The 142809-nt window shown below is 40.2% G+C and overlaps 9 protein-coding genes across 14 annotated transcripts in view; 5 read left to right on the top strand and 4 right to left on the bottom strand.

Moving 5' to 3' along the window:
• ngfrb (nerve growth factor receptor b) overlaps positions 1 to 20241 on the bottom strand; it is a 29511-nt gene extending 9270 nt beyond the window's left edge. The window contains exons 1-3 of the mRNA XM_040134358.1: positions 19930 to 20241; positions 16266 to 16407; positions 9059 to 9415 (exon numbers count right to left, since the gene is read on the bottom strand). Of these exons, the coding sequence (XP_039990292.1) occupies positions 9059 to 9415; positions 16266 to 16407; positions 19930 to 19983 (553 nt within the window). The 5' untranslated portion in view covers positions 19984 to 20241. The remainder of the gene's footprint in view (positions 1 to 9058; positions 9416 to 16265; positions 16408 to 19929) is intronic.
• Positions 20242 to 31218: 10977 nt separating this feature from the next.
• Positions 31219 to 44230, top strand: slc4a1b (solute carrier family 4 member 1b (Diego blood group)). Its single transcript, XM_040135655.1, has 19 exons — positions 31219 to 31256; positions 31374 to 31492; positions 34179 to 34225; positions 35677 to 35857; positions 36715 to 36850; positions 37554 to 37626; positions 38233 to 38275; positions 38406 to 38590; positions 39351 to 39561; positions 39725 to 39913; positions 40004 to 40152; positions 40372 to 40566; positions 40694 to 40942; positions 41038 to 41127; positions 41205 to 41371; positions 41472 to 41713; positions 41859 to 42028; positions 43146 to 43319; positions 43508 to 44230. Exons 2-19 carry the CDS (start codon positions 31417 to 31419, stop codon positions 43586 to 43588), a joined length of 2658 nt encoding a protein of 885 aa, XP_039991589.1. The 5' UTR covers positions 31219 to 31256; positions 31374 to 31416; the 3' UTR covers positions 43589 to 44230.
• Positions 44231 to 45648: 1418 nt separating this feature from the next.
• On the top strand, positions 45649 to 53081 carry LOC120794525 (nucleolar transcription factor 1-A-like). Its single transcript, XM_040135656.1, has 16 exons — positions 45649 to 46035; positions 46212 to 46387; positions 48272 to 48349; positions 48445 to 48600; positions 48710 to 48774; positions 48876 to 48951; positions 49180 to 49232; positions 50135 to 50276; positions 50438 to 50479; positions 50562 to 50630; positions 51032 to 51093; positions 51212 to 51401; positions 51494 to 51541; positions 51626 to 51697; positions 52076 to 52144; positions 52231 to 53081. Exons 1-16 carry the CDS (start codon positions 45996 to 45998, stop codon positions 52276 to 52278), a joined length of 1386 nt encoding a protein of 461 aa, XP_039991590.1. The 5' UTR covers positions 45649 to 45995; the 3' UTR covers positions 52279 to 53081.
• Positions 53082 to 53258: 177 nt separating this feature from the next.
• On the top strand, positions 53259 to 56952 carry atxn7l3b (ataxin 7 like 3b). Its single transcript, XM_040135611.1, has 9 exons — positions 53259 to 53392; positions 53958 to 54003; positions 54161 to 54284; positions 54462 to 54594; positions 54827 to 54998; positions 55324 to 55424; positions 55559 to 55581; positions 55754 to 55799; positions 56734 to 56952. Exons 3-9 carry the CDS (start codon positions 54234 to 54236, stop codon positions 56811 to 56813), a joined length of 606 nt encoding a protein of 201 aa, XP_039991545.1. The 5' UTR covers positions 53259 to 53392; positions 53958 to 54003; positions 54161 to 54233; the 3' UTR covers positions 56814 to 56952.
• A 2914-nt stretch (positions 56953 to 59866) lies between these two features.
• Positions 59867 to 70575, top strand: smarcd2 (SWI/SNF related, matrix associated, actin dependent regulator of chromatin, subfamily d, member 2). 3 transcript variants are annotated; one of them, XM_040134494.1, is made up of 14 exons: positions 59867 to 59887; positions 60594 to 60749; positions 62039 to 62238; positions 64061 to 64103; positions 64205 to 64327; positions 65171 to 65290; positions 65988 to 66083; positions 66577 to 66678; positions 66792 to 66953; positions 67547 to 67644; positions 67933 to 68068; positions 68187 to 68309; positions 69093 to 69194; positions 69321 to 70575. In XM_040134494.1, the coding sequence occupies exons 1-14, from the start codon at positions 59873 to 59875 to the stop codon at positions 69372 to 69374; spliced, it is 1530 nt and encodes a 509-aa protein (XP_039990428.1). In that variant the 5' UTR covers positions 59867 to 59872; the 3' UTR covers positions 69375 to 70575. The 3 variants fall into 3 exon arrangements, with proteins under 3 accessions (XP_039990428.1, XP_039990431.1, XP_039990430.1); XM_040134497.1 differs by lacking the exon at positions 59867 to 59887 and adding an exon at positions 60061 to 60385 and having other exon boundaries at positions 60597 to 60749; XM_040134496.1 differs by lacking the exon at positions 59867 to 59887 and adding an exon at positions 60061 to 60385.
• A 679-nt stretch (positions 70576 to 71254) lies between these two features.
• On the top strand, positions 71255 to 75999 carry psmc5 (proteasome 26S subunit, ATPase 5). Of its 3 annotated transcripts, none has more exons than XM_040134498.1 (12): positions 71255 to 71374; positions 72489 to 72560; positions 72660 to 72729; positions 72859 to 72956; positions 73053 to 73109; positions 73392 to 73622; positions 74448 to 74574; positions 74670 to 74860; positions 75212 to 75310; positions 75396 to 75506; positions 75592 to 75678; positions 75824 to 75999. In XM_040134498.1, the coding sequence occupies exons 1-12, from the start codon at positions 71279 to 71281 to the stop codon at positions 75875 to 75877; spliced, it is 1293 nt and encodes a 430-aa protein (XP_039990432.1). In that variant the 5' UTR covers positions 71255 to 71278; the 3' UTR covers positions 75878 to 75999. The 3 variants fall into 3 exon arrangements, with proteins under 3 accessions (XP_039990432.1, XP_039990433.1, XP_039990434.1); XM_040134499.1 differs by lacking the exon at positions 71255 to 71374 and adding an exon at positions 71469 to 71518; XM_040134500.1 differs by lacking the exon at positions 71255 to 71374 and adding an exon at positions 71640 to 71663.
• Positions 75989 to 96687, bottom strand: mpp3b (membrane palmitoylated protein 3b). Of its 2 annotated transcripts, none has more exons than XM_040134493.1 (18): positions 96461 to 96687; positions 87262 to 87326; positions 86366 to 86484; positions 85628 to 85705; positions 85344 to 85424; positions 84630 to 84767; positions 83976 to 84057; positions 83412 to 83497; positions 83226 to 83300; positions 82484 to 82680; positions 82338 to 82402; positions 81317 to 81355; positions 79491 to 79649; positions 79279 to 79359; positions 78318 to 78411; positions 77992 to 78100; positions 76994 to 77113; positions 75989 to 76795 (listed from the first exon to the last, which is right to left on the bottom strand). In XM_040134493.1, the coding sequence occupies exons 2-18, from the start codon at positions 87284 to 87286 to the stop codon at positions 76616 to 76618; spliced, it is 1728 nt and encodes a 575-aa protein (XP_039990427.1). In that variant the 5' UTR covers positions 87287 to 87326; positions 96461 to 96687; the 3' UTR covers positions 75989 to 76615. The 2 variants fall into 2 exon arrangements, with proteins under 2 accessions (XP_039990427.1, XP_039990426.1); XM_040134492.1 differs by lacking the exon at positions 96461 to 96687 and adding an exon at positions 90228 to 90316.
• Positions 96688 to 97389: 702 nt separating this feature from the next.
• Positions 97390 to 139760, bottom strand: lrp2b (low density lipoprotein receptor-related protein 2b). Its single transcript, XM_040135937.1, has 81 exons — positions 139694 to 139760; positions 138738 to 138848; positions 138362 to 138484; positions 138065 to 138181; positions 137785 to 137895; positions 136646 to 136762; positions 136222 to 136338; positions 135848 to 135991; positions 135182 to 135298; positions 134881 to 135009; positions 134351 to 134520; positions 133804 to 134027; positions 133364 to 133570; positions 133037 to 133239; positions 132771 to 132911; positions 132148 to 132357; positions 131745 to 131937; positions 131461 to 131586; positions 131197 to 131327; positions 130442 to 130579; positions 129876 to 130154; positions 129531 to 129770; positions 129285 to 129407; positions 128961 to 129077; positions 128255 to 128632; positions 126844 to 127089; positions 126364 to 126572; positions 126084 to 126268; positions 125715 to 125943; positions 124856 to 125033; positions 124254 to 124382; positions 123851 to 124017; positions 123340 to 123483; positions 123013 to 123122; positions 122218 to 122395; positions 121870 to 122083; positions 120787 to 121023; positions 120440 to 120631; positions 119793 to 120265; positions 118957 to 119404; positions 118586 to 118751; positions 118298 to 118456; positions 117909 to 118198; positions 117531 to 117734; positions 117168 to 117410; positions 116765 to 116890; positions 116475 to 116594; positions 116009 to 116140; positions 115571 to 115772; positions 115164 to 115459; positions 114193 to 114709; positions 113760 to 113915; positions 113261 to 113431; positions 112897 to 113120; positions 112625 to 112802; positions 111788 to 111984; positions 111276 to 111521; positions 110538 to 110666; positions 109030 to 109149; positions 108591 to 108707; positions 108360 to 108476; positions 107529 to 107666; positions 106990 to 107112; positions 105703 to 105831; positions 104618 to 104749; positions 104265 to 104390; positions 103532 to 103675; positions 103235 to 103400; positions 102818 to 102946; positions 102207 to 102427; positions 101813 to 101995; positions 101317 to 101436; positions 100783 to 100870; positions 100515 to 100579; positions 100236 to 100398; positions 99863 to 99926; positions 99618 to 99749; positions 99285 to 99374; positions 98910 to 98993; positions 98571 to 98627; positions 97390 to 97398 (listed from the first exon to the last, which is right to left on the bottom strand). The coding sequence occupies exons 1-81, from the start codon at positions 139758 to 139760 to the stop codon at positions 97390 to 97392; spliced, it is 13845 nt and encodes a 4614-aa protein (XP_039991871.1).
• A 2138-nt stretch (positions 139761 to 141898) lies between these two features.
• Positions 141899 to 142809, bottom strand: part of muc13b (mucin 13b, cell surface associated) — a 7807-nt gene continuing 6896 nt past the window's right edge. The window contains exon 12 of the mRNA XM_040135534.1: positions 141899 to 142809. This exon is cut by the window's right edge and continues 115 nt beyond it. Coding sequence (XP_039991468.1) covers positions 142739 to 142809 — 71 coding nt within the window. The 3' untranslated portion in view covers positions 141899 to 142738.

The following is a 142809-nucleotide window of genomic DNA, read 5'->3' as shown; positions in this document are numbered from 1 at the left end:
TTCACTATCTCCCTATAGACAGACACACATACATACATGCACACCACCATCATTGTCATCACCATCACCACCATGCTTTGTCTGCCTCTCCTTGGCTGTCTTAACCCACCATCAACACAAACACACTCGAAATCAGACACCATTCATTCACAGAGATCTTCTTTGTCCAGCACAAATGCCCCCTCCCCATCTTTTTATCCTTCAGTCCACTCTCCATCCATTTTGCCTCTGGTCATGCTTTGGCTTGCTCCTATCAGACATTTCATTTTCTATCAAACAGTACTACGGTCAGGTGGACGGCACTTTTTCTCCCTCACTCAACAAAATTTATCTTTCCAAGCCCCATCATTGAAAGAGGACACTATAATTTTTGCCTAACCCTCCAGGTTACGTCTTTTATTCTTTTTGTTTATTAAACATCCATCCATTCACTCCCAACATCTCTGCATCATTACTGTGCTCTCCCTCCTCCCTCCTTCTATTATTAACAGCTAAATCAGGGCCCTATGTGCCTTTACTGAACCACTTTCTCAACCTCTCACACTGAATGGTTTGGCTTTGGACGGGATTGACCACCCCCTTTCTGAGCTCAGCATGTTTTCCAGCGCACACAGAGCTCAGTGGTGACTAGACCAATGCTCTAAGAGAGTTATCATGTCAAAGCATTTTAGTGATCAGCTTGGCAATGATTCCTTCATAATGTAGCCTCGGGCAGAATTCTTAAAAGCAACACAATAAATTACCATATCCATGTATCAAACATGTCTAATTTATTAATGATAAACACCAGAAAACAAAAGGTATGCTTAAAATTTCAGAAAATGGTAAACACAAAAATATATCAGCTAAAACAAAGAGTGCGGAAATGTCATCAAATTAATCTGCAAATATCTTGATGATCGATAAGTATTTTTTTAAGTAAAAATAGAAAACATACGTATGAGAATTTGCCTGTTGTCGTTGTCTCATGTTATAGTAAACTGAATATCTTTGGCTTTTAGACTGTCAGTCAGACAAAAACAGACATTTCAAGGTATCACTTTAATGTCTAAGAAACTATGACATGCCATTTTTCACTCAAGATTAATCAATAATGAAAATAATCATTGGTTGCATCTGTACTGTAGCATGTACATGATATGTATTCTAAACCTTTAAGTTAAGTGTCTCTAAGTTGCTAAGTGTCTCTAAGTTTCTAAGTTGCACTTTAAGTGCAACTTAGAAACATGCTGGTGTACCTCTGTTCAAAGTGTGGCAATAGCTTGTTATTAAAATCATAAAAACTGAAAGACACGGGGCTCTCAAAATTATAGGTTCAGTGAACTGTAACTCCTCTCAACAAACCATTTATTATATGTAATGTTAAGCATTATTTGGTTGTTAATGCAATTACTGGAATTTTCCTCTGGGGCGTGTCTGTTAACGATAAACCTGACTGGAATTCCAGACACGTGTATTTTTCCAGCATTGAAAGAGTGATTACATAGAAAAAACTCGTTGCTCTGTTTCTTCACATGAGTGTATATGTATATAGAGTGTATGTGGGAGTGTGTGTGCAATTTGTGTTCAAAGTGTGTATGTGTGGGGTATTCTGCAGCAGCCACACCTGAGTTGAACTCCTTAATACAACCTCTTGCAGACTCTTGCAAACAGTTGTGACACTGCTGTTTCAACACCATATTCTTTGAAAGCTGGTGTTGGATTTAAACCAAAAGGAAAGGATGGGCTTCCGACACAAACAAGTTGTTTCATTTTATTATATGTCATTAAAACTGAGCACAGATGAGACTGCTGCCAAGACCTGCCTAACAAAACTTGAAATGTCTTTACCAGTAAAGGATATTTTTTTTTAGAATTCATGTTGTTATAACAAGCACAAGTGAGTGGATACATGAGGATTATTGCAGAATGCAGTTGCTCCTTTTTTGCTGATCTGCTTTTGACATTCGCGATTTCTTTTGTTTCATCATCTCTTTTCTTCTTGAGGCCCCTGGCTCAGTTCCTACATTACATGAACCATCTAATTTTTCTGAACACATTCTAGAGACTGAACACACCCCTTGATACGTATGCATGTATGTGAATTTGTATTGGGTGCATTTGTGTGCACTCCTGGGATATGCCAGTTATGCGGCAGAATGTGATCAGCACTCATAGAGGTCAACCAGAGAAACCCCAGAGTGCAGAGGAGTAACTCCATCGCTTTTATCGACCAGGCCATGTTCTCAGCATCTGTTACTTCTCTTGCTTTCTTCATCTCTTTCTTTTCTGCAGCTTTGTGTTCTCCCCTTCCTGTGTACCACTCTCATTGTCATTTAGTTTCTGTTATACAATTCAGCTTTGGATTTGCTTCTCATTGCGGTCATTTTTTGTTTAATTTTGGGCACCCCCTTCTTTTAAGGCTCCCTTTACAAAGAGTTTATAAGTTGTAGTTAATGGCTTTATTAATGATTATTAAAAAATGTACCAATGTTTATAGATCTTTAGTAAACAAGTGTTTATAACAAACTGTATGCCAGCCACTTTACACAGTTTTGGGAAACCAATAAAATCCTAATTTCTGGAATCTTATTATCTGTAAGGAATTGAAACAAATAAAATGTAGAAAACTACAAAACCAGCTTTCACTGTGACAGAATTAATGCGACAAATGAGCCAGCAAAACAAAATTCCATGAAATTCCTTTTTTTATGCCACAGTGTAGTAATTCAGCTCTAGGCAGCTATGACAGATAAAAAAAATATCGCTGAGAAAAAGGCTTGGGTTGGCAAAGACACAATTCCCCAACACATGCTGTAAATCCTCATGAGGACAAAACCTTGACTCTCTAGGCAGAACATCTGGCAATGAATGAACGGCACGAGCGAAAGTGCAAGTGTTGTGGTCACCCTTGGACCGTAACGGCTCACTCATGCCAAATCACCTCCAAAATGTCCCCTGAAACTGCCAGGGGCAAATGCCTGAGGGATGGCAGGAGACTTCAGGAGACTGAGTCATGGCCACAAGAGGTCGATTCTTTTTTGGCAGCAGAGAAAGAACCACAATCAACTTTAAAACTTCCGTCATCGTGACAATGCTCATACTGTGTGGAGCAGGGAGCAAAAGGGTTAAAGAGAGAAGGTCAACTGTGGGCCTACAGCCCAACTCAGAGGAGATATAAGTCAGTAGATGTGTGGAGACCAAGCTATAGCCACACAATGAGTGACTGTGCAATACAAAGACAGTGAATTGTTTAGTCAATCTGGGTTTGGGGATTCTTCACAACTATTGATGTGGTAATGCTTTGGATGCAGGAAATCAGAAATGTCGATGGCGTTTTGCCCTTTATCATTTTACCCATTTGTCTCCCACTCTTTATCTGTCTGTCAGATGCTTGCCGGAAGTGACCGTTTTTTAAGCCCCTCCCACACATGGTGATTGTCCAAAGACAGCAGAGAAACCATAAGTAGGCACTGGCAGTGTGTCAAATGTCTAATCTAGAGTAAGATGTAAACGTTAGTATTTCTACCAAACTAGCTTACTGGCTACAGTTGTAACCTACCCCATATTACTACGAAAGCCAAGGTGTATTTCATAGTTTGCCGAGTTACAAGTTACAATAAACAAGCCAATTCATGTTCCACCATTTCATCATATTATGTTATATTTCATCACTGTGTAGAAGCTTCTACAGTATATCGAAGTTTAAGCCAACGTTAGCAGCCCTGGCCTGCTCTATATTGGATTGGGGGAAGCATCCCCCGCTAAACTTGTTATTTGGTAGTCCTCATCCTAAAAGCCTTTTCATTTGTAATGTGAAAGGTAAAACATACTTTTTGAAACTACAAATACTACTACAAATATTAATAAATAATACTACGACTAAATAGCTCTACATTGCAATTCAAAAACAAAGCTGTGTTTTTTTTTTTAATTTACATGTTTTCTACATGGATCATCAGCTGGTGAGGATGCCAACTTTTTGCCTGGGACACGTAGCTTTAGCCTCTGCCTGGTCGTCCCACAAAAAACGACCCCATAGGTTGCTTGTGCAAACAATTTATAATGACCCATAGTTACACTTTATTGTTAGGTGTCATCTAGCGGGCGTATGAGACAGCATCAGTCATCAGCAAATGCCCAAAACAACATGTTTACGTTCAAGTGACAGAGTCCTCCAGTGGTCGTAGTAATTATGACGGGAGCAAAGGAGGAAGTCAGGTGATGTCATTATATAGCAACAAAGTCTGTGTATGGAGGAGGTCAGGATGGATGGATGGGTCAATAAAACATTGGTCTTTATTACTGGAGACTGCTGTTTCTTTCCCGTTTCAAACCGACAGTCACAACCACGATTGTTCTATAACCTGCGTGTGGTTATTATTGGAACAATGACAACAAACATAGTCTTACCTTAACAAAGTATTTATTTTCATCCAAATCATGATCTTTCCTAAACGTAAACAAGTTGTTTTTGTGCCTAAACCTAACCAAACTATAAACATACCATTGTCACAATTCTATCCCTCCACGTTTTCCCCTTCCTCTGTCGCTCTGTTTGGATTTACTCGAATAGGTCTGGCCCTGAGTGCTATGCATGGGGCTAGTTAGCAGATTACTCTTTTTGATTTCGGGAGGGCAGCCTGTCAATCGTTAAGGTCAACCAAGCTCAGGAAGGAAACAGCTCCCTCCTCCTACTCACGTATCAATTCAATAACCAAATGCACTTGGCCCAATCACCCCATCCTCCTCCTCTCCCCGTGTTTCCTCTCTACCATACCCATTTGACCTTCATCCTTCCATATGCTGTCTCAGATCTGTAATGTTCAACAAATCATCTGGTTGATTTCAATCTGTGCATAGAAATCTGTGCACTAGCCTTGAGGGCTAATAGCCAAAACTGCAAGCTGATAAGAACAGGCAGCGACTTCTCAGTCAAACTCAAGAATTGCTCATTCAACTCTAACCATGGTACTGACGATGCATTTTCAAATAATCTCTCACTCGGCTCAAAAGGAATTACTCTGCAAAGGAAACCCCTCCATCTCTGATAGGTGTTTATTATTGCTGCCACTACAGTATCATTGGTTTGTCTTAACTTATATATGATTACACAGCAGATGTCACTATGATTGGCGGTTAATAGTAGCACTAGTTTTGATCAACTTCACTTGTCCCACTGTCCCCCTGAGTGGATTATGGGGATTATGCCATGTTTTTCAATGCACCTCCCCTGAGGAAACTCATACTGCCTGAACTTTCCACAAAGACCCCCTCCACAAACAAGCATCCCATGAACTTCAACCTCAGACCTTGCTTGGCGGCCAACAGAGGAGTGGAAGTCATATCACACTTCTTAAGATAAGCATCTTGCCCTCAGACGCTCAACTCTGTGGGTCTAGCCTAACAAAGTCTGGTCAGTATTAACATGTTTTAAAATCAGAGAGGGATGAAGAAAGTGAGTGGTTTTCCTGGTAAAACCCAAAACAAACCACTAATCCCTTTGAAAATGTGGTAGGAAATTGGATTTTCACCCCACGTATCAACTGAGCCTGTATCCACATTGAAAAATCATCACAGGGATAATTCACCACAACACTAAATTCAAACATAATCCAAACAGTAACAACAGAAAATCCATCTTTCTCTCTAAAGATAGCCTATAGTATAGTCAACTTACTATAGTCAAGGTGATGTTCTCGGTCCTTCCATCTTCAGTTAAACTATGTCTCCAATGTCTCAAGTTACGTCTTTTTACAAGCAGGGGCCTTCTGTGTGTTCCTCTTTCTCCCTCCACTGTCCTGTATTTAGCCTTCAGGCCTATGTCGCCTGACTCCACAACACTAATGGATATGGATGTCTGGCAGCACTACAGATTTGTGCTGATAAGGCTTGTGCTTCAGTAAAAAGATTACATTAGAAATAAATAGGACATAATTGGGTTAGAGTGAGGAACAACATATGATGATGAAGCCCATGCACAATGAACTGTGAGCCATCATGCCTGGAAACACAGCCAATTCACATTAATTATGAAATATACTACGTACATTATCAAAAAGATGTTTGAGTATTGGAGTTCTGGTTCCTTATATCTTGATTTTGGATGAATCATCTCTCCATCCACCACACTCCTCTCTCAGACCACAGGTTGAATCATACTTCATTAAAGCGTTATCCTCAATGGATGTTTTTTACAGCAGAGGGACACTCTCTCCAACATTAATACATGTTGTGTCCACTTATGGTTATAAAATAGCCTTTAATGTCTGTGGTATTTTCCCTGGTTCTTTCAAAGCTGGGCAGTCACTGCGCAATTTATCAATATTGTATGTTGCATTAAATAACACTACATGTTTTAATCACTCTACAGTATGTGCACGGCCAATATTTTCACATTGTACAGTTTGATTGACTGGTCACAGTGTTGGGCAGGTTACTTGAAAAATGAAATCAGTTACTTTTTGCATATTATTCATTACTCAACAGCAAAAGTAATTACTTTACATTACTTTTGCCACTGAGCATAGTTCCATCAAATCTACAGGAGACAGTGAGATCAAAAATACATTTTCCAAGTTATATTCCTGTTTTCCTCTTTTGTAGTCCTTTGTAGCTCCTTATCATATTGTACAGTATCGCTTCACAGTATTTGCTAAGCCATGGCCACTTTTAACAATCCAATCTCATCTGAAGGATTTGATTCAAACTAAAGCTAACATGTTCTGCAGCATTCTGTCCACTGAATGTGGAGAGAACAAATTGATATCAAGCCTTTATCTAACTCCCAGTAAGACAACGAACCAGGTAATCCCCAAATTGTTTTAGTAATGTAATTAATTAATGACTTTCAGATTATAAAACCTTATGCAACTCGTTACAGAAAAAACAAATCACATTACTGTAATGCATTGCAAAGGAATGCATACACTGAATGTTAAAATTGAATCCTTGGTTGGATTTGTCCATATATTCTCCAAAAATGTTGACAGAAAAGAGAAAGACCGAATAACTCAAGCAAGAAGAAAAAAAAAAAAACAGAAAAATGTCCTGCAGAAGCCCTAAAAGATGCAGGCAATATGGTCTGTCTGTTTTGCAGCAAAGCTCAGTTTTATTTATATCACAGCACAGTCTCAGTAAAGACTACAAAAGACTACAAGTAAAATGAAACAGCACTAATATTAAAACAAGTTCACTATAGTTTATAGCGGATCCCTTGACTGCAGCCATGTGGGAAATCAGATCATGGAAATACCTTAACAGCTAACCAAAATATCTAGCATGCCAGAGATGTGATCATCAAACAGCCCGATTGCTGATTAAAACCCGACTAAAGCAGAACATCAAACCACAACTGATCTGGCAGAAGTTTGGACTAATTCTAAAATTAGTTGAGAGAACAATTCAGGGTTTAAATCAGACTTAAGCTGTGCAGTTTCTGCTCAGCCAACTTTCAATGATTTCTACAAGATCTTTATATTATATCAAAAATATATGAAGGACAAATATACATAAGTTTCACTCTCTGTTTTACTCATTACTTGCTCCTTCAAGTAGCCCCATGGGCTAAACTGAAATCCCTCCCAGGGCAAACGGGATCATGGGAGAAGCACAAAAGACTCCCTTTAGCCTGGGAGTCGCCCAGTCTTCACCACTGTGATAACAACATCCTTCAAGCCGCTGCCCCAATAGACTGCATGGCTGATCAACAGACTCCTTTTATTGTCATCTCACAAAAGCGTTGATTTAATCTACGAGGCATCAGGTCATTGGAATGGGGAGTGACTGCAGTCATAAGGAATTTGGGATTTGGAGTGTGATACCCACAGGGTGCAATGATATAAAAGAAATTCAGAGCCCTGTTCAGAGATATGACCTCCTTCTAAACTCTCAACATAGGAAGAGTATGGTCTTTGTATCTTTGGATGGGATGAGTCGGTGAAGACAATGAGACAACCTTTGGCGTGGCATTTAGGTCGATGGGCTAACAATGTCTATAGTGTCGCACTGAGATGATCCAATTATGTGCCTGACATTGTGAAAGTCCAGTTAGTTGTACTGTCCGTACAGTGCTGGACAGTGTGTATGTGCTCACATTGACTCTATTCAGTCCATGATGACCCAGGGTGATGTACCCCATCATTCAACTTTAATGGCTTTGCATAGAAGTTCATGATAAACTTGCCCACTGTTTAGATAGGGTCATCCCACAGCCATTTGCTAAATAGCTGAAAAATAAATCTCTGAACCAGCAGATTAATTGTCTTGTTAAAAGAATAGATCAGTTTTTGGGGACATACATTTTTTTCTTACTAACCAAGAGTAAAGCAATCTCATGAATGATTTATTTATTGCTCATTCTCAGCGTTAAACAATCTGAACTTAATAAGCTATCGTTTAAGGGACAGTTCACCAAAATTACAAAACACATGTAGAAAATATTTACGATTTTATCTGTTGAGCATTAGAGATATCCATCTCTGAGAAGTCTGTTGTCACGTCAATATAATGAAAGGGAATACTATTTCATTTAGGGTGCCCAAACCATTAAAAAACAACATTTGAAAAAACTTATCAGCATGTGATTCTTTAGAAATAATGTCCTTCTTGCTCTAGATAATCCACAGACCTCCCTGTGAGTGGTGTTTGTCCATTATATTGCACCCTTATTTTTGTTTCATGTTGGGGTACAAATGGCAGCCAATGCCTGGGAGTGCGTGATGTGTTCAAACTCAAAAGCTTAAAAAGATTGATTGAAATTTTGAGAAATATACTTTTTTGCTTTCTTGCCCAGTGTTAGATAAAAAGATCAATACCGCTCTCATAAATATGAATCTACAGCCAGGAGCTAGCCTGGCTCTGTCCATTTCTAACACATCCATGTTGCTGCAAAGGTCCACATGACATAAATTTCGTCATCTGCCTTTGTCCATGCCAAGGTTTGCTTACAGCCTAAAATTGTGGTGTACAAGCCAACTACATATGTGTGAATATGTGCGCAGAGAAGTCACCCAATGGCTCTTTTCAGGGTTCTAATTTGGCAGGTACATACAAGTACACTGTGACTTAATCATCTTACCTTGACAAACTGTATCACTGACAGATGTGCAGGCCTGTAACACCTCCCAGTCATCACAGGTGGTGCAGGGGATGCAGGGCTCTCGAGAACTTTCCTGGTCTGAGTAGGTGTCCGCGGTGCACTCCTCACACACAGTGTCATGGTCGAGCCCACAGCTGAGCAGCATGCCCTGGCCTTCAGGACATTTGGTGCAGGGTTCACACCGTTGAGAGAGTTTATTCAGGTAGTAGCCATAGTTGCACACACAGATGGCATCGTTGGAGTCTGTGCAGGGGGTTTCCATGCGGAGTAGACCTGTGCATTGTGTGCAGGGCTGACATTTCTCTTGGTGACTGAGGTTTTCTGAGAACGTTTCACCTGAAAGGAGAGGGATAAAAAATGCTCATTGAACTTTTATTATATCTGCAAGAGGGCTGATTTCTGTTTTTCATCCCTACAAGAGTACATGCACAATACTTTGACATAATTGGTTCCACTCCCATATCAGAGTTTCATTTTCAGCTTAAAATATGACCAAAAAAAGTTTCCATCTTATCACATTTTGCAAAACCAAATTATTTTTATGTTATTTCACACATAAATTATTCTCATGTCAGAGGCTTTTGCTTGTAAAAAAGAAAAAAAAATCTATGTGAAAGTGTTGATTTAAGACCATTCATCTCAGTGTCCCCAGGTCGGATCCATGTGAAGTGGATGATGATAGCTGTGTGGACTGGGGCAACCAAAGTTGTATCTTTTGGTCAGCCTGTATCTGTAACTTAGCCGGTCAGGGGTGGACAGCGTGATTGCTAGTTTGTATTGAGACGATGTATGAGATGACTCGGAGCCCAGCAGAATTTAATGCACCAGCATCCTGTATTTACCACTTGTGGCCACAGAGGACACTGTTGCCGCTACTCAGCAAAAGTTACATTGTCTCACTTTAACAAGTTTTATTCTGTATTAACATATAAAATATGTAACATATAATTGGATTATCTCTTGTTTACATATTCATATTTTTACTTGAATGTATTTTATTACATCTTTAAAATTGATTTAAGGCATCTTACAAAGGCATTTGTTAATTCAAATAGTAGAATCATTTGCATTGTTATTTCTCAACTTGGGAACTTGGGTTTCAGCTTTCCAAAGTCACACTAATATGGGAAATCTTTAAGAATTTCAGGGTCATTTCCTCTACGTAGAGGTCAATTTGGACAGAAAAGCAAACAAAAACATACTTGAACAGCAACTACATCTTTTACACTAAACGTTTTATCACAATGACTTAAAAACAGTTTTCACGCTGTTTTTAGAGATTTTTTTAGATGATGAACGTATATACATCACATATGTTTCATAAAGCATTTGTATACCTGCAAGATTTCCTAGGACAGATCTACAGAGGACGCAATCAATATTGCATGTTTTATGGAATTGTATATCGGCTGGATAGAGAACTGGGAAACACAATAAATTATGCAACAGACCCATTTGTAAGAGCAGCTTGTGTGTGTGTGTGTGTGTGTGTGTGTGTGTGTGTGTGTGTGTGTGTGTGTGTGTGTGTGTGTGTGTGTGTGTGTGTGTGTGTGTGTGTGTCTGTGTGTGTTTGTGTGTGTGTGTGTCAGAGTGAGAGAGAAAGAGAGAGAAAGAGAGAGAGAGAGAGAGAGAGGGAGGTGAGGGATAGACTTTGAAAGTGGGACCTCAAAATCTCTATCATATGTCTAAATTGTTGACAAGCAATTTTTTTCCAACACTCCTTTTATTTATCTTAAGTTGAAAAACAATCTTCAACAATTTCGATAATTGCTTAATTCTTTTAGTCGTTTTTTTAAGCAAAAATGTGAAATATCCTCTATTTCAAGCTTATAACTTGTGAGGATTTGCCATTTTTCTTTGTTACATGTGATAATAAACTTAATATCTTTTGTTGTGAAGTGTTAAAACGTATAACACAAGCAATTCAACCCACAATCTTGGGTGTTAAGAAACTGTGATGGGCATTTTTTGCTATTTTCAACCATTTTATAGTCCACACCAATTCATTGATTAATTGAGACAATAATCGTCAGATAAATCAGCAATTAAAGTAAGAGTAAGCTGCAACCCTAATGTAAACTACTCTGATGAAGACATTGAAATATTACTTGCTGTTAATAGGTCTTACTACAACTTTGTGCTCCAGATCTCTTCTCTTCCAAATCCTAAGTGGTTCTGTCAATTGAGGCACTGGTTTCAGCTTAAAGTTGGCTGATGTGTGTAGGTGAAGGAGATATCCGCCAGTAAACTTACGCTGCAACTGTTTTTTTTCCAATATTAATTAATCCGTTGATAACGTTTTTGTCAATAAAATGTGATCAAATAGAGAAAAATGCCCATCACAATATCTTCAGATGTCTCGTGTTGTCCAACAAACAGTCCAAACTTAAAGATATTCAATTATTATCACAGAAGACAAAGATAATCCGCAATTAATTCACAATTGAAAAGTTGGAACCAGAGGATGTTTTGGATTTGGGCTAAAAAATTGCTTAAATGATGAATCAATTATCCAAATTGTCGTGAATTACTTTTAATTTCAGCTCTAAAGTAAACTAAATTAAATGAAAATAAACTAAACTGTGTGCGGTAGGAGACTTGAGGCTTTTGGCATGCAGTGTCCAAGTAGACCTTTTCCTGCTCAGTGTCTCATGGTACAAGTTTTCGGTCTGCGTGACTGGCCCACTAACCACGGCGCACGCTCTGATGATGCAGAGATTCAAACAGAGATGAAGAGAGACAGACACTGAGACAGAAACACGGAGACAGATGGACAATTGAAAAGAAATCAGAGACTGTGTCATTTGAGGAGATGAATCCATCTGTGCAATTCTGTCTTAAACTGGTGGTGTTAAACATGGGACCTTTACATTTTTGTTTAATTATGTCTTCAGAAGTAGACATTATCATCCCTCACGCATACGTGGGCCTGTTAGTGTATACTGTTACCCCGTCTCACCCCATTATCTCCTGCCTACAATCAAACAGACACACACTCAGACTACCCCCACCCCCACTCCCCATGAGTGCTCTCAGAGCCATTATCATAATGCCATACATCAATAATGCAAGTCAATACATTAATAACGCTAGCCTGAAGCATGGAAGGGGAGTTGAAGAAGGGGGGAGGTGATGGAGGCGGAGGGAGGGAGGGAGTACAGATGGTCTTTTCATAGCTCAGCATATCATATCATAACAGTACTTTCACCTCTGATCTAACATTCAATCCTTTGCTTTGTTTGCAACACCCATAAAAGGACTCCTGAGTTCATCTGCTCTGGCTGCTCTGCAGAATGAGGTGTGTGTGTTGGGTGCATGCGTGGGATTCTTCTGTGTCTGCTCCTGTGTGTGTTTCTGTGTTTAAATGTGTGTTTTCCCGGACATGTTTGTACGTGTGTGTATGTGTGTAAGAATGAACCATTAGCTGCTGGCTGAGAACTTCGCCTTGTCTCCATTCCAGCTGTACAGCTGTACTTGCTCTGTTTAATCTCCGCTCATTTATTCATTCATCCAAACTCTGTGTGTTTCAGCTAGCTGTCCATTTTAGCACATCAGCCAGGCCCCTGTTAAGCATCTGCACAAAGACAGTCTGTTTCTCATAAATGGATGCTTGGGCACATTAGATTCAATCAACTGTGGACATGAAACAATATATCCAAAGACAGATGGTGGGTGGGAGTTGATTTTGAAAGATAATTAGGAAGAGGGATAGTCAGGAATGAAATGTATTGAGTAGATTCTGTAGCATAAGTTTTTTTTAACACATAGAAAATGCATTGGCCAAAGATGCAAGGAAATATTTGGTGTTAATAGTTTGTGAAATAGATGCTAAAACAACGTTCTTAAGAGCCCCAGTACAGTTGTCAAGCTTTCTGTTCTCACGGCAAATATGCAGTTTCTTTTATTTTCCAGTTTCTTTTCTAATTTAATTCAATTTCTCAACAAAAGCAGGCTTCAAACTTTTAGCTAATAAACCGTGGACCGTCTCTAACTGATCTTATCAGCCATAACAAATTAGTATAAGCTAATGCTAACACTAAAACTCAGTTGGTTCATAACTCTGTCTCTATCTGACTTTTTAATGTTTCCAGATTATTCTATGAAAACGAGAATCCTATAAATGGGTATTAAATACGCACATGTTGGCTACATACATGATATAATGCTGAAGATTGAGGATAAAGCTATGTCCCAGGCAAAAAGTTTGCATCCTCACCCCAGTTGATTATCAATGTTATTTCACTTTAGCACAGCCAGTTATAACTGCTTAGCTTACACGCTTGGACAAGCTTGACAGAGGTTAAGCATGTGAGCTTTATTGTTCGTATTTTCAAACAGTATATATTCACTTTTACAGTTGTTTTTTGGGATGAGAACTAACCACTGTTTGCAAAACATAATGCTATCACAGGTAACAAGTTTGACTGGGGTTGCCGGAGTGTAAACTTCCCATATTTAATGGAGCACGACGGAGCTGCTAATGTTAGCCTACACTCCAGACTCTATTTACGGACTTTCTCCCTTGCTACAGCCCCATGTACGCCGCTTCAAGGTGAAATCCAAAGTTTGACAGACTTGCAATGCCTAGTTACTGCTGCTAAGCTATGACTGGACATGCACAATATCAGGGCGGGGTTTAAGGGACTACTTTGTTAACTGACAGGCAGGAGACTAAAACCGCAACCCATGGATGGCTGAGACTTCAAAACATGCTGTTGCTGTTAAAACAATTCTGCACAGCTCTATCAGCTCTACCAGCCTGCATCACAGACCTAATCAATATATTCGATGTGTTGTTTGTGATATTATCTGATCAAGAGCTGTCCGCTTTGCATTACTGTTTTTTCCATGAGTCACTGTGGAGCCTGTCCTCTTGACAGTTTTGAGAGCCTGTCACTGTCTGTGTTTGTTCTTATCTTAGCAGAACAACCATTCTGAGAGTGAAAATGATCACCCTGAAAACCTCCCCGTTGTGCAACAGAGACAGAACTGAAATTAGTCATTTTGAGCTTAAAATATTAGGTTTTAATACAAATACAACAATTTATGTTCGTACCCCAGGGCTTAATGTTTTTATACAAGGCAAGAACATATCATAAGGATGTAGCTCTTGATCTGAGACACACTTATAAAAGCATACATCATTCCAAACACCACATTCTCTGTGACTTCTCTCATGACCTGTGAAGCCTGAATCATGAGCCCTCCCTGGATCATGGTTTGCCATCCTTCACCGACGCAGGGAGTTTTACAACTACTTCCTGGCCTTGGTGCAGGATAGTCAGGCAGTTCATACAGGCAGCAAGGAAAACTCTGGGAACAGCAATGGAATTGGCTAATAACCAAGACTGGCCTCCGCAGGCTCGAGCTGACCTTTGACCTTCACATGATAGAGTTACAAAAAAATCTTGCATGTTAATTTGCTTTTCCCTACACTCAAGCTGAAATGTACCTCATGCAGAAGAGATTAAATATCTTTTTGAGCTCGTCAGTCACCAGTCATGTTTACCAAATCTAAGTCTACGCTGCTTACCATCTTAATCACTCTGACATAACAACTCGTCTGATGCTCTAAATATCTACCAAAACAGTTTTTTTCCCCCTGCAACAACATTTGGAACTGGTCCGAGTCTTGTATCCTCTCAATATCACTGTCTTCATAAAGTCTTTCAGTGCAACACAGCTTCTCTCCCTACATGGTAAGCACCATGAGGAGGGCAGTAATGCTGGAGCACAGTTACGTCTGGCATCTAGTTTACTTCCTAACATGCAGCTGAATCAGCCTTAGGCTTTACATTTATACTGCAATCTGCATTTTTTGTTTTTTAATTCTATTTTATTTGACATGGGCATAACAATAGAATTGGAACTGCAAAATACAATTATGCATGAGCACCAGATGCACTGAATTTGGTATTTGTAACGAAACTCTATTTTACAACATCTGTCAATAAGAGGCTTTCAGGAAGTTTATCAGCCACTGACATGTCACACGGGTGTTTGATAATAATGATAATGTTGGGCTTAAATTGCTTCAAATGCACTCCTGTGTACCCACAATCATTCTTCAAAAGTAAGCTTTCCCCTGATTCAAACTGATGTTGAGGACTCTTATGTTGGGTAATCTAAAAAAACTGTGGAGTGCTCTAGGGATGGCAATGTCCGGCATCTGATGAATCAGTCAAAATTTAAATTAGTCCAAGACTTTGGTTCATGACCAGATTCTTGCAAAACTAGACATTTACAGATGTACTCTGCGTTTTGTGCTCATTAGCGGATGATAGCGTGCTAACACGATTTAAGTAAGGATCAGGGTAAGGTCTGTTAACATTGTCATTGTGAGCACGTTAGCAAGCTGACATTAGGCTTTAGAAGAGCTTAAAACACCACTGTGTGTAAGTACAGCCTCACAGAGCCGCTAGCAGTAGTCTTGTTCACGTTTCTGGCACAGTTGGTTTTACTTTATTTAATATTCATTTCTATTGTAGAGAACAAAGTTAAAGTGGGATTAATAAAGTGCTATTTACAGCCAATACTACTACTACTAGACAAAAGGAAAAGCTATAGCATCTCAGCAAAACGGTTAATGTCATACTAAAACAAGACTGTTTCAAAAACCACAAAAGCCATAATTGTCATATCCAGATTTATTTACTGTTTTATAGGCCAGCAAGATGATTTTGGGTCTTAATTCAAACAATACAGAAAAAATTGCTGTAATTCTCGCCCCTGCATAGCTACTGTGACTCACATAGTCTAAAAAAAGTCCATTTGAACCATGTGTCTTCTCTAGGGACAGAAAGAATGGTCGAGGATTTTTATGAGGAAGTCATAATTTAGGGAGAAGAATAACAGTGGCAGCAATGTAACATATTTGTGTCAGATAAAACCCATCAAATCAGAATCACAGGTCATTGAAGGCAGAGCAGTGAATACAAGACATGGTGTGTTGTGTGTGTGTGTGTGTGTGTGTGTGTGTGTGTGTGTGTGTGTGTGTGTGTGTGTGTGTGTGTGTGTGTGTGTGTGTGTGTGTGTGTGTGTATTTGTATGTGACCAACGCAGTTCTTTCACTGATGTTCGAGTGCACACATGCATTTGTGTACTTCTGCATGAATGTCTTTGCACTTGTGTACTTTATAGATTGCGTGTGTGTACATGATATACAGCTGCTGTTTGTGTTACTCACTGTCAAGACATGGGATGCAGACAGTCTGTGTGACTCCACATTGTTTGAGGACACCCTCTCCAGGCTGACACTGCTTGCAGCATTCTCCACTGGTTGTATACTGCCCCGACAAACAGTTGTCTTTATTGGCCAGAGCCCCAACCTGCCAATCACCAAAGAGACCAGTCAAAGTGGGAAAGGCAAAAAAAAACATTCACATTCAGCACCATCCATAAGATTATTAGTGCATTAACACAAAAAAATGACTTAAATTATTTCTACAAAGAACTAAACTCTAATTATTGGCTTTTTCTTCATTTAAATCATTTGAAAAGGCCCAAAAGAGGTAAAAACATCCAGTTTTTCACAAGAAAAAAGCATTAGAGAGAAAGACAAAATAAACAATACTCCTTGAAGCTGATTTTTTTCTTTCTCATTCCTTTAATCATCTTGCATCCACTTTCATTTATTTTGGAACCACTAAACCACTGTTCCCAGCCTCGGGTCAGGACCCCGCAAAGAGCTACAAAATAAATCTGAAGGGCTTTGAGATGATTAATGGGATAAGAAAGAACAATGCCGATTACAGCAAGACAAAATTATAATTTTTCCCAGGTTCCTTCTCTATTTTCTTTGTGCTTGTGAATATCAGATAGTGTTTCCTTATCAGGCTTCTAAAAGTATTCCAACTAAACCATCTGAGGAGGAGAGAAAAATCTTTAGCTAAACTGCTCAAAACTCACAGACACACAGGACCTGTAATGCAAGGTGTCAAAGAGACATTGATTTGTTCTTAAGGATCAGAAGCCACAAAGTTTTGTCACCACTGGTCTTATCCACAACTTTAACCTGACCCCACATGCATGTAAGACTCACCTGAGCCTTAATCTAACCTTATTTCTACAACTGCATCAAATATGTTCATTTTTCAAAGTACAAACTACATCTAAAGTCAAAGATGCATTAGTAAAAGTAAACAAAATCACACACCCAGACCAGGTAAAGCTGGATCACATTGTCTCTGCATTCTTCAAACAGTAACCTGTTGAGCGCTTTATCTAAGTCAGTGACAGGCGAGAATGTTTGTGCGTGCCTCCACATATGCAAGTGTAAATGTGGGAAAGTTCATACACACACTCAGCCCGGGCCTGAGACCCTTTTATTTAACGTGGCCTTTTACACGGTATCATTATAAATCTTTCTCACGTCTTTCTCACACTGGGTCTTTTTATCTCCCACACACCTTGATCTCCAGAGCAAACCTTGCCCTCTGACACCGAGCCAGAGAAGATGTCTGTCTTTCATTCTCTCCAGATACACGAGGAGTGATTGTTTTTGGGCCATCATTTACACGGTTAGGATGTTCTTCTGTCGATGTATCTCTCACTGGTTGACGGACAGGCCGCAGATGAGAGGGCAAAAGAAAACTACAGAATATCTTAGACTTGTTTTGATCTTTGTAAAAACTATAAAGGATGGAATTTTTAAAGTTTCCTCAAACACTCTCATGAGCAACATGTGAGTCAGTTTGCTCTTTACTGAACTGAATATTAGTTAGAGGGTGGGTGTGTGTGCGCGCACACACGTGTGTACATTGAGGGTTGCGTTGGTGTTAAGGAGGTACACTAAACATAAATTGTCAAGGCTCAGGTGTGTGTGGAATGCTTCTGACAAGAGAGAGGAGGTCTACATGAATTGTCCCCTCAGGTATCTCTGAGTCAGCGGGAAGAAAATGTGAGTGCGTGCATGTGTGCACATGTGAGTGGATACACAAAGACACACACACGACTCCCTCTTGCCTTTGATGGTGTCACGGCCCATTCACCTTCAAGTTTCTGGTATTCCAATAATCTCTGCTGTCAAATATACAAGAATGTATATTTGGCTTTGTGGGGAAACCTGTGACTTGAATTGTTTCATGCCATATGCCTGATAATTTATGAACATTTACTGAAATCATGAAGACTATAATTACCTACTTATATACTTTACACACCCATCAGCACACATACATTTGCACAAAGCATAAACAACCTCACATGTGAAAAAACCTGTTCCAAAATGTCTGACTGGCACTTTTGAAATGACTCTAACTTCCAGCATTTGACTCCTGCTTCTTCTCTCTTTGACCCTACGGGTGTGGGTGCAACACCGAAACGTCTAAAAGCCCGAAAACTGAGATTTAAGTGCATCACTAATGACTGCTAAATTGTGCATACAGATGAATTACAGGGTAATGTGATTTGAGCAAATAGCTTGTGGAACAAAAGTAAAGGATGCGCAGCACTTAGCAAGTTGTAGCTTGACTTGCACGTTTCCTGTAATTGGTTTTTCGATGGGAGTTTGAGGGTTGCACTCTACAACTTTTGTCAGCCAATCTCCTTGAAACCAAAGCGAGAAGCAAGTTGATCATGCACTCAAAGCAACAAGCACACACAAATGCATGTGCAGAAGCATCTGGACCACATAACTTCGGAGCTCATACCAATCTTACTAATGCTCCAGTCAATTTTCAGTAGGAGGCACTTAACCTCTGGACCTCAGCTGTCAGCACTTGTTACGCCATTAGAGTCCCTCGGTACCAGCCTTCCAATAAGCTGTGCCTAATTTAAATCCAGGTATGGATCTTGAACTGCTGTGGGAACACTGGTTGCAATGACATTACAGCTAATGCCTTCCCAAACACCGCATCACCGAATCCTGAATCACCTCTTATGAAGTGAGAGGAAGAGACTGACGCAGACAGAAGAAGAGGGTTATGTGAGCGTGAGGTGAACGGAGAGGAAGAGTGAGGGGGGATGGTTCAGGCCGTATCAATATTGCATGCGCTGAGCCAGCAGAGGATGCAAACCCATCAGTGGCAGCAGCTGTCCATGTATCAGTGATGCAGCCTGTTCCGAAACCAGGACCTTGACAAGCCTGCAGCCCTGACTGACCATGTCTTGTCAGAAAAAAAAAAGACACTTAAAAAAATACATTTCCTTCGTGGGCCTGCATGGCTAGAACTAGAGATAAATCACAGAGATTAGGACCTTTGACTCCCCAGAGGTTTCATGTATCCACTCAAGATTTTCTGCGGTTGATTTCTGTTCCCTCTTTCTTCCCTCCGCTCAAGTCTCACAAACTCTCAGGAAAAAAAAAAAAATCAGTGAATCAACCAAACTCCTCATCAGCTAGCACGTTGTTTATTGGGGAGCTCCTCCACAGAGGCCACTGTGACATTGTTATTGTCCTGCCGTCTGTGGAGCTACATGTAACTGAGAAGGGTGGAACTACAGATCCGGCAACTGGAGCTACAGAGTAGCAACCTGAATGGCTGCTGCATACGTCAGGACAGGTGCAAGGACAGGGACTCTTACTTTTAAGTCCTAAAAGATATCGGAGGTCACTTACAAGTAACCCAGCAAAAGGACGTCAAAGACGTGAAATGTGGGTTCTCATAAAGTAAGATAAGGTCAATAAATGTCACTTAGATGCACGGAAAAGCTTATAACTTTACAGAGATTTTAAGTTTCCTGTCAAAAAGCGATGGGTGCCAAAAGCTCAATGACCCCTCTCCCTCAGGTTGTGTGGATGCGCAATTGCGCAGGTGTAGCAGTTGGATAGCGAGACAGGAAGGATTTATCCAAGTAAAGTTTATGGCAAGCATTTAACAGACATTTTGATTATGTAAGAGGCTACTCACCACTCCAAGTAACACCGTTATGAACGCGGAATTCATCCTGTAACTCCTTTGCATCTTCCCGGAGGGATGAACGATTGGATGCAACGCAGGAGGATGCGGTTCTCTCAGTGATTTCGAGGTGAAATCACCTCGGCTGTCATCGCTGCGTCTTTTTGCGCTTCTTTTTTGGTTTTGTTGTGATAAGAGGAACTCTCCCAGTGACTCTTGGCTGCCAAGTGTGTATCGCAGCGAGGAAACCACTCAGTCCATGAGCTCTGGCTGCGGACAGAATCCAGTCAGTGAGTAAAGTCGCTGCGATTGTGCCATTGGATGTTCGGCTCCGTGCGCTTTTCTCGTACTGGGCTCATATGACAGAAGCGCTCAGCTCAACGGCCTCAGGGTAGGAGCCATCGCCCTCTCCACGCCCACTGCACACACACAAACACACACACACACACACACACACACACACACACACACACACACACACACACACATTAACCTGTTCTCTCTTTAACAACTCTTTAACTGAGTCGGACAAACCAACCTTCATCGGACAATTTAAGTAAATCGTCCATTTGGCATGTGGTTCACACACTGTCCCAAAACTATCACTGCCACTAAGACAGCGGATAAAATGCAATTTTTCTTCAACTTTTTCTCTCTTGAACAACTTCCTTAATTGAGACAGAGCCACCAGATCGCTGCCTGTTTTTTGCCTGATCACTTTGAACATACGCACACACTGAAGTGACCTTGTTTTACTGCCTAGCAGTGCCTCAAGACAGCAGAGCTCAGCAGGACTTCGCTCTGAGGACAAACTGTGTGAATGCACCTTTAAGCCAGAAACCTGAGATCCCCACATATTTGCAGTAATATACATGCAACACCTGCCATCTGAATAAAACTTAAACTTGAATCCGACCATGATGATATTTCTATTCCTGAATCCTTCATCACCCCACTTTTTCTTAGTCCAAGGTCTAGTTTTAATACATAAAAACTGTGCTGTTGTGTCTTAAATATAATTTATCTGTTGGAGTTAAGTGAAATCACAGTGTTGCTCTCCTCAGAAACACTGCTGCCTTTATGAATAAGAAGAGGACATCTACTGTTGGGAAAGGTCGACACCTGAGGCGAAATGCTGGCCTGAGAGCACGTCATGTTCTACTTGGGTTCAGATCATGACTCTACATGTCACGCCCCTTCAATACGTGAACAGGTTGATTTAAAAGATGGACAGAGTGGTTTTGCGAGGTTTTCATGTTCATGCACAATCTTTTTTAACTCAATGTCCCTGCGGCAAAATAAACAATCTTTTATATCTCTGTCTCTGTTGCTTTTAATACAGTTCACTGCAATCGTTGTGATGCAGCCCAAACACTTGATATGCTAAAGGCCACTGAACTAGTTGGTGCTCATACAAAATGACTCCTTGCATGATAATTAACGCCATTATGGAGTGTTACTGAGGTCATTATCCATTGCAACGGTTTTTAAAGTAGTGAAATCCTAGTTGTCTGTCATGTTTCTTTTGTTTTAAAGCATGTTCCGCTTGTCATCCCGATAACTTTTCAGAAGGTGGAGCAAAGTAGGATTTAGTTGGGTGTATTTTTTTTTTTTTTTTGTAGGAAAGTCTTTGTGAGCTACACACGGAGTTGCCAGCTTCCCACAGCTGAAGTTCTCATGTTTTGCACAGTTAAACTAGTTAATCATACTATCTCTTTACACACTGATCTCTTCTGGTAAAGACTTAAAACCTCTTTGATCTTTTTGCATCTAAGTAGGATGTTTCTCCCTACTGTGTATCATCTTGGTGAGTAAGTGATTTATATAAAAGTACTGAGGGCGTTGGGGGGGGCAGCAAATGACGAGAGAGAGGGAGCCAGGTTGCTATGGGTAGATAAATAATGCATGAATGCAAAGAGAGGGAGCGAGAGAGGGAAGCAGATAGACAGAAAGGGGGAAAAAATCCATTTCAGAGTCACTTATGTGGGACAAAATAAATGAATGTAATTTTCGTTGTGGCCTGTGTAATACATTAAAGAGAATCACTCCCAATTCTATCTGAAATTCTCTTTAAAAATGTTGCTTTTTGATGCTAAGATGACATGAAGCCCACTAGTACAGTCAAAATAAGAATGCCAGAAAAAAACCTCTTTAACAGGAATACAGATTGGCCTCTTCTATCGGCTATAAAATATTATGTGTCCTGTGGTATTGCATTAAATAGGAGACTATATACAGATAGCAGTAACATAAATAGTTAGATTACTTCTTTTGTCTTAATAATTTCATTTCTGTGTTTTTAAATCCAGTTTGAGTATCTCATTTTAAACATTTTTCAAGAACTACTCATACCTGAAAATTCAAAGGTGAGTTGCAAAAGTTTAGTTAGTTTAGAGACTGGTTTAACAAAGCAAAAAAGAAATAGCAGTGGAAATGTATACTGGTCACAGTTAAAACTAACCAACTAACGATTTTTAATACTCTCTTCCCTTTAAATGTCTATAATATTACATTGTGTAGAATTTGTATGAGAAATGGTTATAAGGAACTGAAACAGCAGACCAAGCAAAAATTTGGTGGTTCACTTTATTTTTAGGACAACATTTCTGTGCATTCACTACTTCCTCTTCAGTGGAAGAGTAAAAAAGAAAACATGCATACAGTTTTATAACATGCTTTTTTAAAAACAAAACTGTATCCATTTTATCACATTCACAAAGATGTAAGCACATGGACACACACACAAACACACACACACACACACACACACACACACACACACACACACTGACCATCTGTCACTAGTGGGCGGACAGTGGATGGGTGGTCCAGGAGACGTTCACTGTCCCATCTCAGGTTCCGAGAAAAGGATTCTGTTCCAGGTGGTCAGTCCTGCGGAAAAAAGTGTGTGTGTTGATGTGTGTGTGTGTGTGTGTGTGTGTGTGTGTGTGTGTGTGTGTGTGTGTGTGTGTGTGTGTATGTGTGTGCGTGCGTGTGCATATGTTAGTCTATGCCTACAGCAGCCTGAATCTTGATATACTTTACATGGTTGTGCGTGCCCCCTGTTTATATTTTATTATTATATATCCCTCGCACACGTGTATATGTACATATTCTCTTACATGTGATCGCTGTTCTTATCAACACTGACCTGGGAAGAGGAGACCACCTTTCACTCACACACAGCAGCAGCAACAGAGGAGCAGAAACAGCACTGGCAATGTGATCCACAGTCTTCTTGTCAGCTTTCCTTCTAATGTACTGTAATAGATGGGCAAGGAATCACATGACAAGCAAAGGACGCCCTTAAATTTCTCTAAGAGCACTCACACCAATAACTGGCATGAGAGTGATATCATGATGTGTTTTGAGAAAACCTTTAGAGCACTAGAGCGTGGGTGGTGCATTCCTGTTACATAGTATATTTGGAAAACAACTTAGAATATGAAAAAGAAAGAAGTTCAACAAACCACCATCATTAGGTGCAATAAAGGTTTGAGCTGGTGAGTCGGTGCAGATGTCTGTAATTTCAGTGTGTGCCTGGAGTTTTTTTTTTTTTTTTTTTTTTAACCAGATGGCAACACACCCGCCTTCTTCCTGTGGGACTCTCTCAACTGTGCTTTATTGATCTGATCTATCTGAACTCCTTTTCTTTCCCTTTACTGTATATCCTCATCTCCACCCTCTGTTTACTAGCTGCCTCATCTCACAGAGAAAAATAACAGAAATATTTTACCACTAAGCACTCTAAGTTGCCTGATTTACCATCAGAATCTAATGATGAACCTTATTTAAAACTGACAACAGTGAGTATGCAGAAAATCTATTCGTCTGTTAATTTTCTTTACCCATTTATCGTGTTCAGGATTGCTGGCTTGCTGGATTGCTGTTTTATCTACTCAGATATGACCTTTAACCGTTTCCTGGACATTGAAGTACAAAGTCAAATGCACTGAAAATGATTTGGACCCACATATACACCAAAGAAAAATGTAATAACTGAAAGAAATATGTGTTTGTTTTCTTTCTTTTCAGCCCCCTCAGTCTACTACAGGTTAAGATGCTCCAAGGTTTCCTTCACCGCAAGTTTGCCCTCGAAAAGCTGCTGTTGCTAAATGTCTCTATTAAAATTAGCTTTACTCACTTTCCTCCAAAACTCAGAATGAAAGAGTGAGTGAATGAGTGAGTGTGTTGCCTCTGTTAGAGAATGTGTGACATGACCCTTCAACTGTGACCTGACCTGAACCCAGAGACGACGCCGACTGGAGTTGCACAGTGTCGAAGTCATGGTAAAGGCCTGCGTGTGTGTGTGTGTGTGTGTGTGTGTGTGTGTGTGTGTGTGTGTCTGTGCGCTTAATTTGATATTCTTTGTGTGTACTCAGTCATGTCTGCACTTCCACGTAGCATAATGTCCATGCATTTGAATTTGCATAAAATATGTTTGCTCGTCCACCCCGGATCAATAACAAAAGTATTGATTTTAAAAGTTATTTGTTTCTCTCTCGATGTCCTGAAGAGAGCAGACACTGAAGGGAATTTTTTGGGGGGATGAACAGCCCTTTGTATTGATCAGATTTGGTCAGACACAGTTCACAGTTTTAACACACTGGGGGAAAAATTAGCCTCCGGCTGTTGACTGTCAATGCAGTCCATTATGCATTCAGAGGCCTGCTGGATTCAGACACACAAGTCACAGAGGTACAGGATGGTTTATGTTGTACTGTAGCACTGTAAAAGCTGACCCAGTGAACGGATCTGTTAAGTAAATTCACGCTGAACACAATGTTTTCACCTTTTATAGAGTTTGCATGTCACAAAAAAATGACGCTGACTCTGAAAATGTTATGGACAAGAAACTGAGCCCATGACCTCGACTTTGCTGTTGAAGTTATAGTTACAACAGTCACAATTTTAAATATACTCAACTCGGTAAACTTACCGCTTTTTGCAGTAAAGTGTATTATATTTCTTTCATGTTTTACTATCATACGCTGTACTACCATAGAATATATCTGGGGTAATGAGGTCTGAAGTATTGTGCAGTAAATATATCAAATGCGGGTGTGTTTCACTTCTGTTTCTAGGATATACTCTCCTAAAAAAATGCAGCTTTTCTTGTTTCATGATGATGCCAGATTTTAAGTCCAGGTGACCAAGCTGTCTCCAGGCACCAAAATGACTTGAACGCTTCGAAGTAGATGCTGATTTGGTTGGAAAGTTGGTATTCAAGGAAATAAAAAGGGAAAATGAAACAAACACAAAAGGACTAGTATATCCTTATTTCTTCTAAAGGTAGGTCATCATGATGCCTCCCACAGGTAACAGTTAAACACCTCAACTGGATCCCCGACAAATAAATACATCAAGAACGTGCCTGCCTATAGGGAGATGATATGAATTCACTCATTCTATTAGACTTGGTCATTTATGAAGTTCTTGAAAGTTTTGAAAATATCTGCATGATAATGTTGGCCATACTTTTATCCTGCTACAATATAAGTTGAGTTTATGGACAAGAAACATGCGGCCGCAGAAATCACTGTTGGGTGTAGAGGAAACTGAAGACACAACATCTTGCTCAGAGATTTCACCAAATGCACTGATGTGCAGCTGCCAGGACTAATACAATGCTGCCCCCTGCTGAGCTGAGGACAATCATCCTGACGGGGAACGCTACCGTTCAAATACAGCAATCTATTCGACAGGACATGTGCGTACATTTTGTCAATACCTAACATGTTTCTCCAAACAATAAAACTCATTCTCTGTGAGTGGGCAGTTATATTACTTGGTCATAAGACGTGCTGTATAGGGGCTTATAAGCTGTAGTTAGTGGTTGATAAATAAACTGTTCATGTTTTATGTATCAGTTACAAGAGTTTGTAAATTGGCTTTCGAGTTGCCAGGGTATAAAACCGTCCTGCTGGTTGGTACAATTCACCATCTCCTCACCTTTTTTTGTTATCACTTACTTTCTAATAAGCCATCATGTGTGTGGTCAAGAATGTTTGCAAGCCATTAATAAAAACGCTTGAGTTTCTCTCCTTATGGCAATCAAGTGTGCACTTTTAAGTGGTATTTTAATAAGCAAGATAATAATGCATTTACATACATCTAGTATAAGCTCGGTTGTCTATTGGAGAGGTTCTTCCTGATGTATGAAGGAGCTTGAGCATAAAGTAGGTTATACTTCATCATAAATTAAGCAATGATATGTTAACTAGTAATTAAAGCAACTTACATCCTAGAAACCCTTTATAAAGTATGCCAAGGCCTTTTATTCTCAAATAGATGTAACATTTCATTGATGAGACTGGATGACTCAGTATAAAAATGGCTGAAGTTCGCAAGCAACTGACAATCAGAGGAGAACAAAACACTTGTTGACTCCCAGTTTATGTGTTTGTTATAACAGAAATGCAGTGTACTGTCATGCCTCACCTGCCCACTAGGCACCCTCAGTACGCCTTTCTCCTCCGTTGATCACCTGACGTCCCTTGTCATCAGCCTCCTGCCTGCACAGCTGCTGCTCCTCGGCTCCTCAGCTCCGCAGCATAGAGAGCAGTTTTCCAGATGCTCTTTTCCACTTTGTCGCCCGGCTGCCAGCCACTCCTGCCTGTTTCCTCCTCTGACTACCTGTTGCTGATGTCCTGCCTGCCTGCTGAGGTTTGGAGTTCTGCACCCGATCCTGCCCGCCTGCCTATCTGTGACCAACTGTAAGCCTGATCCTAACATAGTAAACTTTCTTTTAACCCTTTATGTTGTCTCATGTGTCTGCACTTGGGTCCAGTTATGTGATACCTGCTGCCCAGAACCGTGACCTGACATGTGAAAGTGTAGAAACTCCTGTTCGTGTGCTGCCAGACCTGTGAATATATTAACACAAAAAAACATGCTAAGGGTTTGGCCAGCTGTCTATCTTCTATTTTTCTGTTATGACCAAGATAATGATCTGTGCAGGCAGCAGTGTGTGTGGACACCACTGATACTCCATGACCATTTCCTATTGGCTGCGATGCTGCAGTAGCATTTTTAAAAGCATTTTAAAGCATTTAAAACAATTTGTACTGCATATATAAATTTCAACATTAATAGACTTTCTATGTTACATAAACTACATTCAGTGGCAATTTTGTGTATGAAAATATCATGTTTTTTTTATCACTCATCAACACCAACTATATGACCCTGGCTTCTATAATGTTTCAGATACATTAAATATGTGTCATATCAGATATTGGTGCATCATATTTTATGAGTTCATTATATTTTGTATAACTTTTGTATTAACAGCTTAAGTAACTAGTAGGTAGTAGCTGTGAAATGAAAGTAGTGGAATTAAATGATAGGTTTTCCCCCAAAAATGTACAAAATAGAGGTATAAAGTCACATAAAGTAGGAATTCTCTGTAAATGCTTGAGTAAATTGAATGTTTATCACTGTAGAAATAGAATTTTTCAAGTTTGGCATAGTATGCTGCACTCTGATGATAGCTGCTACATCGGTATCCACTCAGTGGGTTGAGTCTCTCCCACTGTAGTGGTGTCAGTATATTCTCAAAATAACCCCATGAGATGACATATCAGCACCATGCACGCAGAGCAACCACAACAGTGCCAGTTTTAGCTCCTCTGGCTCAAATCTCAGTGTCAAATCTCTTCTCCTGGACTTGTTGAATTATTTTATATTTGATTTTGTTGTCAGCGTTATCACCATTTGCCTTTATTCCCCTCTGTAATAGCTTGTACATTAAACTTTTCAAACGCCTGACAATTTCTGATTGGTATGTTGGAGATGACTGAATCTTACTGTCTCTCAAATATCTAAAAAAAAAAAGGTTTTATGTTTGACAGTACTCGTCCATCAACTACTGTTGTCTCATTGAAAAAGTCATTGAGTAAACCGAATAAAGGCTGGAAGCAAAACACATTGTCAGCTGTATTGTATTTACTGTATCTTTGCTTTTAAGTCACATTAAAATAATGTAAATAAAGTTTCATGCTTAGTGATACCTAGACAAATACCGTGAACTTAAGTATATTGTATTCAACATCTGGTAACATGTCCCCATCACTGGGCTCTTGAGAGATTAACTGAAATGTTACATCTGAAGACCAGATCTCCCGTTTAACTCCACATTTGCAGCCTCACTGTCTCTACTTTTGGGAGCCCCGTGGCTTTTTTTGAACCTAACTTTCACATCTCCGTTTTTGGGAGCGGGAGCATCTACCTGTGGCCTCTGGCTGGGTGTGGTGGGGGTGGCCAGGGAGGGCTCATCTTCAGTAGAATAGCCGCTTGCTTGAACCAGATGTGGAAGGATGATAGCATCCCTGTGCCCCTGAACAGCTTTTATCTTCCTCTTGTCTGAATCAGGGAGGGGTGGGTGTTGAAGCCTCAAGAGTGTTGGCCCCTTTAAACACTGTTCTGAGGTCAGTTTATACTAAGCGGCTTGTGAAATGACTCCTGGACATGCTGACTGCTAATCAGATGGCCATACTGAGTTCTGACAAGGGGTACCTTAGGGTGGGGGATTTCTACTGTTGTGCGTCATAGTGACTTAACTCTGAGCACCCGTTAACTGTGTCAGTATCATTTGGAAAAACTCTCCACAGGTAAGACTTGATTTATTGTTTTTACTACCGTTGTTAATATTATGAGCGACAGGTTATTGTAACTGATCACTGCATAAGTCAGGCTTTTTTGCGTCATATCACACACTCATCTGAAAATTTTGTCAGTATCACAGCACATGAGCAGTTCATCAAAGGTGATCGATTTGATCACCTTTGATCGATTCGATATTATCGATTCGATATTAAATTAATTATTGCCTTCCTGTTTCCTTGATCAAAGCCTACAAAGTGAAGACTGAGCAAAACAAATCATAACTTTATAAAATTCTGCTTATAGTATTAATGATGCATCACAACTGATCTACTATTGCTGGTGTCCCCCATTTACAGTTAATACGTGTCAGTACATGTATACTAAACTTTTCAATTGAAAAGGAATTAGACTGCTGCATTTGTTGAATTACATACTGTACATGGGCAAGTAAATATGACTCATTTTGCCCTTGTATTTATACTGTACTGGAGTCAATGAAATTTCATGATGCCAAGTATGATGAACGACGGCGACACAACCAATCTAGTTATCGATAATTTTTTTCCCCCATAGATTAAGTAAGAACAATTTCGAGGAACTTTTATTTCACTTGAGTATCTCGCTTTTATACCACTTTATACTTACTTTATACTTACCTACTCTATTCTACTCCACAAGAGTTCAGAAGGAAATATTGTACTTTCTGCTCCGAAACATTTATATGTGAGCTTCAGCTACTTTACAAATTAAGATTTTACAAACGAAACATAAAATAAAGGTTATAAATATATGAGGCATTGTTACAGATTAAAATACCCAACAGCGCATTAGTATTGAGCTCCACCTCGACCAACTACAATAGTAAAACGCTACTTAGATATTAATGCAAAAGTCATAATAATCCATTAACATCACTTTTAAGTATAACACTAATGTTTTTCTGCATTTAGTACTTTTACTTTTGATACATTAAGTATACTTTTGCCGATAATACTTATGCTAATTGCTAATTACTATTGCTAATTTTATTCAAGTAAATGACCTAAATACCTCTTCCACCACTGATCACAGGAAATCTTCACAAATTCAATATTGATTCAAATATCTGAAACATTTGGAGGATGTAAATAACCGAAACTGAATTTATTGCATGATATCACAACGACACAAGATCAATCTAAGGTTTTTGTCTAATTTGGGGTAGCGCACAAAAACTGCTGAAAGATCGATAAAATCTTCACGCTGTGAAATCTAAGTTGTCACATACACTGTGGTTCATACAAACAGGTATGTGTGTACGAACTACTAATTTTCTATCAGATACCTGTAAGAATGCACGTGGTCTCATGCACATATGTATGTATGTGTTCAGCCATGCATGTTTAAATGTATACATATAGTGTGTGTGTCTGTGTGTGTGTGTGTGTGTGTGTGTGTGTGTGTGTGTGTGTGTGTGTTTGTGTGATATCTCGGGTAAAATCTCTAACAGAGGCAACATGCAGTGTGAAGGTTACTGTAATAACACGTGTTGAAGTCGTCCCAGACACAGAACTGAGAAAAGACACTATGAAACATTGTCCTGTCTGACTGCATCTTTTGTTGACTGTTTTCAAGGATGGATGACTTGCTCCTATGCGTTACAGGTAACTGTGATTACTGCTGACTTATCAGAGATACAGTGAGGGGTCTGGGATACAATGGCGTCTGACCCGGTGCCCAGGGCTGTAAGTGTAGACGCATATCCACACACATACACACATACTGGATTAAGGACATCCGAGTTTTTTTTTTAATTTAAAGGGGAATTCCACAGATTTTAAACATAAAAGTGTATTTTAGAGCCCGTGAAAACAGTTGTATAATGTCTTCGGTGTATCTTGAGGAATTTTTAAAAGTCTGAAAGTATGAAACAAGTGGCAGATCTCAGCTTGTGTCTGACTACAAATTTATACAAAAAGCCTACATTACAAATTGGGAGTTTGGAGTTTAAAAGATGTGGGCAATTACCAAGTAAAGGCCTAACAAAAAGACAGTATCAAGTTGCATTCTGGGTTGTTAAATACGACATACAGTATGCACATAATGTATTTTAACCTTTGTTATTGTTTTCATTTATGTATTGTCTCAAACAATTTACTTCTTATGCTCTGGCTATATCCCTGATCTGATCAGTTTTGTTTGCGCATATGCACATATTGTCCTGTTGTCAAAAAAAAAGACAGAAGAAGAGCTTACAAGGCGTTTGAGGCAGTGTGGCTGTAGAAGGTCAATGACTAAAAGCCGGTGAATGTTTTAAATATATGGTGCAGACTCTGGTGCACACAAGCTCTTCTTCTCTTCTTCTGTAGTACTCCGGCACCGAGCAGAGCCTTTAAGCCCTGTTGAGCAGTGGACACTTCAATCTATTATAAAAAGAAAGAAAGTTGCATTATGGGTGAGGTAGGAACCAGCATCTTTGGAGTTTCATCCACACCAGGGAATTAAAAGTCAAGATATCTCTGCCCCAGCTGCTTCTATCTTCGCCATTATTTCTTAAATCTGTCTTCTGTGAGTCCCCCCATGTTTTTGAGAGTCCAACAGTAAATCTCTAGAATAACCCTTTAATGACTGGAACATCCAAATGTCATCAGAGGATGAAAAATGTATTTAAATGCGGTTCCATCTGTGTTTTATTTTTCATTCTTATAGAGCAAAGCTGAAGAGGAGTGCTCTGTTTACATCCCTTTCAGAGGGTAAGTCGCCTTAACTCGGCTCTCTTGCCATCAGTGCCATGCTCTGCCCTACATGTGACTAATAGGACATCAAAAAAAAAATCAAAAGTTGTCTCCCTCTTTCTTGTGCCGCCACAGGCCTCAGTTACAGGCGACGGACCAATACGAGGGGTTGACTATCATGAAGGAAGAGGAAAAAGAGAAGATGAAAGCCGACTTCAACCAAAGTTTCACTCTCTACCCCGATGGCGTTGAAGGTGAGCTGGCAGGCCCGGCATTGTAATCCAAGCTTTTGTTGTCCTCCAAACACAGACATTAAATGTGATAAGATGCTGGTTGGATAATGACACAGTGCGGCTGGTTTCTTGCACATACCAAGTCACTGTATTTACTATCAATATTATGGGTGAGGCCAGAACACATTGCCCTGTTGGATGTGTGTTTCAGAGAGAATTAGAGTGTACATGTCCGTGTGTGTGTGTGTGTGTGTGTGTGTGTTTACATGTATTAGTCCCACCCATTATCAGGGAGCATGCACCCACACATACACACAGATGCAGCTTTAAAGAGGTGGTGTTTATAAAGTCACGCTCTTTTGCCATTCGGGGGTCAGTCAGTTGTCACTGCTGTCGGCTTTGGCGAGTACCTGCAGGAGGTAAGTGTCACCACTTCTGCTACAGTTATGAATTTTGCAGTAATACAAGTAAAGCTGCAACTTTGTAGCATGAAAAATATGGGAATAGGACCCTTTGAGATTACTTCACACTTACTGTCATTGTCTTATGGTCAGTGCTGCAGTAGGATGATTTTCATAGCTTAATGCAAGATTTTCAGTTTAGTCTTACTCAAATTTTGCCTAAACTGCAAACCTTTGCAAATAGTTTATAACAAAGTAAGACCCACTGGGCACTGAAGATTGCAGATTTCATGCCATCATGATACGGGACAATTTAGGAGGAGATTTAAAACTCATTACAAAGTGTACAGCAGTGTGTCTACAGAGGCTCTCAGTGATTAAATTCATGGTGTGACGCACCAGTGAGTAGAACCGATAAAGCCTGAGAGCCAAAATATTTCAAGTCTGCTCAGCACGTTTGGTTTGATTTACTATAATATGCTATTATGTAAGTGCGTTGCTCAAATTTAATGATGCATCTTCCTGAGAGTTAAAATAAGGTCTGTCTTGTGTTTGACTGATCGATTAAAGGAAAACACACAAATTATGCAAGGTGAAAAGGCAGAGACAATTTTATGTATGCAGTTATGTTTTCTTAAGGACTGAAAATCAGTGGTAGTGAAAGTATTCAGATCCTTTACTCAGGTAAAAGTAACAATACCGCATTGAAAAAATACTCCATTACAAGTAAATGTCCAGCATGGAAAATCCCACTTAAGTAAAACGACATAAGTATTAGCAGAAAAATGTAGTTAAAGTATAAAGTAAAAGCAATGATTTGGTCCCTCTGACAGATATATATTTATATCTGACATCATTAGATGATTAATACTGAAGCATCAGTATCAGTAGCATGTTATTGTTGTGGCTGCTAGAGGTGGAGCTGGTTTCAACCACTTTATATGCATTATCATTATCATTTGAACATTTCTTGAAATGAAACCTTGTGAGAAGTTTAGAGGAAAAAATCACTCTCTGGTGAAGCTGTCTATGTCTATGAGTTGTTAACTCATAGACATCCGAAATGTGACCCTGACTACACACTGTTTTTTGTAAGACATCAGAAGCCCAAAAGGTTGGAAACCACTGGTTTAATCTTTAACAATGTGTTGTATTTTAAAAGCTTGTTATATTATCCATTGCGTAAAATCTTCATCCTCAAAGTAACTAGTAACTGAAGCTTTCAAATAAATGTAGTGGAGTAGAAAGTACAATATTTCCCTCTGGCGAGGGAGTATAAAGTAGCATAAAATGGAAACACTCAAGTAAAGTACAAGTACCTCAAAACTGCACTTAAGTACAGCACTTGAGTGAATGTACTTAGTTACTCTCCACCAATGCTGAAAATGAAAAATGAGCTTCCCACATGCATATTGTTTACACCATTTTTGCAAATTCATAGACATTTGAAAAATCTAAAAAAATGTATTTTTCTTTAGTGTGTGGTAGATGCATAAATATTTTTACGTGCAAAACCAAAATGATACAAGTTACACATATATTGTCTTCTCAGTACAGTTCTGGACACTTGACACTTCACAGAAAGATATATTTGCAGACACATGCAGCTGTCTGTGCACACTGCACATACAACTACTCACATGACATAATGTGTATTTATTCATTGTATATATGAATAAACATGCAAACTTGTACTTGACGAATCACATATGCATACACACACACACACACACAAACACCTACACCCATGCACACACACACACACACACACACACACACACACACACACACACACACACACACACACACACGTATGGACTGTAGACAGCGTCTAGTCAGTCTGATCTGAATCGTCTACCCTTTTGCTCAGCTGTGTTTTGGAAATAAATCATTCTGTTGTGACAGACAACTTCAGTGCTACGGCCCAATCTGAGATAAAATGGACACTCTGGAGATATCTTACATAAGACTGAAGTTATCCCCCAGCTACAAACTGAATCCGTGTTTCCAAGACAATTCATGTCTGTATTACAAATTTAAAATTCATTCACTCGTTCATTCTGTTGGTTCTTCGCAACTTTCAAAACAAAACTTTGAAAAAGCAAAGTTAAAATGAACCTCATTATTTACGGATTCCTGAAACCCAGCCAAACACACAAATTTTATTCAAACTGTGAAATGTGTATGAAAGTGAATTCAGAGATAAAATGGGGTCAGTTAAAATATTTTAATGTCTTTTTGAAAAAAAAAAGTCTCAGTATTGAAGTGAGTGGTTTTTAACTGGGTCCATTGTGTCTGTTCTCCAGCTGCCTGGAACATCAACACCAACGCCAACTCCGGTGCAGAGTGTCAGGTGAGGGGCAAACACACATTCACTGTATCCCCACTCCAGGCACACGACATGTATTGACAGTCCAAACAAGACCAGGATGTGCCATCAGTTATATCCACACCGGAAACTAACATTGGCCCAGAACCAGGATCCCACTGGTTTGTTGAACCAAGACAACCACTATGTTTACGTTATAGACACAGTGTGTCCTGGACATCACCTCTCCTTATTAGCTTGATCCATATCCACATTAATGTCACCATGTAGATGATAGAAATGTCAGTAGCTTCATGTAATACTTAAGGTTACTGTTGTGGAAAACAACACCCAAAATATCATGAGTGTTTTTGGAAACGTACTGAAGCATGAACATGCTTATGTTCATGTTATCTGATCTTCTCTGCGGCGACGACATATCTCTCTTAGGGGCCATAAGTCATGCAAAATGTTATCTCTACTGCTTGCTTCACCAATACAAGTATGACCCTTAGCTGAACGCAACAAGCTCAGGAATGTTCAGTGAGGTTCGATCATAGTCATTCAGGGAAATGTAGGAAATCACTAAATGAGATGCAAATAAAAGAGCAAATTTTCTTATGGCATTTTATAGCATTGTGCTCATTGCAAGTTACTCTTGAAAAGAGATTTAACTAAAGAGTTAAAAAGAAAATGTAAACATTAGTGTCACTACAGAATACAGAATACAGGCATCCCAGATAAACCGTCTTTTAAATTGTTTTCTAAAACTTACTTTTGATGATTGGTTATGATGATGATGATTATTATTAGTATCAGTTCTTGTAGTAGTAATACACTTAACATACTACACCAGTAGACTTATCCCATTCATAATACATCATCTGCATTACATCATCTGAATCTGCAATTCAACACTGTTGGAAAACACCACTCATATGCCCGCATGCACATCGAAACAGTTACAATTCTCTAAAGTTCAGCTCAAGATAATACGAGGTTTCAACAATCGGAATTAGTCAAATCAAGTAGGTATGTACCAAAGTTAAATTCGGTGGAGGAACAATAAGTAAAAAACAGAATTTGGTACTAAAAAGACTTTAACTTATGTAAGACAGGAGGAACAACTGCAGCAGCCAAAAAAAACTTTCAATGTGCATATGGGCACGTGAGTGTTGTTTCAAGACAGACTTGAAATAATCTGACCCTATCTTACATCTACTAAATATAAAAGCTAGAGGGCGACAAAAATATTCAAATATTTGCTCCCATATTTCACTCACTCTGACATACACTGACCAGTAGGAAGTGGACACTGAAAGTGGCCACACAGTTGTTCGCCACAGGCTTCAGCTGTGCTCGTGTAAGGTGCAACTTTAATTCATCCCCCTGTCCTGTCCACATTTTCGCTCTCTGTCTCATGAACACAAGCATGTTTGTTCCTGTGTCCCATGTTCACGGCCATATCAGACCTCTTTGTCTCTCTGCGCCCTCAGAGGTACGTGAGGCTGAGGGAGCTAATGAACGACCAGAAGCAGGATACCTACTGGCAGGAGACGGGCCGATGGGCGGGCTACGAGGAGAGCTTCGACCCTCAGGCCGGGGTGTGGGCGTCCCCGCATATCTCCTACCTCACCTTCAAGAGTCTCATCCAGCTCCGACGCACCATGAACACAGGTCAGTGGGGAAAATCAACGAAAACATGAGAATGAGCTGTTCTTTTTTTTTTATAAATGAATTTGTCTATATTATTATTTTCAGTAGTGGAAAGTAACTAAGTACATTTATTCAAAGTCTGTACTGTAGAATTTTGATGTAATACAATTTTAGGCTACATTATACTTAAACTCCACATTTTAAAAGGAAATATTATATTTTTTACTCCACTATACATTTACCTGACAGCTTTAGTTACAAATTAGTTTGCAGATTACAATTTAATCAACAAACACATTGTCAACGATAAAGCCACATAGTAGTATCTAAAGTAGCCCCATCTTTACCAGCTGCAACACTGATGAGTCAATAATTATAATTGAGTAATATAATATATATTAAAAACTTACCTTTTTGCATAGTGAGTACTTTTACTTTTGGTAATATCAGTATATTTTAATGCTAATAAACACTAAATGTGAGGGTTACACATTGATGACTCAGAGAAAGATTATAATTCAATAAATGGTTTTATTTCTTTCATTCTCAGTGCAATGTAGCTCTATACAAATTATATAACTTTGAAATAACAGCATCAAATTTTCCTTTTCTTCCGGCCGTAGTATCTTTGTTGTCTACGTACAAACTGTTGAAATAAGAAATACAGTGCTCCCTGCCTGCCTGCCTCCCTGTGCTTTCGCCGACAGTGTGACACCGTGGGAGTGCCAAATGAAAACCTTAAAATCCAACAAAGTTCTGGCCCTCTCAGCACTTCTTTCTAGCTCTCATTTTGTCTGAAACTCCCCTCAAACCACAACCACACTGCTCTCCGCTTTATGATCGTCTCTGATCCTTTTCCAACATTTTCCTCTGTCAAGGTGTGATGATTTTCAACTGTGAGGAGCGGACCCTGGCCACCATCGCAGAGAAGATGGTCGGCGAGATGGTCAACAAAAAGGAGATCAGGCCCGGAGACCGGGAAGGAGTGCTGAAGGCTCTGCTTCAAAACCGCCGGTATTCTCCAAGACATCACCCAACTGTGACTCAAACACAAATGACCTACATTTAGGCATTTAGCTGATGCTGTTATCTAAGGCTGCAAGTGAGAGGGGAATGTTTCAGTATCTGCCCAGATAGAGTTCAACAGAGAGCGTAGCTATTGTGGAGATCAAACCTGTAATTATGGTCTGTATCCACCAAACCACCCCGTCTACTGAATCTTTATTAAAGGTGACCAATGTGTACTGTAGTTACTTGCACTTGTTAAGATCACGTCACTCTAAAATGTCCAAAAACATTACATACTCTCACCTTGTATAAAGATTTTGTTCATTAAGCTGACAAATGTGTCTCCATTATTTTTCCCACACCATTCGTAAAATGTTTGCCTTTTGCAAAGGTGACACAGCAAATAATTGCTTTTTGAATACCCTCTTAAACTACAGGCTTTTGTAAAATGAATGAAACACCTTTCACAAATATTGCAAACATGTCGAATGTCATTCAGTTAAAGATGAAAATTCACGAACCCCTGGTCTATTATGTTGCCCATTTTGTTGAACGTTTGCTTAACCAGGTGAGTCTATGCCCACGCTCCTTTCTCCTGTCCAGGGGAATACCAGTTTAGTGAACCAGTTTGCTTGTCTGCCAACACAGCCATTGAGTCTTCAGCCCGACACAAACACAGCCAATGACACATGTGGTTTTCTTCTTCAAGCCAATCAGATGACCCAGAAAGCCAAGCTCTGACTGATGGGATGGACCTGCAGAGGTTTTCAGTCAAGGAAAGGGTAAGTTCTTACACTGATGTGATTATCCATCTGAATGTACTATTGCTGATAACATGATCAGATATCATAACAATGGTGAGATGAGGTGCGTGATCTTTGAGGTCAAAGTGACTCCTGTCATCAGACCATTTAGAAAGGAATTCAGAGGGGTAAAGGATTTAGAGGATTCTGGTTTTGGATTTCTGTCATCCATTACTTTATTGGTTTGGATTAATTAACCTTTTAAATTTTTGGACATAATATTTTATTTATGTGCTTACTGGATCTCATTCCATTTTTAGGGCTTTGACACAAGTCTTAACATGTTTGCAGTTATTGCAAACATGTGCTTAAGTAAGTAACATTATGCTTAAGTAATTATTAGCACACAGCTGTAAATGCTCAGAATGTAAGTACGCAGGGGAAAAGTGCAAAAATACAAATTGACAGATTTGATGATGCATTTAAATATATGATCTAGACCTATCTGCCACAATTTTCAAGAAGAACAGACTATCAAATCAAGCTCCACTTTAAAAATGTCTTTTTTTATAATATAGTGATAACGACGAGGATGGAAAAGTCTGATGTTTGCTCAATAGGTCTGTTCATTCTGTGTATCTTTAGAGGGATGACTCTGACAGTGTTGAGGTCTCCATGGTGCTAGTAGGTGAGCCACTGTTTGCATTTTTTCATTAAGGATCTGGAGTATGTGTATATACGTGTTTGTCTGCACATTTGAATCTATCTATATGTGTGGTGTATCTTCGAAATAGTAATTTCATTTTTTTTTGATCCAGGAGCCTTGGACTTTCTGGAGAGGCCTACACTTGCGTTTGTGCGGCTGAAGGAGGCGGTGGTGCTCGACTCTGCCTTGGAGAGCCCGGTGCCTGTACGCTTCATCTTTGTTCTGGTTGGCCCCAGCAAGACCGACATGGACTATCACGAGACTGGCCGCGCTATGGCAGCACTACTGGCTGATAAAGTGAGTTAGCTGACATTTTTTGTGCAAACTTTAGCTATAATATGTGAGCAGAGACATATTAATAAAACACATAGCTGCTAAAAGATATTATTTTTAATGAGGTTAAGTGTATGAAGCTCTGGTTGCAGAAAAGTATAAGTCTGTCAAAATTTAAAAAGGACAGTCAACTGAAAATATCAATAGTGTGGTATTGTTTGCATTTCTATGTTCAAGTTCTAAAGCCTAGTTATTAATTCTCAAATTTCAAGTCTAAATCGAGTCCTAAGTCCTCAGTAACTCATGGTAAAGTATGAAACACACAAGGACTTCTTGAACAGACTTACATTTGAAGAACAATGCAAGCAAATGTCCCATTCTCTCTTCCTCAATCCTCCCTTTGCATATTTGGATAATAATTACCCCTCTTCTCATCAGAGACATCTTCATCTCACACTTAGCCAGAGACATTTTTGATCCAATAGCATGAAGCGGTCACACCATTATATTAATGTACAGTAAAGTCAGGTCTACATGAAGGTCATTTGTAACCAAACAGATCAGATGCTATCTGAAGAATATCTGGCCAAACAGAATTTCTGGTTGCATATCACTCCAAGTAATCAAAATTGTGACGAATATGGAAATGTGAAGAATGTGGAAATGTATTGCCTCTCTGCACCAAAGTTATTAACAGTACGAAAAAGGTATGCACTCTTTAGAAATGCTCTTTAACCCCATGACCTGCAGTCTTCACATCTCAGCTCCACTCTCTCCATCCCAGGTGTTCAATCAGACAGCGTTGCAGGCAAAGAGCGCCCGAGAGCTGACAGACACCGTGGCCGACTTCATGGACTGCAGCATCGTCATCCCACCCACCGAGATCAAGAACGAAGCGATGCTCAGCTCCATAATCGGCTTTCAGAAGAAACTACTGCAGGACAGGCTCCAGCCCTCTGATCCCACTCTCCGCATGGACTCCAAACCTCGTAGGGGTGGGTCCTATCAGTACACACTAATAACTACAATATCAGACATGGATAACCTTTGATCAATAAACACATAGACAAACTTGTTTGCCCGTACAGTTTTCTGTCATCACTGTGTATTATTTAAATTAGATGTAAACATTTTTTTTCCCAGTTTCCATTGTCCCAGGGCCTCCTCCTGAAGACCCCCTGGCCCGTACAGGTCGACCATTTGGCGGGATGATTCGAGACATAAAGAGGCGCTACCGATACTACAAGAGTGACATCACAGATGCTCTCAATGCCCAGGTCCTTGCTGCCGTCATCTTCATCTACTTTGCCGCCCTATCTCCTGCCATCACCTTTGGAGGGCTACTGGGTGTGTGTTTATATCTGTATGGGACATGATATTGCTGTAATATGCAGTAGACTGCATAAATATTCTCTGCCATTATCTTTGCCAATCCAGCTGATAAGGTGGACAATATGATGGGCGTTCCAGAGCTCCTCATCTCTACCAGCATTCAGGGGATCATCTTCTGCTTTGTTGCTGCTCAGCCCATCCTGGTCATTGGTTTCTCTGGTCCTCTGTTAGTGTTTGAGGAGGCCTTCTTTGCTGTAAGTTATAACACTGAATCATATCCACATCTAGGCGAACTGTCGAGTTTTTATATGAGTCTACTGAAGTTCATTTTTGTGATAGCTTTGTGATGCATACTAAATATTTGAATACGACAGCCCATTATTTCTTTATTTCATTTGCAAACTGTCATCATGCATACTATGGCAAATTTAATAGTGGTCATGGTCAACTCATCCCCATTTTGCTTAATTCAGTTCTGCAAGTCCCAGGGCATTGAGTACATTGTTGGGAGAGTGTGGGTCGGAGTGTGGCTAGTCATCATAGTGGTGATCATTGTGGCCTGTGAGGGCAGCTTCCTGGTGCGCTTCATCTCACGCTTCACCCAAGAAATCTTCTCCATCCTCATCTCCCTCATCTTCATCTATGAAACCTTTGCCAAGCTGGGGAGGGTAAACCATCATTCATTTCACATATTCCATCCGTCCAAATGAAATCTGAGACGTTTAAATTTGTGTGATTTTTCATGGCCAAATTATAATTTTACTTCATTGATAATCTCTCCTGACTTCTTTCTAGACTTTTAAGGCACATCCGCTGATTCTGAATTACGATCATCTGAATGCATCTCTGGAAAATCCCTGGCACCCAAAGGTGGAAGAGACAACCATCTATGACAATGCTACCGGCAATACAACTGTTGTCATCAACACTATTAAGGCACCTTACCCCAACACAGCCCTGCTCTCCATGTGCCTCATGTTAGGCTGTTTTTTTATTGCCTTCTTCCTGCGGCAGTTTAAGAACGGGACATTTCTTCCTGGAAAAGTGAGTTGTCTGTGATTGTATATCCTACAGATTTTTCGCAAGCTATTGCAAAATTGATTTTTTTAAATGTAATTTTCCTGATCTGTGCTCACCAGGTGAGACGTTTGATTGGTGACTTTGGTGTCCCTATCGCCATTTTCCTCATGATTGTTGTGGACTACAACATTGAGGATACCTACACTCAGGTGGGCCCATGCTTTTCATCTCCTAGTTCTTGGGCTGAATACATGCATAATACTAAGTAGTGGCTTTTTCTGCACAGAAACTAGTGGTTCCTAAAGGTCTGATGGTATCCAACCCAGCCCAAAGAGGCTGGCTTATCAACCCCTTTGGAGAGCACAAGCCTTTCCCTGTGTGGTTGATGTTTGCATGCTGTGTCCCAGCCTTGCTCGTCTTCATTCTTATCTTTCTGGAGTCTCAGATCACAACGTGAGTCATAACAGCAAGATCCCTCACTGAATACAACTTCAGAAAACGTGACATCTCCTGCCTTACCAAAGTTTGATTCAAATGTTGTATTTGTCAACAGTCTGATTGTGAGTAAACCTGAGAGGAAGATGGTCAAGGGCTCCGGCTTCCACTTTGACTTGCTGGTTTTAGTTGGCATGGGAGGGTTCAGTGCAATATTTGGTGTGCCATGGCTCAGTGCTGCTACGGTGCGGTCTGTCACCCACGCCAATGCCCTTACCGTCATGAGCAAAGGACCAAAACCTGTGATAGAGAAAGTCATGGAGCAGAGGATCAGTGGCATTCTGGTGGCTTTGCTGGTCGGTAGGTGCCGTCTAATCATCCAGTCTTTGTGTCTATTCTAGAACTGGTTGTCTAGACTTCTGCAGATTTATTATTTGCAATGTAAAGCTGATTACAGTTTCAGAATAGTAGGCTATCCTTTATCTGAATGTCTATTTGTATCAAGGTCTGTCTATTCTGATGGAGCCGATCCTAAAGATGATCCCCATGTCGGCCTTGTTTGGGATCTTCCTCTACATGGGAGTCACGTCACTAAATGGCATACAGCTGTGGGATCGTATACTGCTTTTGCTCATCCCTAAGAAATACCACCCTGATGAACCCTATGCCACCAGAGTAAGAGTCCCATGATAACATGATGACTATAATGCATGTTGCTAGCACTAATACAGGGTTTGATGCCCACAATGGCCGCTCATACTGAAAATGAATGAGGCATCAAATGCATTTTGGACAATGAGATGTTTTGTAATGTTAAATGATAACATGTCAGTTTACCTCATATCCCAGCACATCTCATTACGTATGGTTATGTGTTGTAATTTTAATTTAATTTGCATGTCAGAACATTTAGCAATTACTATACTGTGATATGTCACGTCATGCCATACAATCATTTTATAGTATGTAATCATTCTGGGAATTATTATATGCGGAAATATTCGCCACATGGATACAGCTTGAGGGTTTAACAGGGTTTAAATAAACTTTCCCAATTTCCTTTGCTCCAAAAAAAATCATGCAGGGTCTTAACCTTTCATCTGATGCCAAATTTTTCAAGAAACTCACACATAGCAGGCAAACAAGACTAAGACTCTACAGCAATGTAAGCAGCTCTGTACTTTGAGATAGTGGTGCTTTGAGTTAAATGCTAATGTTAGCATGAGAACATGCTCACAGTGATAATGCTAACATGCTGATGCTAGGCAGTTATAATTATCACCATCTTAGTTTAGTTTTAGCATACTAACATTTACTTATTAGCACAACATAAAGTTTACAGCTGAGTCTGATGGGAATGTTATTAGTTTTGCAGCTATTTGGTCATACACCAAAGTTTTGTGAAAAAAAATTATAAATAGATGAACATCAGAGGATCATCCAACCTATAACAATTCATCCTCAGGGGGATATGAATGTGTGTACCAAATGTAGTGCCAATCCATCCAACAGATTTTTCACTACAAGCCATAAATGTGAACCTCATGGTGGGGCTAGAGGGAACGTAAATGGAGTCACCAAAGTCATTCAGATTCATCCTCTGGGGAACACGAATGACCTTACAACATTTCATGCCAATCCATCCGGTACTTGTTGAGTCATTTCAGCCTGGACCAAAGTGGTGGACCGACTGATAGATGGATTGCCACCCCTAGAGCCACGCTGCTAGCTAAAACACATCCAATTCTGCAGTTACGTTTGTTTTACCAATGTTTGTATGTCTTGGACACAGGTGAGCACAGGGCGAATGCACTTGTTCACAGCCATCCAGATAGTGTGCCTTGCACTTCTCTGGATTGTGAAGTCCAGTCCTGTATCCCTCGCACTTCCCTTCATACTCATCCTCACCATCCCTTTACGCATGTGTATGACTGGGCGTCTCTTCACTGCGCTGGAAATGAAATGTGTAAGTGGTTTCTTGTACTCTCAATAACTACAGTATGGACATTCAGACTTATGCAGTAGTCTTAGTTATGAGCCTGAACGGTTATGTGGAATATTTGTGTGTAATAATGTACTTGCTGTATGTATCCTAATGTCTATGTCTAATATGTATCCTAATGTAATTATTCTTCTGTGTCTGTTGTGTTTTAGTTGGATGCTGATGATGCTAAAGTGACATTCGAGGAGGAGCCGGGGCAGGATGTATACTGTGAATCTCAAATGCCATTGTAGATGTCTTCCCTGACTGCTGCCAGAAATCTTTTAGTTTAACAAAAAGATATTTATTTTATATATAGCTCAAAATGTGTAATCTATCTATGAGCTCAAAAATGTTTTTTTAATGAAATATGCAGCTATAGATTTTATCTTTGTAGCATCAATGTCAATAACATATATATCTTGTAAGAAACTGTCTTGGTCAAAATTCCTGAAAGGTTTTCAACAGTCACTAGCTTGTGCTTCATACTGAAACTACTGAAACTGGAAATATTCATATTACACATACATGTTTTTACAAAAAAGAAAGACATAAAGGCATGAGGCAGTGCACTCATACATGAAACAAAAAAATCCTCAATCATGCTCTGCACTCCAAAAACGGAAAGATTGAATGCTTAGTGGAGTATAGTAGTGTTAAAAGCCACAATAGTATGTTTTTTCCAGGCAATCGCACATTGAATGTAATGTTGTAACATGTGCCACTTAAGTTATTGTTGTATTCACTTGCTTGATGTTAGTAAAATCCAAACTCTGAATTAAATAATACATTATTTACAAGGCAATTATGCAAGCAAAGTGTATGTATTTTAGCAGGAGTGATCAAATTGGTAACACTGGAGAGCTAAAGGACAACACCGCTATATGTCAACACAGGGAGAGAGAAAATCTTTAATTTTTGTGTGTTGTTAAAATTTATATTGTGTGTTATGTTGCCATTTTCTTGTCATCTCTCTATAAAAATAAAAACTACCTCCCAAAAGACCCATCACATCGGTTTCACTGACATGCGGTTCATTTCGGTGAGTTAAGGTGCAATGAAACAGTCTCCAGGTTCTACTTCTTACTTTTTCCAGTAAGATTCCAATGATTACTTCTCACTTTGTCACCTGTACATTAATGAACAATTTGCCTGGGAAACCAGAAAAAATATTGGGTGCTGTCAAATCAAATCAATTTATATAGCACATTTATTTGATGCAAGTTGCAAATGAAATCATTTTTTAAATAAAAAACTCTGAATGACTGCAAAACATTGAAAAATTCAGGGGGTTTAGTGGTGGACAGGGGCCCTGCAACATGTGGAATTACAGATACAGTTTTTATAGTACTGCTGTACTTGCCTCTGGTAATAGAGGATGTATAATATGTTCTAATGCTTTGTAATTCAGAGAGGGGGATATTTAGGGCTAACATTAGATAGTTAAGGCAGAACTAAGGTCAACCTTATCAGTCCAATTGGAACACCAGTGTCCCATCCACTGTTTAAGTGAGGTTTGCACATTAACTGGTTGGTCTATCTTACTGTCAGTCAACATTTCAACAGCCCTGGTCCTTAGAAGCAATATGGGGTATCATGTGAGCATCAAAGTTTGGTTGTGTCCCATTCAACTTGAATGGGGCACAACAAAATGGGCTTACAAAACAGCTTTTGTAAACCCATATTTCCTATCATGATAATGATTAGTTGAATTACTGTGCTGTAATGGCCTATCATATTTGACAACTTAAGAACTGTGATAACATGCATTTTGTAACAAGTTTTTCCAGGTGAAACCTATATTCTACATGTATGTATAATTGATCATATAACAGGAATGCAACTATTCACATTAAATAACTATTTATTTTCAAATAGTCGTGGTTAATTTGAAAAAGAAGATATGCAATATGTCCATTTTTTAAGGTAGAGAATTTTAGAGGCTGATAAAGGGAAGTAGTATTAAAATGCAGTTTTTGTCTTGGGACCAAAAGGGTTAAAAGGAACAGTGATATATCAAAGGAAATGTGATGTCCTCTGGAGACAGGACAATGAAGGAGGAGATATTGATTTATTCATTTACATTACTTGATAAAATATAATACAGAATTTATATTTTCTATATTTCTAATTATCAGTATTCAGAGGATTTAGTGCCATGATTTTACACACTCCGGCTCAGTAGGTGGCGCCTTGCACCCTCAACACTGGTCTGCGAGGTTTTTCCATACACCAATAATCACAAAGAAGAAAAATAAGCATAAGCTCATTGGCTGTTTTTTTTTTTTTTTTTGTCTGTTGTGAGTGACGCTCTACTTTGCTCGTCCGTGATGGGTCGCTCTCTCAGCAGAGACCTGCCTACTAGAAATGTTATCGGCGAAAAGAAAACCGACAAAGGCAATGATTCTCTGCCGTTTCCTACCTTTACTCCCCAAATAAGCGAAACGATAACAGCGGCGGTTAGTAAATATATTCTCGGTTTACATATCGCCGGGTCGTGGTTAATTCGTAGGTGACTAAACTAAGCTAGCAAGGTTAGGTAACTAGCAATTGTTGTTGTACCGGGAGTCACATGGATTGACCTGAACGTCTGCCCAGCTTGCATCCAGCTAACCCCCCCCCCCCGAAAGACTTCTGCCATAAACACGTTTGATTGGGAAAATGAGTAACACTGAAATTAAGACCGAAGAAGAAGAATCTGGTGGGTACAATGAAATAAACCGGGTAACATATTCTTTCAAATCATTTTTTGCCATCAGACATTAGACTCTCACAATGACTTACCCACACGAATGAGTAAATAGTAGCTGTGACTTCATTTGTAAGATTTCATTATACTTGTCAATTGCAATTGGGTTCATTCTGATGAATCTACAGGGTGGACCAGGGAAAACCTCCAGAATCTTTTTGCTGCAATGAAAAGCAACATCCCCAAACGTTACGGAATGTGCGCTTACACCAAAGGACTGCAAACTGTAGACTGGAATAAAGTGGCTTTCCCTCCTTTCTCTCCTGAAGAGTGTCAAGAAAAGTGGAGAGAGATTTTGAAGAAGGTAAATCACAGTTTAACTCTAAATTTTAAGCTGACGAAAACAGTCTCACCACTGGGTCCACTCAGCGGCTGTTCTGGAGCCTTGGATCGTATCACACAATGTACTTTCGCACAGGTTCTAAGTGTCAACTGCTGTTTACAAGATCAATAATGGATTTTAATTCTCAATATAAATGTGCACTTTTTAGGATTTGATAGATTGGTCTTATAAACAATTAACTAAGGCATCACCTCTCTTGGGGTCTCCTTTATCACTAAAGTATTTTAACACTTGCCATGTTACAAGTCTGGTATACACTCACTGAGGACTTTATTGGGAACACCATTGGCCACCATAGGGCCTCCCTTTGATCACAGCAGCTTCAGTCCTTCATGGCATTGATGCCACAAGATGTTTGAAACTTTCATTTGAGATTCTGATCAATGTTGACATGATTGCATCACATAATTTCTGCAGATTTGTCAGCAGCACATTCATTCTGCCAATTTCCCGTTCCACCACATCTTAGAGGTGTTCTGTGACTGGGGAGGCCACTGAAAAACACTGAGCTCACTGTAACGTTCATGAAACCAGTTTGAGATGACTTTTGCTTCCTGGCACAGTGCATTATCATGCTGGAAGTAGCCATTAGAAGATGGCAAATTGTGGCTATAAAGGGATGCACATGGTCAGCAACAATACTCAGATAGACTATGGCCCCAAAGTGTGCCAAGAAAACATTTCCCACACCATTACACCACCACCACTAGCCTGGACTGTTGACACAAGGCAGGTTGGGTCAATGGATTCATGCTGCTGACGCCAAACTCTGACCCTACCGTCTGCGTGCCTCAGCAGAAATCAGGATTCATCAGACCAGGCTACGTTTGTCCAATCTTCCCTTATTCAGTTATGGTGAGCCTGTACCTGTTGCAGCCTCAGAATTCTGTTCTTGGCTGACAGGAGAGAAACCTGACGTGGACTACTGCTGTTGTAGCCCATCCACCTCAAGGTTGGTCGTGCTGTTTCTTCTGAGATGGTACTCTGCTCACCACGCTTGTCAAGAATGGTAATCTGAGCTACTGTAGCATTTCCGTCAGCTCCAACCAGTCTGGCAAAACTGCTGCTCACTGGATGTTTTTCACACCACTAAAATTAGGGGACCAGCTGTTTCAGAAATACTCAAACTTACCTGTCTGGCATCAACAATCATGCCAAGGTCAAACTGAGATCACATTGTTTCCCCTTTTTCCGATGTTTGATATGAACATTAACTGAAGCTCCTGACCTGTATCAGCATCGTTTTATGTATTGCACTGCTGCCACAGGATTGGCTGATTGGATATTTACATGAATAAGCAGATGTACAGGTGTTCCTGATAAATTTCCCGGTCAGTCTATGCTACTTTTTTGGTACTTGATTTCAGGGTTGAGGGTCTGAGCTGAAGTGAATTCTGATGTACTGAAGTATTCCCTTGTCACTATTTCAATTAAGTATTCATAAATAAATGTGTTATTGCATGTTGGAACTTGAGGGTGGGGTGTCAGCAGTGTGATATTTTAAGCATTACAGCATCAGCTAAAGGGGATTAGAATATTTTGATAGTAATATACACCAATATATTCTACCTTTATTACATGTATAATGTTCAGTTTTTGGTGATGTTGTCGGGAATGTGTAAATTCAAATACATGTTTGTTACTGAGGTCCCTGTTAAAACCAGTATCCAGTGGTTGTAATCAAGAAGATAAGCAAGTTTTTCAAGTTAACAAGACAGATAATATGAAAGATTTCCTACTGTGATGAAGGAATGCAGCAAATTGCAGTTTAAAATTTCAAAATGTTCCTTGAAAACAGTCTTATAAACTTTGTTAGTTTGGTATAATATACTTGTTGTTACTCAGATGCGCAAGGTTCGGTCACTCACAGAGCTTCTTGTTGAAGCTGAAGATGTCCTTTCAAATCCTGCCCAGAACAGTAAGGTAAGCACAGCACAATAAAGCTTTATATAAATACAAAATTGCCAAAAATACCACAGTTTGTTTTGTTAATTTAAAGTGAGTAAATTTTCCTGCAGATCCATCCAGAGCTCCCGAAGAGACCCAGTCCTCCAAATGCCATGTTTTATGCGGACAACTGGGCCAATCTTCAAGAGCAGCACCCAGAGATGAGCCACCGAAAGGTTGTGGCGGTCTTGTACAAGAAGTACAAGTTGCTCCCAGATAAAGAGAAGGTACAGTAAGTGAGAAGCTAGTGCTAAAACAGCACTTCTTCTCATTTGATGTTGCCTTAGACCTCAGTTTTACGTGAAGAAGTACTGACTTGTTTTCTATGAATCACAGGCTCAGTATGAGGAGAAACACCGGTTTGCAATGAAAGAACACAAGACAAGGATGCTGGAATTCAGGTAGTAAATTAACACACTTGCCTTACAGTGTAAACACATTTGATTATGCCCAGAAAGCTGCCCGTGTAACTTCAGTGTCAAGCAAATTCTTTGTCTCGTAGGAAACAATGTCACAAATCTCCCAGGCATAACAGGACGTCCCAAAAGAGGAAGAAAGTGTCTGCAGATACCCGTGATGTAGGTGATGTGTCATTAATCAGGCCTAGTTATGAACTGCAGTGAACTGCTTGCATAGTTTGCTCGGTTTTTATTCACTCCAGATACCTACTAATATAATATTCATAATGTTGAATACAGTTTTTATTCATTGTGAGGGCACATACTTGATTGCACTTATGTAACACTAGTGGCAGGTTCTAAATCATAATTAAGTATCTCTGAATTGATGTGTGTCTCTTGTTAAAGGAGGGTGAACAGCATACTGAAGGTACAGACGGTCTGCCTCCCAAGCCTCCTTTGTAAGCCTCACACACACCTCAGTGACAGTGATTGGAATTGAACTTTGAAGTCCCTTATTTTTATCTGCTGCCCCTATTAATGGATGAGGATGTAATTTGAGCCACCAGTTCAGAAGGTGCCAAAAACAAAGTGCGTGCTTAAGGCACAGTCAGTCACACAGTGTTGTCTTGGTGAGTCTTGTATTTGAGTTGTTATTCTTGCGTCGTGCCATCACCACGTTTTCTCTACCATTATGCTACCAGACTACTAACTCTGTAGTGGCCCTTACTGACTGTTTAACGTGTATGATGCTCTGCTCAATATTTCCTGGCTGCTTGTTACATACCGTTTGAGGAAACCCACTGAAACAGAGTGTAGGCGGCATATGAGGTTGGTATGATGTTAAATCTCAGTCGGCTAATGATCAAACAGCAGCAGGTCGTGTGGTTAAATTTAATTTAATCTTTTTACAGCTTTTAAGTGTTGGCAGAGACAGTATTTGATTTCAACCAAGTCAAACCACATCAAATCCGGTGATGTACCAGCATACCTAATTGAAATGGAGCACAAGCCACTCCCACTCAATTCAAACAAGCGCTGTGCTCGTCGGGTTTTGGAGTGCACCCTCTTTATTTACTCTCTGACAAAGAGAGTGTCCATCAGTGAAAGGGTGCATCACATTTGGTGCTCTTAAAAGCTGGCCACATCTACATCCTCATCCACTAGGGGGCATGGCATTTACAAGGTATAAATGCTCAATATTTCTTGTATGCCGTTAGATATGAAGAAGACCTTTGGAAGACCAGCAAAACTTATTTAACTTTGTGACAAGTGTTGTGGATTGTCTTATATTGACTTGGCTTTATCACAGTTTTTAATCAACTTTTGTGACTTATTTTTTGTTGTGTATGTGTATCTTTAGCAACGGCTATAATCTATTTTGCAAAGAGCAAACGGCATCCATGGCGGGTATCTCAAAAAAACGTTATGTTAGTGTGTGGGCCCAACGTTGGCGAGATTTGACCGAGAGACAGAGGAACGAGTACAGTATACGTTGCAAAAAGGTACGACCACGCACACACAAACTCTTCCATATAGATGCTCTCACAAAAGCTAACTTGTTCATCAACTGCTGCACCACAATACTCTGAAATCATAATTGTAATGGGGGGTCGCAGTAAAAATCATTTGAATCTGAATGCAGTATTTGGTTCATTTCTTTCAGTTGAAGAGAGAGTACGAGATCAAGCTCACTGAGTATCTAAAGGTGGGTAATTTAGAAAACTACAGTTGCAGCTTTGAGCTGATGCTGACAGGCTTTGTGTGACGCAGATGTTTATGTTCCTCAGACTCTGGATGAGAATGAGCAGCAGCGGATCCTAAATAAGAATGGCATCAAAAGACCTAAAGAGCGTAAGGTAAGAAGTAGTTTTGTTGTTCCTGCACAGATCAGGTATTTGGTCCCAAGTACAAATTTTCGGTTTTTTAGATGTGCTGTAATTTCTCAAAAATAATCATCAGATATTCTGATTGTATTCTATACAATCTTGTTAACAGTGAGGAAAGCTTTTTTTTAACACTAACACAACCAATTGAGTAATATTTTTTGGGGGGCACTTCGATTCGATTGGAGTGAAACTTTTTGCTCGCTTTTTCATCTATCAGTTGTTCATCGTCATTAAGATGTTTCTCTTGTTTATATGCCTCATATAAACAACAGCTTACACTCAGTGGGGATTGTTTGTGTACACCTCATTTTTGGAAAGTACATTGGATTTACCTTCACTTTTTAAAAATGTTTTTGGTCACTAATGTGCAGGTAATTAATAGAGAAGTGAAGCTTGTGAGGAAACTTCCTGGCGAGCCCAAGATGCCGTCTCGGTGAGAAACGCCAAACCACAATTGTGCCTTCAAGAGTCCCATTAAAACCTGCTTCAACTCAAATCCTAAGTTGTCAGTCTGAAGACAAACTTATGACTGAATCTTTCTTTGCTCACAGATCTGGTAATGTAATTTTCTGCAAAAATCAGATGGAACTTCTTAAGGAGGTATTCCCAAATGCAAAGGAGCGCTTCACCAAGGTCAACCAAATGTGGCAGGATCTCTCCACAAAGGAGAAGGAACACTATAAGGAGAAAGTATCTGCAAACTTAAGACTATACTCGATGGAGCTCCAGAAGTGGTTTAAGGTATAAAGAATCTTCTAATGTTTTTATTTTTTATTTTTTTAAATGTAGGCAGTTTTTATTAACTTTAAACTGTCACCTTTTGCATTCTTCAGGCGTTGACGGCAGCAGAGCAGGAGGACTATCAAACATGTAACCCCAGTGTAAGCAGTTCAAGTACCCTTTTGTATTTCTTTAATTTTAATTTGAATAGTTTTCTCAAATTCACAATATACCTATCTTTGCAGAAATGTAAGTACCTCGATGCCAAACAAATGAGCGTTTATGACAGAGAAGAACAAGGCCCAAACAGACCATCAGTAAGTTGAATTATTGATACAACTCACACGAAGATATACACTCTCCTTAACCACACCTTAAAGATGTGACCAATGCAAACCTCTCTGATATTATAGTGAAGATTAAAGTAAATGTATTTTACTTGAAATTATTCATGAGGTTTACTTATGACTCATACATGTTCACATACAACTAAAAAATATATTTTTTTAAAATTCACCAGATGCTAATTAGTATGTAGTCAGTGGTACGTTGTCAGTCAATGGTTCAAAATCTGATGTGCAAATTATGTTTATGGATAATAGGATATCAATCAAATAATAATAAAAATATTCTATATGCTGCACTGAGGGTTAAAAAGCTCTCTTCTCAGTCCAAATTTATTTTATGTCCCATAGGATTCAGAGGACGAAGACATTGAGGACAGCAGCAGTGAGGAAGAGGAGGACAGTCTGGACACTGATGAGGTTATAAAACAAACATATTTTGTACTATGCATTCAATTTTGCAACTGTGCATCCAGATGTTATAAATATCAACTGTTGATCCGCAGGTTGAGGAGGAAGAAGAGGAGGGTGACATCGCATTTGAGTTGTATTAGATGTTGATGAGATGGACGACAGAGGTCTTACACACACGTCAAGTGCAGAGCTGGATCCTGGATTTGAGAAGATGGGTCAGAAACAGAACTGTTGTAACTTTGGCAGAAACTTGTGTCCATCGCTCATAGTAAGAAGCTAATAGAGAAATAGATCTTTGGGTCCTTAAGCGAATCCTGCTTTACGACCTAATCTCGAGGCCGTGTCACGAAAAAAGGATACCCTGCAAAAAGACTGTTTTAAAGACCTTACATCTTTTGTGTTTACATGGTGTGTATTCCCAAAACAATTTGTTCAGATTACCACAGAGCAAACCTGGGTCTTCTGCCATAGGATTACTGTTCAGGATGTACAGAGAAAAAACATGGGGGGTTGCGGGGGCCCAGCAGCTCATTTTTGCCCAGGGGCCCCCAAGCACATTCATCAGGCCCTTACCAGAACGTAATACGACTGAGGTTGTCTATAAATCTATTCATCAATGTGAACAAAGGAGAAAGCATATAAGCTTTTTTTTGTACCATTACTCGTCCAATGTTCTGTTTCTGCTGTTAAACAATGATAATATGCATGTGTGAAGTCGACGCACAATGGCCACTAGCCGCTCGAAGTGTCTGGTTTATATTTGTCGGGGTCAAAATAATGCGATTTATGGGATTACCAACTTTTTTTTAATTTTAATTGGGTGGATAAATAAAAGAATGTGCCTCATCTAGCATCGTTGTTTTATATTATAAACCCTTGCTCATTTTGTTGTTTGTAAACCCCACAAAGAAGAGATGTTTCTAATAAACATGTGCTACACACAGATGTGAGTTATCTTGGATTGCGTGATGCAGTAAAGTTCAAATAACTGGGCTCAGATCGGACCAGGGTCGAAAATACGACGGTTTATAATGACGACTTCCAACCCAAACAAACGTCCAATAATTCACTTCAAATTGCGTGGGCTCACACGCAGTCACACGCTGGCCGGGGTGATAAATGCGCTGAGTCGGAGTTGAGTGAGACAAGCCCCGGCAGCGCAGCAAAGGAAGCACTTGGCGGAAAGTCGCCGTGTAGCGATCGATTGCTACTGTCTGATCTCTCTGACGTAAAGATGGATGCCTGCCTATACAGGTAAATAAACACAATTGGTATTTTGCGTGGCCGTGATTGCGGTATTCCCGGTAGTAAGGCTTTTTGTTGGGATACAAGCGTCGCCCCCCCCACCCCACCCCCACCCCCCCCCTCCCCGTCCACGGTTTGTTACTGGGAGTTGGGATGCGGACAGCCGCAGTGCAGCAGAAGTGCCGGGTTCGTGGACAAACCTCGCTGTAGTCAAACGTGTCTCCCTCAGCAGCAAAACCACTCACACAGCGACAAATGTGCTTCACTGTTCCCGTTGCTCAGCCCAGTGCGACACATTTGGCGCGGTTAGCTCGTAGCCGTAGCTGCCGTTGACCCGGTGGTTTTGTGAGCAGGATACCGCCTCTCTTGTAACCTCTTGGCATTTTCAATTCCTCCAGCCTATTCATAGCCACGCTCTTTGTTTTCTCCAGCAGGGTTTAGGCTAAGCTGCCTTCATTAGACAGCAATGCCCGGACCAGTCTTTGAAACGTTTGGTTACCGCCTGTGTCTCTTTATTGGGGTGTTCAGCGCGACAACATCAACGCCAAGTTATTGTGTTTTGTGTTATTCGTAGGTTATAACGTGGGAAGCAACTCCCTGGCGGTGTTCAACGTGCAGTTGTAAGTAGCAGCATCACATTCAAGGCGTCAAACGTTGACTATACACTGATTTACATTCATGGGTTAAACGGGATTTAATGGCACCGTCTTGCTAAATGTGTGTGTGTGTGTGTGTGTGTGTGTGTGTGTGTGTGTGTGTGTTTCCCTCCTGCTGCAGCCCTGTTTTGGCCAATGCTTGCTTCGCTACAGCATGACCACAGCAGTGTCGGCTCATCGGGTAGTTCTGGCAAATGAAAATGGAGGAGGTTTCAATGTCCAGCCTGGACAACAGCAAGCTGGAGGTACAGTACAGTAGAGTGAGGCCACAGAACACTAATGCTTCAAGCAGCCTCGGAGATGCACATTACATGTGCAGATGCACCGCAGAGCTGTTGGATACAGTGGTGATATACACAAATAGTCATCCCTGTATGTCTCTTGGCCTGACTTGTGTCTTTTTCCTGATCCTTCTCTGCCAGGGCCTAGCTCAGGACATCCTGTCTGACCTGGTGGAGGATGCATGCCTGGGTCTTTGCTTCGAGGTCCACCGGGCCGTCAAGCAGGGCTATTTTTTCCTGGATGACACGGACCAAGAAAGCATGAGGGACTTTGGTGAGAACAAAGTCGTGCTCTCTCCCTGCTCGAGCCGCCTAATAATCTCAGGACAGTGAGAAGTTGTGTGAATTCGGTTTGTTGTCTATAGTGTGACAATGGATAGTACCAAAGAAGGCCAGAGACATAGCAACCACACCTTCAGGCAATGAAATATCTCATTTCATACAATTAAATTATAAAACAAAAACATTTACTGAATGCTGCTCTAACTCTTACTTTCAATTTCTAGAAATTGTGGACCAGCCAGGATTGGACGTGTTTGGCCAAGTGTACAACCAGTGGAAAAACAAAGAGTGTGTATGTCCCAACTGCAGCCGAAGCATTGCTGCCTCACGATTTGCCCCACACCTGGAGAAATGCCTGGGGATGGGGCGCAACAGCAGCCGCATAGCAAACCGCAGGTATAAGAGTAAAACCTCTCAACAGCGTACCCTGAGGTTTCGCCGTTTGTTCCAGTGAAAAATGATATAGGTTCTTAGAAAAGTCTGCTTCAGTAAATTGGATTCTGACTGTATATAGTACGGATGTGCACCTCCTCCTTTAAGCTCAATAAAATTCAGCCACCAAGATAGAATATATAAAACATTAACAAAAGTCTTTAAAAAAATCATTACAGATGTAGCTGCTGAAGCAAAAAGTAGTTTCAGGTCAGAATATATTTGTTTTGTAATCAAACTGTTATTTGCAATGAGTAGTGTCACACTTTATTTTTCCCCTCTTTTACAGAATAGTCACTGGTAACAACACAAACAACAAATCGGAGAGTGACCAAGAGGATAATGACGACGTCAATGATAATGACTGGTCTTATGGGGCAGAAAAGAAAGGTAATGCACTGGTACAGCCTCTTTTTGGCGATACAGAATGTTGATTGCTGATAAAATCCTCCAATGAACTCGGACACACATGAAATTACTCAAATGTTTTTTTAAATCTAAAATTGAATGTCTTTCCTTTACAGCCAAGAAAAGGAAGTCTGATAAGGTACTTTTTATTTTCACTGTAAAAACCATAAAGATTAATATAATAATCTTGGGGAGCATTAAACTGTTTTGTTTTTTTTAACCCCCAGCATTAATTAATTTATATAAACACATTGCTCGTCATTCCTGATTTGTCAACTCGAGCAAAAATGTTTTTTCTCTTTTCATGACAGAATCCAAACTCACCCAGAAGATCCAAATCATTCAAGCATAAGAGCAGTAAGTGGAACTCATTCAACTTCTTCTTGATGGAAAGTCTACAGTTTGTTAAAACATAGTAAAGCAATTGTGAAAATGCGTTATATTGTCCCAACATTCCGGGAACAGGAGCCATGAAAATACGAAATACACAATAAAGGCTACAGCAGTTGGATGATACAGTAAAATATTTAAGTGGGTCTTTATTAATAGTACCTCTGTTATGAATAACAATAGGAATTTTTTCAGAAACAGGTTACATGATCTGCAAGTTGAAACTATTTTAAGGCTGGGTTTGACCCTTTTGCATGTTGGTGGTCCCAAATTAACAGGAAAAGGATGGGAGTCTCTTTTTCTTTTTTAATCTGAATTTGAATAATCAGACATTATATAACCTGACATCGGTATACTACCTATGTATGTAGGTCAGTTTTGGTGAGTGATATACACAGTCGGTAATGTAATTACCAGCATAGAACCGATTTCTCTCACTTTGTAGGCTAGTTTATGTTAACATACAGTACAACTCTTGGTTAGTGCAGTATTACGGTTTATTTACTTAATTTTAGAATAAAGAAGTTACGACCTACCCCTTTTCTGTCCATTAAATCCATGCCTAGATCAGGTCTTGGTGAATCCTTGTCAGTATTCCTTTGCATATTTGCTGTGTCTGAAATCCATACTCCATTCTAGTATTAGACAGTAAACACTACATATTAATCGTCACAGTATAGCAGTTAGTACACAAAAATATCAACATAACCTTAGTCATTTACACTATCCGTTCAGACAGCAACTCTGGAAAGCTTTTGCCAATTAAACTTGACAAAGAGTTAATAAAGTGTTTTTCCTAAAACCTCATACTTCTTATTTGTTTTTCCAACACTCATTTAAATCGGTGTGTAATTGGTTGGAATGAATGAATGAATGATCATGCTGCTGTTTATTTCCATAGGCATGATGGGTCCCAGGCGTCGTATAGACAACCAGGAGAGCCCACGCATGCTGATGAAAGATGAGGCATTCCCTCAATAACACACTCGGCCACAAACACACATTCTCTTACCATTGTGTGTGCAGATACACACAAACGCACATGCACAGGAAGACCAATAACACTTCACCTTTGGTTCATTATGATGTGATATCAATGGACGTTGATATTATGACATTTATGGTGTTTGCTGCTCATAGAAAGCAGTCCAGACCACCCACTGTATACTTGACAGATTTTTTCCACAAAATCATCGTACAAACACTTTTTTTTCTTTTTAATCTGAATTTGAATAATCAGACATTATATAACCTGACATCGGTATACTACCTATGTATGTAGGTCAGTTTTGGTGAGTGATATACACAGTCGGTAATGTAATTACCAGCATAGAACCGATTTCTCTCACTTTGTAGGCTAGTTTATGTTAACATACAGTACAACTCTTGGTTAGTGCAGTATTACGGTTTATTTACTTAATTTTAGAATAAAGAAGTTACGACCTACCCCTTTTCTGTCCATTAAATCCATGCCTAGATCAGGTCTTGGTGAATCCTTGTCAGTATTCCTTTGCATATTTGCTGTGTCTGAAATCCATACTCCATTCTAGTATTAGACAGTATGCACTACATATTAATCGTCACAGTATAGCAGTTAGTACACAAAAATATCAACATAACCTTAGTCATTTACACTATCCGTTCAGACAGCAACTCTGGAAAGCTTTTGCCAATTAAACTTGACAAAGAGTTATCAAAGTGTTTTTCCTAAAACCTCATACTTCTTATTTGTTTTTCCAACACTCATTTAAATCGGTGTGTAATTGGTTGGAATGAATGAATGAATGATCATGCTGCTGTTTATTTCCATAGGCATGATGGGTCCCAGGCGTCGTATAGACAACCAGGAGAGCCCACGCATGCTGATGAAAGATGAGGCATTCCCTCAATAACACACTCGGCCACAAACACACATTCTCTTACCATTGTGTGTGCAGATACACACAAACGCACATGCACAGGAAGACCAATAACACTTCACCTTTGGTTCATTATGATGTGATATCAATGGACGTTGATATTATGACATTTATGGTGTTTGCTGCTCCGCAGAAGCAGTCCAGACCACCCACTGTATACTTGACAGATTTTTTTCCACAAAATCATCGTACAAACACTTTTTTTTTCTTTTTTTTTTTCTTTAGTTCAGTTAATTCTGTTTTAAAAGTTTTTGCTGGAGTCCAAAATAATGAATATCACCGTATACGATTTCACTGCACAGTTGTAGATTCTGGTGTAATTCATTCAGTGGCCAAGCAGAGGCAGCTGTGTGCACGTACAACATGTTGTTTCTTAAAATACATAAATGATCAGGCATTAGGTGTACTTATATTTCCTATCCTGTTTAAAAATCTTATTCTTTGAAAAATAATGTTAAAGACAATCTTTACTAATGGTTTGTCTTTTTTATTTTCACATTCACTGTCAGGCTCATAGTTTTCCAGTTGAATTACAGTACAGTGTGTGTGTGTGTGTGTGTGTGTGTGTGTGTGTGTGTGTGTGTGTGTGTGTGTGTGTGTGTGTGTGTGTGTGTGTGTGTGTGAGAGAGAGAGAGAAGCAGCTCTCAGTTTGTCATTCACCTGTGGAAACGTGTTCTAAAAATGTTCAGTAAATGAACCCCTAATTATACAAGCAGGTATTTACTGCAGAAAGCAGGTTTCTTTGTTTTTCGTTTTTGGTGGATAGATCGGCTTGTTTTCTAGCATTCAAATATGTCTTTGTATCATGTGTTTACATTGTAAAGGGTTACATATATCCTTTTGTGTGATGTGATAGTGTAAATATTCCAATAGTTGAATTGCTGCTATCATGGCTCATTTTGTTTCATCTGTCTAAGCATAATAAATGATTTGTTACCTCTCCTACGGTCTTGTGTTATCTGGAACTCTTAACAGCCTCTGAATAGGGTTTTGATGGATGTGAAACAACAGGAACAACATCCGTAACCCCTGCTCAAGTACAAGACCTAATGACCAACAGGGGATGCTGTCGATCAAATGACGAAGTTTCGATGCGTTTCGGTTTTGATTAGAATTATACATCTGTTGGATGAGACAGGAAATGCTGCTTAGTAAAGGGGTTTTAAGCAACAAAATGTGGTAGATCTTATCCTTGGGAAACTGACAGAGGGTGAACACAAAGTTCACACAGTTTGGGCTTCGTCTTCAAAGTATAGTATTGAGCTCCAAGAACTGCCAGGGGGGACTCAGTACTGTTGCCTTCGGGTGCTCAGCCTGAAGTCTTACTTCTGCCTTCTGTCACAGTTGCTTGAAAATTACAGCTTAAAGTTTGTGCTGTTGTATGCAGGAAGTACTACAATAGTGTTGCGCCACATGCTCTGCAAATGGGCATACGGAAAAATGATGTATCTAATATGAATCGTGATACTGCCAGTATTGTCTAAGGACTGAGAGATGTCTGTACATTTAACACAGTCCTTTTGTTGAAAAACATGGGTCTATCTTTCACTGGGGCTCTATCTTTACCATCACCTGTCAATGTCCAAATACAGTGGGTATGTATGTGTATCATTGCTGGTATGGTATTGAGGTCATGGATTTGTGCTTCACCTAACCTTAATTCAACTAAGGCAGTTCCCGCATTGTTATTGAATTTTGTGGCCCTGTCTTTTAGACACACCCCCAGTTTCTAAGACCTTCAGTATCTTATTGTGCTCACAGGATGCATATTCCATATACCACAAACTCGTTGACACAGAAAACCTGGAGCCAGAGAGTATTATTCCCGCATAGGAGAACTGGCTAGTTTCTGGGCAGATAATGAAGCCTCCCTACATAGTCTTTTGTGGGCACTGTTCTGAACGGGAACTTGGAGGTGACAGAGCACATGCACAATGCATGGAGTGTGGTAGGTGGATGCTGGTTGATGGTGTAAACATTGGCCCAACAGCCACCTTTTTTTAAAAATTATTATTATTATTGTATTTTGCCTCTGGGGACCACCTAACAGGTTAATCCAGTCATGCTATTAAGTCAGTTAACTGCCACACAATGGCAGTTTGGATCATGAGGAGGACAAGTATGCATCGGGCCGAGGTAAGTTTGATTTCGACACCAGAATTTTAGTAAGGGGAAATTAAAAAGGGAAAAATCACAGGGACCCGTCGCGTATCAGTGCCTGTCAATATCAGCTTATATGAACTCATAGGAATAGATTGATTGTGTTCGTTTGGATGAAATAACGTCACACGAGTGGAAGTGTAAATTCAGACTAGCCTCTTTTTTTTCAGTTTGTTCACGCCCAGAAAAGAAACCTTTGATTAAGCGAAACTTCGAAATTTCCGACATCATTGAAGGCAGCATTTAGCATTGTGTGTGAAGGCAGTTAGGAGACTACTTGATTTTGCTTTAGTCGCTCAGTTGGCCGTTGGTCAGGCGTTATCATGTTTTACATTAGCCTCACCGTGAAAAAGCCGCTACTCAGCGATGTTCAGACTTAAGGACGAAGGGGGGGGAGATGACAAGCAACAGCAACCACTTGGTGTCCAGAAACCAAGCAGTTGTAGGTAGAGTCAAATCCCGGAACTTGAAACGGTAGGAGACGAGCTAACATTAGCTAGCTTTTTGTTGACAGTGTGCTTGCTGTCAAACCAGAACCCGACCTCATTTAAAGTTACTCTAGTTAGCTAGCTGGCTACTTTAGGACTTGTACCAGCAACGTGCATTTAGCAGCTTGCTAGACTTGTATTTGGACCGAAATTTGGTAGAAGTTTCCGTCACTTTTAACCACTTGTGGATCTAGAAGATGGCATCAAGAGGAGGCTTCACGGGTCCCCCGATGAATCCGAATATGAACCCCATGAATGTTGGGCATTCAGCGGGCATGAGGATGCCAGGAATGCCGCAACCTTCGGCGGGATACCCCCGGAGCATGAACAGCGCTGCTCAGTACCTCCAGGTTGGTTTTCTGCGTAATTTTTCTCTGTTAAACAGGGAAACTTGGTGCTCAGCGAAAGGTTATGAGTGAAGTTATTTTATTTTTTTTTTGCTATGGATTCTTAAAATTTAAATTACACATGGTTGCATTAAGGTAAATGCAGCGGTCCTAAATTTGGGTTTAAACAAAAGTATTCATTTAAAATGTGTCACATGACAGAGATACTAAAGTAAGAACAACTTTAAGGCTCATCAAATCCTAAAATATGAAGGTGTGGACACTACTTCCGCATTTGAAAGAAATTACTTATTGCCAGTAACAAATTAAATATAAAATTTTTTAACATAGCGTTTACAGTGTTTAAACATTGTGTACCTTAAATATTTGGAGGTTTCATTAAAATTAGTATCCCAGAACAATGTTTTTTGCATGTGTGAAAGCGAAAATCACGTGGCCTCCTGTCAGTTAGCTTAAGAACAAAAGTAAGTTTATCATCACCACCATCTGTCAGAGCTAAGCCTGCATATATTATCCCAATTTTGCCACCATCTGCAGCTTCACGTGGTCTTTGGTTGACATGCCTTATTACAGTTGTCTCGTGTGTGTCGGTTAAAGCCATATGGGTTCAGATATTTGCTTATCAGTTAAGATAGACCTAACAAAGTATGTAGCAGTGTTAGGATTAAATTGAATTTCATTCAAACACAATGTTGATAAATCAGTACAGTTTGGTTTATTTCAGATTGTAGCTGCATTTTAAAACAAGATAAAGACTGAAGAATGATCGAAAACCAATACACCAGTAATTACACATCACAATAAAACATCACAATTAAAAACTCTGGTTTTGGTAGGATCTAACAATATTGAAATAGCTCTTTCTGTAGTTATTTTACATAGTTACGTCATTATATACTGTCTCTCCTATATCCATTAAATCATCTGTAAAATGGTGTGCAAGACCCGGCAGAATTCAGGAAATACTCATTTCTATCCTCCATTTAATTATCCCTTTATACTCTCTTTGACATTAAATCTGACATCAGAATCACATCAAATTGGGAACACAAACTAATCTGTTGTATACCAGTAATGCAGGAAGAACACCTAACCAAATCATTTGCATACATATGTATTTTGATAAACCTATTTTTTTTTTTTTTTTTTAAGGGAAAGAAGTGAGTATTAGAGAGATAAAAGTCCAGCGATCTTGAGAATGAAACTTGTTTTGTACACAGCAATGTGTTTTCAGTACTTGAAAATTGATATGAACTTGAAACGATAGATTCAGCTTCCCTCTGTTTCTCTAGCGCCCAGGGATGCCTCCCAGTAGGGTGGGGGGCCCCATGGGGTCAATGGCGGGCCAGCTGCCTGGTCCCTCTTACGGTGGTGGGAACATGCCCATGCGGCCAGGCATGGGGCCTCCAAGCATGGACGCCTCGAGGAAGCGGTTTCTTCATCAGCATCAACATCAGCAGCAAGACGCATTGGGAGGAGGCCTCAGACGAGGGTAAACTGTGGAGAAGTGAGAGTGTTTGTGTGAGAGAGGGAGAAGCGAGGGAGAGTAGCAATTCCAAGGCTGGCTGTCCAAGTCAGCCTGGTGCCAAATCAGAGACTGGTACTGTGAAGATTTTGACTTTATTTTCATAGAAATAGGGCTGCAACGAAAAGTTATCTTAAATCCAAATAAAGGTGTGGATTATTTTCTCTTTTAATTGTTGGGTCAACAAAATCAGAAAAAAAGTGAAAAACTGCAATTTCCCAGAGCCCAAGGTGACATTTTCAAATTTCTTGTTTTGTCTGGACAGCAGTCCCAAACAATACATTCAGTTTACAATTATTCAAAAATAGAAACAAAGAAAAGCAGCAGATCTTCATATTTCACAAGCTAGAACCTGAAAACTTTTTTCATTTTTATTAATTGAATGACTTCATTAAATCAAGTGTCAAGCCTAATCAAGTATCAGGATTTAACTTTTAATTGTCTAAAATTGTTTAACGATTTTTCCAAGCCACTTTTTGACAACAGCAACAATGAATAGACAACAATAAAAATGTTACTTGGTAAACTTGAAATATTGTTTACTATTCAAATCTTGTCACATTTCCTGCAACATTTCCTCCTTTTTTCATTGCTTAGACATACAAAATATATATATATATTTTTTTTTTATAAAACTGGGTGCCTCATAATGAGACTTTATTTACAACACACTTTATAACAAACAGGAATATTCTGAGGACCTTACTGATAACTTCAACAGCCAGGACAAAAACTACAGCAGGAAGGGTATAAAATTTGAAATTTAACATTTCTTTTAGTTTGTGTACTTCGAAGATGTTAAACGGACATAACGTTAATTTTCAGGGGGAAATGTATTCAAATTGTAGCTCATAGTAAAACAAAAAGTCTATGAATTGTGAATGCATATTTTTATACATCATACCAAAGTAGTAATATTGTCACACAGTCATAAAAATGTATTGGCTACTTTTCCCTCTTGTGTCTTGTTGACATTATAACAACACCGCTCTTTTTCTAGTCTGTTTTTTCCCTCTGCATTCAGTTTGTGATGGTGCTGTGCCGTTAAAAGCACAGCTCAGATCACATAGACATGCGGATAGGAGTATCTCATGACTGGCCTTTGCTTTGAAAGCGGCAGACACAAGTGGGTATTTTTGACTTCAAACTGGTCACTGACGCCATACTCATACCCATAAATGTGGCGAGCCATGATGTGAGGAAGGATTTACAGTTTTATCTACAAAGAACGTCTTGTCTTTTAAATGTTCATCTCATAACACAATTCTCAGTATAGTACGATTAGTGAGCCACAAGGCTAGAAGCAACATCCTAAATTCTCATTAAAGAGATTCAGAATTGAATTTTGTCATAATGAAGGGGAACTGTGTAATTTAATTAAAGAAACAAAACAGCTTTTATGAAGTCAATAGCAATGATAAGTGGGAGCCTGAGGTGCTCATTTAGGGGGGTTAATGAAGAGATAGCAGTGGCCAAGATTTTGTTATTGCACTATGAAGTCTTGACAAATACTTTATAATCAAATGACGTGAATGAGGTCTTTCTGTTAGTCTCATATGTGTGAGTGCAAGGTCAGTTCCTTGTAAATTGGTTAATGAAGGTCATACTTTTAAAAGGGCAAATGCTAAATGATGAGACAAGATCGGCAACATAGTAAAGTATGTCCTCAACTAATTAAGTAAATTTTTTAGCACTTGGATCCTCTATATTTTAATGAAAGCATGTGGTTAATGTGGACAGTTTCTTTACTTTGGAGATCATCATGTTTTATGTTTTCTGTGTGATTTAGAGCAAAAAGACGCAAGATGGCAGACAAGGTTCTCCCACAGCGGGTAAAATGGTTTTCATCCCCGAATCATCTCTTAGATGTAACCAATTTGCCTATAGTTGTCTGTATTCCCTAAATGCTTACGACCTACCGTTTGCTCTTTAGATCAGAGACCTGGTCCCAGAGTCCCAGGCCTACATGGACCTCTTGGCCTTTGAGAGGAAACTGGATCAGACCATCGCCCGAAAGCGTATGGAGATTCAGGAAGCCATCAAGAAGCCCATTATGGTATCTCTTGCATCATCAGATTTTAAGGAAATTTAATAAAAAGGAAATTTAGAGATAAGGCTTTCTGGCCTCGTGAAGTGCTGCCTAATCACAATATTAAAGTCCTTGAAATTTTAGTCCTGGTTCATTTCGTGACACCTGTGGTTGCTGGAGGTGAGCAGTAAATGTGGTTTAATACCACAGCACAACAGAGGAGCCACTGGTGTATCCATTTACAGTGCAGCCAAAAAAACACTGTTTTAATAAAAAAGTCAGTCAAAAATAATATGGTGTCTTCACAATAAAAGCCACTGTATGTCATCACTTGAATGCTTTTAAGAGAAGTAGCAGCAGTAGGATGTTTGCATTAGCAGTTAACTTAATACAACTCTGATATTCCTTTTATGTCAGTGAAACACTGATACTGAGATGAAATTAGAACAGTAATGCTGCATCACATGCATCATTTTCTGTGATTCACTCATGGGATTTACAGGTAGGAATCTAGTGTAGGAAAGGTGGACTCCACCACTAACATAAAAAACGAACCTACAGAAAGGGAATTACATAATGTAAATACATTGAATGACTGTTTGAGAAAAATGCAGACCATAAATAGTATAAGAAAGCAGAGTTTGATATCATGAAAATCTTAAGGATTTCGAATTTAAATTGTTTTGCTTGACCAATTTATGACTAACATGTTCTGTTGAAAAGCTTTTTCCATGGATCACCAAGTGCAGTTTAAGATGGTCTACTTTCCAAAGGAATCTGACTCAAATTTTTCATGGTTCATTTTAAATTGAGCAACACAGTTTTTAGTACAATTCCTGATGTATCTGCTACTTCATCTCCGTGACACAGCAAAAACGCAAACTCAGGATCTACATTTCCAACACATACACACCCAGCAAGCCTGAGGGCGAGGAGGCAGAGAAGGTGTCCTCCTGGGAGCTGAGAGTGGAGGGCAAACTTCTGGAGGAAGTACGTGAATAACACAGTCATTACATTTGAATATTCTTGCTCTTTTTCGCAGTTGTCTCAATGTGGTCTGACTGCAGTTTCTGTTAATGTGTTTCTGAAAACTTCACAGTCGCTCAGCTCTGGTTGGCCTATGTCCCTGGCTCAGACCACGCAACCAGATGTGTGTTTACAGCTTGCCCCACTCCACCCCACCCCACAATTCCTAACAGACACACACAAGCGCTCATACACATAAGCTCATGTTCTCTTTTGAAACAAGGAACTGAAACCACTGGCCTTTACATACCAGGAGCTGACATGTCTCCCCACGTTTCATCATTTCTAGCTCAACTCATTGTGTCGTCTGGGACCGCATGAAGGAGGAATTTTTTTTTTTCCCCCCTCTCTTAATTTTTCTCCCCTGGCTCATTGGGTTAGGCATGCGTAGGAGTTTTGCATGGAGTAACGGGAAAAAAAAGGGATGTGAGGGAAGGAGTGAAAGGGGTCATGTTGTGCAAACAGTTTGACAGGGCCTGGGAGAGGGTGGGGGGTGCAACAGCTTTTTCTGGTTGTCTACAGTTTTTGTGCTTAGCCACTCTCAATGTGGTCAGAGCTAAACAATGCAGCTCCACAGCCTGACAAAGCAAAATAAGAAGGCATAGATAGCAATCTTGTTGCTCTGTGTTTTCACACTCTTTTTTGCACTTTATATTTCTAGCCTGGCAAGCAAAAGAGGAAGTTCTCATCTTTCTTCAAGAGCCTGGTGATTGAGCTAGATAAGGAGCTCTATGGACCTGACAACCACTTAGTAGAGGTATGACATCATAACATAATCATTTGATGCAACCACCTCAGAACATTTTAGGCAAATGGACACAAAAATGTTGTAAGATTGCTTTTGATTCACCAGCCGCAGTCCATTTTTCATCTCTGGTCAAAAAGTGGAGTTCAGCTGGAATGAGTAAAACTTTGGAGCCCATCCTCTCTCAGCCTTTTTAAAAAAAATTATTATTACATTCTGGGGGGTGGGGGAATTATTAAGAACTCTTGAATTTAGAAGATGTCCAACCATGTTTAGTACAGCAACCTTGAACAACTTAATTAAACCCACAAATAGGGTTGAACTGGCCCTTTATGAAAATCATTTTGATTGTAACTAAAATATGTTCTTCCATATTTTTAAGTAACATCAGAAAAGGTATACTTGAGTTTAGACTCACACTTAAGTTTAGAGATATCTCAAAGTAGACAAATTTAAAAAAAAAAAAAAAAATCTTAGTTGATATTTTACTTATTTTTTCTTGCAGTGGCATAGAATGCCCACCACTCAGGAGACAGATGGTTTCCAGGTTAAAAGACCCGGTGACGTGAATGTTAAATGCACCCTATTGCTCATGCTTGACCACCAGGTATTTGTGCATACACCCACACACTTTGCTCAGCCATCTTGTTGCAAACAGTTGTATCCCTGGGTGATATGACTTGGTCAGAGTGCTTTCAAATAACTTTGTCTTTTTTTCAGCCCCCTCAATACAAACTGGACCCGCGGCTGGCTCGTCTTCTGGGTGTGCACACGCAGACACGGGCCAGCATCATGCAAGCTCTCTGGCTCTATATCAAGAACAACAAGCTGCAGGACGGTCATGAGAAGGAGTACATTAACTGCAACCGCTATTTCAGACAAGTAATAAAATAGTTTTGAGTGGACACCAAGCGACGAAATGCTAGCTTTCCACTTAAGCATTAATTTCCTTTACCTGTTACCTTTGATATTTCAAAATGCCTTAAAAATCATGGCATATCTGTATTAAATCAAATGAGCAGAGCCTTGCTAATGTTGAGGAATTTCTGATAATTTGCCCCTTCAAACTATAATTCATAAAACTAATGAGGGAAGTAAAATAATTTGTACTATTTGTAAGGCCATATCATGATCCATTGTAATTTGCGGGTAAATATTATTAATTTCAAGAATACGCATATGATTACCATTACGTAAGTTCCCTAAATTAGTAATTTATATCATCAAATTAATCATTTGTAGCTTTGAATTACTATTATGCACACATTGCTAATTTGAAAATCAAATTATATAAAATATCACCCGGTCCCACTGAAGTCTGTGAAGGTCTAGGACTTAAAATGTGCAGCTGATATACTTGTATTATATATCTATATTTTTTAATGTATTAAAACATTGTTGAGAGACAAAGCTATAACAAAACTTTACCTTTAGCATGTCAGACATAATCTGTTCTCTGACCAAATGCTTGTCAGATCTTCGGCTGTCCTCGCATGAGGTTCTCCGAGATTCCCATGAAACTGGCGGGCCTGCTGCAGCACCCTGACCCCATCATTATCAATCATGTCATTAGGTAAGGGAGTGTGGATCATTATCCCTTTCTCTGTGTTTGTGCATGTGTCAGATGGGTTTGTTCTCCCCGAACTACCAGACAGTATTGCCAAGATCTCATTTATTATTTGAAAAACTAAAAAGGTATATTATTCATTTAGTTTCCAGAAAAAACTTTGGATTTTATGATTTGGGTTATCAATAGCCAGCCCTAGTTTGCTCTTAAAATTTGCAGTCAACATCACTCTTCCTGCCTAATTACAATCCAACTTGAATTCTGTCTTGCTGTCTCTGTGTCGTCTCTGAGCAGTGTGGACCCCACAGATCAGAAGAAGACAGCTTGTTACGACATCGATGTGGAGGTGGATGACCCACTGAAGGGCCAAATGAACAGTTTTTTGTCCTCAACAACCAACCAGCAGGAAATTGCTGCTCTGGAGATGAAGGTCAGGCCTACCAGTCAGTCACTGATACCTGCACCTCACAGTCATTTTGAGGAGATTTGTGAAAAAAACTGTTTGTTAAGAGCGTTATCGAATATTGTACTGGTTGTGGTTACTACAGATCCACGAGACGATTGAGTACATTAACCAGCTAAAGACTGAGAGAGACTTTATGCTGAGCTTCAGCAATAATCCACAGGACTTCATTCAGGACTGGCTCAAGTCTCAGAGCAGAGATCTTAAGGTAATCATCGGCTCCCAACGCTAACTCCATGTACCAGTGTCTACATGAGTCCATATAGGATGTCATATTCTGCTTTCTTTTGCATACAGTAATGTTCGATAAGATTATGTTTTCAAGTCTACTAACATCAGTTTGATGTTTTTTGTTTTTAAGAAAAGAGTGATCAGTGTATAACAAATATGTGTTAAATGGCAATAAGGTTTCACTGTAGATATCTTACAGTAAACTTTTCTTCTCTTTTACTTCTTTAAATTCATAGAGCTGTTGTGTCATCAAAAATATCTTAATGACAACCCTAACAAACATATTTCACATATTCTGTTCAGTTTTTCAAATGTGAATATTTATATTCCAAAATGCTTTTGGAGCATTTTTGCAGGCAAAAAAAAAACATTGCCTGTTAGAGCTTTCTTAATATTTAACAAAAACATGCTCTACATGTTTGTAATGGGAATATGTTCCCAATTCACCTGGCAAATTAGTAGCCGACCAGGACCGTAATTCCCTGCATCTTTGGCTCACCTGGGCTCCTTTAGCACAGACGCTCTTTGCCAACACAAACTGAATAAACACACACATTAAAACAGAGCTTCAGTAATTACATGGGGGCAAAAACATTATATAGCCAATTTAACATTATCATTTGCACAAATTAAATGAGTTCAATGCCTGGACAAAGATGTCCTCCTGTAGCTAAAGGGCTTGCTAATTAAATTGGTAAATCATCAACTCTTTGTCAGTTCTGTTAAAGTCCTGATTGATTATACATTTCTTTTTCATCAGTTGATGACAGATGTGACAGGAAACCCAGAGGAAGAAAGGAGGACTGAGTTCTACCAGGCACCCTGGGTACCCGAGGCAGTGGGCAGATACATTTACTCCAAAGTAAGGAATTACAGAGCCTAATGCACTTTTAACCAATGTACATGCTTGATAAATGTTTAATTGTAAGGGTTCAGTAGATTGTCATTAGTTTTAATTCACATTGAGACTATCCCTTCTTTGTTTTAGGTGCAACAGAGAAGACAAGAGTTGGAGCAGGTGTTGGGTATCCGACTCACCTAAAGACATTTCAGAGGAGTCACAGCCAACTTAGGTTTACACGTGAAATGTTAATTTCTTCTCAATTAAAAATGGAATTAGCTTTGAAAGACACAAGCTAATGTTGCAGTTTAAGTCAACACAAAGCCATCCTCACTGAAATGGTATGAGATACCAGCTTCTAAGTGGGATGCATATCTTTGTCGTTCCCATTGATAATCATTTTAAAATCAACAGAGCTTATGGGACCAAAGAGGTTATTTACATGTCCTTAATAATATGCCTGTTCAGATAATCTTTGCCTTTTTTTGCAGTATGTTTTGTTTATGGTACAATACATTTAAAATTTTGTAAGCATTGGTGCTGTTTAGGTGTTTTTCACCATCACTTTGTGTGTTGTTTTGAGAGGGGTTCTGTTTACCTTCACTTTTTAAAGCCATACCTTTTAAGATAGGAACAATACCTGATGTCTGGTAACATCTCAATAAACAAGAATTGGGAGGCATGGTAGACTTAAGCTTTTCATTCCAAAATATATATATATATATCAAAAGTACATTCAGAAAACTGTTAATTTTTATCCTCAAAAAACATAAGAATTCTTAAGATGTCTTACATCTTAGATAAGAGGCCTTTTGGTGCCAATAATAATTCTGCGGGTTTTGGTGCTGTTTTATATTGGTGGATATATCATTTGAAATGAAAAATTTCTTTGCTTTGTAAGAAACCAGGATTTCCAGGAAAGCTCTTCTCTGGGAAGAGATTGAGCTCCTTAATTGTAAATGGACATGAATCCACTCTATCCAGCTGTAATTAAACATTTTTTATCTTTTACTTCTTGAATGTTTACATGCTGTTTTAATTTGTTAATGTGGTTTCTCATTGTTTTAATGCCAGGAAGAGGAACTGTGGCAGGCTCTTTGGGTTGAAGGGTTCTTCTTGTAAGATTCATACCACCCAAGAAGGTTAACTGGTAGTAATAATACAGGAATGCAGTTGTAGTGTGTCAACTAAACAATGCACCAAATTGTTGTGTGCTGTTGTATGAGAAGACCTCCAGAGTTCCTTTAAACATTCCATGTTGACAGATATCGCTGTGCCAAAATTTGTTTTGTGAAGAAGGCACTTAGAATTTGAGAAATGTTGTGTGTGCAAATGTTTTTTGTACAGCCTCTTTGTAAAATGTTTGCATGTTGTGTATCAAAGGCCTTTATCTTTTATACATTTGGATTTTTTTTTTCTTTTTTTTTTTTTTACAATAAATATACTTACAAATGATTTTTATATTGTCCTTTTTTATAGTGAATACCCTATTAAATAATTAGATACATATTTTATTTAAAAAAAAAAAAATTCCCTTTTATTGTGAAACAAAATTTCCTGTTTCCACGTTCATCTAATGTTGAGGCTGAAAAAATTACTTTTAAAAAGCACTAAAAGTAGAATGTACTGTAACACAGCTTACATGTAATCTTTTTGCATTTTTTTAATTACTACTTTTTTTTTTTTTTTTGTGGGCCCCTTCTTAGGCTGAACAGTGAAAGAAAAGAGGTTATGTCTGGATTGCGCATGTTAGTACTGGTTGAAGAGCTCAGGTGCGTCTGCGAGAAGCAGTTTCAACAGGTATGGCTTGTTCACCCATTTAGAAGAACTAAGACATGTTTACCACACCTCAAAATAATGGCAAACAAATCCAGCACTCTTCACAGACCTGCCCCTCAGCTTGTAAAGTGGCTCGGGGCAAATATGCGACTACAATTCAAGGCTGAAGTAAAGTATATTGATATTTGGCACGTGTGATTATATTAATAAATTAAGCTTTGAAACTCACGTTACCTTGATTGAAAAGTACTACGAGAGCTACGTCGTGGTTATTTTTGAAAGCCAAAGCAACTTGCTTCACGGCTGGGACAAGACTGTAGGCGGCGATGTGCGCTTTTATTTTAAATAAAATACTCTGCCGGATACGTCCGATCTCAAGCGGATGCAGAAATTTCAAGATGGAGGTAGACGGGATTGATCATGTAGGTGTTTTTTCTTTCTGCTGTTTTGTTGATTTTATTGGGGTATGATCAAGGAAACGCTACAATTATGCGATAAGTCGAATAGTTTCTTTAAAGCACGTTTGAGACGGAATTGTTGTGCGACTGTGCTGTGAATACTGAAATGTCAGTCCATTTGAAACAGTGAATGAGTAGTATGCTGTCGGTTTGCTGTCTCATTGTAGCTAAACCGGCTACAGAACTAGCCGAGGCTCACTGTCAGTTCTATGAGTAGTTAGCCCGAGTTAGCTTCTCTGAATGGCCGTTAGCGGTATGTCGGCAACAGTCTCCTTTGTTTTTACGTTTATAATACATAACGGGTGCTAAATGCAATGATCACCCAGCGTTATCTCGGCTATGTGAGTGCCACTTAGCTAAAGCTAGCTAACGTCGACTACTGTTAGTTAGCAGGTAAACTAGCTGCGTAAGTATGGAGAGGCAAGTAACGTTAACTTTGTTTCATTGTTGCACAAACTGCCTCTGAATAAAGGTACTTTGCTGCCTTTTAAAGGTCTTAACTCTGTCAACAGTTGAGCACTATAATCCAGGCTTGATGAGTTGTCAGTCATTGTCCATAGATATTCATTACACTTATGTGGTTAATGTAATTTGCAATTATTTTGAAAAGACTTGACGTTAGTGTTTTAATTAATTAGGTAAACTCGATTAGTCGACCAATTGAAAATAAATCGACAGCAATTATGTTGATCAATTGTTTAAATTGTCATTGATCAAGCCATAACCCCAAATATTTTTTGTCTTTAGCTCTCACATTTGAGCAGTTGCTGCTAATTTTTACTGTTTTATGTTACTGGAAATTTGATATCTTTAGGGTATCTACTGTTGTTGGACAAAACCTTAATTTTGAAAACATTACTAGAGCTTTGGGAACTAATGATAGATTTTTTTTTCACGTTTCAAAATTTCACAGACCGAACAATTAATCGAAAACAACATTCAACATTTCATCAGTAATGAAAATAGTCAGCCTTTGCAGCCATTCTCTGCATTAATGATAGCGCTCTCAATTGAAGAAATCAGTCATTAAAAGCTCTTGATGCCTGTGTTTAAAGTTTGATAATCTTTCCTTTGACAGATGGAGATGGGAGAGAGTAAAGGTGGCTCAGGTCTCCGGCAGTACTACTTGTCTAAGATAGAAGAGTTACAGGTGAGAAAATAATATATCTTAAAATTTCAACTGGTCATATGACTCAGATTGCACAACTTCTGGTTGCCTGTGAATCCTGAACCGCTGTTTTCTCAACAGTTGACAGTGAATGAAAAGAGCCAGAATCTCAGACGTCTGCAGGCACAGAGGAATGAGCTTAATGCCAAAGGTACACTGTGGTTCATTACTGTAATATTAGTGTATTTCGAAAATATAATTTCATTCTGTCAAATGAAGCTGTACTGAAATTATGTTTATGGGTGGAAATACTGAAAGTCTAGTTTTTCTCTTTTCTTAGTGCGTCTCCTTCGTGAGGAGCTGCAGTTACTGCAGGAGCAGGGATCCTACGTAGGTGAAGTGGTTAGAGTCATGGACAAAAAGAAAGTGCTGGTTAAGGTATGCTGTGTACTTTTTTCCAAAGTACTTTGTTGCACACTGTATTTTGAGTGCTAGTTGACAGTTTAAATTAAAATGCCTCCTCACCACTTTCAGGTGCATCCAGAAGGAAAATTTGTCGTGGATGTGGACAAGAACATCGACATCAATGATGTAAGTACTATAGTTATTTTAAAAATGATTGTTAGTCAGAGTACTTAAATGGTTTTCCCATTGTTGTCCTCATAAAACCTAAAACTTCAGAAGAAAACAGCACATTTGAAAAACAAACATAATGCCTTTAACTTGTAACCACAATAGTGCAAGACTGAATACCAAATCAAATTAGCCATATTTGCTACCCTCTACAGTCCATTGCTAAGATAAATGAGGGTTTCATGTTAGGAAACATCAAGCCTAAAGTATTCGATCATCCCTTGGTCTCCTCTGCACCAGGTGACTCCAAACTGCCGTGTGGCTCTGCGCAACGACAGCTACACCCTGCACAAGATCCTGCCCAACAAGGTGGACCCTCTGGTATCCCTCATGATGGTGGAGAAGGTGCCAGACTCCACCTATGAAATGATTGGTGGCCTGGATAAGCAGATCAAGGAAATCAAGGAAGTTATTGAGCTGCCTGTCAAGCACCCGGAGCTGTTTGAGGCTTTAGGCATTGCACAGCCTAAGGTGCGTGACTGACGAGAGCTAATAGTATACAAGTACACTTGTTTTTTTTCTTTTTACATTGTACTGAATCATAAGGAAAAGGGGAATGCCTCCACTTCTCATGCCTTTAGGTTCAAATACATTTGAACCAAAGATGAAAGGAGACATTTCAGTAGGGCAGATATAGTGGGATCATCACCATTGCCTTTATCAGATGCAGTTTATATTGTTGCTTTGTATGAGACATTTTATATATTGTTTTTTATTTATTCACATTTTGAGATTAGAGAGTGTAGCTTTCTCTAAAGGTTGAGAATATTTTTCTTGCAGGTTAGTCTTATAAAATCATTTTGGATAATGTCCAAACTGCACTGAAATCCTGCTTAAAAAAAAGAAAATGAATGTTTAAATTCATTAAGAAACAAAGACCTTAATTAACAGTGATTTGTAAGGCAGCAACTGATGATTGTTTTCAACGTTGATTAACCTGTTGATTACCTTCTTGATAAAATGTTTGGTCTATAAAACATCGAAAAACAGTTAAAATGCCCAACATTATTTTCTACAGCCTGAGTTGATATTTTGAGATGCCTTATTTTGTCCGGGACAACAGTCCTAAACCCAAAGATATTCAGTATAAGACAGACGAAAAACGGCAGTTTGACAAACTTGAAAAGCGAACCAGGGTTCCAGTTCCACCAAGTTTTTTTTCACTGTTGATTGAAAAGTGACCGAAATGATAAATTTTTTCACAGCCGGCTAATAATTGCTGCTCTGGTCATATGTTGTCTCCATCTGTTAGCGTATAGATGGTTCTGATTTCTGTTTTGCTTCGTGTGTTTGCAGGGTGTGCTGTTGTACGGTCCCCCAGGTACAGGGAAGACCCTGCTGGCCAGAGCTGTGGCCCACCACACTGACTGTACCTTCATCAGGGTTTCCGGCTCTGAGCTGGTCCAGAAGTTCATCGGAGAGGGTGAGCTCCTCTCTCAATCTTCTTAGTGTTCACATCCATTATGATTAGATTTTATGAAAAGCATCTGGTTGTGTAACTTTAACCCCCTCCCCCAGGTGCCCGCATGGTGCGCGAGCTGTTTGTCATGGCTAGAGAGCACGCTCCCTCCATCATCTTCATGGATGAGATCGACTCCATTGGCTCGTCTCGCCTCGAGGGCGGCTCAGGTGGTGACAGTGAGGTGCAGAGGACAATGTTGGAGCTGCTCAATCAGCTTGACGGCTTCGAGGCAACTAAGAACATCAAGGTAACTCCTATTTTTAAATTTTTATGTACAGTATTTGCAACAAGTATAACTTTTCCCATGAAGACATTAAGACTGTTATATTGTCAATATTTACCTGTTTACGCATGCTTCATAAGAGTTAAGTTGGTGACTACATTAATATACACTTGTCTGCTTACAACCTTTCCTATTATATACTGCTTATAAATGCAAAATTGGAGGAGTTAAAGTGTCACATTGCTTTTAACCATTGAGCTGTTCTCAATGCACAGTGTAGAAGCATCAGCAGTTTTTATTCATACATCTTAATTATCCAAGTACTCTACTCAATTTGTTTTGTTCTGACTAACATGCCCCCTTCTGTCCCTGCAGGTCATTATGGCTACCAACCGTATTGACATTCTGGACTCTGCTCTGCTCAGACCAGGCAGGATCGACAGGAAGATTGAGTTTCCCCCTCCAAATGAAGAGGTACACACTTGCACAGTATATTCACATAGTTACACATGCTGTGGGAGAGTTTGTATCTGAGCATATTTTAATTGTGCACCATTAGGCCCGTTTGGACATCCTGAAGATCCACTCCAGGAAGATGAATCTGACACGTGGCATTAACCTGAGGAAGATTGCGGAGCTGATGCCTGGAGCCTCGGGTGCTGAGGTTAAGGTGAGAATTAGCAAGCTGAAAATTAGCAATCTGGTGTTAAATGAGGGGTAAACAATTTCATTATTGTGCGTGTGTGTATTTTTAGGGTGTTTGCACAGAGGCAGGCATGTATGCTCTGAGAGAGAGAAGAGTTCACGTCACCCAGGAGGATTTTGAGATGGCTGTGGCAAAGGTTAGTAGACTAACCTCCTCTCCTGTCCTAAATAGAATGAAGCTGATCCCACACCTTATATTTTTAATGTTAAGTTTTATACTTATATTGGCATACTGAATGTTTCTACCTGCCTCTTGAGACTGTTCTCCTTGCTTTTTACCAGGTGATGCAGAAAGACAGTGAGAAGAACATGTCGATCAAGAAGCTGTGGAAGTAAAAGGCCTTGTGTATTCTTGAACACGATGCAACCACATATGTATATTTTTCTTCTTTTGTTTATGGTTTGGTTTGTAATTGTTACATAAGTAATTCTAAAGTAAATGGTTTCCCCCAATAATACTAGATGGCTCAGGAGTTTTATTTCTCAACTAAATGCACAACACACTTATCTTATTTAATTCAGACTTTTGTCAAAGCCAAATCAAGTAATGGTAACATAAATACAGTGCCCAGCATGAAAGATGCAGAGGTCTGCAGATTTATTCTTTCATTTTACAATTATACTTTAGTTTAACACGTTCAATATGGCACTTCACATTGTAGCTGCTAAATGTAGTAGGTGTCTTTCAGTATTGATCACACAAGTGCAGATGCTTGCCTCAGGAACCTTGTCCTGCATGCATGTACTTCATGCCTGTCAGAGCTGTTGCCATTGTAATAGTTAGATATACAGTATGTATACCAGCGCTGTACCTGTATGACTACCCAGGTTACTTCACAGTAATCAATCTAATCAGAAATGCTTGCTTGATGTTCAGACTGATGAAAAAGCAGCCCTCGGTCATTGCAGATGTTGTCTTTTGACACACAAACCTGTATCTGTGGAAGGGTTATATGGCAGTAAACACTGGATCACTCCAACACTCAGAACCTTCAAAGGCTCCCCGCAGTTTTCTCTCTCCTCGCATAATGGTCCGCTTTTCCAATATGAGGCAGTCAGGCTCAGTTAATCAGACTAGCTCCTCACCCAGGACACAGGCACCCACTGAGGCTCCATCTGCACCCTCTCCAGTACGACCTGGAGCTCTGCTAAGGCACTGACGGGGTCCTCCTTCACCAAGACATAATCCACCCAATGGCCGTAGCACTCGTCCATCCGCTCTGCCGACTGCTTCATTTCCTGTAGGTCGTCCTCCTAGTCAGTAGGAGGGAGAGATGTAGATTTAGAGCAGCATTTAAATGATGACTCTCTTCAGAGCATATACACAGATGGGAAAATATTATATTAACACTAATAAATTACACTTCTTCAGGAGAGGTTGCAATTAGACACTTATTTAGCAGGCGTCCTATTCGTCAAGGTATTCCAGTTTCCCGTTGGCAAGCAACTCACCGTGATCACTAAGCTGAGTGAGGAAGAGGAGCCAAGCTGTTTTCTTTGACTATCGTAGAGGCAAGGCCGTACAAAGATGATGTATGGCTTGAAGCCAGTGGTACGTAGAGTCTTCAGTGCCTGAATGTGGGGACACACACACACAAAAAAAAAACAAAAAAACACCACCCATCTGTTTCAGCAGGCAACTAGAACAGCACATGTTACCTCAAAAACAAGGGGCTTATCATTTTTAGACTGTACAGCAAATGTTAAATTTTCTGTTTGCACTGTATATGAAGTCCAGTTCAAACCAAGTGTAAGAGATAGACATGTAATGTAATTAAGTTACCAATGGTGACTCTTTTTTCAAAAGTATAGTTTGCACAATATAAAGTTTGAGTCTTTAAACAACTCCAGTAAATAAAAAGTAACATTCGTCACCCTAACACAAGAACCAGAAGTGGGGAAGAAAAGTCATGGGACATAAAAGCCAATAAAACTTGAGGCTGACTAGAGTCTGTGGGACAGTTGAAAGTACCCCCCCAGTTCACAGTTAAGTTAAAGCTCTGCACTGTAGGCTGAGTCGAGACGTGGGCTTTAAACGTGACAAGTAAAATCTCAACTCTAATTTAACTGTCAGAGTAGTGATGCTACAATGTGGAACAAACAGCATCTGTTCTGCACGAATTAAAATCCTTTCTGCTGCATTCTGTAAGACAAATAAAATAAAGTGTAGCTGACAATCTGATCCTGATATTTGGTTTTAAGCTGGCAGATGGATCCAAGAAATGAGTGGTCACTTGGATTTATTTTGATATATATACACACACTAAAAAAAAGTGGTCTACTACATCTTTTACATCAAATGTTCTATACCTGACCCATGTCTATACATGCTCCTGTACAAGTCATCGAGTCAAGTCCTGGCATGTGAATTAAAAGCACAGGTACTTGCCAGGTGATGCAACTGTAATCAAAATGTATTTGGTTAGCAGTGCTGCAATTTAAGTACTAACCTCTGGTTGCACATCCACTAGACAGACTTTGTGTAGATCCAAAATTTTACGGATGGACTCCAAGCTGGTGCCGTACAGATTATCTTTATACTCCCCATATTCAATGAACCTGCAGAAACAGTGCCATCATGAATTATTCAGAAAAAGAAATGCAAAATAATATGCACTGGCTGAACAGTTTGTTTACAACAAGTAATTATAAATTCTGGAAGGATACTATTAATCTGTTTCTTGTTGACAGGCTGAATTCTTAAATATAAAGCAAAGCATCTGTTTTAATTAACTGCTTGGTTTACAAGATACTCTACTCAGTGTTTAATACTTACTTGCCATTCTGGATGTCAGCCTCGAAAGCTGCTTTGGTGATGAAGTGATACTCCACTCCTTCTCTCTCATGACACTTCCTGGCTCGAGTGGTGTCTTCAGGCCACATGTTCAAACACAACCAGCAGGAGGAGAAAAAATGATAAATTACTGAGCGTTTGTATGTTCTGGGGGGGTAACACTTCATAATAAGGGTACAAAACACATGCTTAAGTAATGCATCACTACTGCATGAATCATGGTGATTTCAGATCCACGCATTTCATCAGTGTGTCTGAAAACAGAACAAAACCTGCTCTTGTTGAAATATGAAACCTTTTAAAACAGGAAGGATCTTTGCTATGTAACTGGATTTCAGCTATTTTGATGGCATTTAAATTAATATATGAAGTAACTGTGAATTAACAATAATTCATTAATGAGCCATTAACTAAACGCAAACTCATAGTGACTTCATCCTTTTTAATAGTGAGCAACAATATTTCACAATACTTCCTGCATTAACTCACCATGACTGTGTGTGTTTCTGGAGTGTGTGTGGTGTGTAATTATACGCATCAAACACCAGAGACACTGAATATATGTGTTTGTCACAATGTCCAATAGAAGTGCTACACAAAACTAATGTCAATACGGTCCACTCCAATAGAGCAAGTCTGTCACACGTGTTACATTTGTACTCATTAGCTGTGTACACTGACGAACAAAACATTTAACATAACAATGTCTGCAGCAGTAGATTTATCTTATTTGAATCCTAAATCACCAGCATTACAGAAACTGACAGGCACTTAGTTGAACGCCGCACCATCTTATCCACAGACACAGAGAGAAATACCTGCATCTCCAGAGTTACTGCATGGTAGGCAGTGGGTAAAAAAAAGCCGAAGAGAAAATCTACATCTATCTATATCTCCATATTTAAAAGAAAAAAAAAAAAAAGGAAACTCTCAGGAGACTCACGAGGCACAGCCAATCCATAGCGTCGAGGATTCTCAGCCATCACCTTCTGTTTGAGCTCAGTGATCCGAGCTCCCAGGGAACCTGTGACCAGACCAATAACAGGACAGACATTTATGCAAGATGACCATGTGCTGGGATGCACAACGCCAACGATATTTTACTTAACTGATTAACTTTAATGTAATTTTTTCCTTCTAAAACAGTAGACCTACCGATCAGCACTATAAGGCGGGGCCTCTCACCAGGGCGGGGCAGGTATTGTGTTACTTCTTCATAAATGAGAAAGTCTGTGTGGCTGGTATCTGGAGTGTGAGCTTCTCCCGGTGAACCCTGACGATCTTTCCTGAGGCGGAAACTTCTGCGCAGGCTGGCTACGGTCAAAGACATGCAAGTAGAAATGTAAGACGGACACAGATCCGTATACTCAAGCCTTCTAAAAGTCTGTTGCAGATCACATTGCCACTTAGAAAGCTTCTAATTGAGAAAAGGAAGTTGAATAAAGAGCTAACTAAAAATTTCACCACTGTCAAATGAATATATCTCAGTCTGCCTTATTAAAATTCAAGTCCTTTGCCATACATCAGACATAACAGACGCACTGAAGAGCACTAGAAGAAATCAGTAAGAGTACCTGAGTAAAAATCCCATGAGAAAGCATGGCCACAGAAGGCAGGGACCGCCTTACTCTTGGGAGAAACTACAGCTCATATTAGACCATTTATTCAACAAGCTTACTGTATAGAATAGAAGCTTTGAAGCCATGCATGCCGTGTCCACCTCCTCACCAAAACACAGACAAAGCACCTTTAGAATGTAGCGTGAAGAAGAGAGGCCATTTGTGAAGCACAATGAGATAAATGAGCTGCCATGAGGTGCCACAAAGACACTGTGAGAAGATCGGTGGCTGTAGCATACTGCACAAATAGCCTGCCAGAGTAACACAAACACGCTGCCACTTATCAATTCCTGACAAACACAAACAACAACATAGAAATAAATGACTGTTTAAGCAGAACTTCAGCCATTTCAAACCCCTGCAGTTTTCACAGTACTGTCCAGCTACACTAATCAAATCAAACCAAAATCATCCCATTATTTCATTGTAGAGCTACTTGCCTCTTACTTACATGTGTGCTTACTAGAGTCAATTACACAGTATAGTTTGACCATCGGAGAGAAATTACTAGTTTATTTATGTCGAGGGTACATTTCTTGGTCACAATCCTTTAATGTATGATGGATCCTTTTCTAAAAAGAAAAAATAAATAAATAAAATTACAATAATATTGGCCACTACATCAGTCTCAAATATTTTAAATGCTGAAATATCAATGGTCAGTATTGCCTTCAAAAATCCAGTATCAGTCTCACTATACTATTTACATAATGAGTCAACCTTATGTTTAAATTAATTAATGACTTAATTCTGCATACAGAAAAGATGAACTAAGACAGTGGTGACGCAGTCACTTAAAATGTAGAATTACTCATTCAAACGTACAATCTCATATTTGAATCGGAGATCAATATTCTGACAGGCATGGGCGGATCTAACGTGAAGCTGTGTATAAAGATTTTGGTCAGATTGATCTGTATGATGTGAAGATGAGGCCCAGGTCAAAAATGGCTGTGGCAGGTCAGACAGACACAACAAACCCCACAGAGTCACATTAAGTCAGTAACAGCAGCCCAGCAGCCGGATGATGTACACACTGGTGGGATTGCTAACTGGGCTGTGAGGACAACAGTGGGTCAGGTCAGGGGTGCCTGAACAGACCTCCTTGTCATGTTGCAAGGTTGTTGTTTTTTTTTTTTTAAAAAAAGGTCAAGATTGCCATGGTGAGGTGTTACATCTGTTGTTCAAACAAAATAGCAGCTCTACCCTGACCCTCAAATCAAAACCAAAGCAGCACAAAGCAATCCACCTGAACACCTCCAGAATAGTTTGCAGTTTCTAAAAGAAGGGATGGATTAGCACACAGCTGTAGCAGAAATGCGATGTTGCGGTGATTAGTACAAACTGATAGTGCCTCCTCACCTACGTCCTTTCCATTCAGAGCACCCTCACTGTCACAGTCTTCTGTAGGATGGAGGAAACAAGAAGAGAAGACAGGGTAAGAGGAGGGGGGAGAGGTCGATGTCGAGGGTACTTCGATGTCAGAACACAGCAGGTTAAGTGAAGTAACTTTGACAGACAGATGGGGGGGGGGGTTGGTGCGATGTCAACTGTAAGGGCCAAAAGAGGGGCAAACTGTGGGCGAAAGGTGGGCTGCTGATTAGAATTTCATAGAGAAATTCAGCCATGAAAACATGTAGTCGGTCCAGGGACGAGAGATGTGTTCTGACATGAGGGTTTGTCTACATACCTCTCTCAGCACGGTCATCTGAGGACAGCAATGCAAGGAATAACACACAGTATCACTGTAGAGTTTTACAGAATATAACAACCACCGTTCGGCACCTCCTAGTGAAGTACGCTTTCTCAAATTGTCTGTCAACATTATCTTCCAAATGTCACATCTAAATTGCATCTGTGCTTGGAAATACCTCATCAATTTATCCGCTTTTCTTTATAGCCATCTCCTGCCTGCTTTGCATATGTCCATTAAAGAAAGTCGGCAGAAGATGAAGGCTTTTACCTGATTCAAAGTGTTCTTGTACTCTTAACCTTTTTTTTGGTTCAATGGCACCACCTTTACAACCACATCATTACACAGAGACATTTCTACATCTTTTTAAAGTTTAGTGAGAGTTAAAGAGTTTAGCTTTTGTGCAGATACAAGAAAAGAACTGACTTAAACACCACCTGCTGTTTTTCAAACCACTTTGTTTCATTTTACTTTTTTATAATTGGATTAGAGAATGAAACGATGGATTCCATTTTTTTCCAGAGATTAACCTTAGATCCCCTGTTCTCTTTACATAATCTCTTTTCTGTATCTCCTTGGATAGATTAGATTTGACCTGTAATACGAGCGGTGTCTGCAGATCTAAGCTTCTTGTACATTTAAGGTTATAATGCAAGATAATCGTGATTACAGAGGTAAAACAAGGCTTACATGTAGGAGCTCTTGGGGACACAGGAGCAGGAAAGGTGCCCATTTTCATCCTGTATCTCAGGCGCCTGGCAAGAAAAAAAGATTTCTTACAGTTCTGACATAAGGTAAGAAGTTATTTATTTGACACCTGATTTCCTGCCGACTACCTCTCCTGGAACTGCGTGGAGGGGATGAGGGCGGCGCGCAGGTTACAGTCGCCCACCTTCTTGGCCTGCCACCAGGTGGCATCTTCCTGGCTCACCACCTGAAGAATGTCTCCCCTGTTAAAGGGAAGTCCTGCCTCTTGGCATGGCGTGGCCTTGTCCTCAAAGGGGGTGTAGTCAAACAAAGCCCGAAGGTAGACCTGGAGGGAGCAGGAATATTCCGTTAGCAGTGGTAACTTGAAAGTAGTTTGACATTTAAGGGAAATACGCTTATCTGCCTTCTTGCTGAGAGTTAGATGAGAAAATGAATACCACTCTCACGTCTGTCCACTAAATATGAAGTAGGCGGATTTTGTTGCCTTTGGACAGAGCCAGGCTAGCTGTTTCCCCCCCGTTTCCAATCTTTATGCTAAGCTAAGCTAACTAAATGCTGGCTTGAACGGATATGAGAGTGGTATAAATCTTCTAATCTAACTCTCACCAAGAAAGCAAACACAATAAGCGTATCTCCCAAAATGTTGTTGAACCCTCTATTTATCCAGTGATAAATCATAATGACATTATCAATGAGTGCAAGTCATCGATTAAAAGCCAACAACGCAACAAAAGTCTCGTGTGTAAAATTATTATAAACATCAATCAAACAATTAAATAGAAATCTTTTCCCAGTTTTAGGAGGCGGAGTAAGTGGTTGTTGACTCTTTCTGAAGAAAACTGGTTGTATACATAGACATTAAGTCCTCACCCTGCTTTCCTTCAGTTTGTCCTCCTCTACAACTGCTGGGATGATTTTGAGTGTGATGGAGCCTTGTGACTGGGACTGATGAAAAACATCAGAGCAGCACCGTCATCCACTGTATCCACAGTAATCATCAGTATCTGAACTATTATTATACTACATGGAAAAGCTTTTTTTTTTTTTCCTCTTTACCAGAATCTGACTTATTTCATCGGGCCTTCTGTGGGTTATCAGGTTTCCGTTGACCTCCCGAAGCTCGTCCCCTACATGCACCAGCCCTGGAAACACAAACACAGCCCACACCCACAAAACGAGTCCACTGAAAACAAACCTACTAGCCAAGAAAAATAAAGCAAAGGAAAATCCCAGCATGTGGAGCACCACTAAGAGTATGAGGCTAAGATGTGAACGAAAAAAAAAAGACAATTTTCTGTTGGCATAAAGTCGATAACATCTCCATGGCAACAGCTAGGAGCAACCCTTGTTTGTAATCTCAAAATATGCAATCTCGTGGCACTAATCTCAAGGATTTGATCTCTGTTGACAGCTTATGTAGTTACACAACGTAACGTCCTCACTTCTGTCAGTGTATCAGCAGTGATAAGAAAGAGGTATGGGGGTCAGATTATTTTTCTTATGGCACTTTGCTGCAGCCAGGCCCTTATTTACATTTTCTTTTGTCAGAGATGATGAAAAGAAATACGTGTGACATTTGAGATACGACATTTGATGCGTGAACACTGGTCGTCGTCTCACCGCTGCGGTCGGCTGCCCCTCCCCTCATGATTCTGGCCACGATAACAGCTCCCGTCCCCTCGTCTCTCCGAATAGTCGCTCCCTGGTAGAAGAGATGCAACAATCAGTCAGATTTTCCAAACACAAATCTAATCTTCAGTTCTTTGAGTTGATACAATCCTCTGATGGACTGGTAAAAGCTGCCCCCCCCCCCCGTGTGTGCAGGTTGGTGGCTTTTGCTGGAAAAATCAATAACCTGTTAGAGTAAATGCCAAAACTCTGACTGGCTATTCTGATACTTGATCATTAAGATCACCTCACTGTTTGTGCTGGTAGTTTGATATGCTAGGAACCCCGTGGTTACATTTGTTATTAGTGTATCATTAGTGCATCCTAATGTGTGCTTGTTGCCGCCCAACTGGCAGCACTTCAGCGGGTGTTCCTGACAAGCTGACACCAAATCTATTTTTTGTACTTTGTTTGAAGGATTTCCTTTACCAGGATTTTTATAGCATCCCACAGTGACAGACAGTCACACCCTGGAGCTGTCTGAAAGCTGCACCATTAAAGTAAAATCAACTTTTAAAGCCTCACTTAAAGACGTAAAAAAAGCAGCTGCTGAGGGACGGACGAGTTCTTATTTTGCCATGTCTTCAGGTCTGAGGCGACTCTCACCAGGGGCTCCTTGTTCTTCACCAGGCGGACTATCTTCACAGACTCTTCCTCCAGGTCGTCCGCCAGGTCCTCCGGCAGCGGCGGCAGCACAGGGTCAAAGTTCTTTTGGGCCACCGTGTCGTGGGCTGACAGCACTGCCTGCATGAACGATTTACAAAGACAAACACAGACACATGCAAAAGACAGGTAAGATTTAAAAGCCTAAACACCAACACACATATAAAGAGAGCAAGGAGGAGCAAATGATACACAACGAAGAAAAGCCATGGAAAAGGGAGTGTGTAAGAAAACATGAGAAGTCTAGGGGAAAGAAAAGTCACAAACAAACAAAAGCAAGGAGGAATAACATCTCCTTCACTGGCTACTTTTGCAAACGAGTGTTCAGGTTTCACAGCCGTCATCTCTTCCCACTGCCCAGAAAAGCCAATTATGTGAACATAATCACCTGATAAGAGTAATTAGGCAGTCCGGTCTGTGTCTGAGGGACGGGGAAGGGGTCCAGCTCTGACGCTGGTGTTATGTAATAGATGATCAACTTAAAGGAAAATCAGAGCAACTCCATGTGAAAGTACTGAGAGGCAATGGCATCAAAGATATAGACCCTCAGAAGGAATGGGAGGGTGTCTGGGTGGAAAGGAAAAGGGACACTGTCGAGCGCCTGTCAGTTGCTTGACGTGCGATGAAAGACACAGTATGAATGTGTGTCGAGTGTACCTTGAGGTGAGGAGTGCTCAGCAGGAGCAGCAGTTCTTTCTCGTCGTCCTCCAGCGGCCCGTTCTGAAGCTCTTCTGCCAGCTGACAATGTGAAGCAGAAAAATCACTGCTTAAATATTTCTAAACGTTGTTCCACATCTCCAGATACATGAAGTTCACTCTAGAAAGTTACCTTTGGGGGATTAATTACAGTCAATTCCTACTCATACTTGGTATTTAATTACAGTATTATTTAATATTCAGATTTATTTGGGAGTTGAAATCTGAGGAAAGACTGCACCTACATCCTCTGCCAGACAGGAGGCGCTGTGTAGGACTGGCGTCGGGCTCTGTTTCTCATACTGCTTCAGTTTCTCATGGATCTGGGGTGAACAGCGAATTAGCAGCAATCACGCAGGTGTGCACAACACACAAAAATTAACTTATTTACATAAAATATTTTATGAACAGACAGTTATTTTCCCAAGAATCAGTTGATGAAATGTAAGTGATACCAAAGAAGTTGTATTTCTACCAATTATACACATCTCCATGTTGTTCTGTATTTACAGTATATCCTGGTCATCTTCCCCTAATATAAATCTCTTAAGAATTTAACTCCTGGCTACAAACGAAAAAAGCATATGCGCATTATTGTAATATGAGGAATTGTTTGTTGAGTCCATTGAACAATTGCATTTTCCTTTTAATTAAAATCTGTTGGATATTATACTTCTATCGCTAAATATTTATTATATTATTTATATTTATTCATTGTTTATTGTTTATAATGCATTTATATTTATTTTTATTATGATTAAAATACCCCATGTAAACTTACATATAAATACACTGTGTGTTTGCACAACAATGCACCATGTATCTAAGTGAAAAGCTCTGGTTGGACAGTTTGATCATTTTGTTGCATTCGCGCTCTACTTTTTTTGTTGTCTTTAAATGAATTCCCTTTGTCCAATTCCCAAAGTCATATCAAAAATCACAAATATCACGAGGTCCCTCCTACTCAGATATATCTGCTGTACCTTCATGAGGTAACCGATACTCTTCTCACTGAAGACATCTTTGAGAAAGACCAGGTCCTCTTTATGGTTGGCATCTGGGTGGAGCTGAGAGGTGAGCAGGGCCAGAGTCTCATGCAGCCCTATGAATAATAAACCCGGAGTCATGTATTAATCATCCATTCAAACACCTGCTCTCTATCAAAGACTAAAAAAGGGCTGAAAATAGACACTTTTCTATCACAGGAAATGCACCATCATTACAACAATATAATAAAAGCACTGTGTCATCACACTTATTTCTTTAATATCTATTTCAATACGGACAATGTATTTTCTATCTTGTTCAGGGATCATAATAGGATCATCAAGAACATCTTAGATCTCTTTTGATGCAGTTTAATTTAGAGGATACAATGACATCAGAAAAAGAAACAACAAATGTTGGCTGGACTGAAAATCAGATCCATGGCCCAAAGCTTGACTGCAATCCAAAACATTTTCCTCTTTGTCGCAGAAATTATATGGCTGAGTTTATTTCTCGGGTATCTGCCCTTGTAAACTTGTAACCACCGTCCTCCCTCCCCAGATTTTAGGGAAACTGTAATTTATGGTAGGTTGTTTGATGTCAGTTTGCCGCTTGGGTAACTTCCTCTACCCAATACCCAAGTAAAGTCGGAGGTTAAACCTTCTGTCATGTAAACAGGTGTGTTTACCTCACAGAAAGCTTCTTTAAGATTCCTTTTCAGCTTAATTTTTGGTACTAACATCACTTACAATAAGAGCATTCCTAAGATATTATTCCCTCAATTCAAGCTGCAGTAACCTATGCATGATACTATAGCATGTGCATTATTTATAAGCATATGTAAAGCATCAGGGAGAATGAACAAGTAGCTTGAGTATATGTTAGGGTGTACCTGTGCTTGCAGACACGATGGGCATGGCTTCAAACCATTCAGAGGAAGGTGCAGAGGGGGGAGAACTGGGAGGGAGGGAAAACAAAGCCGGTAAATTCTTTTTAAAAATTCTCTCCTCTTCTTGTTGGCACTGGTGGAAAAAAAAAAAAAAATATCACAGACAACTGGGAATCAGTAAAAAAACAAACAAACAAACAAAAAAAAGAGGCTTAGATCTGCATCTTTAAAATATCTAAGATTTAGTATTGTATTGTTAGTATTGTTCTTTTTATTTACACTATACAATTAAAATTTGAGACACATATTGCAACAGGTATTTTAAAAATGAGATAAAACATTCACATGCTGGTAAGTGCAGCAAGATGTTAAGAGACTATAAAAGCAAAAATCTGATCTCTTGTGTTGCTGATAGAGAGAAATGTGAAGTTATACAAATTGGTTTCAGTACCTCATTTAAAATGTCTTCAAAATGTAAATACATTCTGAAACGGCAACCGACCAGCCAGCCATGCCTTGACAGTGATGAATCAACCCATTACTGTGCTGAAGTTTCAGAATAATTAATAGCTGCTCGCAATACTGAGGCGAAAAGCATTCGCTGCATTTCATACCGTGTGACTGTCGAGCTAGGGAAAAGTGAGGTCAGAGAACACTGTACACTTTTGCCCGATAGGATCCTTCACTTTGGTTGAAACCATGGCAACGTCACAGTAGCAATGACTCCCTCTGTGCGCACGATCCAAGAGTCTGGCAGATAATATAATAATAATATATTATAATGTTATACATATATTATATTAATATTATATAATATTATATAATATAATTTCATTATATGGTGTTTGGATGTGTTAAGATCTTTGCATCAAATATACTCATGTACCATTGTTAGTCACTGCTCATGCTGTCTGGGCTCAAGGTTTCCCATCTCAACTCCAAACAAAAGATTTCTTACCAGCCAGCTCAGAAACTCCCCAGTAAGGATGTGGTTTAAAGTTTTACTCAAAAAAAAAAATATTAAAACTTGCTGCGTGTCCTAGTGTGCATTAATGTGATGTCGGCATTTATTGTTTATCGCAGGCAACACTGTGCAAAATATTTAGAACTGGTAACTAGAGCTAAGATTAGTCCAAATAATCGACTGACAGAAAACACTGCGATCAACAATTTTGATTAATCGTTTTCGATAAGAGGGAAAATGCACAGTGCAGTATGTTGCCCTAACAAGTGTGCACAAATTAATGTGCAAAACCATTAGTAACATTTTCTGATAATCCAAATCAATGTGGAATAGTAGAGACGGTATATTTGGACTGAATATTAGTGTGGTATAGCAAAAATACCAAACACACTCCACTTCTGAATTCGAGGATTTGCTGCCTTTTCTCTGTATCTTATCACTGTCAATTAAATATCTTTGGGTTTTAGACTGTTGGTCAGACAAAACAAGCAGTCTGAAGATGACAGTTTCTCAGAGCCCAAGGTGACAAATTTTTTTTTTTTTTACTATTTTCTGACATTTTATAGAGTAAATGATTCACTGAAAACAAAGTTGATAGATTGTATCGGTAATGAAAACAATCAGCAGTTGGAACCCTACTATTGACGTTAAATACCAAAAGCTCTAAAGAAGCGTAAGTATGAATGTTTATTACTTATGCTTACTATTTATTATTTGGAAGGCATCAGTAGTAAACATGACTTTGCTAATCTTTTAAGGCTGACAAAATTTCCCAAAATAGACCTTAAAATTAAATCATGAACACAGCTACATTATTCTGTGTATCTCCCTAAGAATTTAAAGCATCTTTTCCCAGAAGGGAACAGATTTAGGCAGACATAGTGAAATTGGCCACTAAAAAAGGGTGTCTGATTTCCTAACTCTCCCTTATACACGAAAGAGAGGGAACCATAGGCTTTTGTACTATTCCTTCACAGCTGTCTCTATCAAGTCACTGTGTGCACTGGTTAGATCGTCATCCAGATTCTGAATTAACAGTCCCTGCGGTAGGAAATCAGGTGGAGCAGCAGTGCATTCTTGTTACCCACCTGCTGTATGCCTGCTCTAACCTTTAAACTGCCCCCTCGAACTACTGGCTGTGTAGGTGGGAGGCTGAAACACCAGACTTGAGCACCAAACACACATCTGTGGGAGGGTCGCAGTAACGAAATGCCGCGTGAACATACAGTAGTGTGTGTGTGTGTAAGTGTGTGTGTGTGTACGCGCTCAGGCTTCATCCTACGCACTGCAGTTTGAAGGGCATTTATGAGAGCAGTTATCCATCACATCAGTCTTTACCAGCAAAACAGCGTGAACTCTATTTAGGTACACAGACCAGAACCGGATTAAGGTCGTATGAAATCCACTATTCAAGTCCACTCCACACTATCACTGGTAAAAAGCAGAAACAACAGCCTTCTCTGCATAGCCTCACAGAAGAAAGCTCCTCAGCCAACTCTCCAAAGGTAAACACCACATTTTTGGATCGTCAAGTGTATGTTTTCCAACTGCAGATTCATTGCGGCCACCCGTTGCATCTTTAAGGATCTGTATTCAGTCAAATTTAATGATGTGTTTAATGGCAGCTTGTAATCCAAACAACCAGGCATAGCAAAACCCATACCTCTCTTCATCATCACTTTTTCAGGACTGGAAAAGGCACTCCATTATTGGGAAACGATAAAATATTGATTAAAAAAGATGAATATGAAGAAGTTAAGAGACACAAAAGAATTTACTTGACTGGATGGCCCACCAGAAATCTGCAGGCAGCACACATGGTAGTCTATGTAAAACAAATGGAAAGTAAAAGTCTGTGTTTTTCACTGTGGAAGCAACATCTCCTCTGAGTTTGAAATTAATGAACAATCCTGCAGTGTTGTTTTCTGGCAAAGTAGGCAAATCAGTCTGGCTTATTGTACACAGTTACCACAAACACACATCCATAAACAAAAGCCAGAAGCACCTGATCAGTATGTTTGGCACCGCAGCAAGCTCACAAGCTCTCATCAAATGTGTTCACTGTTAAGACAGATGAATGGAGACGTCTATCAGCCTCGTCATCTTTTACGGAAATCACTTGTAGCCAAAGGGTTTGCCTGTGAATACAACAAGAGGAGAATTTCTACTTTGGTATGTCAAAGTTGTTAAAAACAATCACAACTTTTCTTTGTTTTTCTGTCATCGTGTCTCATATATTCTGACAATTGTATCAAAACATCAGTTTATAATTGTCTGACCTTGATTATTTGTCGTGCTCATTCACTTCATTGTCACATTTTCCCCCCTTGTGGGCTGTTAACAAAACATACCAGCTGCCAAGGAAATGTATAGTTTGGAAAAACACTGATTGAAGACAGGATGGCAGCATGCCAAAATGGCAATTAGAAAAAGCAGCCACTGCACAAACACACCTTTGTTTAGCTGGGGACATGTGTTCACACAGCCCAGATTGGAGCCATCTTTAAAATGTTTCAAGCGTAATGCTTTTAATAGTGCCTCAGACTGCTGAGCTGTGATGAAAAACAACCTCTTTAAGCTGCTCTAAAAAGAGCTATTACACATGGTAATTGGCTATGTGTCTGTTTCATGTCACATTGATGCTGATGGCATCATTACAAACGTGAGAATTAAATTATCTTCCATGCAATCTACCGGAGGATGAACCGGCTATAAATCATCTATTTGCATCTCTTCCTTCAGCATTTAATATCATAATATTTTATCATTTCAAGGAATAGTTTGACATTTTGTGAGATACACTTATCCCTTTCTTGCCAAGAGTTAGAGAGAGAATCAACACCATAAATATATTTCCCAATATGCCAAACTATTCTTTTATTGTATTTTCATTGTGCCTCTGTGTTTTTCTGCTGCACCTCAGTAAATACGCATGTTCACACACAGACTGGCGTCACCCGTGTCTTGTAATTATACATCTTCTCTACACGGGATCACTGCTGGAGCGTGACATGACCTCTGACCTCTCCCTGTGGGTGAGCCTCAATCAGGCATTGATAATAATATGCCCAGATTGATCCAGTCTAATGCTGCCCCACCATCAGCATGTACGTCCCTTCATTCAGTCACTCAGTGGGGCACTGAAAACGCAGCAAAAAAAATCCATTCTGCACATTATCAGGCGAGAAATACACACACTTTGCCCAGTTTACTGATTTATACAGCTTCAACTAACTCAGTGAGCCAAGGTGGTAATATTTATGCATCTGTGACAATTCATTTGTCTCTGCATCAGCAGGATATCCATGAAACTTGGTGAAAAAACCAATTTGTAGCAAAAGAATAAAAGATTAGATTTGTTCGTGAAATTGTGACCAGAATGTGTGACTGCAGCCATTAGATCTAAAAAAAACCCATTCAATTTAACATAAGGAATTACTTTAAAAAGAAGTTAAACTGTTAAACTAAAGTGTCCTCGGCTCTCTGTTGGCCATCGCACAACCCCGCTCCAATGAGAAAACGTGTTTCAGAAAACAAAGCGAGCAGTTCTGAGGTAGGATATCCTATCGCTCCTCCTCTGCGTTTCCCTGCTTTCATTGAGCACTCCTCCCCGCACACTTGGCCCCCGTTTCTGACCTTCTTTCTCTCCATCCGACTCACTTTTTCCTCTAATCACAAGAAGCTGAGAAGAGATTAAAGCCTACATCTTTCTGCTTTTTTTCTCTCTCTCTCTCTCTCACTCGCTGAGTCTATCGTCTAAATGCTTAAAGTTCCCACTGGCCATATGGTGGTATTATCTAACCTCCTTGATTTACGATGGCAGTGCTTGTGGCCGTGCGCATCACTGAGGACTTCAATGAATACAATGGTGCAGATAAGAAAGTACTGGTAGGCTAGAGGAGAAACTGAATAGCAGCAAAGATGTAGCGGAGGCTATACTGAAAATGTAACTGGATGCTTTTCAGTATGGTTTCTATGAACTAACATAGACTGATGAGAAAAAGATTATAAACTTTTTTTAGAAGGAAGAACTCTACAACAAATAAAAATGAAGCCTGAAGCAATTAACTGATTATTTGAATCACAGAAAATTAATTGATAACCATATTAATTACTGACTTATCATGTCCAGTAATTTATCCAATAAAAGCGACAAATACGTGTAGGTTCGAGCTTCTCTAATGGGAGGATTCGCAGATTTTCGCTATATCATACAATTACAAACCAAATCCTTGTTTTTAATTGTTCAGACAAAACAGGTACCTGGAAGATGTGTCCTTGGTCTTTGGGAACATCTGATTTTAGAGGCCCTTCAGACTGAAACCCCTCCACTGGCTTTAGAATACATTAACTGTCAATAATGTTGTCTTTCAATCAAATTAGATCACGCCGAAGTACTAGTATCTTTTTGTGAAGCATAGTTCATTTGCCTATGTTATTAGACAAAGACGATGCCAGTTAAAAATGTCCTTCAAAGATCTGAATCCAACACATTGTTCATTTAATGTCGAATGGGTTAGCAGATATCATCAGTACTGAACTTAATAGTTTGACATTTTGGGAAATAAGTTGATGAACTTACTTACTGAGAGTTTGATGAGAAGATCAATACCACTGTCATGTCTGTACAGTAAATGTGAAGCTACACCCGGCAGCCAGTTATCTTAGCTTAGCATAGCACAGGTAACAGGGGGACACAGCTAGCCTAATGGCACCTCTAAAGCTAACTAATTAACAAGTTATATCTTGTTTAATTTTCATAGAAAGGACAATTTGCCATTAACGAGGGATTATGTGCTGGACTATTTCTTGGCTGAGAGCAGTTGCCGGGTGGTCAGCAAAGACTCGATGAAGTTGCTGCCTCAAACAAAGAAACTGTCCAGAAACAGCGAATTGTCCGTTTCTGTAAATGTTCAACAAAAAAAAAAGGAATATGGCAGAATATGCTACCTTTGACCAGAGCCAGGCTAGCTGTTTCCCCCTTGCTTCCAGCCTTATGCTGAGCTAAACGTTTCATCCTGACGTCAGTCCACGGTATGAGCAAGAGTACAAGGTTTACAGTCACTCTGCTTACTTTTACTTGGATGACCTTAACTCGGGTTTATTCATTTTTATTTCATTGTTCGCCCCTTTGCAGCATTAGCATACAGATTTTATGTTAAAATTAATAATTCATGATTTGTTGACTCCGGTTGGCAAGTTTTCTTTTAGATCACCTTGCCTTGTCTCATTAACGGAGGGAGTGAGGGAGTTGCTCAAGGACACTTCAACAAGCCGGGTGTCTTAATTTTATACAGAAAACGACTTGTTATTTAGAGTTTTGACCTTGGGATGATCACTTGACCTGCAGGGTATGTTTTTTATTATTTATTATTGGTTTTCATTATTTCTTGTTCCTAATCATGGTTTTGCCCGGGCTGCTGGTGCTCCTGAGAGTGTTCGATCATGACAACATTTCATATGCCTCTTCTTCATGCCTCACATGCTATGTATCATGGAGCATTGAGGTTTATGACTGACAGTAAAATCCGCACTGACTGTCTCTTTTATGCTTTGACTGATTTAGTTTCCCATTAGCTAACTTTGTCCATGGGGTCTCTCCGGCGCTGCCTCTTCGTCGTTTATCTTCACAAAAAGTGACCGTGGCAGAATTATTCATCCTACTGCTAACCTAGGCACCGACTCAATCTGCGGTCAAGCGTGGTACTTTATTTTACTGACATTGTGTACGGAGAGCTTAACCTTATGTCACTGTCCTCTCTCCTCGCACGCACAACCACGCGCGCCACCTGTTTGCCAGACTTATTTGCTGTTGGACGGGTCCCGAGAGGGAAACAGAAAGGGGCGAGGTCGCCAACACAGTGCTGATGCCATCTGCCCACCGCTCTGTGCGTGTGTGTACTCCATCCACTACCTATGCCGCCACCCACATGGCTGATCTGACATGTTTGGGTAGGACAGATTTCATTCCAATATCTGGAAACAAAGTTGGCCACTTTACATTTTGCACAAGTATTAAGATGTTATCTATACTGTAGCAACTACACAAAACAGTTGTGTTCCTCATTTCAAAAATTAAACATTTTCTTTTCTCTTTACAAAGTGGAAAAACATAGCGTAAGTATTATACAGTAAATCTGCATCCCAAATATATGAGAAGGAACCGGAGAATGTAAGGCTTTTTTTTGTTGCTATTTTTACTTGAAAAGAAAAAAAAGACTGAAAGAATTAATCAATTAACAAAAGAGTTGCCCATTATCTTTCTTTTGATAAACTAATGGTTGCTTTTCTAATCCCAAATTGAGGACTTCTGTTCGATTTCAACATGAGAAAATAATTCTTAAGTAGATAATTCTGTTCACCAAATATTAAAAGGTTAATCTTTATTACCATGCAGTGACCTTGAAATTTAGTTCAGATTTTAATTGTGCTCGGATAAATGCTACAAAGTAAAAGAAAATGTGCTGCAGAGGAGGACAGGAGCCAGACGGCTCTTAAGAAGCTTATGACAAGAACATCACTTCAAAACACCTTCAACACACCCACTCTGAGACTCAGCAGGATAAAGGATCACTTCTAGTGTTGGGAGATTGAATTTCGCTCTATGCTGAAGGAATGGAAGCCCACATTTGTGTGTGCAGACAGGCAAAATGTCTCTTTTCACAAGGCAAACAAGAATTTCAACAGCCAAATGGGTTTTAGTGGCAGAGAAGGACTCTGACGTTGATAAACAGCCAATCTGGCTGGTAGGGAGCCAAACTTCAGAGGCTTTTGACTGGTGGCTGATGTTAAACTCCCACTGAGCTCATAATGATACGTGTAAATGCACAGAAAAATACGGTGTAAGAGGGGACACGCATGGGTGGATTATGAGACAACGGGATCCCGGGCACAAACATGTAAAAGGCTCCCACGGAGGAGCAAGACACCCAGACTGAAGAGACAACGAGTGACTACAAATGATGGACACACATCGTTCACGGGCGTTTTGCACTTCTTTGTAGCTTTTTGTCTCTTTGAAGTCAATTTGTTCATCTTTGATATACTTTCGTGTCTCTTTATAATAATTTTTAGTCTATTTGAGGTTGTTTTACATCTCTTTTTAGCTGTTTTAGTCTCTTTGTGGTCATTTTTAGTCTCTTTTTGGTCATTCATCATTTCTTTGAGGCTGCTCTACGTCTCTTTGTAGCTGTTTTTAGTCACTTTGTGGTCATTCAGCATTTCTTTGAGGCTGCTTTGCGTCTCTTGTAGTCGGTTAGCATCTCTATGTGGTCATTTTGTCTCCTTGTGATCTTTGTGCATCTTTTTGCGGTCTCTTTTTCTTTTTTTTTGTCTCTTTGAAGTTGTTTGCTTGACTTTCCAACAAGACATCTTAACGGTCGTTTCAAACAGAAGTTCTGGCCCAGGCCACCGAGAACTCCAACTACAAAATGCTCGCCTACAAACTATGTCCTCTTACCAATCAATTCATCTGTTTCACTTACATAACAAGTTCATTTTCACCTAAAACACAGCAACGAAATCATACAAATGGGCTGAGTTTCCGTCCCCTAACTGGCACACGTTTTTCCTTGCATCTTTGTTCACCAAAACCACGGGGCATGATCCTGACCTTCATTGAATCTCTTTGGCTCTCCTGCTCCTCCTGAGAGCCAATAAAGCCATAAAACAGAGCCGGTCCTGCCCTGCAGCAAAGCCTGACCAAGTCATAGGTAAAGGCCCGTCCTGACAGCCAACCTCCCACTGAGGTCACCAGGTACTGTGCCGTGCTGTGTTAATATCGATCAGCTTCCCCCTTTCATATTAACAGAAGGGGAATGGTCATTTGTAGTCATTTAATTAGCTCACACGGTCTAAGATGGTGTACAACCACATGCAATATTCTCTTCTATACCAATTTAATCTAGTGCTGGAGTTGGCAATCAAACAAAAGGTGACACACACCTCATTAGCATGCAGCACAGTCCGGCATCCACATGGTTTACTCAGACATGAAAACTGGAAGCCTCAATTCATAAAAAGCCTTAAAAAAAAAAAAAAAAAAATCATTTGAATTTCATAGAGCGTATGCTCATAATAGAATAAGGCTGCTTAGTCTAGATTAGAGTAAATTAAGACTAACCTTTAAGTGTCCCTGGAGCTATCAATTTCGCTTTTCCACACACACACTCACACATACAAATAGACACTGAAAAAATGTACTGAGTTAAGTCAGTGCAGACGAGAAAACATCCTTACCTCGTTGAGGCTCCTCTCAGCCTCAGCGTGCGTGTCTCTCTCTGTCTGTCCCCTCTCTCTAAGACCCGACAGCGCTTCTGTGATAACACCCGTCTGCCTCCTTTTGTCTTTTCTCTCCCTCCTTTCTCTCTGTATTTCTCTCTGCCTCCAGATGACTGGCGCAGGGTTAGGGTTTATTTCTCCGTTCCGTCCAATCTATCGCTCAACGAGCCTCCCCTTCCCCCTTTGTCAGTCAGTTTGCTCTCTCTCTCTCTCTCTCTCTCTCTCTCTGTCCCCCTCTCCGTGCTGCCTTCAAGGGCTCCTGGTAAACACATCACATCCAAGATTCCCCTACTGTACTGCCGCTATTGTCTTTGAGAGACGGTAGCTGGAAGAGAACATGCGTATCGGGGAAGGATGGTTCACAATAAGCTTACCTTCTCTACATTTGCACATTTGTGCGTGAGGTAGTAGAATGATGAGTTTTGAGTTAGTATCTCATAATTCTCACTTCGCAAGTCAAACTTTTCTCACAATTATAACTTTTCATCTCACAATTTTGATTTTCTGGAAAGTCTGAATCTTGATTTATTATGTCATGTAATATGACCAAATGTTTCATAATATTGACTTATTATTTGACTTACCATGAGTATTTTTTTTTATTGTCGTAATTTTTCGTCTGATTTTTCTTTTCCTGGAAGATATGGGCTTCCATTCTAACCATAACCTCGTGTTAAAATAAACACTAAACACTGGGCTTCTGACAAAGCCGCCCAGTTTGTGTCTTTGTCAGACACCTGCCATTAACCGCGTGGCTGAATGAGGAAGAAAAAGTTCATCCCCCTTGTGGTGGCCAAGTGCAACATATGGCCATATGTTGTTAAAGAAATTGAAATGTAATTGCCATAATGTTCTCTGTGTTTTCACCCCATTACAAATAATTCAACTCACCACAACTGCAGAACAAAAATAATACACACAGAACACAGAACACACTTGTCACAGTTCTCTTTACATCCCTCCTTGCCTATTGTTTCCACCCTTCACTCCTTCTGTCCACTTGTTTGTTTTCCATCTTTGCCCTTTTCACTTTTTTTGTTGTCCCTTTGCTGGTTGGCCTAGTTGTTGCAAGCTCAACCAGACCTTGATGAGTTCAGACAGTGTGAGAGGATGAGCAGATATCTTTGTTGCTGTCCCTTGATCTGAGTCCCCAGTTGCGTCTCTCGGTGTGATTAGATGGATGATGACAAAGCATTTCATCTTAGTTCAGTGGGTCAGATACAGTAGCTGGGGATCAGAGTCCTATCTGTGATGAGTGAGTGGATTACACCAGTGGGAGCTTCAGTCTTGTCCTGATGACAGATCCCCCTGTGATATGTGCACCGTCCAATGACAGATAGGATGGATCTTTGTTTAATCAAATGAAGCGCTCAGTACCGGGGCCTTAATCTAATCTGAAGGTCTTAAAATCTGGAATTTTAATGTAAAATCTCATAACATTTGCAGTCCAGTCATTGCGCTTTTACTAAACAAAGACACAGATGCACGATGATGATAAAAGCAGTTTTAATATTTAACTTTCTTAAATCAAAATTTACAAAAGTTACAAAAAGATACAAAACAAACCATTAATCATTGACACATTTACAAGTTTTTATTCACATTATTCATTAAATCATGTCTAAGATTGTTTTGTTTTTTTTACACAAACAGCTACATTGAAATTAAAGTTAAGTCTGTGTTTGACACAAAATATATTTGTATTTAACAAGCTGTCTTGGTTGATTTGTTCCAGGTCCGTCAGGGTTTGAAATGATTGTCTTGAATTGTGGTCCAATTGTGGTCCAGTCTGATCTCTGACGTAGAGCTCCCGTCAAATGTAAGAATCAGGACCGGGTGCTTGTGTGTGTTCCTGCTGGAAGACCACAATGATTAACTAAAATGGCAACAATGACATATATTGTTTCCAATGAAATATATTATTTCCCCGCTGGTTGATGTTGTACAGAACCTTTACAGCTCTGCATGTCACAGAGAAGTTCATCCAGTCGCATTAAATCCAGAACGACAGTGTTTTGAGACACTTAAAGCTGCATGATCATCTCACTTATTGTCATTCTGGACTCACCGTGTATGTGGGATTTATGAAAGGCACAAAACTGTCATCCCCAGTAGGTTCAAACTGCTGGGAAAAGAAGAAATTAAATGCGTCAAAAAACTGAGCACATACTGTATGCATATATAGACATATATAGACAAAAAAAAACAAAAAAAAAAAACCCACAAAATCCCAAAGACTTCACCACCTTGACATCTACTCTGACAACACCTCTGACAAAATAGTCCACTTGGATATTTCATTTCATACCTTTACTTGCAAATTTTCAATATTCGAGGCATGGAATTTATTCATGTTGGCAGATATCGAGCGGTAAACATAAGATTTTACACGTGTCTCCATGACTACCTGAACACTCGAAGCAGCTGATTGTGCAGCAGTGACGTCAGCGTCTTCTGTCTCGGAGCTGTATACTGGGTTCTCAAAAGCATCCTAAAATGGGCACAAGGAAGAAAAAAAACATAACAGTTTAAAGGGCTATCATAGTAGCTGAGGATCATCACAGAACAAAACAAATAAAACGCTCAGGGGTTCCGACAGTAAAACCTGAAGAGCTGCATTTGAGTATTTTGACATTTATAATAAGATTTATTATGTGATAATTTTCTCATTCTCTGCATTTTCTTGGATGTGGTTTTCATAATTTAGAACAAAAAGCCTTGAGCTATTAGATGTGAAAAACATTTGGTGTGACTTTAACTTGATGATGGATGTGAAACCCACCTTGTTGGCAGTGGCAGGTTTGTTTGCACTTCTTGTGGGCTCCTCCACAACCTGAACTTCTCCCATATACAAGGGATTATCCATGTTCTCCTGAGGAAGGAAAACACAGGAACACAAGCCTCAGCGTGTTTTTCCTTTTTTAGCACAACGTTAAAACAAAATAAAAACAGCAGGTACAAGAATTACAGTAAGTTTATATCAAAAATATCATAGCATAGCAGCAAAATGTTACCGTGTTGTATGTCACATATATGCAGATACCAAGCATAAGGAGGCACAGTGCGAGCAGAATCAATGCAGTCTACGGGCAAGCAGTGATTTCTGCTTACTGACCTCGTTTGTTCCACCAGGAGCAGACATGGCCGTCACCATGCTGCTGGAAGCGAGTTGTTCTCCAGCTTCATATGCCGGGTTCTCAAAACTCTTCCCCTCCTTGTCCACCATGGAAACAGACATAGAGGGAACCTGACATCGGACAAAAAGTAGACAGAACAAGAAAATAACTATACGAGGCCTCGAGAGTTGATCATTGGCAGTTGATGGAGTGGTTTGAGTTGGACGGCCGTTGTGCTACTGACCGCTTCTGAATCCACCCTTGTGTCACTGCCTTCTGTTTTCGGTGCACTGCGAGTCAAACCATTTCTGGGAATCATCAACACACAAACAGTGTATCATTCAGCTGTAACAGATTATGGTAAATAATAAAAAAAAACATATCCTGACAACAAAACAGAAGAAGTATACCTAGTGCAATAGTCTATTTATATTGAAAGCATTTAATTAAACTCAATTTCAACAATGAAGTCATTTGCTTTCAGTCTTATTTGGTAGTACTAGTTGTTACTTGTCAAAAACTGTGGAAATGTTATTTAGGAAATAAATATTTCAGATATGAAATTTCTGAAAGCAAAAACCATCTACTGTATCTTTTCGCTTCTGGCTCCATCTCACCTGAAGCTTGCCAGGGTGGGAATAGATGGCATACTGGGCATACTGGGCAAGGAGGGCAAGTTATTCTGCAGCCTCTCCAGCAGGTTGGGCTTCTTCCTGGCAGTATAGACCAGAGCAACTAGCAGAACCACAATCACTACGGTCACCCCGATGGCTATTCCAGCTGAGACGGAGGAACATGGACAAAAGGCGCTTCTTAATAATAAGATCAAGTTTTGCCGGTTACGAGTGACTTTGGATGTTGTGATGTTATATTTCTGGCTATGAAATCAAATATACCTGAGGATGCAACCACGTCGAATATGTTTGTCTGGCAGTATTCTCCCTTAAAGCCTGGAGGACATCTGTGAACCAAAATACAAACATTAGAATTGTAACATTTCAAACCTCTGCTCTCACTTACACTACTTGGTAACTGGACTAATACATTTGTCTGTGCATCAGTTTTTAGCATTTTGTTATGATTGCACGGGAGGTCATGTCTTCATGGTGTTTTTTCTAGTCCACTCTCAATTTCCAGTTGTAAAGACTAAAAAAGAAATCTTACTTGCAGAGAGCCTTGTTGTCATCAAAGTAGCAGGTGCCTCCATTTTGACACTGACATGGTGGTGGCATGGTAGGTGGTGGATCAAACCCTGAGATGTTTCATGTGAACAATTATTTTAACTTGGCAAATGATTTCTACTGTCCTGTTGCAGAAAAAGTATTATCAGTGGGTTGTAGATTGGGATGGATTTTAGTTTTTGGGTAAATCGCATTGATTTATGACTTTCTGGTCCCTTTTTTCCTGCATATTGTCTTTATCCACTCTGTCCACCATGATTAAGACAAAGTAGTTATTATTGTACTGGTATTTTACATTGTATAACCTCTTTACTAGACGTTTCTGGATTCGTTTGGATATCTGGCCCCATTAGCTATAAACATCATGCAAGGAGACAGGAGAGAATAATCTAAATTCAATTCATTCTGCTGCAATTACGATCATAGATTAATTTCTGCAACTTCAATGCATGATACCCCATGTTTTTATGACACATTCTGAAGAAAATTAATAATAAGAACACAATTTATTTTTTACCAGCATCGCATTCAGTGTTACTGCCGGGGATGAAGCTGGTGCCCTCCGGGCAGGCGCAGGTGTAGCCTCCCGGTCGCAGCAAGCACAGGTGGCTGCAGGTTCCCTTACATGGATTCTTCACTGCAGAGACAAGAAGGGTTGTGCTGATTCTTCCATTTCAACAAGTTAAAGAGCAGGACTTACTGTTAGTTTTAAAGTTTAAAACTTAAAATGGTAATCTGAAAAGAATGGAGATGTGTTGATCATGGCTAACGTCCTGCAGTTACACTTTTCTTCTTAGCAGATTATTGATTCGAGAAACATAAAAGAAATATATCAGTCAACAATAAAATAGCAACAGACAATTCTTAATTTAAAAATAAAAAGCAATAATACGTTATTTAATCAGTGTGACATACTGTATGAACAAAAACACCCTATGCACATTATTCCACAAGATTAATATAGTGCAGTTTGTGTAAATACTGTATGTGCTGTGGGTGAGTGTGCGGCTTACTGGCTATGGAGTTGTATCTCTGCTGCTGGTACACAGAGACCTGGGTCAGCCAGGGCCCGGCAGTCAGCAGCTTGGTCTTGGCTCCGTGGCCAAACTTGTCCTGGCGGAACACCTCGCCTTTCTCCTGAGTGCTCCAGTAAACATGGTCCTCGAATACACTCACACTGAAGGGGTTCCTCACATCTACACAGGGTGCACCATAGATGAACAAAATCCCAAGTGAAAAAGTGAACTGATGGAAACCGGAAATTTTAGCAATCCTCAAGATTCTACATCACCCATCCACATTCAAACATGCAGCATTTGAGGTCACTTAGGAACATATTTCTCCTCTAGACAGGATATGTGCCAAATCATTTTAATTAAAGTCTCACGTTTACAATCTCATCCTCACCTATGTAGAGGGCAGCTCTACGTTCTTCTCCTGAAGGCAGAACAGACTCTATGCGGCTTTCCTTCGAGTCAGACCAGTAGATTCTGTCACCGTTGGTGAAGTCGATTGATAGGCCAGTAGGCCAACCCAGGCCGTCACCCACAAGGACTTTCCTTTCCTGACCGTCCAGCCAAGAACACTCAATCTTGGCTGCGTCGCCACGGTCTGCCCAGTACAACATCCTGCAGAAACACAGCAGAGGTGTGAGCACTGGTCTCTGAGATGTGATAGGTTATACAGTAGGTCCCACCTATAAGGTTTTCTCCATTGCAGATATATATATAACATCATCTTTGGAATTGCACTTCTCTAACAGAGAATTTACATGGGAGGAGAAAAATAGAAAAATGTCTGCCATATCTTACCGTTTTAGTTCAGGAAAATCGACAAATATTTCGAGGGAAACAAAATCTTACTAACAAATGATTGTGTGTAATATTTGGATGTACAAGTTAAGCAACACAAAGTGACAGAAAATAAATAAACTGCCTCAAAGTCAATTAACTCTCTAAATTAAAGCAATATATCAAATAGTTCCTTAGAGCCAGATGTGGTAGCCCTGTCTGTCTTACCCCAGTCGTGGGTTGACAGCCACAGCAGATGGGTGACCTAGCTCAGTCTTGACTAGGTGCTTCCTGTAGCGTCCATCCAACATGGCCACCTCTAGCCGCTTCACCCTGGAATCTGCCCAGTAAAGGTTTCTAAAATGAGAAAAAAATACATAACTCTTCACATCACATGCTTAGACAAATGCAAACTCTATCAAGAAGCTGTATTTTTTAAAGTACAGTAGTACAGTACACACTATAAGTGCTTTACCGAAGGGCAACCCTTTTACTGGCACTGCTGTCCTTTTTTAAATTTGATCATAGGTTTTAATTGGCATCACACTCGTGTAAATGAAAAAAATAGTCTTAACTGATAGACTATGATCAAACTTGAGGCACCACAGTGCTGAAGGTACTTCAGTAACTTCAGCGCAAACGCACCTGCCCACCCAGTCCACGGCGATTCCGTCTGGTCTGGTGATGTATTTGATGCCGAGGTCCACAGCAGCACCGATGTTGTTACTGCCATCATCCAACGAAGGTATGTATGCTCTCTTAATGGCACCTGGCACAGAGTCCTTACTGGCCACAGTGAAGTACAACATACCTGAAAAAAGCACAAAGACATCATCAAACACGATTTAAGATTTGTTACTACTGTTTTTCAAAGCAAGGACCAAGTTGTCTTTCTTTTTTTCTAAGTCTGCAATATATAGTATTAATTTGTGTGTGTCTTACTGAACCCAGTGCTGTTGTGGTCCCAGTCATAGTCCAGAGCCATGATGTGCTCCTCTTCTTGGAATAAGTCATGGTAGGCCTCCGTCTGCAGGTTGAACCTCCGGATACGAATGTTCTCTGGTAGAAGCAGCAGGGGAGTCGCTCCTGAGGGAGACACGGACATTTACCTGATTTTGGCATTTTGCTGATTCTTCTAACTACAGGGACGTAGTAATAGGAAAACAAAAGTTCGGTCTCACTGTTCAGAAACATTTCGTGGATGGACACATTGAAAGATTGGATTAAACCTGAGATTTTTTAAGAGTAGTCTCTCTACCAGTAAAATGATCATGTAGGCATGCATCTTCATTTTTCTTTTTGTTTAATATCTACTCTGTATTTCTCCAAAATTCTATATAGAAACCACAAATTATAAATGTACTTTGTAAAGTTAATAATGCCAAACAAACACGAGGCCTACATTGTGGCGATGAGATTAAATAGGATTTCAACAGCAGCAGAAACTAGAATTTCCTTAATGTCACAAAACAGCGGTCTTCTTGGTAGAAATTTACAGTAGGAGAATGAAAAGAGGGGCACCCCTTCTAACCAGATTTACCAGCACAGCATTAATGAGCCACTGACAGAGGCCTGTTGTATCTGTTCCCACTTCCTCCAAGTGAGGTAAAAAAAAATCAATTTCGGTGACCCATCTACTTAGGTCTGCTTACGCTTAGTAAAAGATTGTTCTCACCCACAGCCTCGCACATCTTGCCGTTGCCCACCTTCCTGTACCCAGGGGCGCACTCACAGTCATAGCCGCCTTTGGTGTTCTTACAGACCTGAGGACAGGTGCCATACACCTCACACTCATTGATGTCTGAAAGAGAAAAGTAAACTTCTGGTCATGTTTTCCCTGCTCTGCGGATCTGACAGGCATGGTTTTACCCACCAGATCTTCAACTGGAATAGTGATGTCTTCGGAGAAATTTTGTTGATGTGTTCATCCATGTGCAGACATGCGTGTATGAGTGAGAGAAAAGAGGGAGCGCTCTCAAAGGCACCAAGAGTGTGCGTGTGTGTGTGTTTGTGTGTGTGTGTGTGTACCCAGGCAGGTGTAGGTGCTGTCTGGGTCCACTCTGTATCCGGGTCTGCAGGAGCAGATGAAACCAGTGCCGTTCAAGTTGGTGCACTCGTGCTGGCACAGCTTCTCCTCACAGTTGCGATCGTCACCAAAATCTGAAGCATGATAAAGAAAGCACATTTAAAACACATTTAAAACAGCTTCTGTCTTGAGCCAAATTATAGACCTACTTACTTTGTTTACATGGGCAGAATAATGCAACTATTGACCATAATCCAGTAATCTGTTCAAAATGATTTGCTGCAGTGAATCTTCATGTGACCATATATAGACCAGACAACGAGATACGTCTGTCCACCTGAAGTGTTATGGCCCCAGGTAGAGCAGCTCAGCATTGAAAAACTATGAAGGAGTGGAATTAAAACCAAAATGCATTATAGATAAATTGTGAGAAAAGATCTTGTAATGAGGTATGGATTATATGGCATATTATAAGAAAAAGGCCCCACAATAATTACAGCCATATCCATCATAATTGTGAGATCCATTCCTCAGAATTACAAGATCTTGACTGATAATTATGAGATGTTAAGTCATAATCAGGTTGCAGCCCGGCTCCAGATAAGCAGTGGAAAACGGAAGGATGGAAGGTCATAATTACACGGCACGGAAGTCAAAATTAGCGAGTATATGTTGGCGATTGCAACATACTTCCATACAAGACCACATGTTCATGTGATTGTAATTATCCAATACGTATGTCATAATTGTGACATCTTTTTCTTGTTATTATACAATCCATTTTTTTTGTTTCTGTTGAATGTGATGTGCTGCTCTGGTCTTGACATTTGATCTGATCACAGTTTTTGCCATTATCGGTGTACATATTCTAACTATAATTAAGTTTAACATACTGAACAGAAAACACCTTAAATCTCTGCTTAAAAATTTGAAAGATGCAGTTATCTGTCATTTTGAAACATTAGGTCACATTTTTGTTATCCAAAAGGTTTCATAGTGTTATCTCAATATCTAATAACTGACTTTACACTGGCATTAAAACAGGATATTGCCAGTGGGTGAATTTGTGTTTTGTCGTGCTACTCACTGCAGCCTAACTCGTCAGTGCGGTCCCCACAGTTGTCATTGTGGTCACATACGTATGGCAGGTTCACACAGTGTCCGTTGGAACACTTAAACTCTTCCAGTGTGCAGGGGGGCAGCGTGGGCTCGCGGCCTGAGAAGGACACAGTTGGAGGGAGTCGTCAACACAAGTATGCAGGGAAGGCTGAGTGGGTATACACCCCATCTGTGGAAACACGATCGCCTCCACTAATCTAAGACTGAATTCAGAGCTTTCTCTACAGTGTCGCTCTTTAATCCCCAACTGTCAAAAAACAAAACAAAACACAATAACATTAACGATAAAAAAAAAAAAAAGACTGTGAACGGACTGCCCATTAGATTAAACACCCACATGCATACACACAGACACACATGTACACATACAGTATATGTGGGCTGAGATATGTGTACATACAGGAATTCTCTCACACAGTCAAGTGCTCAAGTGTAGACACATACTTATATACTCTGACATGACACCATCCCGTATACTATCTACTGATTCAGCCAGAGGCTTCTCCACATCTTCCCCTCTGTCTTTACTGTCTCCTCCCTAAAAACAAATGGATTTCGATGAGCAAGCCAATGTCCACCTCTGCTCTGAGCCTAACTATTTAATCTCCTCTCAAAATAATTTGCTCTGATTGATGTTAAAGCTGATTGTGTAACAATTCTATAAAACAGACTACTTCCTTATCCCTTGTATGTTTCAGGCTTTGTGTCCTGTGCAGACACTGATGCCATTTTGGAATTTCCCATTTCACTGGCCTTAGAGAGGAAGGTTCAGGAGGCATTAGTGTTGTTTGGACTAATCCTCGGTGAGCCCAGAACCTGATGATTAGTGGTGCATTTAATGAACCTGAATTTATTACAAATCTGATTATGGCTATGTTTAAAAAGGGAGAAAAAGCATTTTTATTATTAAAAACACAACAACAGTACTGTACTGTAATCAAAACCTAATGTATTACATATAGAGGCACAACTTTTTGAAATAACAACATTTGAATGCCTCAGTGATACAAGTGTTTGGTCTTTGCTTTGAAACAGAAAAACCCCGTTTCAAAAATGATTTCATCACATTTGAGTTCTGCTACAGCTCAGGAGGATTTAAGAAACAGATTAAAACAGGTGAATGAGGATGTTGCTGTTAACACACAGTGCCTGTTATGCATAAATAGCACCGCCAATGGGTAAGGAGCAATATTTCTATTCAAAATAAACCTGCAACAACTACACAGACTGGGATGTGTGTGCATGAGAGTCATACAGAGCTCTTCCCTCTCGTCGCTGCCGTCTCCACAGTCGTCCTTCTGGTTGCACAGCAGGCCAGAGTAGATACAGTAGCCATTGGCACAGCGGAACCTGGACGGCATCTCACAGGTGACATTCACTGGTGAAACCAAAACAAATCTGAGTTGACACTAATCTCCAAGGGGTTAAAATATTAAAAACATACGACTAATATTAATTGCCTCCTCTCAGCATCTTCGTTGACTTAATTATGACCAAGAGTTAATGGGGGCAGGCAGCTGCAGAGCTGCTTTTGTCCAGATTCTTCGGTCACGTTCAAGAAGAGAGGCAAAAAAATCTGTTTTCATTCACCTATCTATGTCTGAGACAAATTACTCACATGGAAATCCTCTAAATATTTTATCAATCCTCAGACTAAGTGCGTTAGTTAGGATGAGGATTGGAGCAGTAATGTGGTTAAAGGCATGAATGATGGTGACGATGAAATACAGAGAGAATACAAATACAAACTTTCCACAGGACTTTGCCATACACAACAAACAAAATGACTCTCACAGCATAAGCTGAGCTGTTCGTCAGAGCGGTCCCCGCAGTCGTCATTGCCGTCACACACCCAGCTCTGGCTCACACACAGATGGTTCCCGCACTGGAACTGGCTCGGAGGGCACCACCGGCCCCCTGGGTAACGAGTAGCTGTCGTCGTGGGGAAAAATTTGGTTCATTATTGAAGTCAACTGTTTGTACATTTTCACCTTTAGAGGTTTTGCTGATTCTCTTTTTTCTTCAGCAACACTGTCTCTCTTCACTCTCATTCTGGTATAGACACTCATACCTGGGAGCTGACCAGTAAAACCAGTGTGGTGGTTATTGAATAAGATCCAGTGGAGTAGTTAGAGAAATACTTTTGTCTTATATCTGTAGTTTTGGCCCTCATTTCTCTTGGTTATGGTAACATTTTACTCGCCACCTTCTTTACTGCGATATGGAGGTGTGACACTCTGAGTCAGTAAATGTCAAGTAAATGTCAAAAGATTTGACTAAAAATTATCTGTTGTAAAAGTCCATTAGATCTTGTAGAACTATTTTGTGATTAGACTGCCGTCTTGCACTGTAGTTAATGCGGTTCAATGCAATTTTACAGAGTAAAGGAAAATTATAATGGATATTGTCGATGTTCGATTTCAGGTTCTAAATAGGATCAGGATGGGTTAAACTGCTTCTCTAGTTGCTTGTACTCTACTGCAGCACATTTTAGACATTTTCATAATAAAGACTTTACTCTGTAATAATTAAAGCCTAACGAAATGCAGACGCACACAAAAACAAAACAGAAGTGCGCTCAAACACTGCGGGCAGTTGCGATTAATTTTCACGTTGTTTACTTACGACAGCTGGTCTCATCTGACAGGTCCAGACAATCAGGCCGGCCATCACACTGCAGAGCAGCGGGGATACAGTGACCTGAGTCACACTGGAATGAACCTGGACGACACGTCTGCAAATCTGGAAGAGAGCCAGGACTTTAGCGTGTGCGTGTGTGCTCACGCGCGTGTGTGTGTGTTGTTTATGACAGGGAATATTCTGAGGGACTGAGTTTGTGTGCAGCGTCCTGCTCACCACAGTCTCGTTCATCTGAGTTGTCCCCACAGTCGTTGTCATGGTCACACACCCAGTTTCCAGGGATGCACTGTGCGTTGTCACAGCGAAACTCACTTTCAGAGCAAGGCCTTGGCTCTATAGACCATAATCACAGTCACAGGGACACATATATCTTCAGTATGAGATCAGAATGAGGTGTTACTGTTTGCACACCCTACACACACTCAAACTACACAAAGAGACAGTTCTTTAAGATGATGGTAAGATTGAAAGGGTAGGGTTAGATTGGCATTAACAAACATGAAATCAATTAAGTTTTTTTTTTGCACCTTCTAGATTTATAACCCAAATTACAAGGCAAACCTGAAGAAATTTTTTTTAATTTTGTTACTCTGGTCAGCATGTATACTTTCTGGTTTGCAATGGCATTGAGAAGGATGGAAAATATAACACCCACGGCAGTTCCTCTCGTCTGAGCCGTCACCACAGTCGTTGGTGCCATCACACTGCCAGCGGATGGGAACACAGCGGTAGTTGTCACATCGGAAATCTCCCAGAGGATCACAGGTCACTTCCTCTGTAAGAAGGACAAAGTCAGAAAGAGACGGCTTAAAAAGTTGATTCAACATGTGGCCAAAGAGCAAGCGTGCTGTGACTGCACGCCAACGCTTAAGGTTTAAAACACAGGTTTAAAACACAATGAAATTGAACAATAAACTGAATAAACGATTCACTCAATGAGCTTTTTTTATACTCTCAAAAACAAAAAAAATATTACCATAGTCAATCCCACTAATTCTCCTCAGACGGAGTTATAGCGCTTTCTCAGGCTAACATCACTTTAACATCCTATGCTTGTCTACATCATACAGTGAAAGTGGCTTTGAAACTTAGGAAAGGCAGGAAAAATAAGCCTATAACACAAATGGCAAAAACGTTTTGTATTTGTCTTCATTCTTAATGCATTTCCAGATTCCATTAGCTCTTTCCGATGGTGCAATGTGTACAAAGCTCCTGCAGAAAAATCTACATCTCTGTTCATGCTAAAGAAACTTCCTATGGACTTCAAAAAACATAGTTCACTGTTTTTTTTTTGTTTTTCTAATTTGTTCCTTGGCCTGGATTAGATTTGACATGGACTCAACTAGTGCGGTCTTTGCTACAGCCCTGCCTTCACATAACAACACATCTGCCAGCACATAAGCACTGACCGCAGCCCTGCTCGTCGCTGTTGTCGATGCAGTCGTTGGTGCCATCACACTGCCAGCGGATGGGAACACAGCGGTAGTTGTCACATCGGAAATCTCCCAGAGGATCACAGGTCACTTCCTCTGTAAGAAGGACAAAGTCAGAAAGAGACGGCTTAAAAAGTTGATTCAACATGTGGCCAAAGAGCAAGCGTGCTGTGACTGCACGCCAACGCTTAAGGTTTAAAACACAGGTTTAAAACACAATGAAATTGAACAATAAACTGAATAAACGATTCACTCAATGAGCTTTTTTTATACTCTCAAAAACAAAAAAAATATTACCATAGTCAATCCCACTAATTCTCCTCAGACGGAGTTATAGCGCTTTCTCAGGCTAACATCACTTTAACATCCTATGCTTGTCTACATCATACAGTGAAAGTGGCTTTGAAACTTAGGAAAGGCAGGAAAAATAAGCCTATAACACAAATGGCAAAAACGTTTTGTATTTGTCTTCATTCTTAATGCATTTCCAGATTCCATTAGCTCTTTCCGATGGTGCAATGTGTACAAAGCTCCTGCAGAAAAATCTACATCTCTGTTCATGCTAAAGAAACTTCCTATGGACTTCAAAAAACATAGTTCACTGTTTTTTTTTTGTTTTTCTAATTTGTTCCTTGGCCTGGATTAGATTTGACATGGACTCAACTAGTGCGGTCTTTGCTACAGCCCTGCCTTCACATAACAACACATCTGCCAGCACATAAGCACTGACCGCAGCCCTGCTCGTCGCTGTTGTCGATGCAGTCGTTGGTGCCGTCGCAGCGGGCCCACTGAGGAATACAGCGGTAGTTTGTCTTGCAGGAGAACTCAGTGTCTGCGTCGCACTTGTAGTCTGGACCCACTGGACAGAGGAAGGAGACAGAGAGACAGGAGACAGGAGACACGAGGAAAGAGGCGAGAATGGCGAGTGAGACACAGAAAATGAAGAACATAGGAGATGAGAAAGTATAGGGAAGAAATGAGACAGAGCAAGACAAACATTCAGTAAAAGCAGACAGAAGAGGATGAGAGGGGAAAGATAAATAGTTTGTGCCACCTAAATTTATAAAAAAAAAAACCCACAGTACCTGCAATACAACAACATTAATTCACTCAGGTTTCTCTTGGGGCACGGCTGAGTCTACAACGATTACATATCATTGAAAAACAGATAAATCTATACTTGATTAAACTGTCAGCTCTGTTCTGCCACAGTGCACTGCTGCCATCAATTACGGCACTGCCATTCTTTTTTTGTGCTCATTGCAGACACAAGTCGGAGGGAAATCAGGCAGTTGGTCCTGTAACCTGCAGTGACACAGGTTCAGTTCCTGCCTCAGCCCTGAACAACACATCTTACCCCTCTCTGGGCTCATTTGGAATCATCAGGTTAAATAATAAATTGTATAATGTTGTTGTTTCATCATGGACTTAACTGACTAAAATTGCATTCTCCTAATATACCACTTACTGCAGGTTTCATAAGGTTCATCAGATCCGTCTCCACAGTCGTCCTGGGCATCACACACGTAGCTCGATGGCAGGCAGCGCCCGTTGGCACAATGGAACTGTCCCGGTTGGCAGGTCCTCTGGGAACAAGTCTCTGGGTCCTCGTCGCTGCCATCGGAACAGTCATTTACTCCATCGCAGTGCCAGGACACAGGGATGCACTTCTTGTCTTTACACTGGAACTGGTTTTCCTGGCATCGGTGGTCACCTACACGGACAGACTACAGCTTGACTTGTGTTTGAAAACTGAACATTTGAACTGGCCTGAATTTTTAACCAGTAAATGTAGTATTCCTCAGAAAATCAGGCCAGACCAAAAACAGTCACTAAAAATTCTGCAAGTGTAGAACAACTTATTCGGTAGTTTGTCAATGAATTTTGAGGTTCTAGTGATTCATTTTAATTTCAGCTTTCTATCAGGTTTTCTGCACTAAAGATAAAAAAAGAAAAGAAAAGAAAAGTTAATTAACATACTGCAGAGAGCAGCATCCTCGTCTGAGCTGTCAGGGCAGTCCGAGTCACCATCGCAGATGAAACCGGAGTAGGTACAGTTCCCGTCTTGACACTGGAACTGGCCGATGGGGCAGTAACGGGGAGGGCAGGTCTGAGGTTCATCCGAGCCATCGCCGCAATCTGACTGCCCGTCACACTTCCACCATATGGGAACGCACCTGAAAACAACAAAAGCAGATTAGATTATAGAAAATAAATGCAAAATTTATCTGCAAGATGCTTTTTAACTTGTTTTACAACCGTTCGTCTTTAATGATATTTCTCCTTTTTCTGGACGCCTTTGATACTTTTGACCTTGTCAGCTTTTATCAGTTCTTTCATATGATTCAGTTTTTTTAGTTACTTTATTTTGTAATAAATCTTAATGACAGACATTGAATGCCTGTCTTTTCCTCGGGACAGACTTGTGAACTATGTAAACACCAGAGATAACAATAAGAAATAAAATACTTTTTTTTAAAAAGTAATAAGTATAAAATAAGTCCAGGACCTTGTGGTTCTATCCCTTACAAAGTCTGATATTGTGTATTTTTTATAAATGATATACAAATCTGTCACTAAACCATAACTAAACAAATAAGCAGCTTGTAAAGTCTGTATAGCAAGCGTTTGAAAAATAAGAGATGATAGTTTGTCATGTGTCATTTGCATATTATTTTTTTGTTAATTTATAATGTTGAACTGTTTACAATTTAAATCTTATGAGAGATACAGCTTAAAAACTGTAGCACTGACTGCATGATGAGCATTGTGGAGATTGTGACATGGGAACACAGATGATTTTAATGTGAAACTGACTTCTCGTTATCCCCACAGCGGAACTGGGTGCTGGAGCAGTCAGCGACACACTGGATCTTGAAGCCCACAGAGACGCCAATGAAGTGATCGGGACACTGGCAGGAAGCTTGCTGCCCGCCAGGCGCGATCAGACACAGATGACTGCAGGTCAGGTGATGGGAGGAGCAGGGGTTTTCACCTAGGAAATATGATAATTAAAAATGACGTAGTGGTGAATTTAGAGCTGCGGTCTATTGCGACAATAGGTATATAAACGTGTACAGTTTACATACTTCGAGGCTGCCTGTAGGGGTGGTAGACGTGAATGTCGTAGGGCCGATGTGTGTTGTTCCCCATGACTGTGCGCTGCTCGCCAGTGTACTTGTGGGCCTTCTCCACCGTGTGTGTGTTCCAGTCTGTCCAGTAGACCCAGTCCTCAAATAGGGAAGCAGCAAAGACATGAGGAAGACTACCAGCGACGGCCCGGTGTCGGTTCTGGCCGTCCATGTCTGCAAAGCTGGAGGATGATACAGTGAAGGGTCAGTACATATTACAGGCATTTCACCACTGCTCTGTTATCCAGAGAAATTTAGGCTTCAGGAATTCAGAGCCTTGCTGTTACTTAATATGGACTCATGTCTGAAGGTCTTAACTCACTCCAAGAAGTTTAGGTGGGAATCAGCAAAGAAGATCTTGTTTGTGGTGTAGTCTATGGTCAGAGCATTAGGCCACTCCAGCTTGGTTGTGATAATAGCGCTGACATTGCTTCCGTCCATGCCAACTCTGCCGATATATGCTGCGTCAGCCCAGTCGGTCCAGTACAGCCATCTGGGAAAAAAGGAGGAAAGGAAGGGAGAGGACAGAGGGGACAGGAAAAATTTCAAATAAACAATTTAAGAGCATTGTAAATCCTGCAATTAACAGGCAGTTACATCTAGTAATACCTAATATTTTATTTCTGGACCCATTTATTACCTACGCTATTCCTGTTCCTAAGTGGACCAGCATGGACAGAATGAGATTACACAGGTATTTCCAGTGCAACAGTAAAGTCTGACAGGAAAAAAACATTGTGGCAATATTAAACGTCACCTCTAAACATCTGCTTTTGGTGTTGTGTTTGTGTCTGTGTGGGTGTGAAAGTGCGTGTTAGTACCCATATTTAGGGTTGACAGCTACAGCACGAGGTCGACTGATAATATAAGTGGTATTTCCGTCTGTGAACTCCCCTGACAGTAGCCTCTTCTGGTAGCGTCCATCCAGCTCCATCACATGAACTGAGCCGTAATAACCATCCACCCAGTACAACTTCCTGCAGTAGACACAAGAAGTTCCCATTAACATCCCTGCAGCCTTGTGTTGGTCAGCCTTTGATCAATTCATAACAACAGTGTATACAAAAAATGTATTATTAATTAAAGGAACAAAGTTCTCCTGCAAATTTAAAATTAGTTTTCACACAAATTTATCTATGTATTGGATGCCTAGTGTTTGATAAATAATAAATTAAATAATTAAATATTAATTAAATAATATATTAATATATTATTCATCAACAAGAACATAAAAGTTCCTCCCACTTCACACACCTGCCCACCCAGTCCAGCGCCAGGCCTTCAGCTCCTCTGATGTCATTATCCACCAGTGTCTCCCTGTCAGTCTCGTCAAAACGCATCCTCTCAATCTTTCCTGCCCCTGCATCCAGCCAATAAAGCCTCTTCTCATAGTGATCAAAATCTAATGCCACCACTTTAGATAGCCCCTGCAAGACTATACTCAAATGTGACCCGTCAGTGGTCAAATTGCGGATGTAGTAGCGATTACTATACAACAGGTATGGGGCAATGCCACTGTTCTGACGACAGGTGCGCCCATCAGCTTCGCGGATGTACCCCGGGGCACATTTGCAGTGGTAAGAACCCACAGAGTTCTCACAGATCTGGCTGCAGACGGCGGGTGTGCTGAGACACTCGTTGAGGTCCTCACAAGCTTTGCCATCTGGCATGAGTTGGTAGCCCGGGTGGCAGGAGCAGTAGTAACCGGTGAGGGTATCAGTGCAGAGCTGGGCGCACTGGTGGACAAAAGGGTTGCGGCACTCATTGACTCCTAAACAGAACAAGGAGAGCAGATGAAGTGGAGATAAAACAGGAAACAAGGGGACGCGGACAAATGACTTGAGACATCTCAACTCGAAATGAGTGAACAAGATTCTCACAGATTAGAAAGAACCTATACAATTCACTGGACAATTAGTCATTGAACTGATTGAAATTACAATATCCACCATTAATAGGATAGAAAATGAGCAAAAGCAAAACTTCTCCATAAAATATGGTGTGTTTTTTTTTTAAAGATTGGAGTTAATATGTTAGTTCTCCAAATTTCCCCGATTGCACATAAATTTTAGGAGCGTGAAGAATCTTCTCAACATGTATACTGGTTTGGAAAGAAACCATGTTTTGGTCTCCACTGAATTAAAACAATAAAACATGTGAAAGAGATGCTGTTCTTCCACTAATTTACATCAGTAAACAGAGTGACATTTCTGTGTGTCTCTCACCACAGCCTTTTTCGTCGCTGTTGTCCTGGCAGTCTTTCTGTCCGTTGCACACCTTGTTGCTGTCGATACACTCGCCTGACTTGCACATGTACTGCTGGGGAGCACAGGTGGGCTGGGGCGTAGTGCACAAGCTGTCCGCCTCATCTGAGCCGTCCATACAGTCGCTCTCCCCGTCGCAGGTGAAGGAGGCGGAGATGCAGGCTCCGTTCCCGCAGGTGAACTGGCTGCTGCTGCACGTGTCGTACGTACAGCCCAACTCATCGCTGCCGTCCCCGCAGTCGTTCACACGGTCACAGCTGGAAGGGAGGAGTAATTCATTATTAAGTGACAAGAGAATTACTTTCTGGACTGGTAAAGAAATGTCTTTTATTTATAGTTTTATTCACTCACACACAATTCGTACTTACTGGTAGGGGAGAAGGATGCAAAGTCCATTGGAGCAGGCAAACTCGTTCATATGGCAGGTCCGATTGGGGCAGCTCTGGAGCTCGTCAGCTGCATTGGCGCAATCTTTCTCCCCATCACACACAAAGCTTGAGGGCACACAGCGTGGGTGGCCAGGGTACCAGGTTGGGCAGGTGAACTGGTCGGAGCTGCAGGTACGTTGTCCTGCGGGGGAAGGAGAAAGAATGAAAAGGGTCAGTTGGGGACTATATACCATAAACATATTCAAAATCACACATTTAGTTTTGAAGATTTTCAAAAACATCTGATAACAATAAAAAAACTCAAATTAGCTCAAATATAGTGTATTTTTCTAGCCTCAAGCCCATCACACACAATAAATAGACCACCAGCATTCCCCTCCCACAGGGTAATAGATAAATGTCTAAGTGGTGTCTCACCACACTGTAGTTCAGGAGCCTCGTCACTGCTGTCCCAGCAGTCATTGTTGCCATCACAGACCAGTGATGGGGGGATGCAGTTTCCATTGGTACAAGTGAACTGGTTGGGACTGCATGTCCTGATCTGATCCTCTGCACAGGATCAGAAAAACAGAAATAATATTTATATTTCTATATATTAATTATAAACTTTTTACACAATGTTGGCTGTGAATAAAGTAAAAAATTAAAATGGCACATTTTGACCTAAAGATGTCATCCAATGTGATGGCTTCACGTACAAAAAAAAAATCATACTAGACATGGAAAAGTCATGGATAGTGACAAGAAAGTCAAAAGCTTGATCTCTATCCATCGGCAAATGAGTCCTGTCAAGCTACCAAGACAGTGAATATGCTGTTTGAATGTAACTTGTACCTGTGAGGTTATAAACCTGAAATATCAAATGGAATTGCAGGGAACTCACCACAGGAGGGAGGTTCATCTGTCCAATCGCTGCAGTCTCTGATGGAGTCACACACCCAAGAGTTAGGGATACACTTCCCTCCATCACAGCGGAACTGGTCCGGAGAGCATGTACGTCCCGCTGTAGTAGAGTAACACAAATACAATTTCATAGATTTAGACCTGTATCCGTATGTATTTCTACTCAGCTGTTAAAACATAAACTTTGTGGGTGATAGAGTTCTTATCAGCAGTTCTCTATTTCTCTCTCTCTCACTAAGCAGCAAGACAAATGCTGAGTGTTCAACTTACCGCAGAAGAGAGGATTCTCATCGCTGTTGTCTCCACAATTGTTGTAGCCATCACACAGATTTTCATTGTAAATGCAGATGTTGGTGTTGTCACACTTCATCTGGCCAGCAGGACATGTCCTATCGGCTGGAGGGCACAAGATCATAGACACAGGGTCAGTGGCAGTCCTTTGATTACAGGTACATGACTCTTATTTAGCTACACAGGGTCACATCTGGTCTCACTTCAAATGTAGTTACTGAGGAAGACGAGATGGTGACTCATGCAGAAGAACCACTGTCTCTTTCAAACCTTTATTCCAATTTTGCTATTTCAACATGTGCACAGCAAATATCTCATCTTCCCCCATAATCAAGTCCTCAGTTAATGAATCAATTCCTTGATTGGGCCGATCATTACTCACGGCAGTTGATTTCATCAGAGGTGGCGTTGTCTCTGCAGTCACTGTGGCCATCACAGACAAAGGCTGCACTGATACAGCGTCCGTTGGCGCAGGAGAACTCAGTCGCGGGGTTACAGGTGGGGAAGGGGCAGCCCCTTTCATCACTGTTGTCACCGCAGTCATCTGTGTAGTCACAGGTGTAGCTGACTGGCACGCAGCGCCTGTTGTCACAGGTGAAGTCCATAGCTGAGCAGGTGTGGAAGGCTGTGTGCGAAGAATGACAGACTCTAGATTTATTTTCTAATAATGATGTTTATGTTTTATATGTCCACTCAAAATGGCAACCATACACTGTTCAAAGTCAAATTAAACTTAGTTTCTTACCACACACTCTCTCCAGCTCGTCCGAGTTATCCTGACAATCATAGTAGCCGTCACACTTCCAGCGTTCTGAGATGCAGTTACCATTGAGACAGGTGAACTGCTCAGGCTGACAGCGTTTCCCTGTGTCTTGGATACAGTCTTTGCCGTTGTTGGCCAGGTACCACTTTCCCTGATGAGGACACTGGCACTCTGGGCCCAGTGGACCTGCAGGAGAGATTAAGGGAGGTGAAAGAATTTAATAATTGAGAAGAACTGAAGGGAACAGAGATATATTAAGTAGCACTGAATGCCTCTTTATATAATTTAGGATGTTCAGAGTTCTCTACAGGCACCAAAGTCTTACTGAGTGATTCAGTAACTGCCCACGTTTTCTCTTACCGGGAACACAGACATCACTGCAGCCCCCGTTGAACTGCTGGCAGGAGCTGGAGCAGCTCTCCTGCTTGGATGCAGTATAAACATGAATGGCGTTTGGTCGGTATTGCAGGTCCTGGGCCAGCATCGTGAAGCCAGAGCCATCGTCTTTTCCAGCCCTAAAGACGGCTCTCTCAGTCCAGTCGGTCCAGAAAATGTCCTGTTGGAAGACAGTCATAGCGTACGGGTACATGACCCCCTGCACAATCACTTGTCGGTTCTCACCAGTCAGAGTAGCCCGCTCTATCTTGTCTCTGAGGGAAGAAGGGAGGGAAGAAAGGAGTTGTCAAAAAAAAAATCTGAGCAGTATGGCATCTGCTGCAACATAATTATATATAAAACACTGAACATACAATGAGGCGTCAGCCCAGTAGAGCATCCTTTCCTGGTAATCCAGGGACAGGCCATTGGGTGTTGTCAGGCTGCTGTTGATGATAGCAGTCCGGAAGTTTCCACCCAGTGTGGCCCTCTCAATCTTTGCTGGGACGCCCCAGTCAGTCCAGTAGAGGTAACTAGGCAGAGAAAGCAGAGAGAGACAAGCTAGGAAAGGGAGCTCATTGATATATTTTAACGAAACTCACACCATTAATCCCTAAAAACCATCTCCAATCTGTAGTGAAATAATGGTTAGTTGCTTTTACCCATAGCAGGGGTCAACAATGATGCCTCTGGGGCGGTTTGCATGGGCGATGATGGAGCGATTCATCCCATCCACCCCTATGGACTGGACATTACGTCTATAGTAGTCAGTGAAGTAGAGACGCTTGTTGACCCAATCATATGCCAATCCCTCTGGATCATCCAAATCTGTGCAGAATAACAAAGAGGAGAGGATAATGAAATAATAAGAGACAAAAACAAAGATAAGATGATTAATAAAATGTGGAAATGAAACAGACTGGGTGAGAAGGAGAGAGGACACACAACATAACCAACAATAAAACAGTAAGAAAACACATTACAAGATGGAATCCCACAATCTGAACCCCGTGACAATTAATGCTAAACTCACTTGCAGCTATAATGACAGGCGGGCTGGTGATGGATGTTGTAGTGAGGTAGGCAATCCTGCTTCGACCAATCCCCATATACTGGGTGAAGAAAATTCGCCTCTCCTTGAAGTCATAGTCCAACGCCATCAAGTTGAAGCCCAAGTTCACCGTTGGATAGGGAGTGCTGTGATCCGCAGGGTCTAACCTCAGGCTATTCAGCGTGTAGTCTGTGGTGAAAACCAGAAACTCATCTTGTCCGTAGCCACATGTTACTCCGTTACTAAGAAGTGAGCCATGTGCACAACCACATTTTGGATTTTCCTGGCCTGGCATGGCAAAGCAAAGCTGCTGGCAGCGTCCATTATCTTCTTGACATGGGTTAAAGCCCACCTGGTTGGCAGATGTGGGCTGGATGTGAGCATCAAAGACAGCGACATCCATCAGCCCATCAAGATTGTCTCGAATGACCTGGTAACATCGTAAATAATTATTTTGTTATTTAGTGGCATAGGGATAGAACATTAATAGCAAGATTATGTAATGTCTGTTTTCTCTATTCCCAAATGGAGTTTTTCCCTTTTCTGTCCAACCCAAAGAAAGATTACTTTCCTTCTTTGGGTCTTGGATTGTTGGTCAAACAAAACAAGACATGTCATGTCATCACCTTGGACTGTAAGAATTTGTAACTGCATTTTTCTGAAATTTGTAACATAGAGTAGACCAAACAATGAAATGAGTCCCTATAATATTTGTGCCCATGTTTTCTCCAACAAATTGTCTAAGTTATCTAGATTACTTACTTATTTCAATGGAATATCACAAAACAGCTAACTCTTTGAGCTAATTTAAATCTTACCTCTGGCTGGTCAGTGTTGGTTGGGTCTTTACTGGCCTGGAAGAGCTTCCCAAGCTTTTTATCCACCCACAGCATGTAGTTTCCAAATATAGCCATTCCTGTCGGAGATGGATATCGGCTCCCATACCTGACAATCTGCCTCTGTGTGCCATCTATGGCCATGCGGGAGATCATATCAAGGTAATCATCTGTCCAGTAGAGGAAGTCATTTGTGTAATCAATGGTTAGGCCACGAGGTGATGCCAGGCTCTCTGTTGCTAGCACCGTGCGGTTGGTACCATCCAGCAGGGCTCGCTCAATCTTGGGTGTTTGGCCACTGTCGGTCCAGAAGAGGTAGCGAAGCTTGGGGCTGACAGCCAGGTCACGGAACCGGTCTTGGGAGGACTTGAGGAGAATCATTCGGTAGGTGGTGTTGATGGCCAGCACCTCCAGGAAGGTTTTGCTGTCAAAGGCATTGGTGAAGTACAAGTTACCTGAAGAAGTGAAAGGCCAAAAGGGAATGAAGAGAATTGGTATGTTAGTGCAAGCAGAGAGATACACAGCTGTAGTGTAGTAATGTACACATAATGTTCTTGCTCCTAATGCCTTCTTGTAATGATAATGGATGAATGAAGGGATGGTTGGATGATGGTTCAGTGGCTTCATACCTGCAACCCAGTCTACAGCGAGGCCCTGGATGCCTCCTCTTCCAACGCCTGAGGTGATGACATTGCTGTAACCCCCTCCATCTGTTTTGGCCTTGAAGATGCCCCTGTATGAGGTGGAGGTGGCATTGTCAGTCCAGAACATAAAGCCGGATTCAATATGGAGGTCCAACTTGCCCTTAATGGAGTAGTAAGCTGCAAAAGAGAAAAAATGCTACTTGTAGTAACTGACAGTTTGGTATTTATAGTCAGCAATTAACAGAAAAGGCTGTACAATATGCAAAAAACCTTCCAAAAGACAACCCCCCCCCCCAAACAACATAGAGCTGAGCAATATGAAGCCAACATACGTCCACCAACAGGAACCATAGCCTCGGAGTGGTCTGAGCTGTTTATGTGGAAGCCGCGAATGTACGTGAGAGAGGAAACGATGGCGAATGATTCATACTGATCACAGTGGGAGCCATCTTGAGAGGGGTAAAAGCCTGTTGTGCAGGAACAGGTCTTTTGATTGTCTGGTTTGGGCAGGCAGAGGTGTGGACAGCCCCCATTGTTGGAGCTGCAGGCATTAGTGGTCCCTGCCGAGTCTGATGTGGGAGAGAGAAAAGAGAGTTGTGGAAATTAGCATTACTGAATGATATGAGACCATATCACTATAATACAAGTGGACAACTGAACAGCACTTAAACAAGAAAAGAGGTTGCAGTCTTCTGACATTTTCCTAACAAGACATTTTTGTGCTGTGCAGAATCAGCAACTTACATTTTCTATGGTATTTAAGAGAAAATCCTTATCCTTTATCTGAACTGAGCAAAACTGGTTTTCTTTTTGGCGACATTTGCTCAAACAATAGTTTTATCTCAATCCCTGAGGTCCTCAGAAGCTTGTCTTCCTGAGAGTTTAATATCGTTATCATTACCATCCATTTATTTGGCATCTACATGTGCAAAAATATATGTTGCAAAAAATGTGTGATTTTTTACTATGCATTATTGTGCACAGTTGCAATTCTTATAGGATTTATATGTATTAATTTCTCAGATTTACCATTATCTTATCAACTTGTTTTTTCTTATAAATGATGAACGATACACACACACACAGGTGAAATCAGAAGAGAGAGAAATCTCCCAATCGTCAAAAATGGAAGATTGTTACTTATTTTGATTTTTAAAAAGTAAATAATCTTCTATTTTTGAGGAAGAACTATGTGGACTGTAATGGTAAAAGGCCTTATCAACACAAAAGCTACATTCAAAAGAGGAAATACAAGTGGTGCTCGATCCTGCTGTGTGCAGTCCTTGAGTTGGGCACGAAGCTCTTACTCGCTGGCAACAATTATGTATTGCATAACAAACAGTCTGGATAAAAACACCAAAAATTTCAAGGACAGAAACCTTTAGATTAAAATAAAAACCAGCTGATCCACCTACTGTCTCTGGCGTGCACTTTGAGAGCATGCAAGTCAGACATGCCACTCCTCATAACCACCATATTGGCACCGGTGTCCTTGTCCACCCTCTCAATGACCTCATAGTCCAGGTCGGTGTAGTAGAGGTGGTTCTGGTAGATTGTCAGCCCCCACGGATGGGATAGACCACTGACCACCGTCACCCGGCTTATTCCGTCCATGGTGCCACTTTCGATCTGGGCAAAAAAGGAAGGAGGGTAAAAGAGGTTGATTCAGGACCATGATGAAGATGAAACTACAAGCAAAATAGTTCAACAAGAGGTTACATAACAACAAGTACAACAGTTCTGACCATGCCTACTGTACATACCACCCCTGAGCCTGCCACACCCCAGTAAAGTTTCCTTGCAGAGATGTCGGCAGCGATGAATCCTATGTTCACCATGTTGCCTGTGTAAAGGTTCCTGAGGTTGCCTCCATCCATGTCAGCGCTGCCAACTTTTGGAGGAACTCCGTTGTCTGACCCTTTGTCTGTCCAAAACAATTTCCTGTGGAGGGAAAGTGTAAAGGTGAGAAACAACTGGAGAGGTTTCAGATATTACAGAGTAAATGAATCAGTCCTGATACTGGATGGATCAAGTTTAAAAGGTTTTCAGTCTAGCCATGGGTATAAATCTACTGAGAGTACACAGAAGAAAATCTCTTTATGGGTTCTGCAGGATTATTTTCAACAACCAGATAAAAATGCTAAGTTACACACAAATCCCGTAGTCGTTTATTCATTTGACATTTTTGACTGTATTACCTACTACTGTTTATAGTTTTGGGTGGGTAATGTTTATCAGAGACATGATTGAGATGGATATGTTGCTGCTGGGGGAATAAATTTTCTTAATTTCCAGTTACATCATGGTCTTTCAAACATCCAGACCACTTTGTCTTCGTCAGCCGGCTATGATCCGCTCGATAAAAACAGATGAGGTCCTGGTTTATCATCGCCATTAGAAACACAGAAGTAATGATGAGCATCTAAATATGTCTGGCCATTTCACCCACAGAAACTGACACTTCATGATTTGTTCCTTTCATTTAGTCCATGCTATTGAATTTAAATTGGACAACAAATACTCCATAGGTTTCTTGTCTCAGTGAACAGATGCTTTACCCTCTGGCTGGATCCAGAGCTATTCCAATGGGTTCTCCTACTCCCTCTGGTATACCAGTGGAGGTGATGAGGGTCTTCCTATAGCGTTGGCTTCCATCGACACGGATAACCTAAGTGAATTGTTAGATTTTGTTTATTTACTTGCACAATGTCAAAGCAAAAAGAGAAATTAAGTGATAAAACACTGACAGTAAAGTGAAAATTTAAATGAAAAAGGTAAAATATGACATGTACATTTAATAAAATAAATTACATTCTTGTAATTTTATCTAGCCTTGACTAGTTTTGCCATTGTTGGGCTCTATTTTTGTCTAAAAGGGTGCTTACCTCTATGGCTTTAACAGTGGGATTGGTGTAATACATTATTCGGCTTATCCAATCAAAAGCCAGACCAGAAGGTGAGCCCATGAAAGCAGCTGGAGCAAACTCAGACCTGTTGGTCCCGCTGGTTTTCACTCGCCATATAGAACCCTGATGTTAGAGCAAAATCAGACATCATGCATCAAAACAAGCCTTGTAGAAACTGTAGATACTCAAATAATACATAGAGGAAATATAAATAAAAATATAAAAAGGAAATATGCACAAGCACAAATCAGTAATTAACCATAAATTTCCTTTACATGCTGTGGAAGTAGTCAAGTCAAGCAAGTCAATCTGCAAAGCTTAACCTTTGTCTTCTCTTCTACTTCTCTGCTATTGAAGTATGACATACGGGATATGATTTACTCAGCTGCCTGGATCAACACACTTAATCAAAATCTATCCTTGTATCATAGTAAATTCACAATATATCATAAAAAATGTATACAATGTTCAATTTAAGACCTCCACTCACAGTGTTCTGCACCCAATAGACAAACTCCTCCTGGTCATCAAAGTCAATGTCGCGGCCCTGGCTGACGCCAGACACAGGGGCCATTGCATTGTTGGAAGGGTCAGCGGGGTCCAGAGGAATGCCAAAAATCACTGAGTCTCTCACCACCATCAAGAAGGGAGCATTGTCTAGAGCAGAATAGGAGTGCACATGATGAGAGGAACACAATACTCACACAAAGGGGTGCCAGGCTGTAGGAGAAGTATACATTTCAAGAGAAAGACTACCAAATTAATATCAGTCAAAACTAGAAAATTAATATCCATCCACATAGTTTATATACGGTTAAATCCTGTGAACATTGGTGCAGAGAGCACTGTAAAATAAATCAATAAATCAATAAAAGCTGCTGTTAAACACCTACCTTTGATACAGGTGCGTTTATCAGCATCCAGCTTCCAGCCAGACTGACACTGGCAGGTGTAGTACCTGGGTCTCAGGCCTGACAGCAGACACAGCTGACTGCACATGTGTTCTCTGCATGGGTTGATGGCTAAATACAAAACCACAATGTCACCTTCAGTCAGACTTAATATGACATTTGACATACTATTTCAACATACTATCCCATTTGCCATACTAAAATGATCATTTAATGCAGCACTCGTGGTGGGGTTGTTACGTGCACTTCATTAATTTGTCTAGATTTGTCTGCTATGTTTTTTATTATTTCCTTTTGGTTACATTTATTTTATTATTATGATTAGTGTTCTTTTCAGCTGCTGTTTATGCTAATTACCAGAGTTCGTTGGTTTGTATCCCTTAATGACATTAACATGCAGTTAGAAAAACTTTAGGAGCATTGTTTCAGGAATATACCAAAAGAACTCTAGGGCACTCAGTTTATACTCACTGATTACAGGTAAGACATACAGTAACATACTACCTACACTGCATCAACACACAGCATTTAGTATACTTAACTGTAAGTATGAAAGCTAGGTTCGCTGTTTCATTGGAAATTACCTGCAGGTTGTTTGATGGGATGGTCCATAACGATGCCCATGGGTTGGTAGACATTGTTCATCAGAGTGGTGGTGTTGCCACCGTGAAACTTGTTCGTTCTCATCACCCTGCTGGTGTAGCGCTCCGACCAGTAGATGCTGTCTTCAAAGACGGTCATACCATGTGGGTGCTGGAGAACCTGGTGTGAGGTGGACATGCACAGAGGTGATTTTTTTAGACAATATTCTAAGCGCAAGCGCTCCTTTTCTACACCACCCTGACTTACAGTATGTCCATACACTTATGACCATTCGCACGCGGGACCTCCCAAGGCTTTGAGCTGTCATATCCCTGGTCTGGACCATGTCTCAAATGTTTAGGATAATCATGAAGAAATGTGAGAGGATGTGTGAAGAAAAAAGCGAATAGATTCTGTAAATGATTAACTGTGTGCTAGGAGAAAAAAAATAGGAAAACACAAGACCTGAAAAACAAAACAAGCTAGTGAAAGATAATTTAAAGAGTAAAATAAATTAAGTTTCTGTTTTTCAGTTTATAGTATTATTCACTCATGAATTCACTCTGACTCACCTGCTAACATTTCACTGCTTTTTGTCAATTTTGGCACTTCATACAGTCACAGCCATCAATCTAACTGATGAATTATAACAGAGACTCAAAACATCCATTATACTGTCTGATGTAAAAAAAAATCATTTTGACAACAGGTCAGAGGTCCTTTACCAAAAAAAATGGGCAAACAGAATCCGTGAGTGACTTTGATTTATCTTTCATTAAAGTCTTTTTATTTTGATTAAGGATTTGTCCCCATGGGTCACCTTATGTTTTTTCTTAAATAACAGAACCAAACTAAACCTACCAGGTCACTCGCCATGACCTGATGGCGGTTGTTGCCATCATAGTCACAGTAGTCAATATATTTGAGATAGGCGTCGGCAAAGTAGACCCTGCCTGTGGTGTAGTCCAGGGCCAGGCCATTGGGCCAGTAGAGCTTAGTGCTGACAATGACTCGCCTCATGGCTCCATCCATGTAGGCCCGCTCGATCCTGGGGTTCTGACCCCAGTCAGTCCAGAACATCAGGTTGGTGCTGGGAGGAATGAAAGTTTATTATGTTTTGAAACTAGATGTTCAGGGGCTCAAAGTTGATGAAAGACGCCATTTTGTAAAGAATCATGGAGCTAAACATATGGCAAAATTAAAAAAAAAAAGAACAAAGTCATGTCTCACTGGTTGCGGGGGTCGAGAACCAGTCCGCGGGGGCTAGTAACATTCTTAGTGAGCAGGACTTTACGGAAGCGACCATCTAGAGTGGACACCTCAATGTTCTCCATGACAGAGTCGGTCCAATAAAGGTTCCGACCCACCCAGTCCACGGCTATACTCTCTGGTACCATCAGACCAGTAGAGAATACCTAGAATAACAGAGACACTGTGAACATATTTAACACTGACCATTATGGGAATATTGCACAGTTTTGATTACATGCTGTATGATCATTTCTCTTACTTCTCGTCTGTCGGTGCCGTTCTGGTTGGCGCTCCATATCTTCTTCTGTGAGGCATCGGCCCAGTAGATTCTGGAAGTTGCGCGATCAAAGTCTACAGTCACTATGCTTGAACCGCTGATCACTGGGTGCATCTGGGGTGGTCTCATGTTGATCTGGTTGGCGATGATCTGGCTACGCTTGGTAACCAGAAGTACAGCTGCTAGTGGGTCTACAGGCAGAAAAATATCTTATTTCATACCAACATTTTATCTAACATCTTATGCTTTTTTGCATGAAGTGTATAACTTTCTTACTATGTTATAACTTGCTTTAAATTCCTATATACGCTGCATTTGGGGCTTTTTTGATCCAAGCAATTCTATCAAAATCTATTAATAAACAAACAGAATGTTACTGAAAATACTATTTTCTCTTGATATTACAACAATTCAGCATTGTTTAATAGCAGATTTATTTGTATTGTGATGCTTGCTGCTTACTTGCAGCTTTGCAGGTGCGTCCATCAGGCTCTAGGAGGTAACCATCAGAGCAGTAGCACCTGAAGCTTCCTCTCTCGTTGTAGCACTGCTGGCTGCAGAAACCGGAGATCAGGCACTCGTTGATGTCCTCACATGTCTTGGAGTTGTTGAGCTGAAATCCTGGTGGACAGGTGCACTGAGCGCCAAAAGGTCCTTGGACACAACCATGACTGCAGCCTCCGTTGTTCAGTACACAGTCATCTTGGTCTTTGTGAAAGGACATCGCAGTGAGTTAGTAGTGAGTATTTATTAGGCATTGAGCTGCTTTTATCGTTGCTGACTTTTGCTTTGATTTTGATTTCTGTCAATGTCTGTCAGTTAATTTCACTGGTGTTTTGTACTTATGACGTTTCTTCGTCTATTTTATAACATTTTTTTTTATACATTTAAAGGCACTATGTTTGTTGGGGTCTTTGCTGAGTCACTCGATCAGGGGCGGGTTTAGTAACTTTTAAATGGAGATGCAAGATTGGGGCACAGATTCAAAGAAGGGGGGCACGTTTGTACAATGTGTAAAAATATTTGAGTTAAGACTCAAATTTAAAGCCCTGGTTCTTGGCAGTGAATTGTACATAATTAACAGTTACATTATTTATTCATTGTAAAAAATGAATTGCAAATTAACAACTTTAAATATTCTAATATCAAAGAATATTAATAAAAAGCTGCTATTTTTAACTTCAAATACCTTACAGCCATGGACAGATTATGAAACAAGGGGCCCCTGGACACAGAAATGTAAAAGTCCCCTCACCCCTCCTACATAGGAGCAAGATATTTTGCATCTCTTTGTAGTCATTTTGCATCTTTTTGGCAGTCTTTTTAGTTTTTTTTCATCTCATTTTGCTATGTGTTTTGCCTCTCTTTGTAGTCCTTTCATGTCTATTTCTGGTTGTTTTGCACGTCTTACTGATATTTTGTATCTCTTTTTAGTTGTTTTACATCTTTTTTTGCATCTCTTTTTGGTTGTTTTGCTCTTTATGAACTTAAAAACAAAAAATGTAAAAAAATCACTTCATACAGAGGCTCCAGTCCAGGGGCCTTGGGCCTTTTTCAGGTCCTGTGTCACCCCTGGCCACCCTTCTAGCCCTTCCCCTGAACTCAGTTTCCAGTTTATTAGGTAAGCCTAGCTAAAACTAATGCAGTCTAATACCACAGTCCTGCAATAAACACTATTTTCATGAAGTTTATAATGTGTGGAGGTGTTGATTCAACTTTACGGTTTTGCAGTTCATGGTATTGTTTAACTGTACTGCATTATACTGACAGGTGTTTCAGTTATTTTGTCCACCCAATTTATACCAATGAGGATAGAATAAATATCAGTAACACCTCTCAGTATAATGGAAGAAGATATATTTCTAAAACTCACTGCAGATAGGTGACTCATCTGCTCCATTGGGGCAGTCCCTTTGACCGTTGCACACCTTGTCCAGGTCGATGCACACCTGGTCAGTGGGGCACTGCCACTGTCCAACTGGACAACTAAATGGAGGGGTGGGGCAGTTCTGTTCATCACTCATGTCCCGGCAGTCGTTGTCGCCATCACACAACCAGCCTGTCGGGATGCACAACTTGTTGGTACACTGGAAGTAGTTGGGTCTGCAGGTTGTAGGAGGGCAGGAGTTGTGTTCGTCGGATCCATCCTCACAGTCTGGATGGCCGTCACACTCCCACTCGTCTGGTATGCAGAAACCATCGGTCTGGCACTGGAATTCGTTGTTGTGACAGAGGCCTGGACCACGAGTGGCTGTAAGGGCCACAGACATTTAAAAATGACTGAAACTGCAGTGGCTTTCTCTGAGAAATTTCAGTAACTCACCAATAGAATGCTGAAACACTGAACATCAAGATAAAGGTATGATATGTATTTATTTGCATTTTCATTGATTCACGTCAATGACTTTTTTGTGACAAGACCAAATTTTAAATGAAAAATAAAATATATTATTATTATCATTATTATTAACCCTAACAGAATTTCAAGTTGTGCAATCAATCATAATTAAATCACTAATTAACAAAATTGGCATAATTAATTTTGTAATATATAGCTTAAGTCAGTGTTGCCAACTTACGACAGTCTCGTTCATCAGAATGGTCCCTGCAGTCAAACACTCCATCACACTGATAGCTTGAAAGGACACACTGGTCCCCGCTGGCACAGGCAAACTCATAGGAGGCACAGGAAAACTCTTAAAGTGAAGAGGAAGAAGAAGATTAAGAGGGAAAAGATAAGTAAAAAGAAACATACCTCCATGCTACAGCAAAAATCGTAAACATGATTTTCAGAACCCAACGATGAATCTATGTGGCTCAATAGGGAGGAGGGCTGTCATACACAAACGATCATCATAAATAAAACAGAACATAACAAACAGTAAAGTTATAGCGATTCCTACCACAGTTTTTCTCATCAGATCCATCCAGGCAGTCCTGGTCTCCATCACAGATGTAGGAGTTGTGGATACAGCGGTGGTCGGGACACAGGAAGTAGGCAGGGGGGCATGTGGTGATGGTTGAATCTGCCAATCACAGATACAGCAGTTTTTTTTTTCCCCAGTAGATGATATTTGCATGTGCAGCGTTACATGAAGTACAGTCTCATTAAGAGTGACGTGATAATGGACTGACAGCCCCAAACTTACTGCAGTTGTGTTCATCAGAGCCATCACCACAGTCATTGTCACCGTCACACACCCATGTTCTAAAAATACACCTGTAGTTATCGCAGGTAAAGTAGCTGGCTCCACAGGTGGTGGGGAGACGAGTGGGACAGTTCATTTCATCGGAACCGTCACCACAGTCATCCATGCCATCACAGCGCCAGCTGGACAGGATGCAGTGCTTGTTGTTGCAGGTGAACGCTTGTGAAGAGCAGGTCGCTCCTGGCAAACACATATGAGGCAGGCAGTTGGATTAATGCAGTTGTTTGCTCAATGATTTCCTTCCATTACTCTACGGACACACGCATTTTTTTTTTATACATTCACCTGTGTCTGTGCAGTTGGCCTCATCGGTCTTATCTATGCAATCAACAATCCCGTCACAGCGGTAGGAGTTGGGCCTACAACGTCCTTCGTCACATTCAAAGGCGTAGTCGCCACAGATGTTGTCAGGGGGGATAACAGAATCGTCCTTGATGCAGTCCCTCTGATTGGCCTGAAGTTTCATGCCGTACGGACAGCCACACACTCGACTGAAGGAGGGAGTCGGGAAACAGAAGTGGCTGCAGCGCCCATTGGGCACCATATTGCACCGGCTGGTGAACGCTGTCAGGAGCATGATGAAGAAGCGGTCAGTGGGTTTATAGATTATCATATCTGGCTGACTCACTTCTCAACAATCGCCCTGGCCCTGCAGTCATTGTTTATTCCTGTTTAAGAATGCAATATGGATATTATTATCCTCTTTTATAGCTCTATTTCGTAGCTTTTCTCCCTGCCTACTAGCAGTCAAATCCCCTTGGTCCTGTACATATACAATCTACATCAATTACTGTAGGACTCGAGTGTTAAACGTTTTGCAGACTCCGGTGCCTTCCTCTGTGTGAACTTACTGCTGTGAAGGTCAGCTGTGTAGGCCTTAACACTCATGATGCCGGTGACTCCTTGTCTGATCATAATGTTTCCTCCTCCATCCCTCTTCCTCATCTCGAATATCGCTCTGGTCCGTGTATCAGACACGTACAGGTAGTCTACATGACAAAAATTGACGGTCCACAATATATCACAAAATATAATACATGAGCATGAGCTGTAATAAAGTTATTTCAACACATGCAAAATACGTGGCTCATTATATTGTGAGCAAAAATAAGAGCTTTTTAAATTTCATTAGTGTCCAATTATGTTGCGTGTGGACATTACTGTATACTAAATACTATCACCTCATTTTAAAAGTGAAAAATGTTGACTACATACACAGATGGCAGTAGAATTTTGATTTCCCAAAGAAAGGTTTGACTCTGTCTTAATTAGGTAACTTTTACCAGTCAGTAGAGGAACAAAGGTACTACACACGGCATTACCATATGGCAGAAAGGAAAGGTTCTAAAATGCGATACGATGATTTTATGGCATTACATTAATTTAAATAACCCTCTGTTCACCACTGTTTTTATCTGAATGCAAATATTCTCACAAATAAGACATGAATAAGGTATTTTTAGAGGCTTATAATAAAGTTTGGGCTTTATTGTGTCAAAGCTGCAGATAAAGCTGAATAATATCATATACAATTTGAATATTGGGCAAGTGTGATACAAGTGTACTTGAATTAGTGGGAGTCATGAGGAGAGACTAAGAAACCCACCTGAATAAATTGTCAAAGAGTAGGGTTGAGTGATCTGGCCGATATTTGTAAACGTCTGTCTGTCATGGCCTTCAATGCCAATGTGGCCAATCTGGTCCAAGAGGGAATCCGCCCAGTACAGCCTGTCCATCCTGTCAAGGGTTGTTCACCATCAATTAACCAGTGAATATAAAGGGATAATCCACACAAAATACAATATTTTATCCCTCGAATTGTTCACAGAACTCAATAATTAATATCGCTGCAGGTCATCACTATGCTTACACATAGTCCACACAGAGCCCATATGGCCATCCCAGTGTTGTGTTGACCAGAGGAACAGCATTGCTGCCATCAGTGAAGCCTCTCATGATGACCGCTGGACGGTACCAGTCAGACCAGAACAAGTAGCTGTCAACATTTGATTAAAGACACAAAGGACAGAAACAAAATATTGAAATGATATTTAATTACAAAGGTTGTAAACCCGTTAATATGCTGTAACATGTAATTCCCTTGCTGTCCCAATCAATCTCTAGTATATAAACCTGATAAATCTGGGCACTCACCCGGCACTAGGATGCACTGCAATGCCCTTTGGGTCTCTCAGTCCAGTCACAATGTCTCGTCTGGATTTGTCCGTGACTCTGAGGGCCGCCACCGACTTGTAGGTGCTTGTGGTCCAAAACAAAACAGAGGAGGTCCAGTCGTAAGCCATGGCATCAATTGTTCCCACTCTGTAACCTGTCAAAATCTGTTGGACTGAGAATGCATAAAGAAAATCAATACAGTGAGGTGTGACACAAAGGATTATGAACAGAACTTTGAAAGACAAAATGATTTGAAAATGATAATGATTTGATTATATCCTGTGTGTAACAAATTAACTTATGAATTCATTTTGCGCTACAAAATATATATACATTTTTTTCAATATTGGTGCTTCACTACACTAAAGTAAGGAAAACTCACCGGTGCCATTAAGATTTGACTTATAGACAAGGCCTTTGGACCTGTCGTTGTAGAAAATGGCCTCCTTGTTGCCGTCAAACTCTACAGCAGAGCCCGAGAAGGAAGTTTCAAGCCCTGTGAGGGGCAGGGTGATGTCCTCCTGGAGGGATAAATTCAGTGGGATTCCTCGCACCGCAAGAGAGGTGGCCAACAACAAGTAGTCCTTCAACTCTGTTCAAAGAGTGAGTGGCAGTAGTTACTAGCAGGTAATCTCTAAACAATTTAATCATAAGTCCCTGCATGGTTGTCATTAGTAAGTGACTGAAAAGGAAAAATATGTTATAAAAGTGACTATTATGTCTTAAATGTGATGCAAGTTTACAATCAATAACAATTTCAACAATAATTTTTTTAATACGTACGGATAACTTCACCTTGATTATCAAGCGCTTTAAAATACCTATCTTTAATGACGTAAAATAAAATTGCAATTTAAAAAATGTGCAAATAATATTGTGAATTTCATTGTTTGACTGAATTAAAAAGATGAGTAACTGACCGCAGAACACGTAAAATATTACTATTTAAATAACACGCCAACTCTAAAGATCAGGTCATTTTGCCCTTGATCAAAGGAGACTCACTAAAGCAGGTCCGACGGTCAGGCTGCAGGTCGTAACCATGGCGACACTTGCAGCGGAAGCCCAGACCATCATTGTCGGAGCGGTGACTCAAGACACAAATGTGCTGACAGCCACCGTTGTGTCTGCCGCAAGGGTTCATTACTGTAAGACAGGACAGATGTGGCAGGAAAACACTGTCATTTTTCAGCATGGTGTAGTCTTACTTTGCAAACATAATGCAAACAAAAAGATAAAAATGGAGGACGGTTAGAGATGCACTTCCTTACCAACAGGTTGCAGGACAGGGTGTGAGACTACAACATGGCCCGGTGTCTTTGTGGTACGATAGAGGAGTGCTGGGTTGCTGCCGTTGAACCGGTCGGCTCTCACCACACCCATCTTGCTCCAGTCAGTGAAGAATACGTGGTTTTCAAACACAACAATTCCAAAAGGATGCGGAACCTGGGTTGCACCATTGAGGACTATTTTCCTGGGAAACAGCAACACCACAGAGTTGTCATCAAAGAGAGGACATCATAGATGCATCATCGTTTGCTTCTTTAGCGTTAGGAGAAATTTTCAATGACTGAAAACATTTTCGGCGCAACCTTTACCTTTCCAAACCATTGTAAGTCACAGTCTCAACAGTGTCAAAGTGGCTGTCAGACCAGTAGACCCTCTGAGTGATGATATCAAGGGTAATTCCTGTTGGAGTGCCCAGCCTGCTCTTCACCAGCTCAAAGCGATTACTGCCATCCATGAAGGCACGTTCGAGCTTCGTCCCCGCACCGGCAAAGCCCATGTCTGTGAAGAACATATAGCTGCAAACGAACACACAATACAGACTTGAAAGGATGCTATACAATATAAGCTATGTGATGCCAGGTCAGGTGAATGTAAAACCTAAATTGGCTTTAGCTGATGAGCTTAAATGATAATGGCAACAAGTCAACATGTCAACCCAGGTAATGATTGTTGATATGGTTGGCAACATGCGTGCCATTATCAGCAGCTTTCAGAAGCAGATTTCCAAGAGTAAAGCACTTAAACCCACCCCACCGTAGGGTCCAGGGCGAGGCCATGGGGTGCATTCAGGTTTTCAGCTACAAGCGTGACCCGGTTCCCTCCATCGAAGTCGCACATGTCAATGCGCTCCACCGTGGCCTCTAAGACATAGAGTTTGAAGTTGATCCAGTCCACAGCGAGGTTCTGGACACTCTGGACTGCAGCAGTCAGCACCTCCTTAATGTTACCCCCATCATAGCTCGCAGAATACACCTGGCAAAAGAAAGAAAGGGTTTGGTATGAACGGGTTTTCCTTTCTAACTCAACTATTGCAATATGCATATAAGCCACAGGTGCTTCAGCAGTTTCCCAGTAGGAAACACAAACTGCCTATTGGTGCGTGATTGGTGTAGTTTAGCAGCACTGCCTATTAAAACCTGCCACAACATTAAAACCGCTAACTGGTTTTAATGTTGTGTCTGATCAGTGTACAGTGGTGCAGTTCAGATACACAAGTGCCCCGTGTTTTGCAGTCATATAAGGAAGCTACGACAAAGGTATAGGAGAAGTGTCACCAGACAACCATCCAGACTGACCTTTTTCATATATGTATCACTCCAGAAGACTTTTTCACTGTGCCAGTGGTAGGCCACCCCAACAGCATAACCTTTGCCCTGGGACGGCACCAAAGTTCTGACAAAGCGCCCGTGTATATCGGCCATCATCACTTCACCCCCGTCCGTGAAAATGAGCTGTGGCATTCCAGCTGGAAAACACAAATACCGGACCTCAGCGTTGAATTTATTTTAAAAAGTTATAGTTATCTTACATATTTGATATAATTGTAAAAAATATACATGGTACATATATGTAAATAAACATACAGAAAAACCATCTGTGTCATCCTTAAGCATGAGAAAAATTGACCTTCTAGTAAATGTAAATTTTATGTAAACAAATATCAGCTCTTATCAAGTTTTTGTATCCTTATGTGCAACACAAGTGCATGGTCACTTTTAAGTATTGTCTGTTTAAATATGTCATGATGATCTTTCAAACATCCCACAGATTGTAGTAGCACATGCATATTGTATAAAACTGCCGTGTGATGTATGACCCTCTGTACCTGACACATTGGCTTTGCACACATGACCCTGTTCCAAGAAGTATCCACTAGCGCAGCTACAGTGGTGTATCCCAGGACGATCTTCACATAGCTGGTCACAAATGCCCCAGATCTGACAATCATTATAGTCTGGGCAATAAAAAAAAAAAAAAACATTTTATATGTTTTAGGCATTAGAGTGGGGATAATTAATGAAGTCGTTAATTTTAGCTTTTCAGGGCTGACTTATGTTAAAAGCTGAAACAAAGTTAGGTTTTAAGTTTACAAAAAAAAAAACCCAAATAAGAGATATGGCACTTACCTGCACAAGAACGACTGTCATTGGCTACAATGAAACCATCAGGGCAGTAGCAAGCACCACCTTGAGGAGATGGGTGGCAGAGGAACTCACAGCTCAAGGTGGAGCACTGATCCAGGCCTGTGTGTAAAAGTTAAATAAATCAAAGTCATAGTCAAGGCTATAGGTTATAGATAATTTAAGGATTCTAGTTGTAATCATCATCATCGTCTAGGCAGCCTGTCTGCCAGAACTTCATTTTCAGAGTCATGAGCAGCATTATAGCCATCATCAACTGAAAATTACCAGAAAAAATTTCATGTAAAACTACGTGTATCAGTAATAAGGAAGGAAAAAAGTTATGATTATGTTACAGTCTCAACAGCTGACTTCTGAGAAGCATGTATGAGTATGATTCACTATAATGTCTAAAACCCTTGCACCTACATTTATAGCCCTATGAAAGTGCTGCAAGTGCACGGCATCGCACATTTGACCAGATCTCTCACTTAGGCAACATTTATGTCAGTTCACTTTGCTTCTTCTGCTCAGGCTATTTTCACTGTAGGCATAAAGAGAAATATAAATATCCACACGTTGCAGCAATGCTGCGGGTTTTTCGTGATTTAGCGTGGAACTCGTGCAGATTTCCCCAACCCATGTGGAAAAATTTACATCCGTGTGACTTACTGCAGGTTTGCTGTGCTGTGGAGTTGGTCTCATCTGTTCCTCCAGGACAGTCAGGTTTGCCGTCGCACACTTTGCCCACCGGTATACATACTGTCGAGCCCGGGCATCCCCACTCACCAGGGTAACATTCTCGAGAGTTACTATCTAAAAAACAACAGAAACACTTGAGATTATACTATGAATTAGAAATATTTCCACATGCTCCTTTTTCAGTGCTGTAATTGAGTTTTGCATTTTGTTTTTTAATCATTTTTACCAGCTATAGCAACATGACTGTGCAAAAAATAAAATAACTGTTCCAAAATAACTCTTCATGTTTGCACTGAATCTCCTGCGCAAAATGTGAGTCCACCTGTAAGAACGAGTTTCCTCACCACATCCTTTCTCGTCACTGTAGTCCCCACAGTCGTTGAACTTGTCGCACACCCAGTGCTGAGGAACACAGCGACCACTGGAACACGTGAACTCATTGCCACTACAGCTCTGGTACGCTATCGAATAAAAGGATAGAACTCCCATTTATTCAGGTGTAAGTCTTACCCATCGTCATATACATGCACACTGCAGCTAAAATAGGGGCCTATCTAACATTAATGTCACAATAATTTCTCATTTGTACCTGATTAGAACATGAATAGACATTAATATTTTCCCAAAGTGTACCACTGAACCTTGTATCAAACCGTTTAGCAACCTAAACATGAAAAAGTATTAAATCCAGGTTTAGTACTAATGCAGTCCTTCTCTATATTGCACCCCTGTTAAAAGTCTTGTCCGTTCAGTCAGTGCCATCCTTACCACAGCCTTGTTCATCACTGTTGTCCCCACAGTCATCCCAGTGGTCACATACAAAGGAATGCAGAATACAGTAGCCATTTGCACACTGATACTGGTGGATGGGGCAGTGCTGAGTCGCTGAAAAAAAAAAAACACAAGGACTGCGTTTGCGAGAGCTCCAATAATCTGTTTATTATTGAGACCCGCTGGAAATCAAACAGCTTCTAACCAGCGACACTAGAACAGTTAACCACAATGAAAAGAAACGGAACAAGACCTACATAGTTAAAGGGATCATTTTATCCAATTAAGAAAGAAAAACCCAACAAAGATGGTGACCAAACATATTATTACAGTAATAGAGTATAATTTTAAGTTGTCTGTAAATGTATGGAAAATTTATATAACTTTAGATCAATTAACCTGATAGTAAATTGATTAATTTTGGAGATGCATGTAAAGGCAATATACCTATTAAACTGAGTGTGCATATATATATATATATAGCCTACCTGCACACTCAGTTTATTAGGTACACTAATCTACAACTAATGCAGTCTAATGCAGCAGCTCTACAATAAATCTTCCCTTCATGAGGGCTATTATGTTCAGTTTTTGTTGAATTTGTTTTAAAGAGGTGTAGATTCAACTGTGTGATCATTTTGGAGGCTGCGGCTAGTGGTGCTGTTGAACTGCATTATGTTATACAAAGGGGTGCGTCTGATGTTCATTGATTTGAATGGGGTGAACAAAACCATGGAAACACCTGTCAATAAAATTGAAACCTTCATGAAAGTAGGATTTATTGCTGGTGTGTTGTATTAGACTGCATTAATTTTTAGCTTGGTGTACCTACTGTCAAAGAGTATTTACTATATATAAGATCTTTACATACAGTCTATAGCTGAAACTTGGGAAATGACTGCAGCAGATTTTTTTTTTTGAGCTATTGAACAGAAGTCTTTTAGGAATCTGGAGATGTATAAATCAGGGTAAGATATTTTTTTTAATTTTAGCATATTGATCTTCATACATTCATAGAACCATCTCATCTTCTTATGCAAGAAGATCATTGTATCTGCATTATTACTGTGTACGAATCTCCAGACCCGTCGCTGCCAGTGACACGCTGAGGTTAGCTGTGGGTCTCGCCTACTCACTGCAGTTGAATTCATCAGAGCCGTCTCTGCAGTCCTGTAGCCCATTGCAGTGCTGAGAGTTGTTATAACAGGCCCCGTTAGCACACGTCTTCTCAGCGCAACTTGGATAGTCTGCAAAAAAAACGTACTTACTTTAATGCCAACAAAATGGATCCTATTAACAACAACAACAAAAAAAACCCTTCAATGATGAGACATTATAGGAGCGAAAAAATATTTGACAATATACATCAGTATAAAGTCCAGCATGCTCAGCTCCCAGTAGATGTAAAACTCTTACTGCAATTGTTCTCATCAGAGTTGTCCACGCAGTCCTTCACGTGGTCACATCTGTACTTGCTGGGGATACACTGGCCCTCCTGGCATGTGAACTGGTCCGGGCTGCAGGTCCGTCCACCTGGACGTGTGTGGGTTTTTGTTTAAAATGCCATGTGGCAGGAGAAGGAGACTTGTAATTGGAAATATCTAGTGACAAAATGCTTAAAGGGCAGATTCCCGACTCCAGCTAAGGAACGCGGGACATTGTATTACATGTTTGTTAATGGTACAACAGCACATAAACAATCAGTCTGCATACCGCAGGTTCTCTGTTCGTCTGAGCCATCGCTGCAGTCTTCCTCCCCATCGCAGACGAATCCCAAAGAAATGCATTCGCCACTCGTCACACACTTAAATTCCTGTGAGGTGCACGATGGAGGCGCTGCCACAAAGAACAGAGCAACTAAAGACCTTACACATAAAAAATAGTGCTTAGGGCTCTAGGTTTGGGTTTGGTTTTATAGTTCTGTACAACTCTTCTCTTTGTTGCATTTTTGCTGCTAAAACTTTATTTCCCAAGTCAGTCGATATGTTTCTGTGTGACAAATTTATAAAAACCCACTGGAAACACTGGGTTCTTCAAGTGGCTTTGCTTGGTACTGTCTGTGTCTCCAGTGACTGTTAGTAATACTTACGACAGTTCAGCTCATCTGAGTCATCTGTGCAGTCTTTAGTTCCATCACACCTCCAGGCTATGTTTATGCATTGTCCACTGGCGCACTGAAACTCCCCACTGCCACAACTGCCTGCAGAAAACATTACACAAAGAGGCAGAGAGATCTACCATCATTCATCTTTGTATGAATGGACCTGTCCTGTAAAAGCTTTTGTAAGAGGGACATTTGCACATCTGACATTGTTTAAAGTCCTTTCAGCGATGGTTACGTTGCAGTTGTGAATGTGTGATAATCACTTAAAATAAAGTGTGTTTTACTGTTTCCTGGACAAATGAGTCACCATGTTTATGGCAGCTGTAGCATTAAAACCTCAAAACATGTGATTTGGCCTTTATAGGGTAGTTAATTCTTCACCATGAAGGAGGATGCCTTTGAACCAGATGAAGACATTTGAGATAGATTATCAATGTCTGAATCAGCGCACAGGCGTGCATTTCGTATCATAGGCGCATAACTTTTCAGTAAAATTTTGTAAAATTTCATTGTGGTGTGAGGACCCCCCCCCCCCCCCAAATAACAATGGCATTACATTATTTAATGAGTTCCTTCAAAATGCCAACATAGTTTAGGAGGTAAACTGTTACTTTATACTCACTGGACAATATTTTAACATCACTTGTCAGTGCATCTGTTTCAGAGTCAAAACAGCTAAAATTGTCAATGATCGCATGATTTTTATTGATTTAATTCTTTTTTTTTACAGCCTTTGCCAAAAAAAAGGGGTAAAAAATTACAGCAATGATCAAATATTAAATCCTTTTAAACTAAACATTTGGGTCAAAATAGCAGTGTGATGATGCATCACTAATTATTACTAATCATTACCTAGTACTCGTATTCTTTTCATATTATTTGCATCCCAGTTAGCTTTAACAGATTGGCTACTAGTTTTGAAATCAAGAGTACACACATACCTAGAGCAAGTTGAATTCCTTGGGACAGCAGAAGAAAAGACACAAGATGAAGACCTTTAAAGGCCATAATTTAATTCTCAGCCTTCCTCCTCAGTTCTCTTCTGTTCAAGCGTTAGTTTGACAAGGTGTGTACGCTCATGCTAAATCTGCACCCTGACTCCTTTTACCCAAATGAGCCTGAGGAAGACCGTGCCTTTGGGCTTGAGATGTATAACCCGGAGCAAACAGCAGACCAATAATGTGACATGGAGTAATACGGCTTTTTTATGGCTTGCTCCTTTACATAAACTTCATCTAAGATTAACTTTTACCTGATGGTATGTTGTCAACATCAGCAAAAAAAAAAAAAAGTAACTACTCATTTCTGTGTAACAGTCTGACAGGAAGTTACCACTCACTGTAGTTAAAACCAGGGGTAATAAAGACTACATAGTGCCTTTTTTTAAATTTATGCATCCACAAACAAAATATAAGCACATTTCGACACAAATGACATGCATTACTTACTTGATAACCTGATTGAAAAACCAAAAAAAAAAAAAAAACCTACTATGGCTGAGTTTTTATTTTCGGGTCTTATTTCAGAAGCCCTGCATCAGTTCTTCACATTCTATAAAGCACTTTTAAGACCACAATTCAAATCTGAATTTTTTATATTTGTAAGCATGGTATAAACACTGGTATATACAGAGCATCACATGGCAAAAATATTGTAAATATTTTATGGGCATGTGTGACACCTATTCAATGAAATGCAACCGCATACAATATCGCTGCAATAAATATTATTGATAGTGCCTTTGTAATTGGATACAGGGAAGGGGGTTGGTGGGCAATAGCAGTGCTTCAGTATTGGTTGTACTGTACAGGTAGTTCTTTTATAGTGCACTGATTATATTTTTCCATATAACTGTGGCATAGACATTTTTGCTTAAGCACACAGGTATCTTTATAATTACTTAATTTAATTTATACAAATGGATGGGTTTCAGTATGTATAAGTGCAGAAAAATTTAAAAAAATACCATGACAAGTGGTGCATGTAGCATTTTATTATCAAATCAGTCCCACACCAGTGAGACAGTATCATATTTAAACTTCTGAAATGAACTGATAAGTGGCAGCTCCCTGTGGCTTCTTTATTGCGTTTTACAACGTGTGACCTTGCAACAGCAATGTTGCTTAATTATTTTATGGCACAGAAGAATACTGCTTTGTAGCTAAAAACAAGAAGTGGTCGCTGTTCTTCCAGCACAATTAAAGCTAAAGCTTTTTATGAATATCTGCTGCTGGCAAATGCTGGATGAGTGAAAGGCCTTTTGAAAGACAACTGCAGTGAAGCTACAGTCATAGTGAAATAAGAGGTGGATCATCTGCTCCTGCAAGGGGCACGGTAGCAACTCAACAAGTCAGACGTCAACTTCCTGCAACACAGATTATCTGTTCCTCACAACCATGAGTTCCCAGTCACTGGGGCTTAAAATCATGTGTTTTGCTGGCTGATACACCTGCTGTGCGTGTAGCCCCCTTAAAAGTGACAAAGAACGATGTGGATGTACATTTTTATAGAAGGATATACAGTACTTGGCCTTGAAAGAACCGTGACCCACAAAAGATTACTCACCAAAGCACAACAGCAGACTTGAGGACAATTCGGTGATTTACAGGCCACTGTTTTGTAAATCAAAATAGATTTGGAGCATTCCTTTTAAAAGGACACACTGAATGTCTATTTATTCTTTAAAGTTTTCACCTTCTTTTAGACCATATGTCATTAAAAGATAAATTCACTTGTAGTAAAGCACATTGGTCAAGCTGAGGCACCTAAATCCAGAGGACCCTGACACACAAAACCATAATGCACTGTGTCAACCCTGTCTTCATCTCTTGCGTAACATTGTTGAAAGTAAACTTTGGCTCCCTCCACTGGTAGTACCAAAAAAAAAAAGACACTGTGGTTGGGTATTTTACCGTGTGTAAATCAAATATATCCAGGACATCAGATTTGAAATGTTTTGATCAATTCTGTAACATATCTGTCAGTTAAACCTTTAACACACAAAACTGAACAAGCAGACTGACCTGCCTTCTGAGTTATTATTGTCTTCAGTGAAAGAATCCATGAAAATCATAAGAAGTGGAAAGACCTTTATTTTAAAATATGGTTCAATGTATTTAAACATTTTATGGTTAAAAGAAATTAAATATCCTATGATATGAGTGACAAAGGAAAACTACAATACAATACATTACATGGTAAAATATTTTTAAACATTGCTAGTTTAAACATGCTGAATAACAGCTTGTTATCAGTAAGTCATGAAAGAGGTTACACATAAACAAAATACTCTTAGTAACACAAAATAATACATCAAACAACTTTAATGTAGTAAACATTTTACACAAATTATATTGAAATATGCAGAGGGACCTAAAAGGGACCTGATTTGGAGGAAGAACCTACATTTTACTGGAGCAAAAAGAAACTTGTCTCATTCACAAAAGCTTATGTTTAACATAGCATTAGACATAAACTAGACTCATCACAAACCTCAAATACTTTACATGCAAAACAATTACCTGTAAATTCATAGACAAGAGAGACATTAGCTGGGCGAGAGAATGATATCAAACAACTCCTCATTTCACGGCATCAGTTTCTGGTTCAATGACATTTAACAATGAGATATTGTTAAGAAGATAATATTTTAAGGGATTGACAATAAAAATACTGAGAAACATGAAAAGACCCATAGCGTATCCCATATCCCAAACTTTCACAAAGATTAGTCAAGGAAAGACAGGAATATATGATAACTTATAATTGGTCAGAATAGAGCTCTATACAGGTCAGTGTGGTGGAAGGACATAACTTCTCTATGGTGCAATAATATTCATTACTGGCATTTCCTCACTCATTACATAAGGCCAATGCAACCATTGTGCTTTTGTTCATACAACTCTTATGGGGGGGGGTTTCCAACATAACTTTAACAAGTTTTTGATGTGGGTAAATGTCACCGTAGGATGAACCTTGGTTGTTCCTCATTCGTTCAACCATCTCTCTCTGTCCTGCATGTAGTAAGGGTTGGTCTGGCCCTGGCTCCGAGCATACG

Source organism: Xiphias gladius, chromosome 9 (genome assembly GCF_016859285.1).
Source record: "Xiphias gladius isolate SHS-SW01 ecotype Sanya breed wild chromosome 9, ASM1685928v1, whole genome shotgun sequence".
In the NCBI taxonomy this organism is placed as follows: domain Eukaryota; kingdom Metazoa; phylum Chordata; class Actinopteri; order Istiophoriformes; family Xiphiidae; genus Xiphias; species Xiphias gladius.
This window is presented reverse-complemented; position numbering and strand designations above follow the sequence as displayed.

Excerpts from the sequence above, each read along its gene's own strand:
- psmc5 (XM_040134498.1), top strand. The coding sequence starts at position 71,279 with ATGTGCGCTTTTATTTTAAATAAAATACTCTGCCGGATACGTCCGATC. Across the intron at positions 72,561-72,659 it reads CTAAGATAGAAGAGTTACAG|TTGACAGTGAATGAAAAGAG; the intron begins GTGAGAAAATAA and ends TTTTCTCAACAG. Across the intron at positions 75,679-75,823 it reads TTGAGATGGCTGTGGCAAAG|GTGATGCAGAAAGACAGTGA; the intron begins GTTAGTAGACTA and ends GCTTTTTACCAG.
- LOC120794525 (XM_040135656.1), top strand. The coding sequence starts at position 45,996 with ATGAGTAACACTGAAATTAAGACCGAAGAAGAAGAATCTG. Across the intron at positions 51,402-51,493 it reads AGCTCCAGAAGTGGTTTAAG|GCGTTGACGGCAGCAGAGCA; the intron begins GTATAAAGAATC and ends TGCATTCTTCAG. Across the intron at positions 51,698-52,075 it reads AAGGCCCAAACAGACCATCA|GATTCAGAGGACGAAGACAT; the intron begins GTAAGTTGAATT and ends TATGTCCCATAG.
- smarcd2 (XM_040134494.1), top strand. Across the intron at positions 60,750-62,038 it reads GCGCTGCTCAGTACCTCCAG|CGCCCAGGGATGCCTCCCAG; the intron begins GTTGGTTTTCTG and ends CTGTTTCTCTAG. Across the intron at positions 66,084-66,576 it reads CTGACAACCACTTAGTAGAG|TGGCATAGAATGCCCACCAC; the intron begins GTATGACATCAT and ends TTTTTCTTGCAG.
- atxn7l3b (XM_040135611.1), top strand. The coding sequence starts at position 54,234 with ATGAAAATGGAGGAGGTTTCAATGTCCAGCCTGGACAACAGCAAGCTG. Across the intron at positions 54,285-54,461 it reads TGGACAACAGCAAGCTGGAG|GGCCTAGCTCAGGACATCCT; the intron begins GTACAGTACAGT and ends CTTCTCTGCCAG. Across the intron at positions 55,800-56,733 it reads ATCATTCAAGCATAAGAGCA|GCATGATGGGTCCCAGGCGT; the intron begins GTAAGTGGAACT and ends TTATTTCCATAG.
- slc4a1b (XM_040135655.1), top strand. The coding sequence starts at position 31,417 with ATGAAGGAAGAGGAAAAAGAGAAGATGAAAGCCGACTTCAACCAAAGT. Across the intron at positions 40,153-40,371 it reads TTGAGGAGGCCTTCTTTGCT|TTCTGCAAGTCCCAGGGCAT; the intron begins GTAAGTTATAAC and ends TGCTTAATTCAG. Across the intron at positions 42,029-43,145 it reads ATGAACCCTATGCCACCAGA|GTGAGCACAGGGCGAATGCA; the intron begins GTAAGAGTCCCA and ends TCTTGGACACAG.
- mpp3b (XM_040134492.1), bottom strand. The coding sequence starts at position 90,271 with ATGAGAGCTTGTGAGCTTGCTGCGGTGCCAAACATACTGATCAG. Across the intron at positions 79,650-81,316 it reads TCTGAATGGAAAGGACGTAG|CCAGCCTGCGCAGAAGTTTC; the intron begins GTGAGGAGGCAC and ends CTTTGACCGTAG. Across the intron at positions 78,412-79,278 it reads CTATGGATTGGCTGTGCCTC|ACACCACTCGAGCCAGGAAG; the intron begins GTGAGTCTCCTG and ends TGTGGCCTGAAG.
- lrp2b (XM_040135937.1), bottom strand. The coding sequence starts at position 139,760 with ATGGCCTTTAAAGGTCTTCATCTTGTGTCTTTTCTTCTGCTGTCCCAA. Across the intron at positions 131,938-132,147 it reads GTCAAATCTTAATGGCACCG|TCCAACAGATTTTGACAGGT; the intron begins GTGAGTTTTCCT and ends ATGCATTCTCAG. Across the intron at positions 100,871-101,316 it reads TAACACTGAATGCGATGCTG|GGTTTGATCCACCACCTACC; the intron begins GTAAAAAATAAA and ends GAAACATCTCAG.